The sequence below is a fragment of the Dromiciops gliroides genome, chromosome 1 (assembly GCF_019393635.1).
Source record: "Dromiciops gliroides isolate mDroGli1 chromosome 1, mDroGli1.pri, whole genome shotgun sequence".
Taxonomy (NCBI): domain Eukaryota; kingdom Metazoa; phylum Chordata; class Mammalia; order Microbiotheria; family Microbiotheriidae; genus Dromiciops; species Dromiciops gliroides.
In genome coordinates, this window is record NC_057861.1 from 128,645,985 (window position 1) to 128,790,163 (window position 144,179).

Below are 144,179 nucleotides of genomic sequence, written 5' to 3' on the forward strand. Positions count from 1 at the left end.
GTAATTTGGGAAAAATAAAATTCTAAATAAGAGTGTTTTAAAAAAGAAATTGTGAGCTCATTGATTTTAGAAAAACATGGATAGACTTGCACAAAATAATGAACAAAAAAAGAGCAGAATATTGTATCCAGTAACAGGAATATTGTTTTAAAACAAGTTTGAGAGGCTAAGTTATTTTGACCATTTTAAGTAACAAAATTAACTACAAAGGGCCTATCTACAAAGATTTTATCTGAATCCAGAGAAAGAACTGATAAGTAGAATGATTATATAGAATTTATAATATAATAGTATAGAATGATTTTACATACATATGTATGTATGTGTGTATATACATATTTGTGTCAAATGGCAGCCATGTTTAGGGCAGGGGGAGAGGAGAGGGGAGAGAAATGGGGGAAAATGAAAGTTATGTGCTAACTTCATTATATATTTATTAAAATAGCAAGTTGTGCATAACAAATTTATATTTTTTAAAATTCTACTATGTTATGGAAAACTTGTTATTTCATATATTAAAAAGAAAAGGGGGCAGCTAGGTGGCTCAGTGGATAAAGCACTGGCCCTAGACTCAGGAGTACCTGAGTTCAAATCTGGCCTCAGACACTTGACACTTACTAGCTGTGTGACCCTGGCCAAGTCACTTAACTCTCATTGCCCTGCAAAAAAAACAAAAAAAAAATGAAAGAAAATAAAAAGAAAAGAAGAAAAAGATAAGAAATTGATAGATTAAATTCCTTAGCATCGTATGCTGTTGAAAACATAGATCTAAACCTTTTTTTTTTACTAAAGCAATGCACTTGGGACTGCTTCTTATGCTGCTTTTTTTTATTTAACTATTTATTCAACACAAATATCCAAACAGTTCATAAATATTGCCATTCTTACCTTTAGATCATCTCTCCCTTCCTTCTCTTCACACAATTACCACTTTAGTTCAGGACCTTATCACCTCTCCCATAAGTTATTGCAAGAACCTCTTAATTATACACAGCTCAAGCAACACCTTCTAGAATTCTCCCCTGATCTCTTCAATTGCTAATTCCCTCATACTACCTTATGTTTCATTTGAAAATATATGGGGTTGCCTAACTCAGTTCTGGGATTTGGGGAATTTAGCTGGGGTTTCTAATATATTGCTAATTATAAATTAGAGGCTACTAAACCAGTTTGGGGCATTAAGTATTTATTAAAGCATATTAAATGTTAGTAAAGCAAGAGCACATTGCTCAGAATTAGAGTTCAGAAGTGCTACATACCTAGATAGAAAAAGAAGAGAGATAGGAGGATATGTGGCTGCTTCTTCCAGAGTCCCAGTGCAAGGGAGCATGTGAGAGAGTGTAAGCTCCCTGTGGTTCACAGGAGAGGCAGCTCTTATACACCACTCAAAGCTAATTCAAATCTCTTGGTTTCCTGGACTTAATGGTGGACCATATAAAAATGAGCAGTATGTGCTGAGGTCAGAGTCCAGAGGACAGACCCTCTGAGGGGAAAGATTTTCAGGTAGGTGTGGTTTTAATCTCTATTGTCTCTATTCAGAGTCCAAAGTCCAACTTTACTGGCTCTGGAACCCCCCAAATCCATTATTTTCTGAAATTTGTATTTAAATGCTTTGTATTTGTTATCTTAATATTTATCTTGTATATGAGTGTGTTGTTGTTGCCACTACTAGAATATAAAATCCTTGTGAGTGGAGTTCCCTTCATTTCTTAAATGTTTAGCCCTAGAGCCTAGCAGAGTTCCTACTACATAGTAGGTGCTTAATAAAGATTGAATGGATTAACTAATATCAATTAAAAGAGTTTTGTTAGCTTTTCTAGCTTCACGTTGCCAAATGAAACCATTAGTTGAAGGCAAAATTTTCCCTTATGCTCTCGATATCTGTCAATACAGAGTTTTAAAGAATTCTCAGATATGACCTGTGCCGTAGAGTTGAATGATTACTAACTCTGATGTCAGAGGACCAGGGTTTAAACCCCACCTCTCCTGTTTACTATTTGTTTAGGCTTTGACAAGTCATTTTGCCTCCTGGGGCCTCGGTTTCCTCACCTATAAAATGTAGAGATTATCCCCATACACATATGCCCCTTAAAGTTCCATAAAGGGAGAAGAAAGGTGGAGCAGTGGATAAAACACCAGCTCTGGAGTCAGGAGGACCTGAGTTCAAATCCATCCTCAGACACTTGACACTTACTAGCTGTTTGACCCTGCCCCTTCAAAAAAAGTTCCATATATATGATCCTATTGCATAGGATATCATTTTTAAACAATTTTATTTTCCCAATATATGCTAAATAAACATTTAATGCAGAAGGAAGACAGTGAGGATAATTGAATCATGTAATATGAGATAGTGTTGTTGGAATAGAGACCAAAAAAGTCCTAGGTTTGTTGTTAAAGAACCAAGATTTGAAGCTTCATCATTGCTTAATTCCAATATGACCTTGGGCATGTCACAAGAGCCTCATTATCTTCATTTGTAAAATGAGGCAGTTGGATTAGATGATTACTGAGGTCTCTTTGAGCTCTATGTTCTCTGCAACATTAAATTTTTAAAAGATGTAATTCATACATAATTTAGGGTAATACAAATTGTATGGTTTTATATCCCCCCTAAAGTCCTCCTGTAATTCCTTGGTGTGACCTTGAGTTGAAGTCTTGGCTAACATTGCAAGCTTCATCACAGTCTACCAATCTGAAAGCATTTTAGGCCCAGGTTTAGTTCTAAGACAATGAACAAGCCCTGTCAGGTTCAGAAAGTCCTATCCCCACAGAGCAACCAAGTGATGATTTTTTTCTATCACTGCAACTCATGAGAATGATTTACTAAGATAGGTTGTGCTTGCATAGTGGATGGAATACCCACTCACAGGAAATTTTGGATCCTTGAAGGACTAATGTATGGACTTATATGGATTCTCACAAATCAGTCAGACTCTGCCAGGGGTTATTTTTATCATTAATTTCACATTTTGTCAAAGGACTGGAAAAAGGGAAAGGAAATCAATATCAAAAGTGCAATAGGACAGTATATTTTGATCTCAAAATATTGGTGTCATTCAGGCAACTTATATAACAGAAAAGCTGTGAGGCAGAAATAAGTGTATGGGCTGTATATAATGTAATAAATATTATTGTGATTTTAGAAACTCATAATTCCATGAAAACTCGCACATGTTTGAATGTGCTTGTCTTCTTCTTGGAGTAAAAATAGCTTCAAAATTTTCAGTTTTTGAATTGCTCCATTGCTATTGCAATTATTTTAGACTTAGAAAAAATCACAAAGAATTGCAGACTAAGAAGAAACCTCAGAGATCATCTAGTTGGCTGCTATTCCTCTATTTTATAAGTGTGCCCCAGACTTACCCAAAATATAAGTTATTGGAAAATGCAGGTCTAAAACCCTAGGTATCTTAACTACCAACCAAGTACTCTAGATTCACAGTTCTAGAGCTGTTTTCCACTGAACCTTGGTTTTCTATGTGAGGCAAATAATGGCTATCACTAGTTGATGCTAGTGAGTCACCTAGCAAAGGAAGCCCATCTTTCTAGTTTTGCAAAGGGATCCTCTAATCCCACATATCCAAATGCTTAATGAATCTTGCCATTCTTACCCTTCATGACATTTCATTTATGCATATTCAAGTCCATAATCTTCTCTTGGTTCCTCACTTACTGTCCCCCAAATTTGAGTCCAAATTAATTTATGGACTACTTAAGTTTTTCCAGGTTTTTCTGAAACCTGCCTGCTCATTATTTCTTACAGCACAATAGTGTCCCATTACATTCATAAACCACAATTTGTTCAGCCATTCCCCAATTGATGGGCATTCCCTTGATTTCCAATTCTTTGCTACCACAAAGAGAGCTGCTATAAATATTTTTGTACCTGTGGTTCCTTTTCCCTTTTCTATGATCTCTTTGGGATACAGACCTAGTAGTGGTGTTACTAGGTAAACAGGTATGCACAATCCCAAATCCCTTTGGGCATAGTTCCAAATTGCTTGCCAGAATGGTGGGATCAGCTCACAACTCCACCAACAATGTCTCCATATTCCAATTTTTCCACAACTTCTCCAACATTTATCATTTTCTGTTTTTGTAATATTATCCAATCTAATAGGTGTGAAATGGTACCTCAGAGTTGTTTGAATTTGTATTTCTCTAATCAATAGAAATTTAGAGCATCTTTTCCATATGAAAATAAATAGCTTTGATTTTGTGTTTATATCCTTTGACCATTTCTCAATTGGGGAATGACTTGCATTCTTATAAATTTCATTTAGTTCCCGATATATTTTAGATATGAGACCTCTATCAGAAACACTGGCTGTAAAAATTGTTTCCTATCTTTCTGTTTCCTTTCTAATTTTGGCCACATTGCTTCTGTTTGTACAAAAACTTTTTAATTTAATATAATCAAAATGATCAATTTTGTATTTCATATTCTCTATCTCTTGTTTGGTCATAAAATTTTCTTCTCTCCATAGGTCTGAGAGGTAAGTTATTATTTCCTTTCCAAATTTACCTATGGTATCACCCTTTATGTCTAAATCCTGCACCCATTTTGAACTTATTTTGGTATATGGTGTAAGATGTTGGTCTATGCCTGGTTTCTGCCATACTATCTTCCAGTTTTCCCAGAAGTTTTTGTCAAATACTGAGTTCCTATCCCAGAAGGTGGAGTCTTTGGGTTTATCAAATACTACATTACTAGTGTCATTTACTACTGTATCTCCTGTGCCTAACCTATTTCATTGATCTACCACTCTTTTTCTTAGCCAGTACCAAATAGTTTTGATGACTGCCACTTTAGAATAAAGCTTCAGATTTGGGACAGCTAGCCCACCTTCCTGTGCATTTCTTTTCATTAGTTCCCTTGATATTCTTGACCTTTTGTTCTTCCAGATGAATTTTGTTATTATTTTTCCAGCTCTATAAAGCAATTTTAGGTAGTCTGATTGGTATGGAGCTGAATAAATAAATTAATTTAGGTAGAATTGTCATTTTTATTATATTAGCTCCGACTATCCATGAGCAATTAATATTTTCCAAATTATTTAGATTTTATTTTATTTCTGTAGAAAGTGTTTTGTAATTGTGTTCATAGAGTTCCTGGGTTTATCTTGGCAGGTAGACTCCCAAGTACTATATACTGTCTACAATTATTTTAAATGGGATTTCTCTTTCTCTTGCTGTTGAACTTTCTTGGTCATGTATAGAAATGCTATTGTGTGTATTTATTTTATATCCTGCAACTTTTCTAAAGTTGTTAATTGTTTCAAGTAGTTGTTTAGTTGATTCTCTAGGATTCTCTAAGTATACCATGATATCATCTGCAAAGAGTGTTAGTTTTGTTTTCTTCTTGCCTATTCTAATTCCTTTAATACCTTTTTCTTTTCTTATGTTAAAGCTAACATTTCTAGTACAATATTTGCTACTAAATTTTTAAGTGAATCTTAATTCAGTCAATGTACTTGTTTACAGATATAGAGTATTCATGTACAAGTATACACATATTCGAATATTCAGATACTTCCAATGTTTGTTCCTGTTTCTAAAGCATGGAGCTGAGAATTAATGTGGTGAAAAGTATAAACTACTCAGGAGGGAACAGAGACAATTAACCTATCACTTTTCCAGGCATCTCTTTAGGACTATTAGTTACAAATGAGTTGCCCAAGCTGCATCTTTGAAGGGAATTTTGTACCTTGATAGTTCCCTGTAGCAATGAAATCACAGATATTATCCCTCCCCCCAAAATTTGGGGATTATTTTATATGTTGAACATTGAGGGTGTGATGTGTAAAACTATATGTGGTCACCTTATTGCTGTCCCAAGTTTAGAGAAAATTAGCTGGGGGTTCTAATATATTTGTTACTTATAAATTATAAGCCATAACACAAATTTGGGGGCATTAGGCATTTATTAAAGCATACCAAGTATTAGTAAAAAGAGAATACCTGGGTCAGAAATTTAAGAAAAGGTCTATCTAGCCTAGAGCTCCAGCCTGGCCTGCTTCTTCCTCCAAGTCTTCCACTACGAGCCTATTTGAGAGCCAAACTGAAAGTGAAAGCTTTCTCTGCATCAGGAGGAGAGGCAGTCCTTACATACTGCCTCAAGCTAATTGGCTAGCGTCAGTCACCCAAATCCATTGGTTCACTGGACTTGAGGGTGGTCCCATGTTGAGGTCAGAATTCACACCTTCTCAGAACACACCCTCTCCAGGGCCAGGCAGGTGCAGTTTTCATTGAATTAACTTTAAGTTAGTTAATTAGCAAAGTCAATCAGTACAATCGATCTTAATATAATCCCCTGGAATGGGGAGGGGGTGGGCCCTCTAGGTGTTCCAAAACCCATTATTTCATCACAAGAGAAGCAGGAAATCAACACTGACTTATTGCCTACTATGTATCAGACACTTTACAAATATTATCTCATTTAAGCTTTACAACAACATAGCCATTTTACAACTTAGTAAACTGAAGCAGAGTTTAAATCACCCACTCCAACTCACATAGCTAGGAAATACCTGAGGCAAAATTTGAATTCAAGCCTTCATAATTCCAGGCCCAGTGTTCTCTCCACTGAACTACCTATTTGTCTCATATGTGACAATTGCAATCTACAGAACAAGAGTGAAAACAACCAAGAAACAAAACTATGGGTCTGATTTTTTTTCCACAATAAATAATGTTCAGGGAAAAAAATTGTGAAGCAATGCTATTTTCTGACTTTTCATGAAAACTAAAAATTCAAGTCAGATGTAGTATCACATGTCTATAATCCCAACTACTGGAGAGACTAAGGTTGAAGGATCTCTTTAGCTCAGGAGTTCTGAGCTATAGGGACTAAGCCTGTCACATTGTTTGCCATTAATTATAGCAATTCCTCAAGTACAGGGGTCACTGGGTTACCTGGGATAAATCAGCCCAGGTCAGAAACAGAATAGCCAAAGCTCCCTATAGGCCAGAGTGGGACCTAGCCCATAGGTGAAATAAGGAAATAAAACAGCAGCATCAATAACAACTCCAAATGGGAAAAAGTAAATTAATTTAATTTTATTGTTTAATTTTGTAAGCTACTAATAAAATATTAGCATCATGTACAAAAACTGACTGTGCCCACTAGAACTACAAGATGCCAATAGATCTCCCTCTATTCATCCTGGCCCCCGGCATTCTGTCAATATTCATACTTTTGTCATCCAAGATATAGGCATTGTGTCCTCCAAGTAAAAAAGCAAAACCTATTATTGGTTAGAGAACTAACTAGATTCATGGTTAATAAAACATTGTACTTTTATTTCCAATTTGTTGAAATTGTTATTTAACATGGACCTTTCATTGATAAAGACGTTTTTGAACAGAATTAATTTTTTTTATTTCCATAGACATTAAATGTCTATTTCTTTCTTAGCATAGCCAAGAAAATAAACCATATGCCCAATAACTAAAATAAATCAGAGTGGGCTTCAGGAAATCAGGCAGTGGGCCTAAAAGAAATTCAATATTCTTTGCCTCAACTCTTGAGTCCTGTTTGGCTTGGGTTTTATGCGAATGAATTTGTGTCTGAGGGGAAATTGCTAAGTCTAAAAGATGACAGCCAACCAGATGTGACAGTATAAATAACAGACCATATGGTTCACTGCTCTTCTTTTTGCTGCAAGAATGACAAACCAGCAAATCCACTTCCCACAAGTGAAATTTAATTGTGGAGACTGTTCTTTCTGCCCCCACACTCTATTTAAACTACCCTCTCAAAGATTACCAACTTCCTTCTAACCATTAGATTCAATGAATTCTCCATCCTCATCCTCAATGATATGGCTAAAACATTCAACACTGCTGACTGTTCTTTCTTAATAGGTTCTTCCTTTAGTTTCAGGAGCACTATGCTTTCCTCATTCTCATTCTACCTCTCTCACTGCTGCTTCATTATTTGCTTCCGAGGGTCTTTCCACCTGTCCTTATAGTTAAGCTAATTCTAAGGTGCTTTCTACAAAGTTCCATTTGCTCTCTATACTTTCTCCTTTGTAGAACCTGCTTATAGTATCAAAGAATCATAGATATAGAACTAGAAAACACACCCAACGCCATTTCATCCAATCCCTTCTTAGAACAGATGAAGAATGTGGGGCCCAAGAAGGTTAAATGACTTCAACCAGGCCACAAGCAAAATCAGTGGTGGGATTAGAACCCCGGTCCTCTGATTTTAGATCTAATATTCTTCCCACTCTAGCATGCCTCTTTCCATGAAGTCAGCTATTACGTCTTTGAGAAAAGGAGAGACAGAGAGAGAGAGAGGGAATCTCCAACCTGACCTGTCTCCTGAGCTCTGGAGTCACATTTCTCACAGCTTAATGCATGTACTGCCTAGAATGTCTTCCTGGCACCTCAAATTCAACATATACAAAACCAAACTAATGGGGTATGCTATGTATAAGGAACACTACATATGCTTTCAAATAATTTTGAGGTTTGGGTTTATTTTGCTTAACTTACATTTTTATTGTATTGTTTTGTAGGGGACAATTCTATGAGAGAAGCAAGTGGGTATCTGAAAGTAACAATCATATAAAAAGACCTCAAAACATCAATAAAACATTTTTAAAAAATAATAAATTCATCTTTTCTTCCCCCACCCCAATTCCCGCTCCTTTTCTGGAATTCTCTAATGTTGCTAATGACTTGATATTTCTCTCAGCAGGGAGAATAGACCTCTGAAAAATCTTTGTTCCTTTCTTGACAACACGAATGCTACCAGTCATTACCACTTGCATATACTACAGAAATGATTCCATGACTGGCATGATCATGAGAATCAATGACCAACTTTAGGATTTTAGAACTAGAAGTCATCTCAGAAATTATGTAATCCACCCCCTTGATTTATTTACAAAGACATAAAAGACTATAGAAGTTAATTTAGTTTCCCTAGATCCCATAACTACCTAGCAACCAAGGAGTCACTAGAACTTATTAATGTTCATTAAACCATGCTGCCTCCCATGTCCAGCTTTTCCTTTCTCTAACCCATCCAAAATCCACATTAGTCATCCTACTGCTGTTTCGACCATGTCATCCTTCCATTCAAAAATATTCTTTGGTTCTCTATTCCTCAGTAAACAGAATACAAATTTCTTTACCTGATATTCAAAGGCTACCACATTCTTTTTAAAAATTTTTTAAATTTTATTTTTAGTTTATGGAATAAAACAAGCATTTATATAACATAGTACAACAAAAAGATGATTGTACATGAAACTGCAAATCTACTATGCATGATTTGCTATCCCTTTCAAATATACAACAAAATTATCATGTAAATTTATTTTTTCTTCTTTCCCCTCACCCCTACCCTAGAAATGGCTAGAATTAGACAGAAATATGTCTATGTATGTGACAGTGGACACTAATGTGCGTGTATTTGTGTGTATAATTATTCTATACATACTTTTATTTATCTGGAAATATCTAGTGTCTTTCTTCATATGTCCTTTATAGTTAATTTAAGTATTTATAATAGACAAAATGACTTATTTGCTCAAAGTTGTTCTTAAAGCAATATTGCAGTTACTCTAAACAATGATCTCTTGATTCTGCTCATTTCACTCTTCATTATTTCATACAAGTCTTTCCATGTTGTTTTCTAAAATCAATGAGCTCATCGTTTCTTAAAACACAGTAGTATTCCATCACAAGCACATATCACAACTTGTTCAGTCATTCCCCAATTGATGGACATGCATGCAATTTCCAGCTCTTGGCCACCACAAAGAGAGCTGCTATCAATATATTAGGTTCTTTTCCTCTTTCCCTAATCCTCATTTATACCTATCAGATTCACTAAAATGATAGAAGAGGAAAATGACAAAGGGAGAAGATATGGAAAAATTGGGACAAAATTCATTATTGGTAGAATTGCAAATGATCCATTTTGGAGAGCAATCTGTAATTATTAAACTACCTATTCCTACAACATTCTGAGACCAGCCTAGCATTACTCCCTTTCATATGGCCTATGACATATTCAACTTACACCTCTGCAGATACTTAGCAATGCTAGATGAGTTAAAAGTACATTAAACTGGAAGAAACTGTGTTATCTATATTCATATCCCACTCAGTGCTCAGCACAGTGACATACTAAGTATATGCTCAATAAATATTTGCTGAATGAATAAAGGAATAAATGTATTTTATATACCTAATTCAATTCACCCTCAGTCAGAGGATAGATGAACAATTTTAGTGCTTCTTTGTGGTATGGAGATGACCATCGGTTTTCAAACATTCTATCAAAGGAGTGCACACTCTAATAGATTCTACCAAGCAGGTAAGATTTGGAGTATGGAGTCAGGGAAGTAGTATATTCGTGATTCAAGGACCTGCCTAGCATCCAAAAAGGCTCTTTACTAAGAAGTTTACCATTAGGTGACATTTTTCCCCCCACTGCATTTACCATATAATAAAGACCATTGGGATTACAGTCTTTATGAGTGTGGAAAGTAGCCTCTGAGGTCCCTTCCTATTCAATTCTTCTCCCAGATATAAGATGATACTTTGAGAGTCCACATGGTACCATTGAAAAAGAGTTGGATCTGGAATTAGGGGAGCCATGATTTCCAAGTGAGCCTTAAGTTCAAATCTTGCTACTGATACTCCCCATGTGATTATGATCAAATTGATCTTTCCAACTTTCAGTTTCTTCATTTTTACTAAACACATACTTCATAGGGTTGTTGTGAGACTCAAATGAGATGATGTATAGAGAGCACTTTCAAATTTTGAAGTGCTACATAAATGTTAATTATTTTTAGTATTCTGTTCTCTAAACTAATTGAAATAAGAGTTGTCAGAAGGTGAGAATGCCCACAGAGAGGGGAAAAAAGTTAACATTTGTGGTCAAATAGAATTTTTATAAATCTAGTACTTGCCTTAATATCAGAAGTTTCCTAAGTGAATCAAAATTATTCTACTTGTATTCAAATACTGGCAGTACTTTATGGTGTTTATGATATAACTTACAAAGATATACATTCCCTGCTAGTATATATTTGATGTGTTCTGAAATACTGTATGAATATACTGTGAAGGAGAAATAGAATCAAAATTAAAATATCAAGAAAATTGGATTCGTCTTTTTTTTTTTTTTTTGGTGAGGCAATTGGGATTAAATGACTTGCCCGTGGTCACACAACGAGTAAGTGTCAAGTGTCTGAGGCCGGATTTGAACTCAGGTCCTCCTGACTCCAGGGACAGGGCTCTACCCATTGTGCCACCTAGCTGCCCCAAGAAAACTGGATTCTTAAAAGGAATTCTACTTTTATATAACAAAAGCACCAAAAAATCCTTTGGTAAAATAAAATTACTTCTTAATTTATCTCTTTATTGTTTTCCTTACAGTGAGATTCAGTCCAATCCAATGCAATCCAATATGTATTATGTATGTATGCATGTGTGTGTATGCATGCATGCATGCACATATGTATAGCACTAAGTGGATTCAGGAGGTTTTGTTTGTTTTGTTTAAACACTATTTAAGATAATTGATCCCCTAGGGAGGGAGTAAAGGATCATATAACCAGTAAAGTGAGAAACAGGATTCAAACTCAGCTTCAACTCCTTCCCTCTTTGTCTCACATCACTTAGATGCCATCACTTACTACTTACTACTTCACTTCTGTCATGAACAAATGACCTTCTTCTTGCCAAGGCACAACCCGCTACATGCAAAAGTTATATTATTCTATCTCATTGTTTTTTCCCAAAGAGTATCTCCTCTCTTATCTGTCTCATTAATCTTCCATCTTATCATGTATATTATTTTCCTGTTGCTTACAAACATACCCATGTTTCAACCATTCTCCAACAACAAAAAAAGAAAAATTCACTTGATCCTTCCATAATCATCATTCAACCAAAATTGCTCTCTCCAAAGTTACCAAAAAATGCCAAATCTAATGACTTTTTCTCAATTATCATCCTACTTGACCTCTCTTCAACCTTTGGCACTGGCACTGTTGATTGGCTTCTCCTAGATACTTTCATTTCTTTTGGTTTCATAACATCTCTCTCCTACTTGTCTGACTTCTCAATATCCTTTACAGGTTGTTAAACCATGTCACTCTCATTAACTTTGTGTGACTCCCAAGGATTTATCCTAGGGATTTCATCTGCTCCCGTGGGTTCAATGATTTTATTTAAGTAAATGATTGCCAGATCTATATATCTAGCCCTTATCTCTCTCCTAGACCTCTAGTCTCTTATCTCCAACTGCCTATTGTATATCTTGAAATGGATGTCTCATAGACACTTTAATTCAAAATATCCAAAACTAAACTAATTATATTCCCTCCAAACCTCCTTTCTTTTTAACATCACTATTAGTGTCAAGGGCATCATTATCCTCCCAGTCACTCGAGCTTACATCTTACATCTCATATCAAGTTTTCATTCTTTTCTCACCCAAATCCAATCTTTTTTGCAAGAACCTGTTGGTTTGTTTTCTTTGTACTTTTTTTTTCTGAATTTAAGAAATAAAACAAGCATTTCCGTAATAATGAATAGAAAAAATATGACTGCATATGAAACAGCAAATCTTTTATGTACAAGTTGCTATTCTTTTAAAATATATAATAATGGAGGCAGCTAGGTGGCACAGTGGATAGAGCACTGGCCCTGGAGTCAGGAGGACCTGAGTTCAAATCCAGCCTCAGGCACTTAACCCTTACTTGCTGTGTGACCCTGGGCATGTTACTTAAACGCAATTGCCTCACCCCACCCCCCAAAAAATATATATATATACACATAGTTACCATGTAACTTTCTTTTTTCCCCCTTTTTATTTCCTCCCCCCCCACCCTATATATGGCTATTATTAGATACAAATATGTATGTGTGTGTGTGTATGTATGTTTGTATATGTATTGACATGCATCTCCACAATTTCCAATTCTTTGTCTCCACAAACAGAGGTGATATAAACATTTTAGAACATATAAGTTCTTTTCCTTTTTCTCTAATCATCTTGGGAAATAAACCTAGTAGTGGTATTACTGGGTTAAAGGGCATAGGCAGTTTAATAACTCTTTGGGCATAATTCCAAACTGTTCTCCAAATGGTTGGATCAATTCACAATTCCACTGACAATGTGTGTCCAAATTTTTTCACATCCCTTCCAACATTTGTCACTTTCCCCTTATATCATTTTAGCCAATCTGATAGGTATGAAATGATATCTCGAGGTTGCTTTAATGTGCATTTCTCTAATCAATAATTATTTAAAGCATTTTTCATATAATTATGAATTGTTTTACTATTTTCATCAGAAAACTACCTGTTCACATCCTTTGACTATTTTACTAAGATTAGCTAAAAATGGATCCATGACCTATATATAGATAAGTTACAAGAATATTTGAAGAATATGGAATATATTAGCTATCAGAATTATTGATAGGTGAACAATTCATAAATAAACAAGAGATAGAAAGTAATATGAGATATAAAATGGATAATTTTGATTACATTAAATTTAAAAGGTTTTGTAAAAATAAAACAAATGTAGCCACAGTCAGAAGACCTGTTGTTTCTTGTTTTATCATTAGTCCTTTGGGATTGTCTTGGATCTTTGTATTGCTGAGAGTAGTTAAGTCTTTTACAATTGGTCATAGAACACCAGTGCTTTCACTGTGCACAATGTTCTACTGGTTCTGCTCACTTCACTATACATCAGTTCATATAAGTCCAGATTTTTCCAAAAGCATCCTAATAGTCATTTCCCACATCACATTAATATTCTGCCACAATCACACACCACAGCTTTTTCAGTCATTCCCCAACTGATGGGCATTCCCTTGATCTCCAATTCTTAGCCACCACAAAAAGTTGCAATAAATAATTTTTGTACAATTTTTCTTTTTCTCTTTTTAACAATTACTATTAACTGTTTCCCTCTATCCTATTCCCTTCCCCATGATATTTACTCCATTATCTATCTTTCTTCACCCTATCCCTCCTCAAAAGGGATTCATTTCTAACTGCCCCCTCCCCCAATCTGCCTTCCCTTCTTTTGCCCCTCCCTCCTTATCCCCTTCCCCATCTATTTTCCTGAAGGGTTACATAGATTACTCCACCGATTTCAGTGTGTATGTTATTCCTTCCTTGAGCCAACTCTGATGAGATTAAGGTCTTTGAGCTAATTCTGATGAGTTTGAGGTTCATTCACTGACCTGCTCCTCCCCCATCTCTCCCACCACTCCATAAGCCGTTTCCTGTTATTTTCATGTGGGATTTCACCCCATTCTACTAATCCCCTTCCCCCTCCCCCAGTGCAGTTCTTTCACCCCTTAATTTTACCCTAAAGATATCATCATGGGGCAGTTAGGTGACACAGTGGACAAAGCACCCACCCTGGACCCAGGAGGAACCCAGAACAAGTCCAGCCCCAGTTATAAGACATTCACCCACTGCATGTCCCAAGGCATATAAACCAACTCTGACTATCCCCCAACACACACACACACACACACACACACACACACACACACACACACACACACACACACACACGATAAAAAAAATAAATGCTTTACAGATATCATCCCTGCATATCAATTCCCACCTGTGCCCTCTGTCTAAATTTATTCCTATCATCTTCCTTAATACTAAAAAAGTTCTTAGGAGTTAGTTAGATGTATCATCTTCCCCTATAAGAATATAAGAAGGTTAGCCTTTTACCATCCCTCTTAATTTCTTTTTCCTGTTTACCTTTTTATGCTTCTCTAAGGTCTTTTATTTGAAAGTCACATTTTCCATTCAGTTCAAGTTTTTCATCACAAATACCTGAAAAACATCTTTTTCATCGAAGTACCATTTTTTCCTATGAAAAATTATTCTCACTTTTTCTGGGTAGGTGATTTTTTATTGTAATACCAATTCCTTTGCCCTCTGGAATATCATATGCCATGCCCTCCAATCTTTTAAGTAGAAGCTACTAGATCTTGTGTTATCCTGACTGTACCTCCATAGTACTTGAATTATTTCTTTCTGGCTGATTGCAATATTTTCTCCTTGACCTAGGAGCTCTGGAATTTGGCTATAATATTCCTGAGAGTTTTTATTTGGAGATTTCTTTCAGGAGGCGATCAGTGAATTCTTTCAATTTCTATTTTACCTTCTGCTTCTAAAATATCAGGGCAATTTCCCCTGACAATTTCCTGGAAAATGATATCTAAGTTCTTTCCTTGATCATGGTTTTCAGGTAGTCCACTAATTTTCAAATTATCTCTCCTGGATCTATTTTACAGATCAGCTGTTTTTCCAAGGAGATATTTCACATTTCCCTCTATTTTTTATTCATTTGGATTTGCTTTATTGTGTCTTGATTTCTCATAAAGTCATTTGATTCTATTTGTTCAATCCTAATGTTTAAGCAATGATTTTCTTCAGAGAGCTTCTGTGCCTCCTTTTCCATTTGGCCAATTTGGCTTTTCAAGCTGTTGACTTTTTTTCTCATGACCCTCCTTCATCACTCACATTTCTCTTTTCATTTTTTTCCTCTACCTCTCTTACTATATTTTCAAAGTTCTTTTAGAGTGCTTCTGTAGCCTGAGACCATTTTGTATTTTTCTTGGAACCTTTTGATGTAGGAGTCCTGACATTGCCATCCTCTTCTGAGGGTGTACCTCAATCTTCCTTGTCACTAAGGAAACTTTCTATTGTCCTCATATTTCTCTGTCTGCTCATCTCGATAGTATTTTACTTGACTTTTAACTCCTTCTTCAAGTGGGGCATTACTTCCAGGATGTACTTTCACAAGCTTCAGGGGATCTAAGGTGGTGTTTAAGGAGGGGCAGGTTCATCACTGTCCTGTCCCTTTCTCTGGTCTGTAGATAATCCCAAACCAACTTGCTAATTAATCAGGCAACAAAACTTGGTGAACTGTGGTTATTAGCTCCAATGTGCCTGTTCCTCTCCCTGACACTTGTGCTGTAGCTGATTCAGAGGCTCCTGGGTCTCTTTCTCTGGTGAGGCCTGCCTGGGATGGGATCTGTGTCAGTATGCCCTCAGGGTTGGGCTCCACTACTGCCCTGGCACAGCAGCCTCCTCCTTCCAACTTTCCAAGCCATTTTTGGCTAGAAATTAATCTCAGCCCATTCTTTTGTGGGTTCTGCTGCTCCAGCAATTGTCCTATGGCATTATTTGGAGGATTTTTGGAGTGATCATGTCATGGAAAAATAGATGAAGAAGGAGATCTACCAAATTTGTCTTATGACACAAATATGGAGGTGATACCAAAACCAGGCAGAGCAAAAACAGAGAAAGAAAATTATAGACCAATTTCCCTAATGAATATTGATGCTAAAATCTTAAATAAGATATTAGCAAGGAGATTACAGAAAGTGATTACCAGGATAATACACTATGACCAGGTGGGATTTATACCAGGAATGCAGAGCTGGTTCAACATTAGGAAAACTATTAACATAATCAACCACATCAATAAGAAAACTAACCAAAATCATATGATTATCTCAATAGATGCAGAGAAAGCTTTTGACAAAATACAGCACCCATTCCTAATAAAAACACTAGAGAACTTAGGAATAGGTGGAGCTTTCCTTAAAATAGTAAGCAGTATCTACCTAAAACCATTAGCAAGCATTATATGTAATGGAGACAAGTTAGAGGCCTTCCCAATAAGATCAGTGGTGAAACAGGAATGTCCATTACCACCTCTATTATTAAATATTGTACTAGAAATGTTAGCTTTAGCAAGCAGAGAAGAAAAAGGAATTAAAGAAATTAGAATAGGCAAGGAGGAAACAAAACTATCACTCTTTGCAGATGATATGAAGGTATACTCAGATTATCCTAAAGAGTCACCTCAAAAATTACTTGAAACAATTAACAACTTTAGCAAAGTAGCAGGATATAAAATTAATCCACAAAGAACATCAGCATTTCTATACATGACCAATAAAGTCCGGCAGCAAGAGATAGAAAGAGAAATTCCATTTAATTTAATGGTAGATAATATAAAATACTTGGGAGTCTACTTGCCAAGACAAACCCAGGAACTCTGAAAATAATTACAAAACACTTTTTGCACAAATCAAATCAGATCTAAATAATTGGAAAGATGTCAATTGCTCATGGATAGGCTGAGCTAACATAATAAAAATGACAATTCTACCTAAATTAATGTACTTATTCAGTTTCATACCAATCAGACTAACTTAAAATAATTTTATAGAGCTAGAAAAAAATTATAACAAAATTCATCTGGAAAAACAAAAAGTCAAGAATATCAAGGGAAATAATGAAAAAAATGCCCAGGAAGGTGGGCTAGCTGTACCAAATCTGAAGCTTTACTGTAAAGCAGAAGTCATCTAAACTATCTGCTACTGGCTAAGAAATAGAGTGGAGGATCAATGGAATAGGCTAGGCACAGGAGACACAGTAGTAAATGACACTAGTAACGTAGTGTTTGATAAACCCAAAGACTCCAGCTTCTGGGATAGGAACTTAGTATTTGACAAAAACTGCTGGGAAAACTGGAAGATAGTATGGCAGAAATTAGGCATAGACCAACATCTTACACCTTATACTAAAATAAGGTCAAAATGGGTACATGATTTAGACATAAGAGGTGATACCATAGGTAAATTAGGAGAGGAAGGAATAGTCTGCCTTTCAGATCTTTGTAAAGGAGAATAGTTTATGACCAAACAAGAGATAGAGAATATTATGAAATGCAAAATGGATGATTTTGATTACATTAAATTAAAATTTTTTTGTACAAACAGAAACAATGCATCCAAAAGTAGAAGAGAGGCAGAAAGCTGGGAAACAATTTTTATGGCCAGTACTTCTGATAAAGGCCACATTTCTAAAATATATAGGGAACTAAATCAAATTTAGCCCCAGGCAATTCATTTGCTTGGGAAAGGGGAGTGTGAAGTCAGTGCCTCTTCTTAGAAAAGAAAAAGTTAAAAAAAAAGGTTTGAGAATTCTACTTTAATATCCTGAGAAAACTGATTCCTTGTTTTAATTGGTAAACTGTTGACAGATGGAAATTATGGTAATATTTAGCAGTTGTTACATGCTATTGTAAATTGGTTTTGTGATTTTGCTAAGGGTTAAATACTGTTTGAATTTATTGAATAACTGAAAGCCTTCACTGCAGCTTTTAGATATTCATTCTTTTACAATAATTGCCTTTCTTCTGAATTATCAGATCTGAGCAAACAAGGTGCCAACTATCCTCTCGGTTTCCCCTACACTGTATTCCATGAGGCTTGCCAACTTCTGTTCTTTTATGATAACCCCTATGATCATCCCAGGTGGCATGATAAACACAATGTTGAATTTGGCCATGGCAACTGGTATCAATGGTATTAGATTCTTTAATTGTCTTATATTAAATTAGAAGGGTAAAGATGACCACTTTATGGACTCTTTTGCAGGTGGTTTGGGGAAGTTTTTAACAGCATGGGGCATTCTTGGCATCTCTCACTGGAACAGCTTTTCACTCCTGATGCAGGATCCTGGGGTTCCTGGATTCTCTTGGTTTTGGGTGTGCCATGGTGCCAGGCAGTTAAAGTCTGTGTGTGCCAAGGTGCCAGGTGTGCCAACCAGGGTGCCAGGCGGTTAAAGTCCATAGGTAACTGGGGTGCCAAGGTGCCAGGCATGTTAACCAGGGTGCCAGGCGGTTAAAGTCCATAGGTAACTGGGAGCCAGGTGTGCCAACCAGGGTGCCAGGTGGTTAAAATCCATAGGTACCTGGGGTGCCAAGGTGCCAGGCATGCCAACCAGGGTGCCAGGTGGTTAAAGTCCATAGGTATCAGGGGTGCCAACCAGACCAAGCAGTGTGCCAGGCAATTGGAGTCCGTAAGCACCAGGTGTGCCAAGCAATGTGCCAGGAGTTGCCAAGTAGTGTGCCAGGCAGGGGTGGTCCCCAAGAATTCAAAGGGTTCATTTAAGATGAGGAATGCCATCTCTAGTGATACAGAAAAGGAAGAAAGTAAAATATTGTTGCCTAACATGGGCTGGGGTTCCCCTCAAGGGAGATTCAGTCCTTTTGCCTAAATTTGGGTCTAATGAAAATTGGGTATGCCAAGCCTTAAATGTATATGTGATCCTTACTTGGGAAGGGAAACAAAGTCCCCAATAATAGAAATGAAAAGCATGTTTCTCGGATATTTCTGGCCTCTCTGCCTCTGTTTCTTTACTCTGACAGAAGGGACTTCTGGCCCAGACTCCTTGAGTTTCCAGCTCACCAATTTAAGCCTGGAGACTGGGTATTGATAAGAACCTGGAAGAGCAACAAGTTGGAACCTGATTGGGAAGGGCCATTCCTGGTGTTACTTTTCACTGACCTTGCAGTGAGGACTGAGGAGCAAAACTGGACTCACTACTCTCAAGTAAAAGGGAAACCTTTTCCAGAAGAAAAACCAGAGCCAAAACATGAGCAGTGGACTGTTAATAGGGAATCTGATCGACCGAGGGTGAAGTTTAAAAAGACTTTAATGTACAATATACCAAGCCTGGTATAAAAAGGGGGAAGGGAGGTAACATTTTGGGGTAGTGGGAGCTGCTCAGGCAAACAAGTAGTGGAGGAGCAAAAAAAAAGATTTGGTACATGGGCATCTGAAGGAGGAACTGATCCCATAGGAAGAATAGGAATATCCTTTGAAAATCTCATGGATCCTACATCCCCCTTTCCTTTTAAGACTCCAGAAATAACCTCTCCAAGTCCAGAAGGGAAATTAGGAAACCCTGAAACTCCTGAGTTACAGGCCAGTGAAGTTAAGGATGTGAGACAGACAGTGGAGACAGAAACTGGGTTTAGAGATTCAAATGCTTGGATGGAATGGGTCAGCGCTTTGGGAAGACCAGCTGCCCGTACTCTAAGTCCACATTTTAGCCTGGAGGGGTTCCGGTGTTTCCTTCAGTTATACCAGAATGGGTTGGCAAAGGGTGAGAGTTGCAGGGATTTGGAGCTACTCTTCCCTGTGATAAAAAGGACAGCAAAAAAGATCATACCCACTTTTGTTGGAGTCCCAGGAAACCATCCTGCCTGTCTCTCCAGATGGGTGAGAGGTTTTCTCGTCTTGGGTAATATGAGTTGTGTCCAAACATGGGAAGTAACGGAGAACAACTTGGTAGATTTTTCATCCCTGATCCTCCCCTGACCCGACCTATGGTGGTATTGTGGTGGAAGATTGACCTTACCCCCTAACTGGGCTGGGACTTGTGGGCTGGTGCAGCTGGCCACCCTCTTTACCATGGCATCTGAGCATTTCTCCAAATTTGAGTCTAAATTGAGAAAGAAACACAGCCCAGAGGGGCAAAAAGGGTCATCTGAGGCTCTAATCTGCCTAGATAGCATAGGATTCACAGATTTAGACCAAAAGGCAGAGGAGATATTCAATAAATAGAATGAGAGGAGCCAAATCGTCAAAAATAAAGAGGAGGGATTGTGAGAAATGGGTAGTTGTCTCCTCTCAATGTGGATATAACAGTCAGTCATACTCCCCTGACCTGTTTGTAGGACAAAGGTCTCAGATCCCCTCCTCCCCCTCAGGTTAGCAAGGTCACATGGTTCAAGGAGCCCTGGTCTCAATTAGGTCCTCTCCAGAGTTCTGTCCATATAAGGAAGTATAAGGGCCACTCCTGAGTTATGCCCATACAAGTAAGTGGTGGGAATACTTTGTTCCAATTAGCTAGTTTTTTTCGCATAGATTGTAACCCCAACCAGTGATGAAAAAGGGGAAGGTCCATTCACGTTGGGGACTAGGGTATAAAACAGGGCCTGCGAGCCCCCTTTCTGGGTACCCACTAGCTGCACACTAGGGTGCCTCCTTCTCATGAAAAGAAAATAAAGCCTTTGTCACCTAGGGAAAAAAATATTTATAACTCCTCTTTTTGTGGTAGCAAGGAATTGGAAATTGAGGGATTGCTCATCAATTTGGGAATGGCTAAACAAGTTGTGCCATATGAATGTAATGGAATTCTATTGTGCTGTAAGAAACGATGATCAGGAGGATTTCAGAGAAACCTGGAAGGACTTGCATGAACTGATGTTGAGTGAGATGAGCAGAACCAGAACATTATACACATTATGATGAAGATTATGTGTTCATCAACTGTGATAGACTAGATTCTTCTCACCAATACAATGGTACAGGAATGTTCCAAAGGACTCATGATGGAAAAGGCTTTCCAAATCCAGGGGGAAAAAAAAGAACTGTGGAATATGGATTGAACCATACTATTTCTTTTGTTTTTTCTGTTGTTGTTTTTCCTTTTTGAGGTTTTTCCTTTTTTGCTCTGATTCTTCTCTTATAACATGAATAATGTAGAAATATGTTTAATGTTATTATATATACGTATATATGTGTGTATACACACACACACACACACACACACATATATATATATATATATATGATTACCTGCTGTCTAGGGGAGGGGGGGAGGGAGGGGAGGGAGGGAGAAAAATTTGAAATTTGAAATCTTATATAAACAAATGTTGAAAACTATCTCTACATGTAACTGGAAAATAATAAAATCCTTTTATCAAGAAAAAAATCCAATGTCTCCCTATTACTTCAAGGTTCAAATCAGTCAATCAATCAATTAATAAACACTTATTTATTAATTTCTTACTATGTGCCAGGCACTGTGCAAAGTACTGGGGATACAAAGAGGGGATAAAGAAAATCCTTGTCCTCAAGGAAATTAGAATCTAATTGGAGAAATAACATATAGTCCAATTTGTATAAAGGAAATTATATACAGGATAAATAGGAAATAAGTAACAGAAGGAATACCCTGAAATTCTGAGGGGTTGAGTCCTTCCTATCGTAGTCTTTTCCTGTTTTTCTAATCTTCTTACCTGCTTCCAGTTGTTCATTAATTTTTCAGTCATATCTGAATCTCTGTGACCCCATTGGGGTTTTTCTTGGCAAAGATACTGGAGAGGTTTGCCATTTCCTTCTCCCGATCATTTTACAGATAGGAACTCAGGCAAACAGGGTTAAGTGACTTGCATACAACTAATAAATGTCTAAGGTAAGCTTTGAACTCAGAAAGATAAATTTTCCTGACTTCATGCCCAGCATTCTATCCACTCTAACCACCTACCTGCCATCTTACTCACTTTTTCCACTTCGTTTACTCTGTAATATTTTACCCTGACTTTCTTGCTGTTCCAGGCACAAGATACTCCGTTTCTTTGTTCTGTGTGTTTTTACTGGCTATCCCCATGCCTGGAATCTTGTCCCTTCTGATCTCCATCTCTGGGCTTCCCTGGATTCCTTTAAGTCTCATCTAAAACACCAACAACAGCCATATAACTTTCTGCGTCTTCCTTAATGTCAGTTCCATACCTCTCAGATTTCAAATTTATCCTGTATATATATTTTGTACGTAGTTGTTTGCACATTATCTATCCTCATTAGATTGTGATGTGTTGAGAACAAGAATTTTTTTTTGCCTTTCTTTGTATTTCTAGCACGTAGCATGACAACTTAGTAAGTGCTTAGTAAAGGCTTCTTCACTAGATCTGTTTATGATTCTTTATTGAGTACTAGTCTAGAGGTCTAGCCAGTATTACCTTTAACCTCTTTTATACGCCTCCAGAGACTGAACACCATAACTGGAAGTGACCTCTTCCTCATCTGAACTCCTCTAGTTCTTATTGTCTGTATTAATCACTGAACACTATATCTGTACTGCAGTGTCACTTGTTATCTTTTCAAGTTTTTGTAGCTTTTTGTGACCTAATTAGACTATGTGTATTTTTACTAATAGCTGAAATACCTCTTGTTTGATTCAACAATTCAATTCAATACATTTATTAAGTTAAATCTATGTGTAAGGCACTAGCCACAATAGACCACTAAAATAAAAGGCAACAAAGCAGTATTAGCCTTCCAGAAGCTTACATTCCTGTAGGGGTGAGGGAACGAATGTGGAAGGAGGCAGGAGTTTGGTTGGAATACAGCACATACAAGAGTAAATAAATATAAAGTATACACAGAGCAATTTAAAGTAAAGTCAGAATTGAGCAGTTGTGTCAGTAAAAAACATGTGTATGTAAGGAATTAATTGTGATTTGGGGTTTCCACGACCCCATCTTTGCTTCATGATGGTCAAACTGAAAAGATGTAATCTTGAAAAGCCATGTGGCTTTGACGTGAGGAAGTGATGTTTGCTTGTGTGTCCTGTTTATCAAAGTTGCCAGCCAATTAGCTTGGAGTTTTGTGTGTGTAGAGGGCCCTGTTTCCTGTTTTCACAGGAGGCTTCTGGGAGGGGGAGGAGGTAGGGGTACGTTTTTTTGTTCAGGAGAGACACTGGTGTGGGGGACGTTTGGGCCAAGCCAGGGGACATCGCGCAGCTGATTCTCTTTGGAACTGCGGATTCCAGGTGGTGGTGAGTTTGTGTTGTTGAAGCAAGGTTAGCTCTTGGGACTAGCTGAGCTAGAGGCAAGTTTAAGATTTGAGTTGGTTTTTGTTTGAGCTGGGCTTGTTCTGGGTGCCTAGGGTCTTTTTGCCCTAGAGATTTAGATTATAATCATCTGGGAAGTAGGTCGTATCTTTCCCTTTCTCTATCCCCTTTCTCCCCTGGCTCTTTTAACTTCACCTGTATAATAGATTTGTTCCCATTAATAAAACCTGATTTGTTTGTGGAAAAGAGGCTATTAATCTCCTTTCTTACCCCTATATTATGGCAAGCCACCCAATTAACTCGCCCCATACGAAATTTGGCCCTTAGATGCAGAATGTTGCACCACAGCTGTATTTTGAAGGAAGCCAGATATTCTACAAGATGGAGGTGAGGAAAGAATATATTCTATACATGACACACTATTTTGTGAAACTACAGTGGAGGAAGATTGTCTTATACAGGAGACAAAACTTGTCCAATTGCCTCTATGTGCAAAAATTTACATCATAATTGCTCAATAAATAGCCACTAATGGAGGATTTTTCTTGGTATTCTAAACTGATCTTTGAGTTAATGATATACATCAGGACGTCAGGGCAGCTAGGTAGTACAATGATAAAGCACCAGCCCTGGATTCAGGAGGACCTGAGTTCAAATCTGACCTCAGACACTTTATATTTACTAGCTGTGTGATCCTGGGCAAGTCACTTGACTTTCATTGCCTTCCCCCCCCACCAAAAGAAAAAAGAAAGATATACATAAGGACCAGAAAAAATTAAAGAATAAGGACACAAATGTACCTGTTGTTACTTTTTTTTTCTCTTAATCTTGTGAAAGGCAAAAGGTCACCTATTTTCCCAAGTTATAACATAACATTAATGTTTTAAAAGGACTCTGATTATAAAATTGCTATATACCTGATCTCAAAATAGAATGGTGGCTTGTGGGATGGGGGGGAGGGAGACACTCTAAAGAAGAATTTTTTGGCTTCTAATATTAATAAATTATGAATGTGCAGGCCACAATTTTAATCTCTCTAAGGTTCAGCCTATGGAATTTTAGTACAGTCTGAGTGAGAGAGATATAATTGGAATCTGCATATTCAGTATTAAGCCCAGTTAACAGTTTCCTGAAAAGGTGATGAAGAAAGCATTTGCTAGCACTCTGAATTCCACTGCTTCTAAGCTGGCAGGTATAAAACTTGAAGTTCATCAGAATGAATGCATGTAAACAATAAAATGCCTGTAAGGCCCCCCAAGCTGTAGCATTACACAGTGGTTCAAGAATAAGTTGATTTATATCCCTTGAATCTTTTTGGAAGCCATTACAATCAAACCACTCATTCAGATGACTGAGAAAAAATAAAAGTAATCAATACATAAGTTTAATTTTGAATTGGCCTTCTCACATATAGTATTTCTATGGTCAGTTTATCTTCCATTTACTTATTTCATTTTTTACAGCTTCATCAAAATATGATACAAAGGTTCCATGTGGCAAAACTATGTTATTGGTGAAACAATTGTAACAACTCTTACACAAGTCCACACCAGGAGCAGCCTGCTTCACCCCTCTCCCTTTCTTTTTGAAAATCTTTTTAAAGCTATCTGAGATGCCTTGAATAATACCAAAATGATCTCCCCAGAATGATGGAGAAATGGTAAGGAAAAATGAGGAGACAGTGAGGGTGCTCCTTAGACTGACAATTCACTAGAAAATGTTGACAATAGGACCCATATGACTGGGGGTGAGGGGAAACAAATAGGACCATAATTTAGCATGGTGTTTTGTTTTGTTTTATTTAAGGACTCTTATTTGAGCATTACAAGAATGGAGCTTTCTGTTATTATCCAGAGTGGTCTAAGAAGAAAAGGGTTGTGGAATCCAGGTGTACAAAAGAAGTTTTCAAAATAAATGAAGATTTCCAGTTCAGAAACATGTTGAACTACAAATATATTTGACAGAAATAAGAGTGGTCCCTCCACACAAAACAATTGCTGGTAAGCTAGTCCAATAGGAAAATTAAAAGCACCATCTTTTGGACAATGACAAAATTGCCAGACAGCAAAGTACCTAAGTTACAACAGAAAGGGCTATAAAGACCAGTTGTAATGGAATTCTGAGATTCATGATGAAGATGTTTGGAGCATGATAAAGGAGACATAAAGGTAGCTGGAGAGGAGGGAGGATAATACAACAAATAATAATATGTAGATGGGAAAAGAGAAAGGGAAAGAGTAGGGAAAGAAGAGTCTTGTCTTGTTTTTAACTTTCTCTGGGTTTGGATATGTCTTTCTGTTTCCATAAACTGATAATTTGAAATGTTTTGTGTTTTGGACTTTATAAACCTAAAGGTTAGCAAAGTGAACAAATATGGAAATTATGAGGTCATCTGTATAGAAATATTAAGAAATGAGAAGACCATAAAATATACTAGATTCCTTTATGTCAAGAGAGGGTCATTGGCATAAGGATTAAATAATGTTATACTAAGTTCTTCCTGTGTTTTCAGTACTGGAACTTTTTGGAACATTTAGTACTGGAAAAAGTAGACAAAATCCAAGACATACCCATCTTACATCAAATTTTATACTATATTGAATTGCTTCTTAGCAAAACATTGGAGATCATTTATGATGGATGAACAGTTATTATTTATGGTAGATGAATATTGGAATCTGGAGGACACACACAGGATGACTGGTTAAAATAATCTTTGGAGAAATCACAGCATTGACTTTTAAGACATTCCCTTAAAAAAAGTAGAAGATAGATGTTTCCCTTCCTCCTATTTTTTGCTCACATAAACATGCAGGATAGAAAATGTCAAAGGAACCAATGGAGAAATTGTTCATAGACTGACTTTCAGGCCCAGAGAATCAGGCACCAAGGGAAAATGCAAAAACAAAATATAGCATTTACATTACAAAAACTTGAATATTCTTACAATACAACAAAACCTCAATAACATGGCATTTTGTGTAAATTGATGTAATCTCCTTGATTACAGTAGAATAGAGACAGTGACTACTTCATTCTTTTTCTTTGTACACCCAGTGCCTTGCATAAAATGGGTATTTCATTAACATTTGGTAAGTTAGATTAATTAAAAAGTTTCAATGGAAAAAGATTTTTAAAACAAGTTCAACACTTTCAAATACTATCTAAATTACAAACTTGGGTGTAAATGAGTACTCATACTTAAATATGAAATTAAACAACTGACAATATCCTTATATTATAAAAGTCTCATAATCCACCAGTACTAAATTTAATTCTATCACTTGGTAAGTGTTACATAAATGGAATAGGAATTATTATAAATTCTGAATTTGTTGGGTCCAAAAAATTGCATTTTATATTTATTTGTCATTTAAAAGTAATCAGTGAGAAGATCTAATGTATTTAATTTTGGCATAAACAAAGGAGAAAGACACCAAACATGATTCAAGTTTTGAGTAATGATGACAATGACTAGTGGAGAGGCAGCATTACACAGTGCACTGGACTCAGAATCTTGCAGACTTGGATTCAAATCATGATTCAAAAACTTTTAAGTTGTATTACCTTAGAAAAGTCCCTTAAGTGATTCAATCTATTTCTTTGTCTGTAAAATGGGAAAAAGCACAGCCTCTGCCTCACAGGGTTATTGTAAGAATACTTATAGAGCCCTTTCAAAATCTTAGAATATGATATAAATGTCAACTAAAATTTTATGAATAATATAAATATTAATATCTTTTTTTTCTAATTTGTTTGCAGGGCAATGAGGGTTAAGCAATCTGCCCAGGGTCACACAGCTAGTAACTATCAAGTGTCTGAGGCTGGACTTTAACTCAGGTCCTCCTGAATCCAGGGCCAGTGCTCTATCCCCTGCACCACCTAGCTGCCCCCTATAAATATTAATATCAAAAGTAAGAATGGCCTTGGCAAAGTATAACTATTCAGTTTTGCAAATCTTGAATTTGAGATGCCAGTGATAGTGATACCAATAGAACATATGGAAATATAAATTTTAAATCAGAGAGAGGTCAAGGCTGGGGATTTAGAAATCAACTGAATAGAGGTGAGAGTTGAAACCACAGTAATGGAGATTCAGTTGTAGCTCGTAAAATTTCCAGATGATAAAACTTCAGGTCTTGGGAGAAAAAAACAAAAACTGAAAGTTTCAAAAATATTATCTGATAACTAGTACTCTTAACTAAAATAGACTCTGCTTCTCTTCAACTTCTATACATCATTTCTACTCCTATCTTAACATAAAGTAAAACAAGTGTCTTCCAGAATCATAAGGGATGTCAGTGTCTCTTTAGTCTGACTCACACCCAAAACAATAAATCCACATTGCAATATACCCTACAAGTGGTCATCCAGATAATGCTCAAAGTTCCCATGATGGAGGAACCTACCTGCTCTCAATGCAACCTATTCCACTTTGGGACAGCTTTAACTTAGGAATTTTAGCTGCCATCAAGTTTAAATCTGCCCCTTTGCATCTTCTAACTATTGTTCCTGGCTCTTCTTTCCAAGGGCACGGATGCAAAACTAATCTCTTCTCCACATGATAGTCCTTCAAATACTTGACAGCAACTATCATAAGCTTCATAAATCTTCTATTCTCCACACTAAGCATTGCTACTTGCTTTAGCCAATCATCATATACCATATGCCCCACACTCCTCACTATCCTATCTCTTCTCTTCTGTCTTTTAGGTGCATCCTAAAAGGTGGGATGGTACCCAGGACAGAACACAGTGTTCCAATTGTTGTCTAATCAGTATAGAGTAGAATAAAATTATTACCTCCTTTGTTCTGGAGACTAGGCCTTTCAGTGCTACTTAGCTTTATTGTTTCCATGTCACATTGTTGAGTTTGCTGGCCATTCCCCAACCCCAGATATTTTTTTTCTTTTTTTTTTCAGGGCAATGGGGGTTAAGTGACTTGCCATGGGTCACACAGCTAGTAAGTGTCTGAGTCTGGGTTTGAACTCAGGTCCTCCTGAATCCAAGGCTGGCGCCTTATCCACTGCGCCACCTAGCTGCTCCCACCCCAGATATTTTTTACAGAAACTTTATCATAGCCATGACTCCATCCTTGGCTTTCAATTTTTATTATGAAAATCATTAATGTGGTATAGGCATACATGAATGGAGGGGAAAATTTAATTGCCAGAAAGTAGCCATGGTAAAAATCAATTTCAAAATGTTTCCTCCTTCCATATGCTTTGTACACAATGTACAGTTCTATTTTGGGAAACAAAATTGCTTTGCCTTCTTACAAAAGATGAACAAATATATTCATGATGAGTTAGTTTATGATGTACAAAAGAAAATCAGATTCATTAACTTACTGTCCATCATTTTTCTTTTCATTTATTGAACAAATACATGAGAACATACTATGCATAAAACACTATGCTAACTTCCATGGGGAGGCAAGATGAAAAAAAAATACCATATGCCCTCAAAGGATTTACAATCCTTCCAGTTACCCAATTTCAAAACTCTCGAATCTTTCTTGATTCTTCACTCTTCTTCACCCCTACCACTTTCAATTTTTTGACAGATCTTGCTGATTCTACCTCCCTAATATCTCTCCATCTCCCAGACTCTTCACTTACAATACAACTACCCTGGTTCAATTTCAACTCCCCATTAACTCCCACTTTCACTTTTATAATAGTACCCTATTGCATTTCCCATTTTAAGTCTTCGCCCTCTTCAGTCCATCTCTCAAAATAGTCCTCATAAACTAAAATGAAGGGGGAAATAATAACTAATATTTATATAGTGTTTCAAGTTTTAAAAATGCTTTTCATATATTTCATTTGATACTCACAACAACTTTCTGAGGTACATGCTCTTTTTATTCCCACTTTACACATTATAAAACTGAGGCTGACAGAGGTCAAACAACTTGCACAGTCACACATCTATAATTGTCTGAGTAGGATTCAAAGTCAGATCCTCCAAGTCCAGTGCTCTATGCCACCTGAATGCCAGGGTTCAAGACTGAGCTTTACTACTTATTACCTATGTTACCCCAAGCAAGTTACTTTAGTTTTCTGGACCTCAGTTTTCTGATCTGTAAAATGAGGGCCATGATGACCTATGGGGAATGTCCCAGCTCTAAATCTATGATACTATGTTACTACCTTGCCCAAAAACCTTTGCTGGTTCCCTATTGGTGCTCACATAAAATACTTCATTTAGCCTTCAAATTTCTTCATTTGACATTCAAAAGCCTTCACAGTTTGGGTCTAGTCTACTTTTGCTGACATTCTAATTTTCTCTTCATGTTCTCTATATGAAAAGCCAAGCTGGCCTACTTTCTGTTGACCATACATGACATTCCACCTTCCGCCTTCATTGCCTTCACAGGGCTTTCCACCATAATTAGAATTCTCTCCCTTATCTCGTCCCTCTGTTAGACATTTTAGGTACCTTCAAGAATCATTTCAGATGGCATCTTCTACAAGGAGCCTTTCCTAATACCCAAAGTTTTTAGTGTTCTTCCTACTCCCCCCATTATTTTGTATATATGTTATTTTTACAAATATATGAATACCCATGTGTGTCTACACACACATACATAACACTACTTACATTCCCCTACCACCTCCCCAGTAAAATGTAAGCAACTTACTGGTAGACTATTAAATGTGGGTTTCTTTGTATCTCTCACCTAGCTTAGTGACTCTCACAAAGGAGGTGCTTAATAAGTTCTTTGTTTTTACTACATTGAAACAAAGAATACAGAAATAACAGTACTATAAAAGAATATAAAAGGGCAAAAATATGGAAATTCAGGACAGGATTTTTAGCTTGATTACCCTCATTTAGCATATTTGGTACCAAGTAGCTTTTGTCATTTTCCAAAAAGTAACTCTTCAAAGGATGAAGGTTTAACACCTGTTAAAATAACCCTACCACAATGTTGGAAGGCAGTTCCCACAGAGGAGTTCCAAAATGGTTTTGCCCATTGTCAGCATTGTTAGAATAAGTGTTTGATGTTCTGGGTGACCACTATGAAGGGAACAACTTTCACTTGGGCCATAATTTGTTATTTGGGGCATGTTTGACATCAACCACTTTTATATCATAGTTAATACCGTGTTTATCAACTTAAATTTCAGTTCTCTACATTACAATCTTTAAGATAGAGTCAGGAGATGTCTTCACACCATTAGAGTAGTTTTGACTGTGACCTACCTCCTCCTTTCACAGGAGAACCTCCATGGAATTATTTCTTAATTCTTAGTGAGTAAAAGTAGGAAAAAAAATTGGGAGTTGGCAATATTTTGAATAAATGGATGGCTTTCAGAATAACCCTAACCAAGAATCTTTCAAAAACTTTTTTTTTCTGGAATTGGTTATTTATTCTCACAGGAAGAAAAAAAAAACCCCAACAACTTCTTCCTACATCCTCCTCCTCCACCCTAGAGCCCTGCCAAAGAAATGGTACTTTGTTGCCTCTGATTTATTTTCGTGCATCTTCTAAAAGACTTAGGAGGGAAAGGAGACAAGAAAAGATGTTCTTTCTTTCTCAGAAAACCTTAGTGACACTACAGAATGAAAAAGGATTAATTTTTTCAAGGTATTAAAAACATGATCCAGGGCCACAACACAGAATTTATAATTATCTAACTCCTGATTGACATGATTATTCGAAGACTGAGGAACTTTTACCTCAAGCATTTGTAGGGGCAAAGAAGAAGGGGAATGAAAATTAATACTTTAAGTGTTAACTGTCTTCAAGATAAATATAATTGTCAGTGTCTCCAGGCTTTTAGTTCCCTCCTCTTTCCACACCTCCCCCTTCCTCTCCTGTTCACTTTTCACTGCCTGCTCTTAGTGCTAGAAGGCTGGTTGACTACAGAGTCGGGCTCCACAGAACAGCACTGTCAAAAGCCAGGCTGGAGGCGGTAAAGCTCCCGGAGCAACTGGAAGGCGGAGGTAGGCAAGAGAAGCTTTGAGGGCAAAGGCTTGATTTATAAGCAGGGGCCTTGTGCCACGCCTCCTTGGTCATCGAAGTCATTGCCATGTCTGCAAATCCTCTCCCCATGACAGGCGCTAACAGGGACGAATGAAGTCTCAGTAACAGATCAGAGCAGCTTTCTCCAGAGCTGAAGCTGCTGTGCCCAGCCCAGATGTGCAGCGGAGAAACGGCTAACTGGAGCTCTGGTAAGTCACAAGGAGATATCCCTTTCTATAGGTCAGGCCCCCAGAGTGGCACCAACAAAATATCCCAGGCACCGAATTAGTTTTTCATTTTGCAGAGGAGAGTTCCTCTGCTTTTTTACTAAGGCACCGTCATTCTTTAAACTGCCTTAGGCACCCAACTCCACTTTCTCTTATCCTTTTGCCTTCATTTGTCCAACTCCTTGGGAAACTCATCCGGTAACTTTTAGGGGAATGTCAAAGTGCCCAAAAGTAAAGCCCCCAGTATAAGGGGACTGCACGGGTTATTCACTGGAAACCTCAGGCTACTTGCGGATTTCCAGGTGAAAACAAGAGTGTGCTCTCGGGAAGGAACCTGTCGGTATTTCTCAAGCAGGGGTCAAAAGCTAAGAGAGGAAAAGTAGACTAGAAATGGATAGAACGGGTAATTGCATTAACTTGCCTAATTGTGCCTAGTCCCTCCACTGCCCTCTCCCCTCCACTTTCCAGAAAGCCATTGTTACAACCCAAAACAGAACAAACCAGAAATCTATTCTTTGGAAAGGGTTTCAAGGACAGGCCCATTTTACCTTTTTATTTAGGACACTAAGGAAAGCGAGAAGTCCCACACCCCCACCTCCATCCCACTCCCACCCCTTACTTTTCCTGCATCTCTCCACCTCCTGCTTCCCTCCACCTCCCCAACCCCACCCGAGTTGTCAAGCCAATTCACAGGCGTTCGTCACTCCTCTTAAAGGCAGGTCCTCCCTGTTGCCTGGTAGGTTGGGAGGAATCAGTCACGGAAGATGGGCGTGGGGACAGGGACGGGCCTGGGCATTAAACGAAATCTTGATTAAAAAAAAAAAAATCTAGCCCTGGCATGCAGCCTGTATTCTGACTTGCCCGATTCTCCTTTGGGTGATTTCTCCTTTCTGCCCACTCTGACTCTTGCTCCCCTCTAGGCTGGCACTCTTAGATCCCCCTGGATGAGTGCATTTGTCTTCTAAGAGGGAAAGCAAGTGAAGGGGGTGGAGAGGGAAGCCGAGAGAGCAGGAAGCTGCTTTTCTCCCCTCCTGGCGGTTCCTCAAGCACCCGCTGCCAGCTCTCCCGGCGTCACCGCCACCCATCCCCCGCCTCCCACGGGGCCCGCTCTGCTCCTTAAACTTTGTCATGTCCACAGGAGCAGGTGGCAAGGATGGAGGCGCCTTCCCGCTGCCGGTCCCCAGTTGCTGGAGGGGCCAATGAGACGCCGCTCAGCAGCGGCTCCCTGCTCTCCTTAGACTCCAGCGTCTTCTGCAGCGAGGGCGAAGGAGAGCCCCTGGCTCTGGGGGACAGCTTCACCATCAACGTGGGCGGCAGCCGCTTCGTCCTGTCCCAGCAGGCGTTGTCCTGCTTCCCGCACACGCGGCTGGGCAAGCTGGCCGTGGTGGTGGCGTCCTGCCGCCACCCCGGCACCCTGGCCGCTGCCTCCAGCACTCTGGAGCTCTGCGACGACGCCAACCTGGTGGACAATGAGTACTTCTTCGACAGGAGCTCTCAAGCTTTCCGCTACATCCTCCACTACTACCGCACTGGCCGGCTGCACGTCATGGAGCAGCTGTGCGCGCTCTCCTTCCTACAGGAGATCCAGTACTGGGGCATCGACGAGCTGAGCATCGACTCCTGCTGTAGGGACAGGTATCCTACGGAGATGGGGGCAGCGCCCCGCGTGGGCCTGAGGATGCCATGAAGGGAGAGGCTAGTGGGTGGTTCACAACGTGTTTAACAGAATAGCTGAGGACACTTTGGGGAAGGAGGGTATCAGTCAGGGGTAAAACAAGAACTGTAGTCTTTCTGGAGCCTGCTTTGTCTTTAAGTTTGGGAGGCAGTTTAGAGAAATGAAAGGAGACAGATGAAATTAATTCCATCTGTGAGACTGTGTGATCTTGCTTAAGTTATGTAACATCTCTGGGCCTCAGTTTCCTCACCTGCAAAATGAAAATGCTGGATTCGATAGCCTCTGAGATTCCTTCCAAGACTAGGTCTAGGATCACTCTAAGTTATAAGAATGGCTGGGTGAAAGAAAGTCCTTCAACAACAGGTGCTCCTAATTTTTGATATCTGATTTTGTACCGTGCTATTTTCATTAATTAAAATAGGAAGGCTCGATGGGGGCAGCTAGATGGCGCAGTGGTTAAAGCGTTGGCCCTGGATTCAGGAGTACCTGAGTTCAAATCCGGCCTCAGACACTTAACACTTACTAGCTGTGTGACCCTGGGCAAGTTGCTTAACCCCCATTGCCCAGCAAAAAAAAAAAAAAATAGGAAGGCTCGAATTTGGAATTAAAATAAAATAAAATTGGGAGGATAGAATATGAAAAACTTAAGGGTGGGGGGCCTGAACACCAAGAGGTCATTTCAAAAATGATCTGGACCAAGATCGAAAGAGTTCCTAGACGATGAAAAAGTAAAGTATTTTGATAACCACTTTGCAAATAATAATAGCATATAGTTTACATATTTGTTGACTTTAAAATTTTCCTCATAACAATATTGTGAAAAAGGCAGTAATATTGTCTCCATTTTACGGATATGGATACTGAGTCAGAGTGAAGTGACCTCCCCACGCTCTTATGCCAAGTAAAGTGAAATAAATAATAGATTAAATCCTGTCTATGTCTATACACACACACACACACACACACACATACAAGCACACACATACTTGACATTTGATATTTACAATGAGTCTTGGAAGTATATGATATTATCATCCCCATCTTACAGATAAGAAAACTCAGGCATTTCTGATAATTTCTGAGTTTGGATATCAGCCTACAGCTACCAAATGGAGAATATAGGGACCTGGATTCAGCACTGGCTTTAACACAAGCTATGTAACTATGGACCAGTCAGTAATCCAGATTCTCCAGGCCTTAGTTTAATTCTGTTTAACATGGAAATAATACTTATACCACCTACTTTGCAGTGTTGTTGTGAGGAAAGCACTTTGCAATGAAGTGATGAAAATATGTGAGTGTTTATGATTAAATTCTATTTGATGAATGTTGATTAAGCATCTGCTTTGTAAGAGACTGTTAGTCTCTGGGTGTACATAAATGGATCCTACACAGATATTACTCCAAAAAACTAACAATCTAATTGTATAAAGGAAAAGGACATAAATAACTGATACAAAGGTGATTACTGAAAATAAGATACAGTGAGGAGAGGAGAAGTTAAAACATAGTTCCAGGGGGAAAATTAAGACATAAAGTATCACTTTTTTATCACTGAAGGGTGGGGAGTTAGGCTGGGAAAGCTGTAGATTGTGGAGGGCTTTGAATGCCTAGATCAGGAGATTTTACTTTATTTGGTGAGCAAAAGGAAATCACTGAAGATTTTTGAGTGGAAGAGTGACTTCAGAACAGGATATTAGGAAGATTACTAATGTCAGAGTGTGAAGAAGAGATTGTAGAGGCAACTGACTGGAAGCAGGAAGACAATTATTGCCATCCATATTTCAATATGGATTCCATTTGGGGATATCATTTGTATCCATCCCCTTCTCACTAATGTCAGTGCATCCACTTTAGTCCAGGCCCTCATCTCTTCTTACCTAGATGGTCAAAGTGTCATATGATGTTATATACTAATAGATTCTAATAGTATAAATGACAGAAAAGTCAGGACTGAGATCATTAAGACTGGAGTAGAAAGAAGGGGATAAACACAAGAGATGTAGCAAAGTAGAATCCAGTGTTGGGTAGTAATGATGTGAGGTGAATGAAAGGAGGAAAAAGTCAGTCATGAACCTGTTTGAATGGGAAGATGGTATTATTCAAATAACATTTTATGAATTCAAATAATCCTTTTCTTCTAACGAGAACATTAGTTTATTTCTGGATGTCTTCTTATAAGAAAGTATATATTATACATGTATATAAAATACATGTGTGTGTATATGTGTGTGTGTGTGTGTATACTAGAAAAATAGTATAAAGGCAATCATTCAATAGGATTTATTAAGTGTCTATCATGGACCAGGCACTGGAATATATAGATATAAATATAAATAGATAAATGATAGATGATAGAGATAGAGATGATAGCAATAGAGATAAAGATAGAGATAGAGATAGATAAGTAAAGAGTCCTTACTCCCAAAGAGCTATAGTCTATCAAAGAGAAAACATGTACACATATAATAACTATAGTACAAAATAAAAACAAGGTAATTTCATGAGGGCAGGAGGGGCAGAAGAGATTAGCAGCAGAAGGAATTAGGAAAGGCTTCAAGAAGGAGCTAGCACTTGAGCTGAACTCTGAAGGAAAGGAGAGATTCTAAAAGGCAAAGGTAAGGAGGAAGTGCCTTCCAGTCATCAAAGATGACACCTAGCTGATTGTTTTTGCATGCTTAAATTCCTTGTGAAGGCCCTCTAGACTTTACTTGTGCCTTTACTTCCTTTCTTCTCACTCTTTTTTTTTTTTAACTATGTAAGGATTTGACCTCATCATTCAACTGAAAATGCTCTCTTCAATGATCTCTTAATTGCCAAATCTAATGGCCTTTTCTCACTCCTCATCCTTCTTGATCTCTCTGCAGTCTTTGATACTATCCATCAACCTCTTCTAAATACTCTCTTCTTTCTAGGTTTTTCTGGCACTATTCTCTACAGGCTCTTCTGCCTGAGAGTATGTTCATTCTCAGCTCAGTCTTTGCAAGATCATTATCTAGCTTTAAACCAGTAATGATAGGTATCTCTCCCCCCTCCCCCAAGCCTCTAGCCTGTGCTCTCTTCTCTTCTCCTTCTATAATATTTTGCTTAGTGATCTCATCAACTCCTGTGGATTGAATTATCATCTCAATGATGATAATTCTTAGATCTATTTACTCAGGCCTAATATTTCTGATGACCCTGAAATCTTACATCTTCAACTGCCTATTGAGTATGTCTAACTGGATGTCATATAAACGTCTTAAGCCCAACATGTACAAAAGTCAACTCATTTATTTTCCCCAAAACCTTCCCCTCTTCTTAACTTGCCTACTACTGTTGAGGGCAGCACCATCCTCCTAGTCACCCAAGTTTACAACTTAGGTCTCATATTCTACTTCTGACCCCTTCTCACACTCCATATAGAATCTGTTTCCAAGTCCTCTTTACAAAATCGCTCATATATGACCTTTCCTCTTCTGATACTACCACCACCCTGTTAAAGTTCCTCATCGCCTCACACCTGAACTACTGCAAAAGACTTCGGAATTGACCTCCCCACTTCAAGTTTCTCTCTGATCACATCAGATTGTCCACTAAATTTCTATCAAAGGCAATTTTTTCTTAAAATACAGGTCTGACCACATGACCCAAACCTCTATTTATTAAACTAATGTGTCCCCTTATTACCTCCAGGATCAAATATAAAATCCTCTCTTTGGCTTTTAAAGAAAGCCCTTTATAATCCTGGTTTCTTTGTACGTTTCTAGTACATGTACTCCATGTACTCCGTCCATGTACTCCACGATCCACTGATTCTCAATCTTTGATGATCCTTGAACAAGATTCTCCTTCTCACGACTCCATCTGTGTATTTTCAATGGCTGTCACCCATGCCTGGAATTCTCTCCCTCCTCATCTCTACCTTCTGGCTTTCTTAGCTTCCTGTAAGTCTCAGCTAAAATCCCAAATTGTAAAAGAAGTCTTTCCAGGTCCTCCTTAATGTTAGTACTTTCTTTCAGAGATTATTTCAAATAAATCATATATACACATGTGTGTACATGCATATATATTATAGATATACATACTGTGTATTTCTATACATACATGTATATACATGTATAAATGTATATATACACAACTAGTGTCTATCACATAGTAGATTTGCTTAGTAACTATTTGTTGCATTGAGCAGATCTAAGGTGCCAACATGTAACTCTCAGGCCACATGTGGCCCACATCACACCTACAAAGACCCAAACCAGAATAAAATATCATTGGGAAATATTTAACAAAACAAAAAAAATACAATAAAACATGGATGATATTACATTTTAAAACTAAATCAATATGCAGCCCTCAGGGATCTTTATGTATAGATCAGTGGCACCCATTTCTATTTATGCTTGATAGCATTGAATTAGGTGCCTATAAGGTCCCTTCCAACTTTCAAATGCACAGTACCTGAAGTAAAACTAAATCTTAGATTCTTACTTCTTTTCTTATTGTCTTTACAGCATTTGACACTGTTGGCCATATGCTCTTTCTTGGTATTCTTTCCCTTCAACTTCCATTATAATGCATTCTCATGATTCTCCTTTCTGACTGCTTCTTTTATTGTTCTATGGTTTCAGCCTTATCCTTCTCCCACTTTTTCATATTGATGCCCCCTAAAGTTATGTCCTTATATTGATTATTTCTTTATACTCTCTCCCCTATATGTATCATCTATTCCCATATCTGTGACCACTTCTATGTTAATATATTCCATTTTTTATATTTCCACCCTCTTCTTTGGAGTAGTATATATCTAATTGTCAGTTGAATATATTCACCATAAGCTACTAAATGATAGATCTGAGATTCAGGATTTCCAAGTGCAAGTCCAAATGGTCTTTCGACTATTATAGTTCTCAAACAGACTAAAAAAAATGCCATTAGTACTAAGGAGATTCATCTATTGTATCATCATTTTTTAATAAAAAGCCTAATGATCATATTATTCTTTTGGAAAGGTACTTGAAAAGGAAGGAGTTGAGTGAGACATTAGACTTCAAGGATGATACTGAAGACCAGGAAAGTCAACAAGAGAGTGACCAGGACTTTTCTCAAGGCCTCTGCCCTACTACTCGACAGAAGCTCTGGGATATTCTGGAAAAACCGGGGTCTTCCACAGCTGCCAGGATCTTTGGAATCATCTCCATCATCTTTGTGGTCGTGTCCATTGCCAACATGGCCCTGATGTCATCTGAGCCCAGCTGGATGGACATGCAGCTATTGGAGGCCCTGGAGTACCTGTGCATTACTTGGTTCACAGTGGAGTTTGCCCTGCGCTTACTCTGCGTGAGGAATAGGTGTGGCTTCTTGAGGAAGGTGGCAAACATCATTGACCTCCTGGCCATCCTCCCCTTTTATATCACTCTGTTGGTGGAGAGCTTGAGTGAAGGTGAGACCACACAAGAGCTGGAAAACGTGGGGCGCATCGTACAGGTTTTGAGGCTGCTCAGGGCTCTGCGCATGCTAAAACTGGGCAGACATTCAACAGGTATTCACAATTCATTGATGCTTTTGAAAACTACCATTGGTTTTAAGTGGTTGAAACAATCATAAAACTGAAAAAGAAAATATGTAGCGTTCCAGTGGACATGTGTTTTCCCTCTTCCCTAATGCCTTAATATAGTGATAGGTGTGATACTCAATCACTCAAATAACATTTATTAAGAATCTATTTTATTCAAGGCCTTCTGTTAGACCCTGGAGTACAAATACAAAAAAGAAACAAAAACGAAATGTTCCTCCCTCACTCTCACAGAGTTTATGTGCCACAGGGGAAACAATGTATACAATATCACCAATCCAAAATTATTTACTAATCACATACTATGTGCAAGGTACTGTTAGGCACAGGAATGAATGAATACCAGAATGAAAATGAAACAGTAGCTTAACCCAAGGAGTTTTCATTCTATGGGGGGAACATAAAAATGTAAAAATATATGCAAATAGAGAATCAATTAATTCTTGAATGGGGGAGGCATTATTAGATGGAAGGATAAGGAAAGGTCTGACATAGAATGCAACATTTAAATTGAACTTTAAAGGGCTTGTAAGAGACAGGGATAAATAATATAAACATATAAAGTTAGTACAATTTCCAAGGGTGTACATAGCAAAGTTCAGAATGTAACCATCCACCTCTCTAATTTGCTCTTCGTAACTTTCAGAAATCCCTTTACCATTTGGCATCAGGTTATAAAAATAATAGGTAAGGTAATGGATATATAAGGATGAGTAAGCAAGTTCTCTACTTTGGGTCCAGCAGGGCTAACAAAATATTCTTCCAGGCACAGAGAGTAAAGAAATTTCAAATGACACTCCTCTGGATACCCCACCAAGGTTTGATATAAAATGGTATGGTCACTTCCCAATCTACTTTCTGTAGAGAGAAAAAGAGTGTCATGTTTAGAAGTAAAGCTGTTCATTTAGCCCATCTATAAGAATGTCTAGTTAGATACAAATTACCCTCTAACCAGAATATGTACAAGATAATCACCCTTTCAGGGTTTCACAAACAGTAATGAAATTTCTTTGTTTGTGGAGAGGGAAAAATTAGCCAGTAGAAAAGGAGAATAAGAGGAAAAATTTAGGGATTGGATGGAAAGAGATTGTTTCCTTTAGCTATGTCTACATTGACCAAACTATAGTTTTGTCTGTATCTCAAGGGACCTAGGAAGTTGGGACAGAGGAATTGGCCTTTATTTTTAACCAAACTCGATCAGTTTGGACTTTTCCTGACAGGTTCATTATTGTTGTTTTCTTTCTAGGGTAGTTTCCCAGTTTCATATAATGTAGCTTTGATAATGGGGTTCCCAACAACTTTTAAAAGCTCTAGCCTTTGTTTTTTGACACGCATAATGAGATGCTTTCTTAGTGCATTTGTAAACTCTTAATAGGTTTTGATCTTAAAACACAGTTAAGAATACATTTTTCTCAAAAGAAAACAACAAGGGAGAAAAAGGGAAATAACAGTAATTTCCACTATGTCAGCTCTCTAAAAAGGATTTCTAAATTCTCAGACAAGTATCATATCCATAAATAGGTTAAATAGAAGAGCATAATATATAAGAATATAAGATTCATCACCTATGTGAAGACTGACAACCTTGTACATTAAAATCATTTAGGAGAGAAAAAGGACAAATCCCTGAGAAATAATTCACTTAATCCCCTACTCTGTTCCAATCATATTAATCAGTTTGATATTCTACATAAATCATGTAGGGATAATTAGATAGATAGGTTCTTTTAGTGGACCTGAAACTTTAATGTAATGTTCACTACCTGTGTACCAAGTTATGAGGCTCACATGCACAACCACAGTAATTCTGACAAAGATATCCCCATCATGTTATGCTCAAATTCCATGTCCAACCCCAGTGTAGGTGGGATGCCTTGATACTTTGGAAAGTCCCCCAACTTATTTTTGTATCCCCAGGGCCTCTCTCTCCCCAACATGAGCAATTGACCATCTTATGACCACTTCGTCAGTAGAGGTGTCCCATGCTTTACCCAACCCATCCCCACCCCCCACTGATATGTCATTTTTGACCATCAAAAGCAAGGTTTATCAACCAATGAGATTCTGTATTTCATCATGCCTCTTTTGCATATTTGAGTATCAGACCCTATAAAAACATGGTTCTGGAAGAAGGGGGCACCTTAGATTGTGAAGAAGATCTGAGGGCCACTTCATTAGAGGGGACCATGGACCCTTTAATAAAGTGCCATTAGCTTAGAGCTCTGCCTCAGTCTCTTTCATTGTAGCTTTTAATCCCCACACCGCTTCCCCCTCTGCCTCCTTCTCCACACATATATTAATTATCAAATTAAGCTAACGTATTTTAATCTAGCTATTTAGGATTTTTATTTCTTTGGAAAATTGTTAACGCTTTCACCAAAAATGAAATATAATTATGCCAAATAGAAAAATCACTTGGCTAGGAGCTAGGAAACCTGGACTTGAGTCCCCACTCTGTCATTAATAAACTGTGTGATCTTGCAAAATACACTTGACCTCTCTTGGCTGAAGTTTTCTCCTCTGCAAAATGAGAGGAGTTGGACTAAATTATTTGTAAAGCACCATCCAGGTCTGACATCTTTGAAAAATGGCATTACTCTATTGATAACTATGGGAAGAACATATCTAGAGAAATAACAATATTTCTGATCTGACTGTATCTCTGCAAGCTGCCTAGGTTTTCTAAAATTGTTAAGCCTCAAATATATTATTCATTGGTCTCTAACAATAAATAGCTTCTTAATAACTCATGTCCATCTGGGGAGGCTGAATATCACAATCTAGAACAATGAAAGTATAAATAACACTTGAATTAATTTCAAGTAGTTTTTGGTTAGTAAAATCAAGGCCACTTCGACTTAACTCTGGCCTTATGTTGTAATATGTCTCTTGATGTAAAACATCAGTCATGCTTTCCCAAGATCCTTATTTGCTACCCGAATATATTGGGGGCTTTCTGATATGGCATTGAGATTCTTCTCCTATAAGTGAATTATTTAGAGGCTTAAGCCTTCTACAATTTGGATCATTACTTCTTTGATTCTTCTAAGAATCCTGTGAAATCATCAAAACCAGGTTCTTTCTTCCTCAAACAAATGTAGAGTGGAAAATGTCAGCATGACAATGGAGTGGAGATGCAGGTCTTTGAATAATTAATACTATTTATATAGTACTTTTGAAGGTTTGCAGAGCACTTTGCACTTATTATTTCATTTTATCCTCACAACAATTTGATAAGATAGGTATTATTTTATCCCCATTTTATAGATAAGTAAATTAACAATTAGAGAGTTTAAGTGACTTGCCCAGGGTCACACAGCTAATAAGTGTCTGAGGTCGAATTTTAATTTAGATCTTCTTGGTTTCGATCCCAGTGCTCTAAACACTATGCCACCCAACTGCTTATGCTTTTTCAACTGTCCTGTTAGAGTAGAAGAAAGATTGCCTATTGTTGGAGCTGGGGATAGAATTAAGTCAGATCTAGAAAAGCAAGTGCTCTACCCAAAACCTTATAGAGATGGATTTTTTTGTTTTTTTTGTTGTTTTTTGTTTTGTTTTGTTGGTAGAACTGAAATTATAGATAAGGGGTAAGCTAGTATCATGGAAAATCCCTAACACACAATATTGTAAAAGTAAACACAAGGCAACCTGACAATAGACAGCATTTCCCGAGTATATACCACACATACCATTGTAGGATGAAGTACACTTAGATGACAAGTATTCCAGGCTCCAGGAAACTATGATAACATTGGGAATACAGAGCATGCACATGTGAACAACTGAACACAGTTGTAAATGGGAAAATGTACAGATAGGTGTAATAATAATAGTAATAATAGCCATTATTATTACAATTAAAAGTAGGAATGCTTAGACTATGGAAGAGAAGATTCATCTATCCTCAAGTATTTGAAAAGTTATAGAAAAGAGGAAAGAGATTTAGTCTTTTTAGCCCTACAAGGCTTTGCCTTGGGAAAAAGTTTGCAAAAAAAGGCCAGTTTAGGCTAGATGTCAGGAACAACTTTCTAACAATTAGAGCTAATTAAAAATAGAATTAGCTGGTTCAGGAAGTGGTTGGTTCCACCTCATTAGAATCTTTAAGCCAAGGTTGGATGGCCAACTGGGGTCATAGGTGGGGTGTTCTGAGTTGTCCAGTTCCTCCACTAATAAGGCAGTTTTTCAGGAGCAAGAATTCCTATTTACTGGACTTGGGATTCAGTGAGGAAGTGCCTGGTGTGGGGCTGCCAAACATCATCTCAGTGTTGATCAGCAACTCATGGCCTAAGGGAGGAGGAGGAGGAGTTCCCAGATGCTAAGGCACAGGATTGAGACCCATAGCCATGGTGTTCATGTCCTGAATCATTGACACCACAGTAGGCACTCAGACCATGGTTCAGAGGCAAACACCACAAGTCAAGGGGAAGAAGGAGATGACCCAAGGAAGCAGCTCAATGGAACCTTAGGTAATGCATATAGTGAAGGGCAGAATTCCTGCTGCCACATGACAAAAGAAGTCATGGCTCTCAACTCAAAGGTATGAGCTTTTTCATTGGAAGGAGACTACAGCAGGGTTTTAGGGCTTTACTATAGTTAGGAGTCAAGTCCTACCAGAGATAACAGGTTAGGGTATAGGTTCCTGAAGATGGTTCCTGGGTTGATCAGACTAGGGATTTCCAGCCTGATGGCTGGGGCATTCTTCTCTACCTGATTCCTTGACCATATGTCAGGTGAATGGAGCACCTTTACCTTGCTTGTCATGAGGGAGGCTTACTATAGCCTCCCAGAAAAACACTGTGGGGAGTGGAGTGTGCCCCACTGGCTGTAGAAACAGGCAAGCCATAGACCAGGTAAAAGGGCAAATACAAGTTGGTCTGAGGATCATGAATGTCTTTGGGTATACACACCACTCAGAGTCCACTAGTATTAAAGTATCACATGAGTATTACATACTCTATAGTATGATTTTAGTGTGATTTCTTTATGTATGGGTTGAAGTAGCTAACCACTGAGATTCCTTTCAGTTCTAAAAGTCCTGTTTCTAAAATAACATCTGTGGCAGCTAGGTGGCAGAGTGGATAGAGCACTGGCCCCGGAGTCAGGAGGACTTGAGTTCAAATCTGGACTCAGACACTTGACACTTACTAGCTGGATAACCCTGGGCAAGTCACTTAACCCCAATTGCCACACCAAAAAAACAAAACAAACAAACAAACAAACAAAAAACCCATCTAATGAAATGGAACATCTACATTCTGAAGGGACATCAATTGGAAATTCCTTTCCATTTCAGGGAATCCCTAGGCATAATGGAGTAGCATGTATAACACTGTAGCTCAAATGAGAAAATGTATCTAAAGTATTCTACAAACCCTATGGTGCCTTATAAATGTGATTGTTATTATTGTTATTTTTACATGAGCTACTCAACTGGGGTAGAGGACATGTTTAGACAGAAATGAGAAAAGTCTTCTTAGCAGTTGTCCCTTCAACAGTTATTGATCTGCATATACTTCTAGGTTTCAATGGTATTGATTTTATTTTTGCTTGAATCTGTGAGTTCATCAGGGCAGGTAACTCCCAGAGCAAAAGTTTCCATCCACAAATGTAACTCTAAAAGTCATCTTCTAGTCTTATGGAATTTCTTGGGGTCCTGAGATGTTAAGTAGTTTACCCACAGTTGCACAGTTTTTCAATATGTCTTCCTTACTCCAAACCCAGTTCTCTAGCCCCTGTCTTCTATACCAGTAGATTCTAACTATTGAGGTTAACTGGGTAACACATGTCAATTATCTCAAAGCTGTCCTGTCTTGTACATCTTGATGCCTTCTGGATCACAAAAGAAGTCCAAGGTAGGGTTTCAGTTCATTGTTTTTTCAGTGGTATCTGACTCTTTATGACCCCATTTTGGGTTTTCTTGACAGAGATCCTGGAATCGTTTGGCATTTCTTTCTCTACCTCATTTTACAAATGACCAAACTGACACAAACAGGGTTTAGTGACTTTCTCAGGGTCACACAAGTAGTAAGTGTCTGAGGCCAGATTTGAACTCAGGAAGATGAGTCTTTCTGATTCCAGACCCAGCATTCTATCTACTGTGCCACCTAGCTTCCCCGAGGTGGCCGTAAATAAAAGCAAAATGGTGAGTGAATCAAAAGTATATTGAGGAAGAAGGAGGGAGAAACCACCTAGCTAGCATCCAAATTGCATGTGTGTTCATAGTGATTGGAAGAATTAAATGGATCAAATGACTGACACCTTTTCTCGCGTTTCAGGCTTGCGGTCACTAGGAATGACACTCACTCAATGTTATGAAGAGGTTGGCCTGCTGCTCCTTTTTCTTTCTGTGGGCATCTCAATATTTTCAACTGTGGAATATTTTGCAGAGCAAAGTATGCCAGGCACAACCTTTACAAGTGTGCCCTGTGCATGGTGGTGGGCAACAACATCCATGACTACTGTGGGTTATGGTGACATTAGGCCAGACACCACAACAGGCAAAATTGTGGCCTTTGTGTGTATACTATCAGGGATACTTGTTTTGGCCTTGCCCATTGCTATCATTAATGACCGATTTTCTGCCTGCTATTTCACTCTGAAACTGAAGGAAGCAGCTATTCGACAACGTGAAGCCTTGAAGAAATTAACAAAGAATATAGCCACTGACTCCTATATCAGTGTTAACTTGAGAGATGTTTATGCCCGAAGTATCATGGAAATGCTCCGATTGAAAGGCAGAGAAAGAGCAAGTACCAGAAGCAGTGGGGGAGATGACTTCTGGTTTTGAATCCACTTTCAGTGTATTTTTAAAAAGCTTGTATGTAATCGGCAAGGCTAATGAAGCATCAATGTATGTGTCTGCTAATGTTAAGATGATTATCTTGTAGCATTTACTGTTTTAATTTTTTCAACTTGTTTCCTTGGTGTTTCAGAATATTTTGTATCCCCAAAGGCAAACAGAAATATTCAGGGTGACATGAAAGCTATTTTTCAATTTTGGATCTCAAAATAGCCAAAATAATACATCAAAGTGAAACCATCCCAATGAGAAATGTATGGCAGGCTTCTAATGTGCAGTGACAAAACTATGACATGGGGAGCATTAGGGAAGTGACTATGCCTTCAAGCTCAATTTATAAAGGAAAGGTAATTAAGAAAAAAATTTCAAGATGCAAAAATATGGGTAACCATTTACATCCACTTAGATTACCGTTTTTTTTTTTTCTTACTCAATTGCATTACCCTAGGAAAGAAATTACTTTGTTAATTAGTGAGAGACTGTTGCTAATACGGACACACTCATGGACTCAATCCCCGAATGGGCCAATTATCTTTGAACCAAGAAAAGTTGGTTTTCTGTTTGCAGATTGATCCTACATCTTCATAAAATTCCCTGGTTAAATAACTAGGATGGGTAACAAATGAGACTGGCAAGTTGCTCTGGATGGTTATTGTAATGCATCATCCTTACTTGGGGGTTGGATATGGGAGAGAGGGACATTGACATAGCCACAAGTATGTGGAAAACAAACTACTTACAATGCATTGTGAATATTCAGTTGACAGCTTTCCCACCTTAAGAAATGGAATACTTTCATCCTAGACACTTGGTACAGTTAACTCTTGGGTTCACTCAGGGTAATCTACTAAGGCAGTTTGCTTTATGGTAATCCCAGGTAGATTTTATACTCTAGGGGTCCTTGGTTGACTATGAATGTCTTTGATTTCATCTTGATTCAGTGAGTATTTTAAGATTACATTATGAAAAAATTACAAATTCAGAATTTTAATTATTAAAAGACTTTATTTCAGTCAATGAAAAGGGTATATTTGATTAACATCATTAGACTCAGTAGTCATTTATTTATTCAATTATATTCTGCACATTTCTCTCATTGTCCCAGTAAATTTTCAATTAACATTTTGAGGCTGACTGAAAGGCAAGAAAAATCAGTCATCCATCTTGAGAATTAACAGTACTTGGCCTGTCTTATTATATAGCATTAATGTCCAACACTATCAAGTTAATAGACAGAAAAATCAATAAAATAAAATCTATTGTCACAGGGATAGGGATGGACCTATGATTTCATCAATATAGAGATCTCCCAGGTGAGAGAGCTTCCTATATCACTGGAATCATCCCCTTTTCTGCAATTTATTAAAGTCTTAGTTGCCTAGAGCATTGATAGATTAAGTAATTTGCTCTGAGTCACAAGGGAAGTATGGTTAGAGACAGGACATAAACCTAGGCCAGCCCTCTAACCACAATGCCACCCTGAGATAAATGAGATCTATGGAGATTTCATGGTGAGTGCCACACCTATTTATTAATCCTGAATCTAAGGAAAAAATTCTAACCCAGGAAGAACATGTATTTGCTTCTTAAAAAAAAAATTCAATTTTTAAAGATCTGGTACCATAATATATTATTATCTTTCCCTAAGAAAATAAGTTAAGCTTTAAAATAATAATTTTTTTCTTTTTTTTAATTCTTTCTTTCTTTCTTTCTTTCTTTCTTTCTTTCTTTCTTTTTTTTTGGTGGGGCAATGAGGGTTAAGTGACTTGCCCAGAGTCACACAGCTAGTAAGTGTCAAGTGTCTCAGGCCAGATTTGAACTCAGGTCCTCCTGAATCTAGGGCCTGTGCTTTATCAGCTGTACCACCTAGCTGCCCCCTAAAATAACAAATTTTAAGTAACAATTGTTTTAATCTAGCAAACAGAATTTGTAATAAGAATGACACATTTTTCATATTTATGCTGGTTTATGTTCTATTTTTCTATATCAAAAACCTTTATATTCAGGATTTGTGCTTGTATAATATGAACAAAAATTAATATTAATTATAACAGAAAAAGAGCCAGTGTCATATTCAGAGTGTAAACATAACAATGAGTTGTGTGACCCTGGGCAAGTCACTTAACCCTCATTGCCTCACCAAAACAAAACAAAAGAGAACAAAAAACCATAACAATGAAAAAGTCTAGTTATCATATTTTTAAACTTTAACAAAGTATTCTACATGTCTAAGGAGATGATTCTTAGCAGATGATTTATTTAAAGAATCAAATTAAAGAAAATAAGAAAAATAAAATGATTTCTCTTGACCTCCAGTCTTTCATCTCCAATTGACTCTTGGACATTTTGAACATGAAGTTCCATAAACACCTCAAACTCAACATCTTCAAAACTTAACTAATTATCTTCCCTCCCTGCCTTCTTAACTTTTTCTTTTCTTCCTGTGATACTTCCACTACACTGATGTGGGCTCTCGTCACTTCACACCGGGACTATTACAACAGCCTTGTGGTTTATCTCACTGCCTTCCCCCACTCTAATCCATCCTCCACTGTGCTGTCAAATTTATCTTTCTAAAGTACAGGTCTGACCACAACACCCCTTCTCTTCAAATACTTCCAGTGCCTCCCTATTGCTTGCAGGATCAAATATAATATCTTTTCTTTAACTTTTAAAGCCCTTTGTAACCTGGCCTGTTTTTACCTTTCAAGTTTTCTTATACCTTACTTCCCTCCATGTACTTAGTGATACAGTGAATTTGCCTTCATTGCTCTTCCAAGGCATTCCATCTCCTGACTCCATGCATTGCCACTGGCTGATCCACACCTGAAATTCCCTCTCTCCTCATCTCTTCCTCCTGGCATCTCTGGCTTCCTTCAAGTTTTAGCTAAGATCTCACCTGCTATAGGAAACCTTTACTTGTCCCCCTTAATACTAATGCATTCTCCATGATGATCTCCAATATACCTAGTATATATCTTATTGGCACATATTAGTTTGTATGTCATCTCCCCCATTAGACTTTGTGCTCCTTGAGAGCAGAAACTCTTTCTGTGAATCCCTTGCCCTTAGTACAATGGCTGGCACAAACTAGGTGTTTAATAATTTTTTCATCACTACTCTGGCAATAAATAAACTATTCAACTTCAACTCATTTAGGAAAGGTATTTACTAAACACTATTGTGTTCAAGGCTGTGGTGATATGAAAGTAGAAACAAAAGTGATTGCCCTCAAAGGTAATATATATGAATACATGATTATATGCACATACATACTTCTCTGTGTTCATGATGCTTACCAACAGTAAAGTATAAGTTCCTTGAGGGCAGAAACTGTTGGGTTTCTGTGTATCACCTCCTATACCATAAAACTATATTCATATACACACACAATTTATATATCCTTGCTTTATTTAAAATATATATATAGTGTGACCCTGGGCAAGTCACTTAGCCCTCATTGCCCTGCAAAAAACAAAACAAAACAAAAAATATGTATAACTAGGTGCATCAGTAAGGACTTCATGTAGAAGTTGATACATTTGCTTCTCTTTAAAGAAAACCAGAGCTTCTGGAAGGTAGGAGGGAGTATGTGTAAACCAGTCTATCAAAACAGGCTGGAACCAGGTTGTATGTAGCTTTTATTGCCACAGGGGTTCATATATTTCCTAGAGACAGCAGGGAACCACTGAAATATCTTTTGTATTCTAATATCACACACACACACAGACACACACACACATAAACTCTGCAAGCCTTTTTCAAATTACTTAATCTTCTGAAATACTCTTCAATAAATTTATTACTCTGCAAAAGGTATCCATTAATATAACTCTGAAATTCTAGTTCAGATATGCCCATAATATTTCTTTTTTAACTCTGAATCAGCTCCACAAAAATATTGGCTGTGTATCCTCCTGGGCAGCACAGGTTGTGCAACATATCATCTTAGGTATTTCTCTGCCTACTCCTCCCCTCAAAATGTTTATTGTCTTTTTTGGCCAAATTTATGCCTGATGAAAGAATACCATACAAAGAAAGTCTTAAACATGGGAATGTATTCGGTATCTAGGACAGGTAGGTGGTGCAGTGGGTAGAATGTTGGGCCTGGAATCAGGTAGACTCATCTTTCTGAGTCCAAATCCTGCCTCATACACTTACTAGCTGCACAAATCACTTAACCCTGTTTACCTCAATTCTTCATCTGTAAAATGAACTGGAGAAGGAAATGGCAAACTGCTCTAATATCTTTCCCAAGAAGACCCTAAATGGGGTTAAAAAGAGTTAGGCAAACTAAAAGAAAGGAACAATAGCAACAACACGTGATGATTGAAAATTTATGAGTGTTTCTAGATAATTGTAACCAATTTTATTGACTACATCTAGAAAGCAGTCAACAAAACAGACTCATTGTCTCCTTGGTAAGCAGAGAGAGAGCCTTTCAAACCTTCTATAATTAATAAAGTCTTTTGAAAAGGGGATGCACTTGAGGGTAGAAATCATTGGCTAACAAGTAATGAAAGAATGAATATTATAATGAGGTAGACTTATTCCAATGAGGGTCTTGAGGTACATTGCGCTAAGCACCCAAATCTTGCTCAAAGAGATTCATCAATATCCATGTCACCATCTATCAAAAAGTGGAATCCAAGTTTTCCCAGACCTGTCTGAGTAAACACAATGGGCAGGAATCCTTCCATTTGCCTAAACTTAGAATTCCTTTACTGTCTTTGATTAGATCTTAGCTTTCCTGACTGGGTAAGTCTTTGAGTAAGATTTCCTTATGGGTTGGTCTCTGGATGAGGAAGTAGAAAAGGGGAAAAACCTTGGTCCTAATTTAATAATTACTTTTTAAATACAAGAGAAAAATAATTATTCCTTTCAAACAACAACACTGGCATACTTCCTTTGAGGGAGGCATCCTTAAATTGAATGTATACAGAACATAACATACCATGTGGCACCTCTGGGCTCATACTTATGAGTCAGGAACAGTCCTGACTTGCTTCTCTCCAATTAGATTATGATTCCTCTGCCCCTACCACCTTTATATAATGGAAGATCATTCTACCCCATGACTTAATTGGTTGTTACTGACTGGAACTTCCATTTTTAAGAGCAGGGCAGCTATGCTCAGTCTTATTCCTTTCTGCCCCTGCTCCTACTTCTGACTCTTCTCCTGAATATTTCTCTACCATGTCCCAGCAGCTTTTTTCATGCTAGAAGCTGCCTTGCAATCATGTTCTTCAAGGTTCCCAGTTTTCCCTGCTTTGCTATACCTTTTTTTATATCTTTTCCTTTACAGTTATAAGTGCCCTGGGGTGGGGCAGGGTGGGGGGCAGCTAGGTGGTGCAGTGGATAAAGCACAAGCCCTGGATTCAGTCTGAGTTCACGTCCCGCCTCAGACACTTGACACTTACTAGCAGTGTGAACCTGGGCAAGTCACTTAACCCTCACTGTCCTAAAAAAAAAGTGCTCCAATGGAAGGAGTGGTCTTTCTTTTGCTTCTATTTGAATCCCCAGTGTGCATAGTACCTAGCACAGTTAGTAATTAATAAAATACTTGTTCACCGGTTGACTTTAAAAGAAGTCCTAGGCATCATTGCCTAAACACATGAAAGTTGACTAGCCCTTGACTCAATGAAATGAAGATGAACACTTAAAGATATTTTTTGCACTGCCAAAACAAAAGGAATTGAATGCAAGAATATTCTGCATTTATACAAACCCTCTACTGGGGGGAGAGGGGAATCATATTGCTGACTCTTTTGCAAAAAATACATTGTTTTCTGACAAGGTTTCCCTTAGTAGTAGTTATGCTAATTTGTAAAATTGTTAACCTCATATTGTTTGTCCTTTTAATCTTATACTTTGGGCATAGAAAATGTTAAATATTCTGTCCCTTCACATGGGCAAAAATTATTCCCTGGGAAGGTTAGGAATTTATAACTTGTCTGGGACATGCCTAGGCCAAAAGCTTTAGGCCATTTACCACAGCCCAGTTTAGGTTCCAGTTTCAAAACTGTACCCTATTGGCCTGAAAGAGTTAAAAGTCCTTTTCAGCTTGTCTGTATGTTACCCTCAGGGAATAATTCTGATGGCTGGAAAAAAGCTATCTCATCATTATTGTGCATTCATGCAAATTCAAATAAGCTGTCTGGAAGTGATTTGAAAGGGCTTTCTTATGCTACTTTCCAAGATCTGCTTAAATATCTTTATCTTACAGGATGTGGAATCTAGAATTGATTTTTTGAACTTGTAATAAGCAGCCTTATAATATTCAGGTCATGTTTCAAACTTGGCCAAAACTGTGACTTATTGTAGATGTTTGGCAATGTGAAAGTATCAATTGGAAGACACTTGATTGCTTAATTACACTTTCTAATCCACAGAGCTATAAGTTTTTATGAAGGGCCTAGTGTATGATCTCTACCATGCTGAAAACTTAGGGAATATTAAAATAAAGCATAAGGCATTATTCCTGACCTTGAGGAGTTTTAAATCATAGAAAATCAAAGACAAAAAATAATACACAAATAATAAGAAAACAGACATAGTGAATAAAGATCTCATCTCAAAGTCTGGATTCAAGTTTTATCTTAGATACATTTAGGCCATGTGACCATAAGAAAATTACTTAATCTCTCAAGTGTCCCTAGGGAGCACTCTCTAGGACTATAAATTACAGAACACTTGCAGAAAGAAATAGACAGAGACAGAAAGAACACATCAAACTGAGTGCTAATAAAATTAAGCAAATAAATGCATGATTCTATATTATGAGTCAAACCCTAGGACAGCTAGGTGGCACAGTGCATAGAATACTGGGCCTGAAGTCAAGAAGATGGTTCATGAATTCAAATATGGTCCCAGGCATTTACTATTTGTGTAACCCTGCAGAAATCAATTAACCATTTGCCTCAGTTTTCTCATCTGTAAAATGAGCTGAAAAAGGAAATAGCAAACCACACCAGTATCTTTATCAATACAACCCCAAATGGGGTTGCAAAGAGTCAAACATGACTGAAACAACTGAACAAAGTGAGTCTAGGAGTTCAGAAAAAGAAATCTCAGAGTGGAAAGACACCTTAGAGGGCTTCTACTCTAACCTACCTATACCTGAAAAAGAAGGGACTATAATCCAGTATCTCCTAAGGTATTCTATTCCATTTGGAGGTAGTTCTATCAGTAGAGAAAACCTAAGTGGGGAGGTAGGATTTAATCTGAACTTTATAGAATAGTTAGAAATTAGATACCTGATCGAGGAGTATTCTTGTAGGACAGAATGGATTAGCAAAAGTAATGAGACTAGAACATTCATGTAAAAGGGAGAGATGTGCCACCTTGGTTTCAGAGATAGACAGAAAAAGAGAGCATATGTAACCTAGGAACAGCTGATTTAGGATTATCAACTCCAATTAATCAACAAAAATTTATTAAGACCCTCACTTTATGCCAGGTGCTAAGGATAAAAACAAAACCAAAGCATTTTATAACCTCAAAGAGCTTACATTCTATATGGAGAAATAATATGTATAACCTGTACAACATTCCTTGGAAGGAAACTAGGTAGAAGAAGCAGTGTGATGCAGTGAAAAGTGTATGGAATTTGGAGTCAGAAGACTTGGGTTGGAATCTCAGGTATGCCCTCACCCTTGTGATTTGAGAAAGTCACTTAACATCTCTTGCTTCAACTCTTTGACTGTAAAATGAGGGGAGGGGGTTAGACTGGATCATTTCTAAGGTCCCATCTCTAAGCTCCACACCTATAATCCCTTAACCAGGAAATGGGAGACATAGTAGGTTCATGTGGAGGAGAGTAACATGATAAAAATGGTATCTAAGGAAGATTAGGCAAAACAAGCTAATTTCTAGCCCTTCCATTTCTGAACCGAAAGCACAGCTGAGACTCTACTTAGTGTGATGCTGTTTCTAGATGATAAATATTGCTAAGCCTAAAGCAATGAAACATGCTTTCATGTTTATACAGGAAACATCTGTTCAATCCAGATGTAGGATCACTGCTGTATATTAGTATATACAGCTTTCATTAATAAAATATGCTGTAGTAATAGACAAAATGATATTAAAAGTTTGTGATATTCCTTTCTTGTTCCATAACTGACTGCTAAAGCTTCTTAAGAAATGTATTTTGTAGGTATAACAACCATTCTTCAAAAAGGGCACTACGTCTTGGAGGAAAGCACTGTCAGAGTTTCTATAGGGCTATTTATTACATACAGAAATATAGTTTAGATATATGTGTACTTTTTAAACTATTCTGTCTCATAATACCAAATGGCATAACTTTTAAATAGGCAGCAATCCAATTAAGTAAGACTCACGGACAATCTTCAAAGACAGAGAAATAAAAAGTGGAAAAAAATACCTGGAAAATTCAGGATAAAAAAAAAAGTAAATAAAGGTCTGGAGGAAAAGTGTGGGGGAGAAGACATCCTTGATTGATTCCAACAATAGCCTACATCCACAGATTCATCTTGCATGTGTACCAACATTCTTTATCAGCTTTCTAATAAGACAATCAAATCTGGCTTGATGAGCTACTTCAGTTTCTCTGCACTAGGCTAGTTTTCTAGAAACCCTGTCTTTATATATGTCTCCACCGTGCAACAAATGTTTTATCTTACAGTGGTCTATAATTATTATTGTCAACTAATACCAAATGCAGCATGTGCAAAGAGAGACAGTTACAGTTGCTATGGAAACCATACTCAGTGCTAAACTCATTTAAACAGACCATGCTTTAAAGCAAAAAATAGCAGCACCTTGACCACAAGTCATGACCAAAACAAAAAACAAACAAACAAAAAGAAATAAAAAAGGAAAAAGGAAAAAAGAAGGAAATTAAGCAATACCCTTATGAATGGAAAAGTAAAATTAAAAATATATTTTTGTCTTTGGCTAGAGCCATAGTTTCTTTGTTTCCATGGGCTAATTCTTTGAGATGTGATTTCTAGCCAAGAATTATTTCAATATGAAAAAGCCCTTATATGTACACCAATAGATTCTCCCATGCTCAAGACAGAATATTTAATTCTGAAAGAATGAGTGGGCAAAATATTTAACTTTTTCTGAGCGAATAAGTGGAAGTAGGCCTAAGATGAATATATGAATCTATAATTATTCTGTTCCTGGTTTTGAGAGAAATATTGCATACTGTTTCCCACACAAGTTACTGGAAAAAAATCCAGACCTCCAGAAATAAGTTTAATCAAGTCCAGAATCTTCAGAGTAAACACAAATAGATGATTCAATTTCAAAAGGTTTCCTAAAGAATCACTACCTTCAGTTTACTTATACTCAAATCTTTGTTCAGTTATGAATGTGAAGAGGATATAGTTTATAAGCCAATTAGAAAAAAAATCACCTTGCTTTCTCATTACTGATATATTCCTAACTATGTTTGAGAATTGTTTCTTAGACAATGAAAGGCTTTATCACTTTGGACTCTTTCAAGGATAATAAGAAAGATATATTTTTCTGAAAGAATTAACTAGCCAAGGTGGACATTGATGAAAATTCTGATACAGACAAAAAAAATGGCAATAATAATTGGCATTTACCCAGCATTTTACGGTTTTCATTGTACTTCCCTCACATCAATCATGTGGCAGAGGTATTATAATACCACTGACCTTTTTTAATAGATTGGGAAGCTGAAGTACAAAGGAATTAAATGATTCATTCAGAGTTTCTAAACTAATAAGTGCTGGAGATGGGAGCCGAATCCAGATGTTCTCACTGCAGACCTAGCATTCTTTCCAGTATGCCAAGCTGCCTCTCATAAATGTAGTTCCCAGTGTTAGAGATTTAGAGCTGGAAGTAACTTTAAAGGCCATCAGGTTTCTATTTTTTACAGGCTTCTCATTTTACAGATGAGGAAACAGATCTCAAGAAGTTAAATGATTTGTTGTCCAACTATTAAATGTCAGAGGCAGGAACTGAACCCAGGTCTTCACGTTTTCAAGGCAAGCAATGTACTCACTATACAATGCTGTCTAACTGGAGGTTCTCTTGTGATTATATTAGTAACATTTTATCTGTTAGAAAGACCATTAAATAGGAGAGAAAGGGACATAAGTGCCTTTACATTGTTCCTGGTCTAAAAGTGGGCTATTGTAACAGAATGTGATAGATTAAAGTCTCCAGACCCCTGATGAAAAAGGACGGTGAACAGGATGTAGACAGGGGAAGCCTAGGTGACAAAGCCTAAGTAAGATTGAATTCTATCCTTCTAAATAGAAGGAAAGAATAGAAAGTATCTGAGTCTTCTACAATGCCACCTACCATTATTACAAAGTAGATGACTTTAGACAGTTGGTACTGTCTAAACCAAGGTTAGCAGAGATAATGCATTAGTTCTCAAAGTACACAATTTGGGATATTTTTGTTGTTGTCACTCAATTATTTTCACTCATGTCTGACTCTTTGTGACCACAATTGGGGTTTTCTTGGCAAAGATACTGGAGTGATTTGCCATTTCCTTCTCCAGCTCATCTTACAGATGAAGAAACTGAGGTAAACAGGGTTAAGTGATTTGTCCAGGGTCACACAGCTAGTAAATGTCTGAGGCTAGATTTGAACTCAGGAAGATGAGTCTTTCTGACTGCAGACTGACACTCTATGTACTGCAGCACTGTTTGGGCAATACTGGAAGTCAAATTATGCCTCTAAAATATAACATTCAATACCTTAATAAAAAAGGTGTTCCTCTTTATTGCAATCCTAATCCTCTAATGAAATCAGTAGCAAAGGTGCTCTCATAGCTAGACGTGAAGAAATTTGGTATAGAAACAACTTAATCAGTGCTTTTTCAAGGAGCTGAATGAAAACAGATGCTTTACAGTATTACAGATGTCACATGTGGCATCAAATTACTTTACACTTAGAAAACCCTCAGTAAATGTTACTTAATGGATGGATGGGTAGATGGATAGATAAGTACATGGATGGACAGATGTATGTCCAAAAATCCAAAGGTAATTACTTTCCTTGGTGGTAGAAACAAATTCACCTTACATAGTTGAAGCCAAACTATTGAAAGGGCTCCCTAAACTGTGACAATGAACACATCTCACCAGGGCTACATAAGGACTCTGGTGACTCAAGTGGTGATAGATTCCATCTTTCCCTCCTCATGTCCTCCTCTTCCACCCTCAATTCTCTAGAGTTGCTCTACCCTATCTGACCTTATCTTCACTAGGGCACAGGTGAGGGACAGAGACTGAGCTGAAGGGAAACTGAGCTGAGTGTGGGAGTGAAGTACCTCAACCTTAAAAACAGCTTATCTGACATAAAACTTAACTAGCAAGAATGGATGATAAAACTGAAGCTATTAACACAAAAAGAATGCTTCATATTATCATTAGTCACTAGTTTCATTGTCACTCAAAGTTAGATGGTTTTTACATATAAATTATTGAAATTCTTTAAAGTTCAAAACTAGGGCAACTCATTATTTATTCATGGGTCTTCTGTTGCCACAAGAGATTCTCACTTGGGGGATCTTTATTCAGTTACTTCATAAAATGAATCTAATGTGAAAATAGACACTGGCAAACTGGAACAAGTCCAGATCAGTGCAACCAGTATGGAGAGGGCACTGAATGCCATGATATATAAGAACTGATCAAATGAACCAAAGACATTTAGCCTGGAGAAGGAGATGACTTGAAGGACTTCTTGGCATAGAGAGACAACCAGTTAAAATGCCTGGAGTCAGAAGATTATAGTCTCTTTCTTGTATGAGAAACAACAAGCAACCCAGTGTTACTAGATGGCAGTGTATATTAGGGGAATAAGATGTAGCAATACTGGAAAAATAGGAAAGGCTTAGCTTGTGAAGGGCTTTAAATGCCAAATATAGATGTTGTTGTTTTTTGTTTTTTAATTCTGAAGATACAAGGGAGTCAGTGGAGTTTATTGAATAGAACTACCTAAACATGAAAAAGGTTGTCTCCAGAAGCAGTACATTTCCCTTTCTTGGAGGTAATCAAGCAGACTGAATGACCACTTCTCGGGTATTTTAAAGTGGGAATTTTTTTAAGGTATAGGTTGAGGTAGATAATTTGCTCAAGTCCTTTCTAACTCTCAAATCCTGTGATTCTATGGTACCATCACTGAGTTATGATTATAAAATTCTGTGAAGGCAGATTCATTAGGAAAGTTAAGTAGAAAGAGATTTCAGATATTACTGCTTCCTTCATTTTAATGATCAGATAAGGAACTGTCACCAAAAGAATTTAAATAACTTGCCACCAACTCACACAGGGAGGTAGCTTAGTAGAAGGGATGGAATTTGAGCCAGGTGCTCTGACTATATATATGTGTGTGTGTGTGTGTGTGTGTATTATATATATATTTGTATATATATAATATATGTGTATGTATATACACATATATGTGTGTATGTACATATATAAAATGTGTGTATATATATATACATACATACATACATATAGACATATAGATATAGTACAGTATCCATACATCATATTGCTTACTGGAAACTTTGATTCTATTTAGAGCTCAAGGCCAAGACCCCAGTGGATAGTTTAAAATGTGTGTAATAAGATTTCGATGAGGGAAAGGAATCTATCAGCAGCAAATGGAAATTAATTAGAGGTAGTTTATAGCACCCATAAGTGGAAGCTCCAAAAATTGTCCTCCAGTGAAGTTTATAATTTATTTACAACTTTTAACCCAATTTTATTAACTAATCTTAAAAGAAGTGGGGTGAATTAAGTAATTTTATGTTGAATGCTCTAGATATCTATGACTTAATATGTAAAAGTGTTTTAAAAACTGTCAAGTGCTATACAAATGGTCATTCTTATAAACCTACTCTGATATTCCAATGGCTCTTTGACCTAACAACTCCAGGAATTCCTATCAAGGAATTGCCTGCTTGTCCTAATGAAATTTAGAAGTTTATATTTTACTCTGGAAGCAATAGTAACAGAATAAAGTTTCTTGAGGAAAACATTAGAATAAATACTCAAAGATACTTTATAAAGATGGGTTTATTGATACCTCAAACACAAATTATACAGAATAAAGAATAAGTTTTGTTTTGAAAATGATGAGTTTCATATGCCATTCAATAGGCAGTTAGTAACATTAGAATTCAGTAGAAAAATTAAGATTGGATTATAGAGATTAGAGATTCAACTGAATAGAGCTGATAATTGAGACTATGGCAGATGATAAGATCACTGATAATGAGAGATCTAACAAGACAGCCTTGAGGGATAACCATTGTTATGAACTGGGTCAGAGATAATGATTCTGGAAAAGAAGACAGAAAGCATTATCAGATAAGTAGGGGGAGAACAGTAGAGAGCAATCAGGGAGGAGAAGAAATTCAGAAGGGGGGAAAAGGGTGTACATCAGTGTTGGATAGTACAGAAAGGTCAAGGTGAATAAAAGGCTAAGTAAGACTAAGAAAAGATCATCAAATTTAGTACTTTAAATATCATTGCTATTACTATCCTTAAAGAGAGCAGTATTAGTTGATGAGTAATGTCAGAAGGCAAATTGCAAGGGAGTTGATAAATGATTGGTTCCAGTAAAAATAAAAATTAAATAAAGAATGTTCCCTTTCACATATCTAACAATTCTAGAAATACCAGTCAATAAAATGAGACATTAAAAAAAAGAATAAATATTGACAAAAGTAATTCAAAATTAAATTTTCACTCTTCTCAAAGGGTGTGACAGCATCCTTAGAACACCACTGAGGATTTTCAAGGAAACTAAAGTAGCAGGATACAAAACCAATCTACAAAATCACTAGAACAATAACAAATTCCAGGAGGAAATAATGAAGGGGAAATGTAATTAAAATAACTACAAAATGTATAAAATATTTTCAAATTAATATAGCAAAAGACTTAAAACTCATATATATATATAAAATATATATATACACACACACACACATATATACATGCATACATACATACATTCATATATAGATGAAAAAAGTTCAATACCATTTAAGAAAATAACATGACTTAAATTTTTGAGATATTTCATTGTTCATGGTTGAGGAGCACTAATTTTATTTTTTTAAAAATACATAAATTAGATTTATGATAGATTTATTGCTCAATAGGATTGGGATTCAACCTCATACACATTAGATTGCCAAAAAAGAAAATGGCAAATGTTGGATGGGCTACTAGAGAAGAAGAAAATTTACACACTAATGGTAGAGGGGTGAACTTATATAGCCATCCTGAAAAGTAGTCTGTCACTTGTTCCAAAAAGTTATTAAACTTTGCATACTATTAGACACATACTACTTTTAGGCTTATACTCTAAAATGATACAAAGAAAAATAGGAAAAGATCCTATATATACAATAATATTTATAGCAGTTCTTTTTGTGGTGGCAAAGAACAGAAAATTAAGTGATTGCTTATCATTTGGAGAATAAGTTATACCACATAATATAATGGAATGTTATTGGGCAATTATGAAAGGGATATCAGATAACCTGGGAATGGTTGTATGAACTGATATAGAGTGAAGTAAGCAGAATTAGAAAAATGTATATTATATTAAGTACATTGTAGAAATGAACAACTTTGAAAGACCTAAGAACTCTGATTAATATAGAGATCAATCATGATGCCAAAGGACTAGTAATAAAGCATGTTCCCCATTTCCTGACTAACAGATGATGGACTGAATATGCAAAAGGAGGTACATTTTTTGGACATAGCTATTATTTGCTTGACTATAAATATTTGTTACAAGATTTTGGTTTTCTTTCTTTTTTGTTGAGAATGAAGTAGATAATGGGAGAATAAATACTCCTTAAGTGACAAAAATTAAACAATTAAATATTTAATTTTTTAAATTAAAATTAAAATCAAGAAATAGAAAATGTTGCTGTTTATACACAGGAGTTTTACTTACTTTGACTTCATCAGGTTACATAGTAGGTAGTGATATCACTGGGTCAAGGGGTATGCAAAATTTGTTGCTTTTAAGTGCATATAGTTCAAAATTAATTTTTGGAATGGTTGTGCCATTTCACAGCTTCATGAAGAGTGCATTGGTATTCTTTGTCTTCAACAGTTCCCTCAATAATTTTCAATTTCCTCTCTTATCAGCCTTGCCAATTTAACAGGTATGAGTGGAGCCCCAGAGTTGTATTAATATGCATTTCTCTTTTGATTAATGATTTAGAACATTTCTGTTTCATATGGTTGATCATAGCTTGAATTTCTTGTTTTGAAAACTTCTGCTTTTATATATTGAAAAGTGGTTCATGCTCTTAGCTATTTCTCTTAATTCCCTATAGATCTTGGATATCAGACCATTGTCAGAGAAACTGGCTGCAAATATCATTTCTGATAATTATTCCCCTCACAATTCTAATTGAATTTATTTAGTTTGTGTAATATTTTTTTATATAATCAAAATTGTCTATTATACTTTTTATGTTTATTGATATCACTTATTTGATTAATAAATCTTTCCCTATCCATAATTATTTTTAAATCTAATTCATTCTTTTATAATTTATTTAATGATTGTATTTATTTTTTTCATATTTTGTATTAATTTTAGTCAGACTCCTTTACATTTTTCTTCATAGTTTTTATATAAACATATGTGCATATGTATATGTGTATGTGTGTGTCCTTAAATTATATATATATATATATATATAATATGTATATATGTGTACATATATCCTTAAGAGTAGTCCAGTTATTTAACTCTATGCCACTGTTTGCTGCACAAGTTTGTGTACCTAATATTTTCCATTGATCAACTTTTCTATTTTTCAACCAATATCAAATGATTTAGATCAGTGTTGCTTTATAGTATAATTTGAGATATAGTACTGCTAAGCCCTTCTTATTTTTTTACTGTCTCAAGAATTTTTCTTTTTTTTTCAAGTGAATTTTGTTATTTTTTCTAGTGATGAGTTATTGCTATTGTTTTTGTTGTTCCTCCACAAAAGTACTACTCAGTGACAAAAATGGAATGAAGTAAACAGTATTCTCAAAGGTTATTTACACACATATGTAAAACAAGCCCCAAAGACCACTGGTTCCAGGACCTTCATTAGAGATAGGGCATTGATATTGTGATGAAATAATGAGATTTAGCATATACTCAAAGACCCACCTGGAGATTAATCTAGACTGATTGAATCAAGTGAGAGTGATTAACTGCTGATTAGCCTACTTCAAGTTAACTGGATTGTAATCACACCTTGAGAACACCTTCAGAACCAATGGATTTGGATGACGCCAACCAATCAGCTTGAAGCAGTGTGTAAGGACTGCCTCTGTTCCAACCTATAAAAAGCTTCCACAATCAGTTTGCTGGAGAGAGTTCGTGATTGAAGCAGACTTATGGCAGAGAACTTGAGGAACAACCAGACCAGGCTGGAACTCTAGGCTAAATAGGCTTTTTTCTTAACTTTCTGAACTCCATGGGAATATCTGTATGCTTTAATAAATGTTTAATGCCCAAGGACTGGTGCTAAAGCTTCTAATTTAAGGCAACCACAATTTAGATTTTAAACATCACAATAGCCACCAACAAGGAGTCTCATACCCCTGCATATTTATACATACACATACACACACAGATAAAAACAGATAAAGAGGTTAAATAGGAGGCAATTAGAGGGGGAGGGCATTAGTAATTGGAGGTATCAGGAAAGGCTACCTGTTGAAAGTGGTACTTAGCCTGAGCTCTGAAAGAAGAGCAGAATGCTATGAGGTGAAGGTGAGAAGGGAGTGCATTCTAGGCATAAAACAACAAATGTGGAGACAAGAGTTAGAATGCTATATGTGAGAAGCAGAGAAAAGTTCTATTTGACTAGATGGCAGGGTGGAGGAGAAGTAATTTAAAATGAGGCTGGAAAAACGTTGTGACCAGGTTGTAAATGGATAGAAGAGCTGGATGTTTATAATTTTTCATCATGAATAAAAAACCTCCTGGTAAAAATGCTTACTATCAATACAAAGGGAAAATATCAAGTGAGTACAATACTTGAATATCAATTCTGTGTTAAGGGAAAAGAGAAGTCAGTCTGAGGGAACAACATTGAGTGAAGAAGCTTAAATGTGACAGGTGCTGAATGGGAATCACTCATTCAGATAAGCATGTCTTTCCCACAGGAATGGTATCAAGGGCTATGCATTATGCACAGCTGATGAAATTACAAAGCACAACCCTACCCTTGAAAGGAAATAGATGATGCTGTTTATAGAATGGGATCAGACATTACAATTGCATACACAGAACAAAACCTCCACTAAACAGATGCATTTTATGTGTGGAATCTAAAATAATTGAGTTTCTCTAAGGGACTCTGTAAAACTCCCTCCTTAGACCATTTTAACTAAGCTCTTCTATATGTAAAGAAGCAACCCATATAGCACTAAATAAACAGATATAATATCTGATTAGAAAAAATAATTAACATAGACTTTGAAAGGTTTAAAAGCATTATGAATATTGAACTTGATGAGAAATTTAAAAGGATATTTTCTTTTCAAATTTCAAGTCAGTTTAGGAAATACCTGTTAAGTATTTACTTCGAGTAAACCAACTCAAGTCAGAAAGCATTTATTAAGTGCCCATTACATGACAATCACTGTGTTAGGGAAGTAATGAGTACTATTTTAAGCACAGTGGAAATAAAGATTCAACCATTCTTACCTCATAAAGCTTACATTTAACTGTTGAAAATGTAATTCTGAAAGCAAATTACTCAGCAATCTGCATATTTCTAAAAATGGGTTCTTTGCCACTTAGACATTCTTAAAGGGTCTTTTTACAGATTTCTGACCTAATGTGTTGGGACTTGGGAGTTTGCATGTTTGTTTTGATGACTAACCACCTGGTGGAGTTTATGAGTATTGTCATGCTCATTCAATATAGTGGCTTCACTTTACTAACTGCATATCCTCATTTGAAGCTTCCCCCACCCCAGTAAGACAAGAGTGTTTGGATTGTCTTTTTGCCTTTCCATTCATATCCATGGTTATTTTTTGAGACATGACATGAAACCCTGAGTCATTTTTACTTAAAAGGTAACTTTTATTTCTCTACCACAGCTTGCTTGTGGCTTGTTGCTTCCACTATCAAATCAGAAAGAATATAGGAGCATCTACAAAGCTTGCAGAATTCAAATGTTGGCACTCTGTTTTGCTCCTCATGGCTCAGTCCCTGGGTTGGGTCAGTTGAACAAATGTTTCTTTTGACTCTAAAAGGGTTATTTTGACTCACTCTCCTCCCTGATCAATATGTCTACAATTTAAAAATATATGGCAAATAGCTTAGGTTGTTTTTAAGCCACAAGTTTTAAAATGTATTTTAAGGTTTAGATGTAAAAAATGAACATACAAGAAAAGAGCAATGCTCCAAAAGTTCCCCACTGCCATTTATAAACAACCAATATTAAAAATTAAGGTAGGATGCTAAAGGATAAAATTCACTTTTCTTGGAAGTAGGTAACAAAAAGGGAGAAGTTTCACTGCCTTCTCTCTTGACTCACCTAGGATCAATAATGCACAAGTATTCCATGACTCATAAATTTTGATTTTCAGCAAGAAGGTCACTTTGAGAGTAACTTTCACCAAACATGATAGTTCCAAGCTATCCAATATGGTCTTCTCATGTACTCTTTCTTGTGATCACTCTTTCCCCCAATAGCACCCTCCTTCTGTTTCCTATAAATTTCAATATCAAAATCAAGGAAGCCTCTTGAACTTGGGAATGTCAGTAAACCCACCCATCCACCATGTTGGTGTTCTCCCTCAAATCTTTTTTTCAATCTGTAGATATGAATAAAGATCACTAACATATGTATAGATAAGTATACATATACATATAATTCTCTTTTTAATATCATAGTCACTATTCAATCAACATCGTACTTTCTATATACAGAAAATATTCAATCATGTGTATGTACATGTATGTATGAATACATATATACATACCATGTTGGCGGTATAAGAAAAGTGCTATGCTAGACTTCAGATGGAATGACATAGATGGAGAGTATCAGGAAAGACTTCTAAAGGAGCAAACATTTGAAATAACCATTTATAAATACAAGCAAAGGGCAGATTAAGAGCATAAGGATGGAGGCAGTTAACTGAAGGGTTTGAATTAAGTACAGTCTGTAGTCCAATTTGGTTGGAACAGATGATAAATTGAGGCTAGTCAAAAGAGACAGAGAGAAAAGATAAAGAGTGAAAGTCTGTCAATGACAAATTAAAGATTTTGAATGATAAAGACCTATTTGCTTTCTTTTGAGGGGAAACAACTTGTACATAAAAAATTAAATAGAAAATATATGCATAGTAATTTATGATCATTGGTCATCCAAAGTAGATGTCCCAAAATCTATGAATTAGTCATGCATTTTTCCTCATAAGCAAGCCCTTGAAACTTGTAATTAGATTTTAATTACTCTTATGTTGCACAAAATTCTAATTTTTGCAAAAAATTTAAACAAAGTGTTCTTTTTTTTCTAAGAGACATTTTAAATAGTTCAAATGGCAAAATCAATCAGTTCAGCCAGTTCTAAGTAGCAGTGTGTTATTACAAATGTTTATTTTGAATCTGAATTTCTTCTACTTCTCAAGAAGTAAAATGCATGAAACAATAAGAACACAACACAAATCATAACATCTCAACATAATTGACACAGGACTGTAGTTAAGAAAATGAGTAAAGTCAAGCCTCAGACACTTACTTGCTAAGTGATCATGAACAATTCACTTAACCTCTATGTGTCTCAGTTTCCTAATCTGTAAAATTGTGATAATAATAGCACTTACCTCCCTAGATTGTTGTGAAGATAAAATGAAATAATAATTGTAGAATATTTAGCACAGTACCTAGCATATAATAAATGCTATAGAAATGTTAGTTCTTGTACTATGCAATGGCCACGTGGGATTTACACAAGGAATGCAAAGCTGGCTCACAATTAGGAAAACTATCAAAATAATCTCCCATATCAATAACAAAATTAACCAAAATCATATAATTATCTCTATAAATACAGAGAAGTCTTTTGACAAAACACAGCATCCATTCCCAATAAAAATTCTAGAAAGTGGGACAGCTAGGCGGCACAGTGGATAAAGCACTGGGCTTGGATGCAGGAGGACCTGAATTCCAATCTGAACTCAGACACTTGACACATACTAGCTGTGTGACCCTGGGAAAGTCACTTAAACCTCATTGCCCCACTAAAAAAAATGCTAGAAAGCATTGGAATAGATGGAGCATTCCTTAAAATGATATTATTTTTCCCATAAAAATATTTTATTATTTTCCAGTTACATTTAGAGATAGTTTTCAATATTTGTTTTTATAAGATTTCTAGTTTCAAATTTTTCTCCCTCCCTCCCCCTCCCTAAGACAGCAAGTGATCTGATGTAGGTTATATATGTACAATCACATTAAACATATTTCTGCATTAGTCATGCTGTGAAAGAAGAATCAGAGCTAAAAGGAAAAACCTCAAGAAAACAACAACAACAACAACAAAAACAATAGAAATAGTATGGTTCAATTTGCATCCAGATTCCACAATTCTTTCTTTTTTTTTTTCTGTATTTGGAGAGCATTTCCCTATGTGAGTCCTTTGGAACTACCCTGGACCATTGTATTGCTGAGAACAATCAAGTCTATCGCAGTTGATCAACAGATAATGTTGTTGATATTGTGTAAAATGTTCTCCTGGTTCTGCTCATCTCACTCATCATTAGTTCATGCAAGTCCTTCCAGGTTTCCCTAAAATCTGCCTGCTCATCGTTTCTTACAGCACAATAGTATTCCATTATATTCATATACCACAACTTGTGCAGCCATTCCCCAATTGATGGGCAAATCCTCAATTTCCAATTCCTTGACACCACAAAAAGAGCAGCTATAAATATTTTTGTACATGTGGGTCTTTTTCCCTTTTTTATGATCTTTGGGGAAAAGACCTAATAGTGTTATTTCTGTGTCAAATGGTATGCACAGCTTTATAGCCCTTTGGGCATAGTTCCAAACTGGTCTTCAGAATGGTTGGATCAGTTCAAGCTCTACCAACAATGCATTAGTGTTTCAATTTTCCCACAGCTTCTCCAACATTTATTATTTTCTTTTTTGTCATATTAGCCAATCTGATAGGTAAAAGAGTTGTTTTAATTTACATTTCTCTAATCAATAGTGATTTAGAGCATTTTTTCATATGGCAATATATAACTTTGACTTAATCAGAAAACTGCCTGTTCATATCCTTTGACCATTTCTCAATTGCGGAACGACTTGGATTCTTATAAATTTGATTTAGTTCCTGATAGATTTTAGAAATAAGGCCTTTATCAGAAGTATTGGCTATAAAAATTGTTTCTCAGCTTTCTATCTCCCTTCTAATTTTGGATGCATTGCTTTTGTTTGTGCAAAAACTTTTTAATTTAATGTAGCCAAAATCATCCATTTTGCATTTCATAATATTCTCTATCTCTTGTTTGGTCATAAACTGTTCTCATTTCCAAAGATCTAAGATGTAAACTATTCCTTCCTCTCCTAATTTACCTATGGTATCACCCTTTATGTCTAAATCATGTACCCATTTTGGCCTCATTTTAGTATAAGGTGTACGATGTTCATCTATGCCTAGTTTCTGCCATACTATCTTCCAGTTTTCCCAGCAGTTTTTGTCAAATACTAAGTTTCTATCCCAGAAGCTGGAGTCTTTGGATTTATCAAACAGTACATTACTATAGTCATTTACTATTGTGTCTCCTGTGCCTAACCTATTCCATTGATCCTCCACTCTATTTCTTAGCCAGTACCAGATAGTTTTGATGACTTCTACTTTATAGTAAAGTTTCAGATTTGGTACAGCTAGCTAACCGTCCTGAGCATTGTTTTTTATTTCCCTTGATATTCTTGACATTTGGATTTTCCAGATGAATTTTGTTATTATTTTTTCTAGCTCTATAAAATAATTTTAGGTAGTCTGATTAGTATGGAACTGAATAAGTACATTAATTTAGGTAGAATTGTCATTTTTATTATATTAGCTCAGCCTATCCATGAACAATTGATATTTTTCCAATTATTTAGATCAGATTTGATTTGTGCGAAAAATGTTTTGTAATTGTGTTCATAGAGTTCCTGGGTTTGTCTTGGCAGATAGACTCTCAATTATTTTATATTGTTTACTATTACTTTAAATGGAATTTCTCTTTCTGTCTCTTGCTCCAGGACTTTGTTAGTCATATATAGAAATGCTGATGATTGATGTGGATTTATTTTATATCCTGCTACTTTGCTAAAGTTGTTAATTGTTTCAAGTAATTTTGAGTTGACTCTCTAGGATTCTCTAAGTATACCATCTTATCATCTGCAAAGAGTGATAGTTTTGTTTCCTCCTTGCCTATTCTAATTCCTTTAATTCCTTTTTCTCCTCTGATAGCTAAAGCTAACATTACTAGTACAATATTAAATAATAGAGGTGATAATGGACATCCCTGTTTCAACACTGATCTTACTGGGAAGGCCTCTAACAACTCCATTACATAATGCTTGCTGATCATTTTAGGTAGATACTGCTTATTATTTTAAGGAAAGCTCCACGTATTCTTACGTTCTCTAATGTTTTTATTGGGAATGGGTGCTGTATTTTGTTAAAAGCTTTCCTTGTATCTATTGAGATAATCATATGATTTTGGTTAGTTTTCTTATTGATGTGGTTGATTATGTTAATAGTTTTCCTAATATTGAACCAGCCCTGAATTCCTGGTATAAATCCCACCTGGTCATAGTGTATTATCCTGATGATCACTTGCTGTAATCTCCTTGCTAATATCTTATTTAAGATTTTTGCATCAATATTCATTAGGGAAATTGGTCTATAATTTTCTTTCTCTGTTTTTGCTCTGCCTGGCTTTGTTATCAACACCATATTTGTGTCATAAAAGGAATTTTTTAGAACTCTTTCACCCATTTTTCCAAATAATTTGTATAATATTGAAATTAATTGTTCTTTAAATGTTTGGTAGAATTAACTTGAAAACCCACCTGGCCCTGGAGATTTTTTGTTAGGGAGTTCATTAATGGCTTGTTAAATTTCTTTTTTTTTTTTTTGTGGGCCAATGGGGGTTAAGTGACTTGCCCAAGGACACAGCTAGTAAGTGTCAAGTGTCTGAGGCCAGATTTGAACTCAGGTACTCCTGAATCCAGGGCTGGTGCTTTATCCACTGTGCTACCTAGCTTCCCTCAATTTCTTTTTCTAATTCAGGCTTATTCAAGGATTTTATTTCCTCTTCAGTTAACCTGGGCAGTTTGTATTTTTGTAAATATTTATCCATTTCACTTAGATTGTCAAATTTATTGGCATACAGTTGGGCAAAATAGTTCCTAATTGTTGCTTTAATTTCCACTTCATTGGTGGTAAAATCACCTCTTTCATTTTTGATACTGGTAATTTGGTTTTCTTATTTCTTTTTTTTTTAAACCTAATTAACCAATGTTTTATCTATTTTATTGTTTTTTTTTTTCATAAAACCAGCTCTTAGTTTTATTGATTAATTCTATAGTTTTCTTACTTTAAATTTTATTAATTTCTCCTTTAATTTTCAGAATTTTTAATTTAGTATTTAACTGGGGATTTTTAATTTGTTCTTTTTCTAGCTTTTTAAGTTGCATGCCCCGTTCATTGATCTCCTCTTTCTCTTTTTTATTGATGTAAGTAGTTAGAGATATAAAACTTCTTTCTTATTTATTTTATGTCTAGATTTATCTAATTCTGAGAGGGAAAGATTCAGATCTCCCACTAGTACAGTTTTTATGTCTATTTCCTCTTATAACTCATTTAACTTCTCTCAGAATTTGGATGATATACCACTTGGTGCATACATGTTTAGTATTGATATTACTTCATTATCTGTAGTACCTTTTAGTAAAATTTAGTTTCCTTCCTCATCTCTTTTAATGAGATCTATTTTTACCTTTGCTTTGTCTGGGATAAGGATTGATACCCCTGGTTTTTTTACTTCAGCTGAAGCATAATATATTCTGCTCCAGCCTTTTACCTTTACTCTGTGTGTATCTCTCTGCTTCAAATGTGTTTCTTGTAAATAGCATATTGTAGGATTCTGGTTTTTAATCCATCCACTCTGCTATTCACTTCCATTTTATGGCAGAATTCATCCCATTCACATTCACAGTTATTATTACTGTCTATTTCCCTTCATTCTATGTACCCCCTTTGTACTTTTGCCCCCCTTCTTTCATGCTATTCCTCCTCACCAACGTTTTGCTTCTTAACCCTGCCTCACCCAGTCTGCCCTCCCTTTTATCAGTCCCCCTCTCTTTTCTTTACCCTTTCCTCCCCTACTTCTGCCCTCCCTTCTATCAATCCCCCCTTTCCCCTTACCTTTTTACTTCCCTAAAGAATAAGCTAAGTTTCTTTATCCAAATGAACATATACATTATTCCCAATTTGAATCAAATCTAGTGAGAGTAAGGTTGAAACAATGTTCACCCCTCCCTTCTTTTCCTCTATTTCCTCTATTTAGGGTTTTTTGTACCTCTTCATATGATGTATTTCATCCCTTTCCACTTCCCCTTTCCTCTTCTCCCCATAATAACCCATTAATATTTTTATATCATCACATTAGGACAATTTATATTTATACCCTCTGTGTACAATCCTTCTGTCTGCCCAAATATACATACATGCATACATACATACACACACACACACACACACACACACACACACACACACACACACATATATATATATATATATACAGTTTTCAAGTGTTATAAGTATTATCTTCCCATGTAGGGATGTAAACATTTTGACCTTATTGAACAACTTTACCCCTGTTTACCTTTTTAAGCTTCTCTTGAGTCTTGTATGTTAAGACTGAATTTTCTATTCAGTTCTGGTATTTTCATCAGGAAACCTTGAAAGTCTCCTATTTCATTGAATTGCTTCTTTCTGGCTGCTTGGAGTATTTTCTCCTTTTCTTTATAATTCTGGAGTTTGGCTACAATATTCCTTGGAGTTTTCCTTTTGGGGTCTCTTTCAGGAGGTGATAGGTGGATTCTTTCAATGATGATTTTATCCTCTTATACTATAATATCAGGGCAGTTCTCCTTGATAATTTCTTGGAATATGGTGTCTAGACTCTTTTTCTGATCATGGCTTTCATGCAGTCCAATAATTCTCAAATTATCTATTTTCCAGGTCAGTTGTCTTTCCAATGAGGTATTTCACATTTTCTTCTATTTTTTCATTCTTTTGATTCTGCTTGTCTGATTCCTGGTGTCTCATGGATTCATTACCTTCCAACTGTCCAATTTAAATTTTTAAGGCATTGTTTTCTTCAATGAGATTATGCACCTTTTTTTCCATTTGGCCAAATGAATTTTTTAAGGGATTGTTTTCTTTAGTCATTCTTTGTGCTTCCTTTTTTGAAGATGCTGATACTGTTTTCATAATTTTCTTGTTTTGCTTGCATTTCTCTCCCCATTTTTTCTTCTACCTCTCTCAATTGATTTTGAAAATCCTTTTTGAGCTCTTCTAAGAAGGCTTTTTGTTCTTGAGACCAATTCATTTTCCCTCTTGAGGCTTCACATGTAGGCAATTTGAAAGTATTGTCCTCATCTGAGTTTATGTTTACCTCTTCCCTGTCAACACAGAAGCTCTCAATGGTAAGAGCTCTTTTTTGTTTCTTACTCCTATTGTATCTTATTTTTTTTAAGTTGAGGTCTGCCCTGGGGGCACCAGGGTCTCTGTTTCAAGCTTCTTATGCTGGGAGATAGGGGCTGTAACACTGGCTTTCTACACTGAGGCCTCTATGGCTTGTGGATTTCTCACCACCCTGGCCTTGCTCCCTGTGCTTGCTCCTGGTGAGCTGCGATGGCCAGGCCTGTTCGTGCCTCTCCTGTGGGTGGCCCTCTAGCTGGCAGCCTGCCATCTTAGCTGGTGCTAGTGGATCTCACCACTGGCCTGCTGTGCCATCAGCTTGCTGAGCCAGGATCAAGGGGCCTCAGTTGCTCAGCTGTGGCCTAGAGCTTCCTGCTGACTTGCCCCAACCCCCTCCATGCTGCTCTGAGTTGTGGTGCAGTGTGCCTCCTTTTTGCTCAAGTTATGCTGAACTTTCCTGAAGTCTTCTAAATTATCTCATGTTGGAAGATTGTGTCTCTCTGTCTTTTTGTAGGTCCTGTAGTTCCAGAATCTGTCAAGAGGCTTGATTTAATGTTCTTTTTGAGGGAACTGAAGGAGAGCTCAGGCAACTTGCTGGCTTCTCTCTGCCATCTTGGTTCTGCCAGCAGTATGTATTTAAAACCATCAGTAAGCATTATGTGTAATGGTGATAGATTAGATTCATGACCAATTAGATCAAGGATGTAACAAGGAGGCCCATTATCACTACCATTATTCAATATTGTACTAGAAATTTTAGCTTTATCAATAAAAGAGGAAAAAGAAATTGAAGGAATTAAATCAGGCAAGGAAGAATAAAACTATCATTCTTTACAGATGATATAATGGTATACTTAGAGAATCCTAAACAATCAACAAAAAACCTCCTTGAAACCACAACTTTAGCAAAGTTGAAGGATATAAATAAACCCAAATAAATCAAAAGCATTTCCATGTATGACCAAAAAGCCCAGCAGCAAGAGATAGAAAGAGAAATTCATTTAAAATAACTGTAGACATGTTAGCTATTGTTATTTTGAGACTGTAACTATATTATTAGATAATAAATATGTGTCATAGTCTAGGAGTTAGTTCAAAATGTCCTATCACTAGCCACAAGCTTGCAAGCAGCTTTTTCAACTCATGTCCAAACCATAGAAATGAAAATGGAAAAAGATGGTAGAAGAATAAATAAAAGAATGATTCTTTTCAAGTACACCCTAGTCTGTTTCAACTTCTTTGGCACTTGAGAGTTTTTCATAAAAGAAGCAGATTAGTAGATGGTGTCTTATATTTTAACAATCACACAACAGAAATCTGGAGGCCTAAAAGACCTTTAGGAGCTAGAGAAAAAATGAAGAAGGAGACAGGGAGTGAGAAGGAGAACAAAAAAGGATACAACCATAACAATTGCTGGTTCTCAAGGTGATGGCCATTGGACCACCACATCAGGTGACCAGCCCTTCACTTTAATGTGCTGGGGTCAGTAGCTGATTCACTACATTGGGCCTGCAAGCCCTACCATGGCTATCCCACATTCTAGGACAGCCCACACACTGGGAGAACCAAGAAAAAGGGAATGGCCATGGATTGGATAATGAAAAGGGCAGGTGTGGCTGATTAGTTTCCCAATTTGCTGTTTCTGGCAGAAAAATTCTGTGGGAAGGCCCAGAGATGTCTCCCCCACACCCACCCTATATATTCCACAGTCAGTTCTGATACAAAGGTATCTCCAACATAATAGATAACAGGAACAGAAGTTTTTGGACAAGTGCAAGGTTAGGCAGGGATAGGGGGTGAGCCTAGAATATAGGCCACATGTTTCACATGAACTTTATTAATCTCAAAAGATCCCCAAGGCAGAGAAGAGCTGGGTGCTATCAAACAATATTAACCCAGTCTGATTATTATGCCTATATGCAAATATATCTAGAATAAAACTGTAAAAAGTCAGTAGAGCTTCCTGCTGTTTCCAAATACAACATATGGATGTTTGTCATCATGTAAGCAAATTAATATGAATAAATGAGTGTCTTTTCATAACATTGTGTTGGTACTGGGAAGACCCAGGCCAAGAATGTGTCCTCTAAATAGCAAAAGAAAGGCACCAACATTTTAGCTATAACTAATTTTTATTGCATTTTATTGCTAGATAACTTTTTTTTTCCTTCTGGGCTACCTCTTTTCTCTGGGTTCTTGCTCTCTCATATGCTTTATATTTGGACTCTAAGCTGAAAAATTAAACTGAAAAAGGCCCTGGTTACAGACTAATCAGTTTTATTCTAAATTATTTATATTACTTCTCTCAGATCTGTGAAGGATTACAAGTCTCACAGTACTGACAGAATGAAGCTATATCATTTTAGGAATATTTAATTTCAAGCACATGTCAGGGAAAGCTCTCTCTTGAATCTAATCTTCTAATCCTACAGACAGTACTTCTTTCAATTACACATTTCAAAAAAAGTGATATAATGCATTCATAAATGAAGAGTTTTTTCTCTCTATGTTCACGAAAATTTCTGAATAAGGAGTTAAAAGACAACTTGGAATTTAATTATACGGTTTCTGGTTATAGATAAATATATGAGACTGTCACTACAGCAACCAAACCTGTAAACAAGATTCTGTTAGTCAGAGAGAACACTATGTATGCTGTGTCTAATATTTCTGATTTAACCCTTCTTCATGATCCAGCACTTGCCAGTAATTAAATCTGTGGGGCCACCAAACCCTGATGGTGATTTGGGAAACTAGTCTTACTTGGGGGGAAATAAAAATATAGCTTAGGTGCTTTATACTTCTTCAGATTTACACATAAGATTATAATACCAATATCAATCTGAAGCACCCCGTCATTTCTGAACCACCCACATTGGTTCTTGTCTAATCCTATATTGATGACATGACAAATTATACATCTTCTATGGCAAAAGTGCTGTAAACTCTCTTGTGGATTATTAATTTCTTTTATTTTTTTCCTTTTTATCTCTTGAATAATTCTTATGTGTAAGAAGTCACCCATTTAGGGATAATGTCCCCAAAAGTTCACTTCTATATTAGTTGCTTAGAACTCAGAAATAATTTTCCCCATAAAAATAATGCTGTGAATAAATAATTGTTTCCAGACCACTGCACAAAAGTCCAATTAGGCCATAACAAGATTGAACTAAAACTATAGCACTAATTAGGCCGTGTGTGTGTGTGTGTGTGTGTGTGTGTGTGTGTGTGTGTGTGTGTGCACAAAGAGAAAGATACAGAGATATAATAAATAAAGTGTTGGGCATAGAGTCAAGAATATCTGCATTCAGATCCTGTACCTGATACTACCTAAGTGGTATTGCTCAAGTCATAATATCAGTTGGATTTAAGGAATTCTCTACTAAGGCATCACTGGGTGGGGAATCTATATTGGTAGGAAGAGTTGAAGAAATCCCAGAAGATTTATATGTGTACATATGTGTTCCATGGAAGCCTATGTGTATCCCAATAGAGAATTCAGTCTCCTTCACAATGACAAGTTATATGGAAAAATCAAACAACCATTCTGGATCCACTACAAATTTATGTATATAGCTTCAACTGAGCCCTCCTTGCTGCTAGGCAATACTTATACACCTACCTTATCAATTCAATATCCCAGATTCCATGGCAGCTCTTATAAAGGTTTTCATCCCTCCTCAAAGCTCCCAATGAGGCTATTCTCCATTGAGTTTCTTCTTGTCCCCTTTCCCCATCTCATATCACTCATATGCCTTCTGCAACCTGTCCTCCTTCACCTTTGTCTCAAATGACAAGGTGACCTTAATCCTTATCAAGGCTAATCTCTTTACCTGCTCAATTTATCTTATTCTATCTCATCTCCTCCAACAGGTTTCTTCCTCTGTTATCCCCAATCTATCCCTGTTTACTGGTTGCTTCCCTCCTACCTACAAACATGCCCATCTATGTCTCACCAATCTTGAAAATAACAACCTAACTATTGTAAAGAATTAATTGTTATTTGAGGTTTTTATGACCCCATATTTTGGCTAGAATTTTAAAAACCCTGTCGTGCCTCCTCAATGGCATGGTGCTCCACCCACTGGTTGTAGCTGTTGCCATGTTACCTCATGTCATCACCATTCGACAATGCCTACATGGGCCTGGCAAAATTATAATGACTAGGAGCCCAGTGAGGACAGTCATGTGACTGTCAGGACTTACAGCCAATTGGCTTGGGTCTGTGTGTGGTCAGTCTGGGGTCTACTGGGAAGGAGAAGGGAGGAGTTTCACCATTCTAGCTTGAAGCTGGAAAGTGACAGGACACAGCTGATTCCTGGGTGGTGGTGTTATTCAGGTTGTATCATTTCTCTTCCCCCATTTTTTCCTTTCCCTTAATTCTACTGATCTTGCTTGTGTTTTTAAGTTCATTCTTGTTAATAAACCCTGTTCTGTTTTTGAGGGAAACTGTTGGTCTCCTTCCTTCCTCCAATATTGCAACAAGCCACCTAGTTAACACTCCCCAATTAAAATTTGGCCCCTACACTATCCATCCTTGCTATCATCCTATATTTCTTCTGATGTTTTGTGGCTAAACTCCATGAAAGCAGATGCTTCCATTTTCTCTCCTTTTACTCTTTCTAATCCCTTACAATCTGACTTCCAGATTTATCATTCCATTGAAACTGCTCTCTCCAAGGTTACCAATTAATGTCTTTTTTGCCAAATCCAATAACCTTTTCTCAGTCCTCATTCTGCTTGATCTCTTGGTAGCTGTTGACACTATTGCTCAACATCTTCTCCTTGATATTCTCTTCTCTGTAGGTTTTAGGAATACCACTTTCCTACCTATCTCTCTGTTTCTTGAGTCTCTTTTGCTAGATCCTCACCAGATCCCTTCCTCTAACCAGAGGTAACCCTCAGAGTTCTATCCTGAGCTCTTTTCTTCTCCCTCTATACCATTACACTTGGTGATCTCATCAGATCCTGTGGATTTAATTATATTTCTTTGCTAAGGATTCTCAAATCAACCTATCCTGCTCCAAACTCTCCACTGACCAATCTCACATCTCCAACTGCCTTTCAGACTTCTAGAACTAGATTCCAGTAGGCATCTTAAATTAAGCATCCCCAAAATGGAACTCATTTATTTGTTCTAAACCCCCCCTTCTTCCTACTTTCTCTATCAACACCAATCGGTTGACAAAGCCTATTGATTTCAACTTTGCAACATCTCTCCTACAAATCCACTTCTCTCCTGTGACACTGCCAGTACTCCGGTGCCAGCTCTCATTGCCTCAAGCCTGGACTATTGCAACAGCCTGCTCATAGATCTGCCTTCCTCAAGTCTCTCTAACTCCAATCCATCCTCCAGTCAACCACTAAAGTGATTTTTCCTAAAGCCCAGGTTGGACCATATTACCCCCACTCAATAAACTTCAGTGCCCCCCTGTATTGCCCCTGGGATCAAATAAAAATCCCCTGCTTGTCATTCAAAGCCCCTAATAACCTGGGACACTCCTATCTTTCTAGTCATTTTACACCTTACTCTTTGCCACTTACTCTTTAATCCAGTGGCACTTATCTCCTTGCTGTTAGATGAACAAATCATTCCATCTCTCATTTGTGAGTATTTTCTCTAGCTGGCTCCAAAGCCTAAAATGTTCTCACTCCTTTGCTCTATCTACTAGCTTCCCTGGTTTCCTTTAAGTCCCAACTAAAATTCCATCCTTTAAAAGGATCATTTCCTAATCCTGTTTAATTCTAGTGCCTTTTTTCCATTAACTACTGCCCACCCATTTATCCTGTATATTGCTTGTTTGAAAATATTTGTTTTCTTTTTTGTTTGTTTGATTTCCCCATTACATTGTGAGATCCACAAAAGCAAGGGCTTTCTTTTGTCTCTTTTTGTATCCTCAGGACTTAGCCTAGTACATGGCACTTGGCACATAGTAGGCACTTAATAAATGTTTGATTGATTGGTTGTACAATATGAATAAAGGAGTGTAACTGATCCTATAAAGCCATATCTATGAGTATCTCAGTAAGTCTGGCTAATGAGGCCCCATCACACCACTCCTTTCAGTTGCTCTAGTTATATCCTCCCTGTTGTGTGACACTCCATTGTCTTGTAACAGCTAAGTATGATTTCCCCCAAGGCTTTGGGAGGTTGGCCAGACACAGAATCTAGCTGTCAGATGTCACATGCATGTAGAAGTCCTTGTACTGAAGCTTCTGGAACTTAGTGTCTATGTTGAATTCACACAGTTCCATGTACCCCAGGAAAATGATCCATACTGGTCTGACTGTTCCTCAGGAACTTGGAGGCCTTCAGCCCTGGTGTAATGGGCAACATTAAAGCTCTTGCTGATCTTAGAGAGCACTGTGTCCTACTGCTCCTCAATTTTCTCAAGGGTTTACTGCAGCATGGAGTCCAGCTCACTGATGCAGTCGTAGTGTCAGAAATTGCTGGCATCCTGATGATACCCCAGGCAAAGCTGGATGGCCCCAAAATAATCTTCTTTCTCCAGCATCTCACTTAAGCACATATCAATTCTTTAAAGCATTTTTTTTTTTTTTTTGGTGCTCAAAGATTTCAAATGTGGACCATTCGCTGGTGTTTCTTCTGGTCCAAAAGAAGTTTCATACTGGCCTGAGCAAAACCCTTTTTTGTGATATTCACGTGCCTTCTTCCACTGGTACAAGTGACAGTTGCCAACTAAAGGCCAATATGCACTGAGGTCATTCTCTCGAGTTCCTAGATATAAGTGGGCTGCTTTTCAAGGATCAAATCTGAGACTTTCTTAGAGACAGTGGCTTTCTGCTGTTACAGCTTATCTCTGTACACCTTCAATTCTTGCAAATTGAAAATAGAAGGGAGCTTCTCCATCTCATACTTCACGAGATCAAACACATCAGTTGAGAAGTAAACACTGATCCCCATGATATTGTTGATAGATTTATTGCCAGATTTGAGGGTCAATGGGCTACTCCTGAAGTTCTCTCAATTCCTCCTTGCTGGGCAATGGGAGATTCTCAATGGGTTTCAGGTCACTGAGGCAGTACTGGAGGTTTTTAAAACTCTGGCAGTCCATGCACAATTTGATCTTCTGTATAGTGGGAACAGGGTGAAGAGGGGAGAAAAGAATACTTCAGGGCTCTAGGGTGGGAGGTAGGGCACCTCATGGTATTCAGGTGATGCTCATTCTGGCCTCCACCCAAGCCACACAAGTATAAATAATCAAGAGATAGATAGGTAATTTGATAGATAGAAAAATAGATAGATAGATAGATAGATAGATAGATAGATAGATAGATAGATAGATAGATAGATAGATAGATAGATAGATAGATAGATAGATAGATAGATAGATAGATAGATGGATGGATGTGTGATAAAATAATGGAATTTGGCAGATGCCCAGGGGTCCCATATGATTGATAGTATTATTTGAGAAATCAACTAAGTACCTACTTGAGATTATTAGATATAGGCCACACCTGGCCTGCCCTGAGTGCTGACATCATTCTCAGCCATGCAACTTGAAGGACCTCCCTTTGGGGGGAGGGAGAGAAAAGGTAGAAAAGAGAACGCTGAGGCTGGGAGCTCTCTCTCTTTCCTGTTGGTGAGCTTCCGAGAGTGGACTGGAGAGTGGCTGCACAGCTAACTCCCATAAAAACTATGGACCCCAGGTGGTGAGTTAATAGAAATGAGGCCAGCTCTTCAAATTAGCTGAGCTGGAAGCAAGTTTGGGGATTGAGTCAGTCTTTGCTAGAGCCAGGGAGCGTATCCATTTTTCTCTTCCCATATTCCCTTGTCACTGGCTTTACTAACTTTACCTTTTCCGCGTATTTTATTCCTATTTATAAAACCTGATTTGTTTGTGGAAAAGAGGCTGTTAATCTCCTTTCTTATTGGCCTGGGAGAAATAACTAAAACAGGCAGTTTGGAAGGGAGGAAACGTTGGACCTAGAGGTCCCTTGTTATTTTCTGAACCCCAATATTATGGTGAGCCACCCAATTAACTCTCCCCATATTAAATTTGGCCCCTACAGATGAATAGATGGATGGATGAATGGATGGATAGATGGATAGATGGGTGATAGATGTAGATATAGATATATAATAGAGAGAAGGCACTAGCAGTAAAGGGTACATTTAAAGAAAGCCTCTTGAAAAATATTGGATTTTATAAATATTACACACACAGATGCATGTGTGTGTGTGTGTGTGTGTGTGTGTGTGTTTCTGTGTTATATATAGGTGAGATATGCAGGCAGCTATGTACAAGCAGGATATACACAGTAACTACAACAATTGAAAAGGGAAGAATGACACAAAAAACTCAGAAGTAAATGTAACAAAATTATAAAGATGAAAGGGGACTTGAGAAGAATTGAAAAGCCACCCCAATTTAGTCCTTTGGGGAAGTAGTGGGCCCACAGTTATTACAGATTGCATACATTATTATACTTTTTCAATTTCTCAATCAGTTGTACTGGCACTTTAAAATATTTTTCCTCTCCAAAAAAAATTGTATTTGTCACATTGGATAACTCTCTAGGAGGGGAAGGTGAAAGAATACATGTTATACTACGGTGATGAAGGAAATAGAAAATAAGAATAAAAACTTATTTTTTTAAAAAAGCAGTTTCAACAGAAGTAAGAAAGTAGCAGGTTGTAGTTAGGAGGAAAATTCAAAGTTCAAGAGCTTGGAAATATAAAATTTCTAAAAAATTATTATATTCAAAATACAGCCAGTATGGTAAACAGTTGCTGCAGTGGATAGAGCACTGGGCTTGGAATTGGGTAGATTCATTTTCTTGAGTTCAAATACTGTCTCAGAACTTACTCAGACACTGGTGAGTCACTTAACTTTGCTTTAGATCCTCTCTCATCTGTAAAATATGAGCTAGAAAAGGAAATGTCAAACCATTCCACTATCTTTACTAAGAACCCCCTAAATGGGGTTACAAAGAGTTGGACCCGAGATAAATGACTTAACAACAAAGTGTGAGTAAAAGTCAGCGTTGCTCAGGAAAAAAAAAATGCTGTGCAGCCAGAATGACAGATTCTTGTTTTAGATTATATGAAGTAAATGTGACAGTTTGAGATTTAATGAAATAACCATATTAGCCACTTGCATTGCTTATGCCTGTCAAACTTGACTACCTTCCTCTGGAGGCTAAAATATGTGTATCTGTGGACAGAATATCAATAGGGGAATGACTTGTATTTTTATAAATTTAACATAGTTCTTTATATATTTGAGAAATGAGGCCTTTATCAGAGATATTTGTTTCAAAAATTCTTTTCTAGTTTCCTGTTTTCCTTGTAATCTCAGTTAAATTAGTTTTGTTTTTGCAATAGCTTTTTAATTTTATATAATCAAAATGATCTATTTTATATTTAATTTTATTCTCTATAACTTCTTTGGTCATAAATTCTTCCCCATCCATAAATCTGACAGATAAAGAATTCAATACTTCCTTAATTTTCTTAGGTATCATCTTTTATGTGCAAATCATGTACCCATTTTGACCTTAATTTTTTTTTTTTTTTTTAGTGAGGCAGTTGGGGTTAAGTGACTTGCCCAGCATCACATAGCTAGTAAGTGTTAAGTGTCTGAGGCTGGATTTGAACTCAGGTACTCCTGACTCCAGGGCCAGGGCTCTATCCACTGTACCACCTAGCTGCCCCTGACCTTATTTTTGTATACAGTGTGATACCTAGTTTCTGCCATGCTGTTTTCCAGATTTCCCAGCAGATTTTGTTAAATAATGAGTTTTTGTTCCAAAAGCTTGGATCTTTGGGTTTATCATATACTAGATTACTATAATCATTAACTATAGTGTCGTTTCTATCTATTCTATTCCACTAAATTCTCTCCTTTCCTCCTTCCCTCCCCCTTTATTTAGAAGACAAGAAATTTGTTATAGGTGATACATGTGTAGTCTTGCAAAACATTTTCCATATTATTCATGTTGTTAAAGAAAATGTGGACATTTTTTAAGTTTTTAAAAGTATTCTTCAATCTGCATTCATACTCTATCAGCTCTTTCTCTTGAGGTGGATAGCATTTTTCATCTTGAGTCCTTCAGAATTACCTTGCATCATTGTATTGATTGATTAACAGTTAATCATTTTACAATATTTCTTATAATAACCTTTTTTATTTAAAGTTTTGAGTTCCAAACTCTATCCTTTCTTTCATTCTTCCATTCCCCACTTCATGAGGTGATAAGCAATCAGATATAGATTATACATGTGCAATTTTGTAAAATGTTACCATATTAGTCATTTTGTATAAGAAAACTTGAATAAAAGAAAAAAGAAGTAGAAAATAGCACACTTCACATTGTGTTCGATCGATATCAATTCTTTCACTAGAGGTGGATAGTATGCTTCAGCATTAGTACTTTGGGATTGCCTTGGATCACTGTATTACTGAGAATAGTTAAGTCATTCACAGTTCTTCATCAAACAATATTGCTGTCACAAGGCACAATGTTCTCCTGGTTCTGCTCATTTCACTATATATCAATTCACACAAGTCTTTTCAGGCCTTTCTGAAATCATCCTGCTTGTCATTTCTTACAGCACAATAATATTCCATCACTATCATATACCGCAGCTTATTTAGCCATTCCTCAATTGATAGGCATTGCTTTGATTTCCAAATCTTAGGCACCAAGAAAGAGAGAGAGAGAGAGAGAGAGAGAGAGAGAGAGAGAGAGAGAGAGAGAGAGAGAGCGCACGCACGAGAGAGCTGCAATAAATATTTTTGTACAAATAAGTATTTTTCTCTTTTTTCAGATGTCTTTAGGATATAAATCTAGAAGTACCATTGCTGTATCAAAGCACAGTATATACAGATTGATAGCTCTATGGGAATAGTTTCAAACTGATCTTCAGAATGGTTGGATTCATTCACAATTCCATCAACAGTGGATTAACAGCCCAGTTTTTCCATATGCCCAGCAACATCCTCAGAGTTGTTTAAATTTGCATTGTTCTGATCCATAGTTATTTAGAGAATTTTAACTTTGATTTCTTTGTCTGAAAACTGCCTGTTCATATCCCTTGGCCATTGATCTATTGGAGAATGACTTACACTTTTATAAATTTAACTCATTTCCCTGTATATATGAGAAATGTGGTTTTTATCAGAGACACTTGTTTCAAAAATTATTTCCCAGTTTTCCGTTTCCCTTATAATATTGGTTACATTAGATTTGTCTGTGTCAAAGCTTTTTAATTTTACATAATCAAAATTATCTATATTACATTTGGCATTGCTCTCTATACCTTGTTTGGCACTGAATTCTTCCTCTGTCCCTAAATCTGTCAAATAATCTATTCCATGCTCCCTTAATTTGCTTTTTTTATTTTAGTATACAGGGTGAGATCTTGGTCTATACAGTTTTCCCAGCATCTTTTGTAAAATGAGTTGTTGTTTTGTTTTCCAAAAGCTTGGATCTTTGGGTTTATCATATATTAGATTACAATAGTAATTTATTCTATTCCACTGATCCACCTCTCTATTTCTTAGCAAGTTTCAAATTTTTTTAATAATTGCCACTTTATAAAACAATTTGAGATCTGGAACTGCTAGACCACCTGATTCCCTTGATGTCCTTGAGCTTGTATTATTCCAGATTAATTTTATGATTATTTTTTTCTAGATCTACAACATATTTTTGATAGGTTACCTAGTATGGCACTAAGTAAATAAACTTAGGTAGGATTGTAATTTTTATTATATTGGCTTGACCTACCCATGAGTAATTAATATTTTTTCCAATTGTTTAGATGTGACTTAACTTGTGTGAAGTGTTTTATACTTTTGGTCATATAGTTCCTGACTTTGTCTTGGCAGGGAAGAATTTATGACCAAATACTTTATATCATCTGCAACTATTTTAAATGGAATTTCTCTTTCTATCTGTTGTTGCTCAACTTTGTTGGTAATACAATAGAAATGCTGGTGGTTTATGTGGGTTTATTTTGTATCCTCAAACTTTGCTAAAGTTGTTAATAATTTCAAGTATTTTTTTTAATTGAGTCTCTAGGCTTTTCTAAGTATAGCATCATATTATCTGCAATCATTACCTATTCTAATTCCTTTAATTTCTTTTTCTTCTCGTAATGCTATAGCTAACATTTCTAGTACAGTATTAAATAATAGAATTGATAATGGACATCCTTGCTTCACCCTTGATTGTAGTGGGAAGGTTTCTAGCTTATCTCCTTTACAAATAATGCTAGCTGATGGTTTTAGATAATTATTACATATCATTTTAAGGTAAACTCCATTTATTCCTATGCTCTCTTGTGCTTGTTTTTGATAGGAATGGATGCTGTATTTTGTCAAAGGCTTTTTCTGCATCTAATATGATAATCATATGATTTCTAATGATTTTGTTATGGATATGGTCAAGTATGCTGACAGTTTTTCTAATATTGAACCTTCCTTGCATTCCTGGTATAAATCTCACCCAGTCATAGTGTATGATGCTTATGATGCATTGCTGTAATCTCCTTGTGAGTATTTTATTTAAAAATTTTGCATCAATATTCATTAGGGAGGTTGGTCTATAATTTTCTTTCTTGGTTTTGGTTCTTCCTGGTTTGTGTGTCAGCATCATATTTGCTTATGAAAGGAATAGTGTAGGACTCCACTTAGTTTCTCAAATTATTTATATAGTATTGGGATTAATTGTTCTTTAAATGTTTGGTAGAATTCACTTTTGAATACATCTAGTCCTGGGGATTTTTTTCTTGGGAATTTCATTGATGGCTTGTTCAATTTATTTTTCTAAAATTTTATTTCTTCTTTTAACCTGGATAATTTATATTTTTGTGGATATTCATCCATCTCATTTAGATAGTCAAATTTATTGGCATATAATTGAGCAAAATAGTTCCTAACAATTGTCTTAGTTTCCTCTTCATTGGTGGTGAGTTTACCCCTTTCATTTTTCATACTACTAATTTGGATTTCTTCTTTCATTTTTTTGATCAAATTAACCAATGGATTATCTATTCCATTGGGTTTTTTCATAAAACCAGCTTCTGATTTTATTTATTAATTCAATAATTTTCTTACTTTCACTTTTATTAATCTCTCCTTTGATTTTCAGGATTTCAAATTTGGTGTTTAATAGAGGGTTTTAAATTTGTTCATTTTCTAGTTTTTAGTTGCATGCCAAATTCATTTATCTGCTTTTTTCTCCATTTTATTGATGTAAGCAGTTAGAAATGTAACTTCTCCCCTAAGTACCACTTTGGCTGCATCCCATAAATTTTGATATATTGTGTCATCATTGTCATTTTCTTTAATGAAATCATTGTTGCTATGATTTGTTCTTTATTTTTAGGATCAGATTATATGATTTCCAATTAACTTTTTTTTTTCAGGGCAATGAGAATTAAGTGAATTGCCCAGGGTTGCACAGCTAGGAAGTGTCAAGTGTCTGAGGCCAGATTTGAACTCTGGTCCTCCTGAATCCAGGGCCAGTGCTCTATCCACTGTGCCCCCTACCTGCCCCCTACAATTAACTTTGGGGGGGGGCAGGGCAATGAGGGTTAAGTGACTTGCCCAGGGTCACACAGCTAGTTAAGTGTCAAGTATCTGAGGCTGTATTTGAACTCAGGTCCTCCTGAATCCAAGGCCAGTGCTTTATCCACTGACCCACGTAGCTGCCCTCCAATTAACTTTTAATCTCCCTTTCAATTGCCCATTATTGAATGTAATTTTTATTGCATTATGATTTAAAAATATGCATTTTTACTAATTCTGCTTTTCTGCATCTGGTTGTGAGGTTTTTATGTCCTAATACATGTTCAATTTTTGTGTAGGTCCCATGTACTGCTGAGAAGAAGGTATATTCCTTTTTTCCCCCATTCCTTTTTCTCCAGAGAGCTATCATATGTAACTTTTCAAGAATTTTGTTCATTTCCTTAACTTCTTTTCTGTCTATTTTTTGGTTAACTATATCCAGTTATGAGAAGGGAATGTTAAGGTCCTCCACTAGTATAGTTTTATTATCTCTTTCCTCCTGTAACTTATTCAACTTCTTCAAAAATTTAGATTCTATACCCTTTGGTGCATAAACGTTAAGCATTGATATGATTTCATTAACTATGGTACCTTTCAGCAAGATATGGTTTCCTTTTTATCTCTTTTAATTAGATCTATTTTTGCTTTTGCTTTCTTTGAAATCATGATGGTTACCCCTGCTTTTTTTTTTTTTTTTTTTTTTTTTTTTTGCTATAGCTGAAGCATGATAGATTCTGTTCGAGCCTATTATGTTTACCCTGTGTGTAAAATGGATTTCTTGTGAACAACATATTGCAGGATTGTGCTTTTTAATCCATTCTGTTAGCCACTTCCATTTAATGAGTGAGTTTGTCCCATTCACATTTATAGTTATGATAACTAACTTTATTTCCCTCCATGATATTTTTCATCTGTTTATCCCCCCATCCTATCCCCTTTCATAAGTGTTTTTTACTTTTTATCACCACCTTCCCCAACATCCCCTCCTTTGTATCAGTCTCCCCCTCCCCTCCTATTATCCCTGTCCCTTTTTTTACTTCCTTATAAGGTAAGATAAATTGCTATATTCAACTGTGGATGTTATTCCCTCTTTGAGATAACTTTGATGAGAATAAGATTTAATCTTTGCCTGCCACTACCTCCCTCCCACCTCCACACACCCCCATCCCCCTCTGCCATCTTCTCCTCCATGATAATACTTCTTTCATGCCTCTCCTTTGTGGAAAAATTTACCCCCATTCAATTTCCACCCCCTTATTCCATGCAGTTTCTTTCTTATGCCTTTATTTTGTTTTGGGGTTGTCATCCTATCAATGTCACCTCTAATTGCTCTTATAATAAAGTTTTTAAGACTTACAAATATTATCTTGTCACATGGAAATATACAGTTTAAACTTTTTGAATTTTATACATTTTTCCTTCTTGTTTCTTTTTTTATCTTTTGATGTTTCCTTGAGTCTTGTATTTGGAGGTCAAATTTTTTTATTCAGCTCTGGCCTTTTAATGAGAAATGCTTGAAAGTCCTCTATTTCGTTAAATGTCCATTTTTCCCTGAAACATTATATTCAGTTTTGCTCGGTAGCTGATTCTTGGTTATAAACATAACTCCTTTGACTCCAGTATATCATATTCCAAGCCCTGTGGTTCTTTAATGTGGAAGCTGCCAAATCCTGTGTAATTCACCCTGTAGTTCCATAATACTTGAATTGTTTCTTTTTGGTTGCTTGCAGTACTTTCTTTTTGATCTGTGAGCTTTGAAATTTGACTATGATGTTTCCTGGGAGTTTTCATTTTGGAATCACTTTCAGGTAGTGATTGGTGTATGCCTTCGGTATCTATTTTGACCTCTGGTACTAATATATCAAGACAGTTTTCTTTGATAATTTTTTGAAAAATATTGTACATACTTTTTTTTTATCTTAGCTTTCGGGCAGTTAAATAATTCTTATGTTATTTCTCCTGAAGTTGTTTTCTACATCAATTGTTTTTTTTATTAGAAATTTCATATTTTCTTCTTTTTTTTTTTACTTTTTTTATTTTGTTTTATCATGTCTTGATTTCTCATAGAGTCATTAGTTTCCATTTGTTCAATTCTAACTTTTTAAAAATTATTTTCTTCAGTGATCTTTTGTATTCCCTTTTCCATTTGGCTAATTCCATTTTTTTCGGTATTATTTTCCTCAGTAAATTGTTGTATATCTTTTCCCATACTATTTTCTATTTCATGATTCTCTTGCATTACTCTCATATCTTTTCCCATTTCTTTTTCTACTTCTCTAATTTTCTCTTTAAAGTCCTTTTTAAGTGCTACCAGTAATTCCTTTTGGACCTGAGACCAATTTACATTTTTCTTTGGAGCTTCACCTGTAGCCATTTTGGTAATATTGTCCTCCACTAAATTTATGCCTTGATCTTCCCTATCACCATAGTGACTTGCTTTTTTTTTTTTTTTCTGACTTCTTATTTTTATCCTGTACTGTCCCAAGTTTTTGTGCTGAGGCTCTGAATCTTACTGGTGGCTTTCACTGGGCTGCAGGGCTTAACCATTTGCTTTCTGTGTAGGCTAAGCTTCCCTTCTGACTAGATTGGGGGTTGATCCTCCCTTTTAGCCTCCCCTAAGTATGGGCTAGCCTTCTCTATGGCTGGTGCCCTGCTTCTGGGTTGCTATGGTTAAAAGTCTTTCAGGTTGCTGGCCCTAGAGGAGGGATCTTGTTGCTGTTGTGCCCCAGGGGTTGTTCTCTGCTGCTGGCTTGCTATGTTAACCATGCCTTTCTGTTAGCCGACCCTGGAGGAATAATTTTGTTGCAAATTTGCCCAAGGCGTGAGGACTTGCTGCTGGGTTCCTATGGTAACAGAGTATCTCATCTAGGAGGCTCTAGAGGGGTAATTATGTTGCAGATCTGCTGAGAGTTGGAGCCCCCTGCTGCTGCTTTACTGTGGCAAAGGGATATTTCTGCTGGTAGGTCCTGGTTGGGGGTAGGGTGTGAGGGGGAATGTTATCTTGCTATTGGCCAGTCTCAGGTAGGGCTTTAACACTGGTCAGCAGTGGAGTCAAGGTCTCACTAATGGTTTGTGTTGGGGATGGGATGGCTGGTGAGGGTCCTTGCCATGCTGCTCAGACTGCTTACTTGCCTAGGGGGCTGCTGGTTTGCAGGGGGGCAGGGCCTCACTGGTATATTGCCCCAGGCTTAGAACCCTGCTTCAGGCTCCCTCCTGTGAACCTAGGTCCTGCTGCTGCTGCTCTTGGGTTTTACTTCCCTCCCATTCAGGTAAAACAGACTTTTCCTACCAGGCTGGTAGACTGCTTCCCTGCTCCTGGAATAATTCTATGGTAGTTCTCTCTTAGTTTGGAGGCAATATTTGGGAGGGCTTCAGAGGGTTCCTTTCTCACTCAGCCATCTTGGAACCAGAAGAGATCATTGTACAATATTGCCATTACTGTGTACGGTGCTCTCCTGCTTCTGCTTACTTCTCTTTTCATCAGTTCATTTGTGTTCCCAGGTTTTTCTGACAGCATACTGCTCATCCTTTCTTATAAAACAATAGTATTTCATCACAATAATATACCAAAACTTGTTCAGCCATCCCCATAAGGCATATTATTTTAGTCCAGGTTCAGTCCTAGGCTGACTAATGGGAGAAGTTAGTCTCCTGTTCTTCCAGGGATTTTTTTTTTGTGGATATTATCAAGAGCTTCCTCAAAAAGGACAGAGGGGGGAAATGATACTCAACATACAATATGATTCAAGTAAAAGAAAGGCAATTCCTTCCTATACTCAAGGCACAAGTTTACCTCCTTGACTTCATGCCAACATGATGATGAAATGGTTAAAGGCCTGCCCTGCCCCAACTGAGAGAAATAATTATTAATAACCAAAGATTTGGGGAAATCAAGAGCTTCACCTTTTTCTATAGTCCTTATGTCAAAGTTAAGTCTTTTGGAAGACATTCCTGATAATTAAATTGAAATAACTCCCCTCAAACTTGGTCAGACCCCATCCAACCTTCTAATCAGGTTTGGGCAGGGATAAATTCTATGAATAGAAAGCCCAAGGCTTGGTAACCTAGAATTAAATGACATAATCAGGATTCATAAAAAATAAGTCCAGTCCCTCATTGTAATATTCATTCTCTCATCAATTATTAACCAATCAGAGTTGATTGCCACCTTCAGGAATACCCCTCATCCAAGGGGTATTAATCCATGTGGGGGCAGCACTATGTGAGCCCACCACCATGATTGGCTTTGGCATTTGAGGGTGCACTGACGTTTTATTAAAATATCAGCATTATTAATAAAATGATTAATTACCTAGAAATTATCTCTTACACTTTTAAAATGCCATACCATGCACTGGCCCTGGAATCAGGAGTACATGAGTTCAAATCCAGCCTCAGACACTTAACACTTACTAGCTGTGTGACCCTGGGCAAGTCACTTAACCCCAATTGCCTCACTAAACTTAAAAAAAAATTATTAAAAAAATGCCATACCACTCTCATGCTACCTAGAGAATCAAAGAGAAAGAGTTTGAGTCCGTAAGTTATCTTTTATTTTAACTGAAGCATCACCATGTTGCCCAAGGATGAAAAGATCACTGAAGGTTTGCTATGTCATATAAGAATGTCAAATCTTCCCAGTTCTGGATCACCACATGGCTGGGAGTAGGCTCCAAAGTTTTCACATGACCCTCTGGAACCAGAACAAGCAATTCTGAGTATGGCTCTTATTATACTTCCACATTAGAATCAGTACTGCCCTGTCATAAGCATGGTATAGTAGCCCTATGTTCATTGTTTTTCCAGTTGTCATACTAAAGGATTGAAAGAAGAGATGTGAGCACTGGTATTAGATAATACCTGTTCAAGATCCTTAACATTAGAATCAGTGTACAATCATCCTTACCCTCAAGAGTGTCATCCAGATGGATTAATAGACAATTATTTTGAAAGAATGAACATAATAATATTCAAAACTCAGTACTGTCAAGGACAGCATACTTTGTTAAAATCAAAAAGATTCTTAGGATGAATGTTAAGAGACTATACTAATGACAAGAGCTATTAAATGATAGGAAAGTACAAGAAAATAGACAGCACATAGCTGATAAGACATTTTAAAGCTAGATTATTCTCCTTGTGATTTAAATTATTCCCTGACAGAACAGGACAGTGGACTAGATGATTTAGGTGTCAATTATTATATGCTAGTATTTTCCCCTTAATTAGCAAGTGAAATCTCTTTTTGCTTGAGGCAAGAATCTTTTATGAGAACTAAAAAGTGTAAGTTGAAAAACAGAATTGCAAAACAAAAAAATTCCTGATGTTAAAAGGATAGAGCAGTGTAAAGTTATAATGGCATGATGAAAATAATACAAGACTTCTCCTATAATCACAAAGCTAGTAAGTGTTTAAAGTCAAATTTGAACTCAGATATTCCTAACTCTAGGCCCAGTTCTCTATCCAGTGAGTACACTACATAGTCTCCATACAACTTCCTATGACTTACTGAACATATGAACTTGGGCAAGTCATTCTAGTCCATCTGAGTTTTACATGAGCATCTCATCTTCAGTAAGATGTGGATAATACCTATTCTGGCAACCTCAGAGGGGAGTTTAAGTAGGGCAACATCAAGTTATTAAATTTAATCTATTTGGGGGCAGTACTATAAAAATGGAAAGTATTACTATTTATTACTCCCTCATAGTCAGCTGATTTAGAAAACTAAGTTGCTTTCCTGTCTTGAGTGATACTTCCTGAAAACAAGAGTTAAAATAAAAGGGAAATAGGTAAATTTGATTTCTAACTCGGGTATTTTACATAGAAAATACATGAAAATTATCTTATTTTGAATGTCACATACTCCTGTAACTATTATGAGAGAATTTATAGTTTTGCTTTCGGTTTTGTCTTCTTAGTCTACTTTCAAACTTCCTTTGACCCTCACCCCACCCTCAAGCCTAAGTCTTTCTCAGGGACAAAATTATTATTTTTCTCAAAAGTAAGTCACTTGGGGGGGGGCAGCTAGGTGGCACAGTGGATAAAGCACTGGCCCTGGATTCAGGAGTATCTGAGTTCAAATCTGCCTCAGACACATATGACACTTACTAGCTGTGTGACCTTAGGCAAGTCACTTAACCCTCATTGCCCCACCAAAAAAAAAGAAAACAAAACAAAAAAGTAAGTCACTTGGAAAGAAGTATTATCTCCCTTTGGTTTCTTATGTACTGGTTAATTTACTTGTATTGAAATCATATGTGGGGGGGGGCAGCTAGGTGGCGCAATGGATAGAGCACCTGCCCTGGATTCAGGAGGACATGAGTTCAAATCCGGCTTCAGACCCTTGACACTTACTAGCTGTGTGACCCTAGGCAAGTCACTTAACCCCAATTGCCTCACCAAAAAAAAAAATCATATGTGTCATATAATTCTAAAATTATTCATTAGAAGTGAAGTACTAAGCATGTTTGAGTTATTAAGGTCTAAAGGAGCATTTAATTTCCAAGTTAATCCCTTTCTGGCTTAAATAGTGGTATCAAATGGATTAGATAATTCTAGAACTCCCTGAATTAAGGATCTTTTTTAAGATTGTCCCAAAACTGAGGAAAATGAGATATAAGGGTCAAAATTCTGTCATTTGGCTCTGATTCCTTCACTAGAAGAGAACATTTGATTGAATCAAATAATCAGATATATATCTGAACAGGGATTTAGTGAGGTGGTTTTGAAGCTCAGGACACTTTGAAGGGTCAGCAGGAGGGGTCTGTTATATTGGAGTGAGAGTAGATTGCATGCCAGTGAAGGCAGGAGTATCACAGACCAAACCCCAGTGGACTAGGGGACAGGTCTTGGGGGTGACTGAATCAGCAGTTGCAATGGCTTCATCAGGAGCTCTCAGCCTTCAGATGGTGGGAGTTCAAATAGCTGGTCAGAGGGAAATTGCAAGGATTTCTTTGCTAGCACTGGGGCCAGGACTGTATTTCTTTGCCCATATTTGGATCTTGGTCACAATCTTGGGTAACAGTCCCAGTACAAGGAAGAGCAGTGGCACACATGAGCTTGCTGCCACAGAGAAATGGGGACCCTCATCACAGTTCCAGAGCAGAAAGGAGTGTTAGTTGTCACTCACAGAGCAGAGCACAGGCTAGGAGAATAGTGGACACATCTCTCCTTGGACAATGCCACATTGGGGGAATTGGAGATTTTCAGCTCCCTAGAGGTATCTCTGAAAAGTGGGATAAAATAACGGGATTTGGCAGACGTCCAGGGGCCCCACCTGAAGACTGATTTAGAATAGATTGAATTGGGTGAGACAGAGAAAATGACTTAGAACCTAATTAAGAATGATTAAATCAAGACCACACCTGGCTAGCCTTGAGTAGGGTGTTCTCAGAGGCTGTGGACTATGCCATCAACAGGAGACCACTCTCAACCAATCAGCTTAAAGGACTTCCCCTTTTGGGGAGACAGACAGGAAGTAGGAAGGCTAACTTGCTGGATCTCTCTCTAGTTTCATCTGGAACTGGTTTGGTGGTGCCAGACAGAGAAAATGAGGGTCCCTCTCTTCGTCCAGGACTTTGGTGTGGTGGGGTATTTCACATGGACTACTAGGAAAAGCAAGGGTTTCTCTGGCTATATCGAATACATCTAAACTAAGGTTTTCCATTCTCTCTTTACTAACTTCTAATAGACTTTAATAAATCCTTAAAAGCCTAAACTCTTGCTGAATTTATCAGTAAATCTTAGCCAGTTTCCCCCAAAAAACTGGGGGTCGGGCAGGTTTGGACCCACATTAGATTTTAAACACCACAAAACATGAACATAAAATCCCTGAACCTGAGGACCGTGCACCATCCACCCTGGAAACAGAATGGGCTGGGCAATGAGCAAACAGAAAAAAAAAATCTGACTAAAGAAAGTTACTATGGTGACAAGGGAGATCAAAACACACACTCAGAAGACAAAAAAGTCAATATTTTTATTTCCAAAGTCTCCAAAAATGAACTGGTCTCATGCCATGGAAAAACACATGAAGACTTTTTAAAAATCAAGTAAGAGAGGTAGAAAAAAAAATTGGGAAGAGAAATGAGAGTGATACAAGAAAATCATGAAAAATGAGTAAATAGGTTGGTAAAGGAAGTACAAAAAAATGAAGAAAATAACACCTTAAAAGAAACAAAATAGAGCAAATGGTAAAAGAGGTACAAAATTCTAATGAGGAGCAAAATACCTTGAAAAGGAGAATTGGCCAAATGAGAAAAGAGGCACAAAAATTCAGTGAAGAGAAGAACTCCTTAAAAAATAGAATTGGCCATATGGAAAAGGAGGTACAAAAGCTCAATGAAGGAAATAACTACTTAAAAATTAGAATTGAGCAAATTGAAGCTAATGAATCTATGAGACTTCAAAAAAACCCAATAAAACAATAAAATGAGACCAAAAGAATGAAAAGAAAAAATAGAAGACAGTGTAAAATATCTCCTTGGAAAAACAACTAATCTAAAAAACAGATCCAAGAGAGATCACTTAAAAATTATTGGACTTACAGAAAGCCAAGATCAAAAATAGATACCAGACATCATTTATTAAGAAATTATGAAGGAAAACTGTTCTAATATTCTGGAACCAAGGTATAAAATAGAAATTGAAAGACTTCACTAATCATGTCAGAGAGATCTCAAAATAAAAACTCCCAGGAATATTATAGCTAAATTCCAGAGCTCCCAGGTCAAGGAGAAAATATTGCAAGCAGCCAAGAAGAAACAATTCAAGTATAATGGAGTCACAGTTGTGATAACGCAAGACTTAGCAGCTTCTACATTGTAGGATCAGAGGACTCGTAATATGATAATACAGGGCAAAGGAGCGAGGATTACAACCAATATCACCCACCCAACAGAAATCAATATAATTCTCTAGGGGGAGAAATAGATATTTAATAAAATAGAGGACTGTGAAGCATTCATGATGAAAAGACCAGACCTGAATAGAAAATTTGATTTCCAAACACAAGACTCAAGTGATGCATAAAAAAGTAAAGAGTAAAAGAAAAACATAAGGGACTTAAGGTTACACCATTTATGTTCCTACATGAGAAGATGATGCTTGTAACTCCTAAGAACTTTCTCTTTGTTAGGGCAGTTTGAAGGAATATATATATATATATATATATATATATATATATATATATATATATATATATATATATAGACAGAGGGCACATCTGTCACTTGAATATCATGGGATGAGATCTAAAAAAATAAAAGAGGTAAGAAAGAGTAATGCATTTGGAAGAAAGGGAAAGGGAGAGGGAGAGGTACGGTAGAATAAATTGCCTCACATAGAAGAGGCAACAAGAAAGAGCTTTTACAGTGCAGAGAAAGAGGAAGGAAGGGTTGAGAATGCTTGAACCTTACTCTCTTCAGAACTGGCTTAAAGAAGGAATAGTATACACAATCAATTGGGCATAGAAATCTATCTTGTGCTATAGGAAAGTAGGAGGAGAAGAGAATAAAAGGAGGTGGAGAACTGATAAAAGAGAGGACAAATTAGGGAAGGAGATAGTCAAAAGCAAAACACTTTTGAGGAGAGGAGGAACAGGGTGAAAGTAGATAGAGGATAGAATAAATGGGTGGGGAAAAGGATAAAGTAAAATACAGTTAACAATCATAACTATAGAAAGAAATTTGCACTAATACTTTATACAGGGTGTGAGATTAAAATTGGATATTAGATCATAAATCTACCCTACTTAACCTTTCCCTTAATTTATCTCCTAGACTAGTAAATGGAAGAAGCTTCTGGTTTTCTAGATAGACCTTTTATTGTATGGTAGTCACAAGGTGATGTTGATTAGAAGGATAGGAAAGTAGAAATACAATACAAATCGTCTTAAGTCTAGGCTTAGTCTATATTCTGTATAAAACTCACCAAAAACCGAAGGCCACCTTTGGGGAGAAAGACCGAGTCAAGTGCGTGCTGTTAACCGAGAGCCAGGCCGAGTCAAACTCCAGTCTGCGTCTGTCTGTGTAGCGCAGCCAGGAGACCAGTGGAGCAGGAAAAAAGGCCCCTACTTCTGTTCTCTCCTTGCCTTTTAAGCTCGCACCCCGGAAGTCGAGTGCTCAGCAGGCAATCTGGCATGCGTCGCAGGCGGACTGGTATGCATAGCTCATGCTGTTGGTCTCCTCCCCAAAAGGGTGATCCTAAAAAAAAACTGGTGTCTCTCCATTATCTAACCGACTGTTAAAACTTTTTACCACAAGGGGATGGAGCTAAGATGGTAGAGGAAAGTCAGTGACTTCCTGAACTCTCCCCAAAACCCCTCCAAATACCTTCAAATAATGTCATAAGACAATTCCTGTAGCAGTAGAATCCCCAAAAGGATGGGGTGAGATCATTTTCCAGTCAAAGACAGCTTAGAAGGTCAGCAGGAAAGGTCTGTTGTACCAGGGGGAGAGTGGAGCATAGAGGGTCATGACAGTAAAGATCCAGACTCAGGCAGGCTGCCCCAGAAAAACAGGCCTTGGGAACATTGGAATCAGCTGTGGAAGTGGCTACTTCTGGAACTCAGCTCTGAGATGGTGAGGGGGTCGAGTGGTTAGCCAGGGGGACATTTCAGGGGTCCCTTCTGGTGCTGAGATGGGATTCTGTTGTTTTTCCCATGCTAAGATTTGGAAAGAAGTCTTGAATGGCAGCCCAGTTGGGGGATGTATTCAGGCACACCAGGGCTTGTAGTCACAGTGAAACAAGATTCTGTTCCAGGTTAAAGGGCAAGCAGGTCTGTGGTTGCTTGTAGACCAGAGTATAGGCCAGGGGAGGGGTGAACATGCCTCTCCTTAAATTGTACCACCTTGGACCCCCTGAATCTTGGGACAGTTAATCCTGGAGGCAGTGCCCCACTTTAAGAAGGAGTTAAAAGTCAAGAAATAGGCTAGGAAAATGAGCAGACAGAAAAAAAATGCTGACCCTATAAAGTTTTTATGGTGAAAAGGAAGATATCCTCAGAAGAGGATAGCAAGGTCAAGGCTGCTACATCCAAAGCTTCTAAGAAAAATATGAATTGTTCTCTGTCCATAGAATCACACAAAAAAGACTTTGAAAATAAAGTAAGAGAGGTAGAGGCAAGTTAAGTGGGGGTGCACGAGTCTGTGCTCCAGACTACAGGGAGAACAGCGGTGGGGTGAGGACATCAGACATCAGGGAAGGAGGAGGGCGGCACATAGCATGGGCATATCCTGGTGAGAAAGAAGAGGTGTGTAGCAGGTGGAGCTGGAAGAAGGCCAGAGGGTTCTGCTGAGGAGAAGAAGGCTCTGAGTCCCTATAGCAGCTATCTTTTGGTGACAAAGAATAGGAAATTGCAGGAATGCCCATCAATTGGGGAATGGCTTTACAAGTTGTAGTATACGACTGCAATGGAAAGCTATTATGCTCTAAGAAATAATGAGCAGAACATTCTCAGAAAAACTTTTAAAGACTTACGTGAACTGATACAAAGTGAAGTGAGCAGAACTAAGAAAACATTGTACACAGGAACAGTAATATTGTATGATGATTAACCACGAATGACTTAACTATTTACAGCAATACAATGATACGAGACAACTTTGAAGAACTTATGTTGAAAAATGCTATCCATCCCCAGAGAAAGAGCTGATAGAATCTGAATACAGATTGAAGCATTCTTTTTTAACCTTACTTTTCTTGGGTTTTGTCTTTTTTTTTTGTTTATCCTTTCTTTTACAACATGACTAATATCGATATGTTTTGCATAACTACATATGTATAACTTATATCACATGGCTTATCTTCTCAATGAAGTGGATAGGGAGGGAAGGAAATAATTTGGAATTCATAATTTCAAAAATTGGTGTTGAAAATTGTTTTTACATATACTTGGGGGAAAATAGAATACTAAGTAAATATTTTTTTTAAAAAAAACTATCAAGAAATAAACTGAGAAAATCATTTTTTATAACTCAAATGCCTCCAATAAACTGAATTTTCCCTCAACCACAAAGTGTTTAACTATAGATTTAAAAGTAATGTTGGACAAAGCCCAATCTGGGACTGGAAGTTAGAAAATTTCCTAACTGGGTGGAGCAGGGGTGGGGATGGGGTAGGGTTGGAATATTTGTGACTGAACTCAGAATCATCTAAAAGAAACTTCTTAAAGCCAAAGAAGAGAAAACCAAATGGACCTTAGTCTTCAATGTATTGTCCTCCCCCTCCCCTCAGATCTAAAATGAAATGATTTTTGTAAGTGAGTGTTATAAGGAAATACTTTTTAAATGTCATCATCCTTTGAAACTCTCTTTGAATGAATGGATTGATGGATGAATGGATGAACAAATAGGGAAAAGGCGTATATTAAGTATCTACTATGGGTTAATACCTGCACAGTGCTAAGCACTGGGGATTTAAATAGAAAGTCCCTGCTTTTAAGAAGCTCAAATTTTAAGTGGATTTCGTGACATATATAGGAAAGAATTGAAATGTACCAGTTATCCTTTGGATGAGAGACAGTTTGGCATGATGGAGAGAGAGAGAGCCTTAAGTGAGGAAGACCTACAGTTAAGTTCATCCTCTGTGCACTACCATCTGACCATGGGCAAGTCCCAACCTCTCAGTTCCTGAGGGAACTTTCTGAAACAACAAATTAAAGAGTAATTGCTAATCTACATTGGTAGACCAGGTTTCCTTATGCAGGTTTCTATATACTACTCAATGACAGACCCAGTACAAAAGAAAAAAATCCTTTGGTTAGAAATAGCTTACGAAGATTGTTTCTTTTTATCTCTGTTTCCTCATCAGTTAAATGCTGTCAATTAAATCCAGTGGGACTTTTGCAACTCTCTTGCCTCTCAGTAATGCAGTCTGTTGGCTTTGTTTTTGAACATTGTTATTTTTCCATATTCAAAAAGAATAAATAACAAAGAAAATAACAAATTAAAAGGATATTTAGAAATCTCTCCTATAGACAAAATATAAGCCTAGGAAAACTCTTTGAACTAGGTTTAGAGATATACAAGTATGATACCAGATGAGTTAAGTGGACAGTCAGTCAACTAGCATTTATTAAGCACCTACTATATACCAGGCACATGGTCCCTTCCTCTTTCACAGTTTGTGATTTCAAATTGATATCAGCATAGAAAATATTTAAATTAATAGATAACTGAATAAATGTTAATTACCCAAAAAAGAAAAAGAATATATTTGTCTATGTAAAAACTAGAAAAATACCATTGCAAGGTGTTATCTTTTAGTCAACATGTTGGCAGTTCTCATCAAGATGGGATGAGCTGGGGCAGCTAGGTGGCACAGTGGATAAAGCACCAGCCCTAGATTCAGGAGGACCTGAGTTCAAATCTAGCCTCAGACACTTGACACTTACTAGCCGTATGACCTTGGGCAAGTCACTTAACCCCCATTGCCCTGCAAAAAAAGAAAAAAAAAGAAAGAAAAGGAAAAAAGGAAAAAAAAAAGATGGGATGAGCTTATACAAACAAAACATGTCAAGGGGTTGCATACCTGATCAACTTCTATAGTTGGAGTGAAGGAGTTGGTATAAGAATAGAAAAGGAGACCAGTAAAGTTAATAATACTACTATTTCCCTTGCTTAGGATACCAGGACCTTCCTGAAATCATACCAAATGTGTAAATGAAAGTGATGCAGTATTATAAATTGGAATGAGGGACAGCTAGATGGCACAGTGGATAGAGCACCGGCCCTGGATTCAGGAGTACCTGAGTTCAAATCCGGCCTCAGACACTTTACACTTACTAGCTGTGTGAACATGGGCAAGTCACTTAACCCCAATTGCCTCATTAAAAACAAAACAAAATAAAACAAAACAAAACAAATAAATTGGAATGAGAATGTCTTCACATATATCTTCAAATACTGAAACAGTGTTCCCAGTGGACTATTAAGAGAAAGCAACCCAAAGTAGGACATCTTAGACTGTCATACTCAGGGATAGAGAACAATTCTCTATGGATAAAATCTTCCTACATTGAACAATATGAAGGTACGAATATAGTCACAAACAGTGATAGGTACTACAAGGCATAGCTAATTCAACAAATCAAATAATAACTTTTATCTATGTGCTGGCTAGTTATGCAAAGTTTATTCATCTAGATACAAATGATAGACCACCTGGATTTGATGGAGCTACCTTATTATCCAAAAGAATCTTATGAAACCTTGGATTAGAAAGATCAAAATGCCCTCCAACTGAACCTAGACAATATACATGTGGGTATCAGGCAAACCTCAGAGTTATTTGTGATATTGTATACCATTTGCCTCTCCAAATGCCTAAAAGTTTATAGCTAGTAGATAAGTTCCCATCTACTGTGATTTCTTTCCTCAGGATAATTGGTAGATTTGGTGGCTCTCTGATGAATACCTTCATCTGGTGGAGGCATCTCTTCCCCAGTACTTGGAAAATCATCTGGATATCTCTGACAACCCCTTTTGAATCATATACTCTTGTCATTTTGTTTGCTTTTAAGTTGAACTGTCAAACCGATTTGTATCATGCTAAGGGAATTGACAGCATCCTGTACGGACAAGTCAGGAAAACTGAAAGTTAATCAATCTGGAACTGATTAATTTACCAATAAAGACCTAAAACTTGGACGACCAAGGTCTGTAACCAGTGAGCAAAGAAGGTTTAAATACTTTCACTAACAAAGGATTTTTTTTTTTTTACAAATTTGCGTGTCATCCTTGCACAGGGGCCATGCTAATCTTCTCTGTATCATTCCAATTTTAGTATATGTGCTGCTGAAGCGAGCACAACAAAGGAATTTTGAGCTCCTTCTTTAGAAGGAGTATCCTCGTGTATATGCCCTCTTGATAATGGGACAAGAAACTGATGCTATGTTTCCCTAACTGCTTTCTGATCTGTTCAATTAATTTCTCACTGTTTTCTATAGGATACAGTTATGAAAATATATTTTTCACACTAGAAAGGACTATGTTTTACATCAGATTTCTAAGTAAAACAATGATTAATCCAAGTAGCATAATATATGTGTAAATAAAAGATAGATTAATGATAGTTTGCTCAGGAGTACCACTGTGCTTCCAGTCTGAGGTTCATGTGCTTAGTCATCCTCAACTCTTTACTCTCACTCATACAATAATTGAATAATTAGTTGTGAAATCTCGTTATTTCTACTCCCACAAAATTTCTCTTGTAAATCCCCTTCTCTCTACCCACACAGGCACCACCCTAATTCATGACTTTATCTTCCTTCTTGTGGTCTGTTGTGATAGCCTTCTAATTTGTCTTCCAGCTACAGTTTCTCCCATCCTCACTTCAATTCATCCTCCACACAGCTGCCAAAATGATTTTACTAAAGTACACATCTAAATATGGCACATACCTATTCAATAAAAGCCAGTGATTCCATGTTACTTCTAACAGGGAATATAAACTTTGCAACTTGACTTCACCTATTTTTCCAGTCTTATTACATATCACTCTCCTCCATACATTCTATAGATTGTTCACACTGACCTTTTTAGAGTTTATAATACATGATATTCTTTTACCTGTCTTTGGAATTTTACACACACTGATCCCTGTGAATAAAATGCAATCTCTCCTGGCTTCTCCTTAGAACCCCAAGTTTTTATTCAAGAATCAACTCATATGTTACCTCCTACAAGAAGTCTTTTCTAATGCCTCTGACCCCAATTTTTTATACTTTTCCTCTGAAATCACCTGAAATACATTATATGTATGTATATGTGTATATGTATACAATATGTATTATGTATGTGCATATACCTTTTTTATATATGTTGTCTCCCATACAATGTAGGCTCTTGAAAGTAGAGACTATTTGCCATATTTGTCTTTGATTTCTTGGTATCTAATCCAGAGTAGGTGCTAAATACATTTGTAGATTAATTGTTAAATATTAGACTTTTTTTATTTAAGTAGAATATAAATGTCAGAGTAAGTGTCAATCTACATTGGGAAAAGGAATTTATTCACTGAAGGTTCCAATATGCCCATAGAATAAAAGTCAGGTCAAAATAGAAATGCCAATTGTGGGTAAAATGTAATTTATTTAAATGTCTTTTCCAAATTTTCTGGAGTATATGAATTAAGTTAGAAAAGAAAAAAATCTAATGTAACCAATCTGAACAGGTATTTATTAGATTTTTAAACATACTTTCAAAACATATTAAAGAACACAGCTTCTTCCATAGTCATCACCATCATCATACAATTATTTATTAATTCTTCATTTGGGGCAACTAGGTAGTGTAGTGGATAGCATACTGACCCTGGAGTCAAGAAGACCTGAGTTAAAATTCAATCTCAGATACTTGACATTTACTAGCAGTGTGAACCTGGGCAAGTCACTTAACCCCAATTACCTCAAACATCTGGGACCATCTCCAGTCATCCTGATGTATATCTTGACACTGGATCAAGATGACTTTGGAGGAAAATGTGAGGCTGGTGACCTTGCACAGTCCTTCCTCACTTAAATTCAATTCATTGCATGTCATGAATCAGCTCCCAATGTCATGGTCCTCTTCAAGAATAAAGGACAAAAAACCAAAAACAAATCTTCATTTGGGGCTCTGACTAGAACTGTAGACAGCAAATTAAGGAGAAATTCAGCATAGTTCTAGAAGGTGACAATCTTTTTAAAAAAGGACCTACATTTAAAATTATGTAAATTAAATTAATTACCCAAGTATTTACAATTGCTTTTTGCATGGCTCTCTAAAGGGCAAATCTTTATCTTAATTAGGTTTGCAAAGGAAAGAGCTGATGATAATGTCAACATTCTTAGATAACTAAAGTCATTTCCTTTTTCAAAAGATCTAACTGAGGTAAACTTATTAGAATGCAGATTATAACTTTTTAAGGATTGTTAAACTGGAGACCCCTAAAAGAATCTTTTAAAAAAATTGTATTTTAATTATAATTTTTAATCATAAAAGTATTTTATTATTTTCCAGTTACATGTAAAGGTAGTTTTCAACATTTGTTTCCATAAGATTTCTTAGTTCCAAATTTTTCTCCCTCCTTCCCTTCCCTTCCCCTCCCCAAGACAGAAAGTAATCTGATATAGATTATATATGTATGATCACATTAAATATATTTCTGCATTAGTCATGTTATGAAAGAAGAATCAGAACAAAAGGGGAAAACCTCAAAAAAGAAAAAGAAAGTAGAAACAGTATGGTTCAATCTGCATCCAGAATCCAGAGTTCTTTTTTCTGAATGTGGAGAACATTTTCTAACATGAGTCCTTTGGAAATGTCTTGGATCATTGCATTGCTGAGAAGAGCTAAATCTATCACAGTTGATCATCATGCAGTGTTGCTATTACTGGGTACAATGTTCTCCTGGTTCTGCTCACTTCACTCAGCAACAGTCCACTTAAGTCTTTCCAGGATTTTTCTGCAATCCACCTGCTCATCATTTCATATAGTACAATAGTATTTCATAATATTCATATACCACAACTTGTTCAGCCATTCCCCAATTGATGGGCATTCCCTTGATTTGCAATTCTTGCCACCACAAAGAGAGCTGTTATAAATATTTTTGTACATGTGGGTCCTTTTCCCTTTTTTTGGATGTCTTTGGGATACAGATCTTAATGGTGGTATTACTGGGTCAAACGGTATGCATAGTCAAAAGGGTCTTTAAAAGTCTATGGCTGAACTATCAGCTTACTAAGAATGCTACTGCTCCCCTCACCCCCCCCAAAAAAACCAAAAAAAACAAAAAAACAAAAACATAGAATTACTTAAAGACTCAATATTTAGGAAAGCGGGGACAAAGAGAGGATATTTCCAACTGAGCCACATCCAAAAAATTTAATTTTGAATTGAAAATTCAGCTGTAGAGATTGCACATAATGGAAACCAAGTGCAAAAAATAAAACAGAACTATAAAAATATAGAGACATGCACATACTCCTTCAAGAAGCTTACTCGAAGGCATTACAAAATAACTTTTCAGCAAAAGTCCCTAAAGCAGAATCATGAAACCCGACAGTTTTCCCATTATATTTATTGAAAGGATTATAGGATTTTCAAGGCTTTCAGGACAACTGAAAACATAATGTAATATAGGTTGAGAAGGGTAGTCCGGAGAAGTTAATAAATTGCACAATGAATAATAAAGACCTATGCATTCCTTAAATTTTTATTATTAATCTATCACCAACATTTATTTTCTACATAAATAATAAAAACACTGAAAGTACATTTCATGTTTTTAAAATGTATTACATGAAATCATATTCTCAGAAACAATTTCCATTTGCTTTGAAATATTATTTCTGTATGAAAAACTCAAAAGCCTGAACATAAAATTATATAAGCAACACCAGATGGTAACCATATCATGCTGTAATAAAACTTGCAAATGAAAACTGAAGGGTGAAATCATAATCTCAATGGTGAATTTGCTGAAATAACTACTTTCTTCAATAAAGAGAAGAAAAAAATACTAAGACGTGTTGTAGCCAGGATGTATTGTGATGATATTGGGGAGAAAGATCACTTACATTTATCCTGAAATTTAAATATTCAAACTTAAATTTGTTTCTTTTTCCTTGCAACTGTTGTGAGAGTAAAAGCATCAGCCTGATGGGATTTTAGGATCTAGAAGGTGAAGGGATTGTAGAGAACATCTACATCAATCTCTTCATTTTAAATATGAAAAATGGAAGACTCAGAAAAGTTAAGGGATTTAAGGTCCCATAAGTATTGCCCTGAAAAGGCAGCAGCACCAGATGATTCATGATGATCATGATCATGATCATGAAGGTGAGGAAGGAGGCTAGTATTCTGAGGGTGAGGGTGAGGGTGAGGGTGAGGGTGAGGGTGAGGGTGAGGGTGAAGGTGAAGTAAGTGGTGGTAATGATAATAAGGACAATAATGATAGTAATGACAAGGTGGATGGTGATGATGATGAGGGTGCTAATGGTGATGTTTGGGGTAAGGGTGATGATACCTAACATTTATATAGGTAGCATTATAAGGTCCTCTAAGCACTTTTCATAGATCATCTAATTTAGTAATCACAACAACCTTGTAAGGTAGGTGCTATAATTATGCACATTTTACAGATGAGCAAACTGAAGTTTGGAGTGATTTAAGGGCTTGCCTAGGTTTACATGGCACATAATTACCTGATGTTTGATTCAAACCCAATTATTCCTAAATCTCACTCTACTGTATTATTCATCATGGCATAGTGCTCCTCATAGTGGCATAGTATCTTAGGTGGTGGAGTTAAAATCAATGACACCTGCAATTCAAATCCCATCTCTGGTATTTAATAGCTGTGTAATCAGTAGGAGGTCATTTTCCTTCTCTGCGTTTCAGTTTCTCATCTACAAAACATCAGTAATAATAGTGTCAGTAGCTACATAACAAGGCTGTTGTGCAACTCAAATAAGCTTACATGTTTGTAAAGCATTTTGCAAAATTTAGTTCTACATAAATGTCAGTTATTATTATTGAAACTCAAATTTTAAGAAAACAACTGAATAATTATTTGATTTCCACACAGACACCCATAATATTGAAGATTTCCTCCATCAATGTATCAATACCTCCTGATTTGCTACTATGTAATGTTCTTGATCCTCCTATCCTATCCTAAGATAGTTGAATATACTAATTTAGTCTTTCCCATCCAAAACAATTCTCCTTTCAACTTTAAACACAAAAAACTTAATATGATATAATTATGGAAAGATTTATTTTATCTTTCATCTTCCTTTTTTGGTTATAAAGCATAGTTCTCTGGGTAATATAGAGGAGATAAAATGTATTATTTTGAAAAAAATAAAATTAAATATACATGTATATGTATGTGTGTGTATATATATATATTATATATCATATTTTATACATTTAAAATAAGAATAGTAACAGTGATTCATAAAAATCATACTATTCCCAACTGGAAAAGAATACAATGTTTAAGAATACTGCATAATATATTTTTGTCTTTTGCCTAGTACATAGTTTGTAATAAATTATTCTTGCTCATAGTTCCATCACAAAATTACAAAATCAAACAATCTAAGAATTAGAAGAGACCTTCGAGGTTATCAAAAACAAACCATACTTGAACAAGAATCCTCCTTACAACATACCTCACAAATGGTCATCCAGCCTTTATTTAAAGTCCCCCAGGGAGGGCAAATGCCCTATCGTACCATGACAAAGTTTTACAATAAATTTTCTTTAAACCTGTATGTATGTGATAAAAGTATCATTATCTCCATTTTACAAATAAGAAAACTGAAACCCAAAAAACCTACCTGATGTTATCACAGAACTAATACATTTAATAGTTACAAATTGAACTCAGACATCTAGGGGATGAAGTGGATAAAACACGGGCCTTGAAGTTAGGAAGACCTAAGTTCAAATTTGGACTCAGATATTTACTAACTGTGTAGCCCTTGGTAGGGCATTTAAACCTCTATATGCCTCAGTTTCTTCATCTGTAAAATAGGAAGAATAATTAATAATAATACTTTTACTTCCCAAGATTGTTGTGAGGATCAAATGATATATTTATAAAGGCTTAACACTGAGCTTGGCACATAGAAGATATACAAGAAATGTGTTTCCTTCCTCCTTCCCTCCTTTCTTCTTTCCTTCCTTCCTTTTGATTCCAAGTTTATATTCTTTTCACTATGCCATTCCTTCTCACCTGTGAATGCTGTATTGGAATACATAAAATAAACACAATTCATGTGAGTATAGCACTGTTTCAATTAACTTACTATTTTCACTGTGCCCACCACAAACACTATCATTAAATTTGCTAATATAGAAAAGGAGTATGGATTTTACAGAGTAAGGAAGCCAGTGTCTATAATAACATTATCTCAACCTGCTTAAAGAAAATACTTGTTGACTAGCTAGTGAGAAACATTAATATATTTGTCTTTAGGTATATGAGAATCCAGGTGTTATGGTGGATGAAAAGTTGGCCTTGGAGTGAAGAAGGCTTCAAACTCTTCCTCTGACACATATTGTCTCTTTGACACTAGACAAATCCCTGTCTCTCAGTGACACAAACACTTGTCTAAGATTATAAATTGCAGAATAGTTGCTGACCTACAGTGGTAGAGGGAGTATTTTTTTTTTTTGGTGAGGCAATTGGGGTTAAGTGACTTGCCCAGGGTCACACAGCTAGTAAGTGTTAAGTGTCTGAGGCTGGATTTGTACTCAGGTCCTCCTGAATCCAGGGCCGGTACTCTATCTACTGAGCCACCTAACTGCCCCCTTTTATTTTATTTTTTTGGTAGAGGAAATATTCTAATCTAAAGGTCCCTATACTAATGAAATTACAGGTATGGAAGAAAAATATCTTTAGTTTTTGGTTTTTTTTTTTAACTTTTCTTACTTTGAATACTGAACATCACATGCTCCTTGTGAACAAACTAAGAATGCAGGTTTTGGCAAGCCAGGTAGGAGTTGATTAACCTAGTAAATTTCTTTAACACCACCCCGGTCCCCCCCCCCCCCCCGGGCCCCTTATCTGGCCACAAACCAACTGACCTGGGGGACATTCTTAAGCATTCACTTAATTATGATACTAGACAAAGAGCTAATAAAGACATCATGATTTGTCTATAATATATTGTAAACTTTATATATTTAATCATTATTGCTGCTGTTGCTTTCTCTCTATTTCATTAAGTATATATATATAAATCACAGAAAAAATTTTTATAAATCTGAAATAATAATAATTCTGAAAACATGAATGATAATCACATTTATAAATTTCAGAATTGATGTAGGATTCTCCAACAAAGGCTAAGGGCTGGCCTTATGTAGACACTGCTCAACTGAATGCCTTTTTACAATCAGAGACCCAACATTCAATTTGACCAAGAAAACTGAATACAAATTTCTATCTTGAATTATCCTTTCAGCATACTTTAGGTCTTCACTGTTTTTAAATTATTTCCAATTTTTTCTTATGTATTTTACTATAAATGTGAACCACTTGGTGGCCTTTGTTTCATTTTTAGATAGATCTTACCTCACATCTCTCTTTTCTCTTTGAAAAAAAAAAATGAGCAGAGTGATAAAATACATTAGTCTATTACTGAGACACAAAGAGTATGAATTTACATTTCAACGTGGCCACATGAAACCAAGAAAAAAGAAAAGAGCACTCTCAGGAAACTTGCGGTTAACCAAAAGAGTCAAACACACTAATACTAATGAAGAACAATTTGGCTCCAATAGATCAGTTACTTAATCAACCAACAAACATTTATTAAATGTGCCAGCAGCTGGAGGTACAAAGTTGTTGGGTGTTTTTTTTTAATTAAATCATTAGTAAATTTATAGCAAGGTGAAATTTTATTTGTTTTTGTAGAGCTTGGTATTTCTCTCTGTAACAACAGTCCTGATTTATTTATTTGTTCTCAGGAAAATATAAATCAAGAAAATTCATCATGATTGTAGCATTGATGATTTACTGTACTCTTAAGCCTAAAATTAATTTATTATGAAATAAATGAACTGCCAGTACAGCAGAGAGCAACCTATTCTCCAGAGAGTGCGAAACAATAACATAGTAAGAAGTGAATATGCCTTTAAAAATCTATCCAGGTATCTTCTATTATTCATATTCATTGTTATATCAGGTAATGTTAGTAAGCAATGATCCTAATGATTTCTCAAAATAATCCATATAGCCCTACATATCTTCTAGATTAAATCTAACAACAATTAATGGCTATTCATCCATATTGATGTGAAAATAGTGGTGGTAAATTTGATAGAGATCAAATGGGGAATAGATTTCCTCAAACAAAGAATATTTGGGGCAGTTAGATGGCAAGGTGGATAGAGCACTGGCCCTGGATTCAGGAGGACCTGAGTTCAAATTCAGCTTCAGACACTTAGTAGCTGTGTGGCCCTGGGCAAGTCACTTAACCCTCATTGCCCTACAAAATAAATAGATAATAGATAAATATATCTATGAGTAAATAAATAATAACAAAGAATATTTTACTATTCTGGTCACTGAGGATAATCACCATAATGAGAAAGCAAAGAATTTGAAAAAATCAAATTATTGTCTAGCTGTGTTGACATTTCTTATATATACTGACAAAATAAAAATTAGACCCCTTGTTTTCCATTAACAAGTTAGAGGCTATTTCTGGAAAAGTCTGGTTGACATTTTAGTGTCAGAAATGGGATTAGACATGGAATGCAGCCAACTAGACCTTCCAGAACCACCAGAGATTTCCTTGGAGTACAGCTCCTCCTTATATGGAAAGTGCATGAGGTCTCTTCTTGCTCCAATCCATCCAGGGTTCTCACCTTTGATTAGCCTGCTTTTTCTCTGTGAGGAAAATCCCCTGGGCCCTTCCAGGGAGTCGTCTCAAATCACTCTGGTAATATGGATATCTCTTTATAATGGCATGCCAGCACACCTCTGGTAGGTTTTTTTTGCAAATGACATGCCCGATACACTCCAGTTCCATTTGCAAGTTCCATGTTCTGGTACACAACCATGTCCCTCTAGCTCTTGCATGTCTGGTTAAAATTTGCAAATTGTAATTTCTGTTGAACCAGTTAAAGTTAAGGTTAAGTTGAGATTGTAATTGCATACTTTGTGGTTTTGTGAATTTGTGGTCTAATTTGTCTTTGTGGAATGTTGCCCGTGTTTGTTATTTAAGTTGTGTTTTGTGTTAAACTTTGAGCTTTGTGTCTGTTTGTATCTGTCCTTTCATTTTGTCTGTGTGTCTGTATAATGTCTGTGTCCTGTTTGTGCTGTTTGTAGATTCTATTATCTTAAAAGATTTAAAATGTGGCCCACCAGAAAACCTTCTAAGGACTGTATCTAAATAGTTTAGGACACTGAGAAAGATTAATGAACTTTCATACTAGGAGCAATTGTCTCAGTAAGCAGGAATAACTCCCACTTTATGCTTTCTGTGGGATATTAGGCTATAAGAAAAGAGGAAAAACCTGCAAAACACTCTTTTTTCCTGTCATTTCAATACTGGCCAAGATGGAATTATAGAAATAAAGTCAGATCATTAACATTTGCAGAACTACTAAAAACACCTTAGCAGATTCTGGAGGTTTGGAGATTAATCATTAAGGAGTTTGAAGATTAAATAATTTTAAGAAATATTTAATATATAAAAGTAGCTTTTCAATTGAAAATCTTGGCTATTATGAAAGTATGTAAGGTGATTTAAAGATGTAGCTTTGGGGCAGCTAGATGGCTCAGTGGATAAAGTACTAGCCTTGGATTCATTAGGACCTGAGTTAAAATCCAGCCTCAGACACTTGACATTTAACTAGCTGTGTGACCCTGGGCAAGTCACTTAACCCTCATTGCCCTGCCCTCCCCCCCAAAAAAAAGATGTAGCTTCGGGGGCAGCTAGGTGGCTCAGTGGACAAAGCACCAACCCTAGATTCAGGAGGACCTGAGTTCAAATCTAGCCTCAGACACTTGACACTTACTAGCCGTATGACCTTGGGCAAGTCACTTAACAGCCATTGCCCACCCCCCCAAAAAAATAAATAAAAGATGTACCTTCAACTATCAGGTATTTGCTATATGTCTGAAACCCCAGAATATGGGATAAATGAAATGTTAACTGTTAGGAAAACATCATGAAAGATAGTCAAGTTGTGGTCAGTGAAATTTTGCTATTTAAGGTAAAAATTTCCAGAATCATAACTTAATATTATTTTGAGCTTTGATTACAGGGATAGCTGTATTGTCCTGAAGCTAATAATAAACAAATGGCATTTGCTGCAGTCTGGGAATTGCTAAAGGTGGATGTCTGTGCCAGCAAAATGTTTTGGGGAAAACTTTGGCCTGCCCCAAGGTAGGAGCCTCATGGATCTATTTCCCCATTGTGCTATTACCTTTCTAAAAAGGAAAATTCCCACCTGGTTAGTCCTGAGCCTTGTTTTTAACACCCTGTGAATACATGATTGACTGTCAGATATTACTCATGCCTAGAATCAGACAGAGCTAAGGGAGTTTTTCCCCTATTATAACTGTCTTTCTTTTATAGCAATTTTCTATACTCAAGATGTTTTGTAAATACAATACTAAATCTATTAAGTAATAGGGTGCTTAAATTGTGCATTGGCATTTCCCTAAGCTCTCTCTCTCTCTCACAAACACACACACACACACACACACCCCTTTTCTGGATGAAAGCAAACAATGACTAGTAATGATACCTGGGACACACCTCCCCAATAGGCCCCCTCGAGGAACTAACCCCCTGGGCAACATTTCATTCTTACCCAATTGTCCTCTTGTGGTTATTGGCCACAAGGGTAAGGGTAATCACCCTCTGGATGATTTCACTTTCTGGGCTAGTCACACAATACACCAGGTGTTCTCTGATCAAAGACAAGAACTGGACAAAGTCAGAATGTCCTGCAATGAATCAAGCATGTCACATGACTCCTTCTCTTTCATTGTCAGGGCTATTGCTCACTGGGCCAACACTGGTATAAATATTGAGATCTCTCCACACTACCTCAGGCCCCTCCCCCCACTAGGGGTAGGGTCCTGGCACATGTGTCTATAGCTCATGTTTGCTTGCAAACCCTTTGGCTCACTCAGAAAATAAAGCTTTATTTAATTTCTGACCCTCCTGTCTCTGGCCTGCTCTGTTCAGTTCTGACAATTCACAGGTTAGAGCCTGGTTCTGATGCAGTTGACAATATCCAAATAGTGTATTTACATATTCCTAAGATACTTCGAAAATATTTTAATTGATGCAGATCATACCTGACCCACCTTAGAAGAAGGTTTCAAAGCAATTCTTAATTATATTATGCCTCATTGTATGTATGCAGTCAAAGAAATGTACTCTTTGTGTATTAAACATACATAATTTTCCTAGAAGTTACATTACCACTGTTCTTTTGAGAGTCCTTCCAATTTTCAACCCTTTCCTCTTGCATACTCCCTGATTTCTAGGCTTTCATAGCATTAATCTGCCTCGGTTCCCCTCCAGCCTCTCTGATCACACCTTAGTCTCCTTTTCTGGATCATCATCCATCTAATACCCCTTAACTGTATTTATATTCTGTAATTTTGTCCTGGGGCCTCTTGTCTTTTTTTTCTCTATACTGTCTCACTCTCTACCTTGTTAACTAATATGAACTCAATTATAATTTTTATGCATGAGAGAGAGAGAAAGAAATCAAGACAATAAGTAAAGAGGTTGCCCTCCATAAGAAGGATGCTTCTCTTGATCAGTCTGAAGCAACAGAGAAGGTAATATGGATACTACTAGCAGTTTTTGAGGAGAAGAAGGATATCAAAACAACAAAAAAAAAAACACTTCTATGATGCAAGTTTCTTACTTGTTTGTTTTTTGTTTTTTTATTTTTTTGCAGGGCAATGGGGGTTAAGTGACTTGCCCAGGGTCACACAGCTAGTAAGTGTCAAGTGTCTGAGGCCGGATTTGAACTCAGGTACTCCTGAATCCAGGGCCGGTGCTTTACCACTGCACCATCTAGCTGCCCAAGTTTCTTACTTGTGAGAAGAAATTAAAGGATTATTGCAGGAGAGATTTAAGGAAAGAGGAAGTTTTGAAAAGCTACTGTATGTAGCATGATCATCAACTACAGAAGAACAAAAATATTTCTATTCACTGAAAGAGCATATAAGAGGACTTGATGAAACTATTTTCTAGTCCAAGAAAACTCATAAGGTCAACAAGAAAAGTCTGTCACACTTCAGTTAGAGTGGAGCACAAAGTCCTCAGTAAACCAGGGAGTAGTCTTGGGAATGACTGCTTTCAGAGCTCTCAGTTCACAGACAGTAAGGGAGTCAAACAACTGGACAGAAGATTACAAGTCTCTTTGCTGGCACAGGAGGAAGGACTCTATTACTTTGCCCATGCTTGGGTCTGGGTCACAGTCCTGTGGCAGGGTGAAGAAGATAACTAATATGCCTGGGCATGGAGCAACATGGAATAGGGAACCTTATCACAGTACCAAGGGAGAAAAGTCTCCTTTTCACTCACAGACAAGAACATAGGACAAAGGAAGTAGGCACACCATTCCTAAGACCATACTACCTAAGAAGAAGTGAAAACTTAATGATCCTTAGAAGTATCTCTGAAAACAGCTGCTCAGAACCCCTGAAGCTTAGGATCGTTCACCCTTTACCCTGGAAGCAGAGCCTCACTTTCACAAAAAGTTAAAAGTCAATAAATAAGGTGGGAATGAGCAAACAACAGAAATATATCTGAATATAGAAAGTTAGTATGGTAATAAGGAACATCAAAACACACAATCAGACAAAGACAACAAAGTCAAAACTCTTATATCCAAAGTCTCCAACAAAAATATGAATTGGCTATAGACCAAGAAAAAAACTCAAAAATGATTTTTAAAATCAAGTAAGAGATGTAGAGGGAAAATTGGGAAGAAAAATGAGAGTGATACAAGAAAATCATGAAAAAGGAGTCAACAACTTGGTAAAGGAGGCACACATGCAAAAAATATTGAAGAAACTGGCACCTTAAAAAAACAGAATAGATGAAATGGTAAAAGGTACAAAAATCCAATGAGGAAAAGAATGCCTTGAAAGGCATAATTGGTCAAATTGGAAAAGAGGCACAAAAATTCACTGAAGAGAACTCCTTAAAAAATAGAATTGCCATATGGAAAAGGAGGTATAAAATGTCACTGAAGGAAATAATTCCTTTAAAATTAGAACTGAGCAAATGGAAGTTAATGACTCTATGAGACATCAAGAAAAAAATAAATAAAACAAAATCAAAAGAATGAAAAATAGAAGACAAAGTGAAACATCTCAATAAACAATAAGTGACCACAAAATTAGATCCAGGAGAGATAATTTTAAAATTATTGTACATCCTGAAAGCCACAACAAAAAGACATTAGATATTATCTTTCAAGAAATTATACAGGAAAACTTTTTATATTTTGGAACCAGAGAGTAAAATAGAAATTGAAAGAACCCAGCAATTACCTACTAAAAGAGATCCCAAAATAACCCCCACCATGAGTATTATAGCCAAATTCAGAAATACCAGGTCAAGGAGAAAATACTGCAATCAGCCAGGAAGAAACAATTCAAGTATCAGGCAGTCACAGTCATGATAATACAAGATTTAATAGCTTCTACATTAAAGGATTAGAGGGCTTGGAGTATAATACAGAGGACAAAGGAGCTAGGATAACAACCAAGAATCACCCACAAAGCAAAACTCAGTATAATTTTCCATGGGGAGAAATAGATATTCAATAAACATAACTGACTTTGAAGCATTCCTGATGAAAAGACCAGACCTGAATAGAAACTTTGACTTCCAAATGCAAGACTCAAGAGAAGCATAAAAAGAGTAAAGGAAAAATATTTTAAGGGATTTAATATAGTTAAGCTGTTTATATTCCTACATGAGAAGATGATGGTTGTAACTCCTAAGAACTTTCTCAATATTAGGGCAGTTTGGAGGTGTATATATAGACAGAGGGCACATCTGTCATTTGAATATCATGGGATGATATCTAAAAAAATAAAAGGAAGAAGTGAGAAAGAGTAATGAATTTAGGGGTAAGGGAAAGGGAGAGGTACAGTGAGGTAAATTGTCTCACATAGAAGAGGCAACAAGAAAGAGCTTTTACAGTGGAGAGGAAGAGGGAGGAAGGGTTGAGAATGCGTGGACCTTACTCTCATCAGAACTGCCTCAAAGAGGGAATAGGATACACAATCAATTGGTATAGAACTCTATCTTATGCTATAGGAAAGTAGGAGGGGAAGGGGGTAAGAGGAGGTGGAGGGCTGATAAAAAAGAGGCCAAATTAAGGAAGGACATAGTCAGAAGCAAAACACTTTTGAGGAGGGACAGGGTGAAAAGAGATGGAGGATAGAATAAATGGGTGGGGAAAATGATCACGTAAAATATAGTTAGCAAATATAACTATGAAAAAAATTTTGAAGCAAGTTTCTCTGATGAAGGTCTCATTTCTCAAGAATATGGAGTCAAATTTATAAAAATAAAGCCCATTCCCCAATAATCAAAATATCTAAAGAGTTAGTTTTCAGATAAAGTAATCAAACCTATCTCCAGCCATTAGAAAACATGTTCTAAATCACTATTGATTGGAGAAATTAAAATTAAAACAATTATGAGGTGCTTACTCACATCTATTAGATTGGCTAATATGACATAAAAGGAAAATTACAAATACTGAAGGTTATGTGGGAAAACTGAGACAATAATGCACTGTTGGTGGAGGTGCAATTTTGATTCAACCACAATATAAAACAATTTGGAACTATGCTCAAAGGCCTATAAAACTATGCATACTCTTTGACTCAGCAATACCACTACTAGGTCTGTATCCCAAAAGAGATAAAAAACAAACAAAAAAGAAAAGGACCTACACGTTCAAAAATATTTAGAGCAGCTCTGTTTTGGTGGCAAAAAATTGGAAATTGAGGGGATGCCCATCAACTGGGGAATGACAGAGCAAGTATATGATTGTGATGGAATGCTATTGTGCTATAAGAAATGATGAGCAGAACATTCAGAAAACTTGGAAAGACTTAGATGAACTGATACAAAGTGAAGTGAGCAGAACTAGGAGAACACTGTACACAGTAACAGCAATATTTTAAGATGATCAACCATGAATGACTTAACTATTTGCTGCAATACAGTAATATAAGATAACTCTGAAAGACTTAGGATGAAAAATGCTATCCATCCCCAAAGAAATAACTGATAAAGACTGAATACAGATTGAATCATAATTTTCCATTTTTTAAATTTTTCTTGGGGGCTGTTTGGTTTATGTTTTCTTTTACAACAAGACTAATATGGAAATGTTTTGCATGACTACACATGTATAACATATATCAAGTTGTTTGTCTTCTCAATGAGGGTCATAGGGAGGAAAGGATAGAATTGGGAACTCAATTTTTAAAACAAATATTAAAAATTATTTTTACATTCAATTGGGCAAAAATTGAATACTAAATTTAAAGAAAAAAAGGTTGTCATGACATAGTGATGACAGAGTTGAGACAAATTAAAATTTTAGTAGACCCAATCAGCATGATTGTATGACTTCCTCTAGTATGATTCACTAGGAGATTAGTAAGAGTAGAAAAAAAGGATAGTGCACAAGATTCAAAGTTGAAGTTTCTTTGGATATGAGCAGTCATAAGACAGAGGCAAAAAATTCAAAAGTTGAAAACCATGTAGAGTTGAAATAGTTAACTCTATATTCAAGATCAAGAGAAAAAATGAAAAGGAGTTTAAAATGGCGTAGGAGAGCAGGGGCATAGCATGGGCAAGGCAAAAGGAGAGATGTAAATATGGAATATAGTAGTCAGATAGAAGAAGTTCAAAACTCTATATCAAAAAGCTGAAACATGTATGGGATATAAAGATGGAAAATATTCCTGCCTTCTAAAACCTTACACTCTAGACAGGGGAGACCAAATGCACTACCACAGATATATCCTGAATAGACGGCATATAATTTTGGGAGGAAGCTCAGTTGATGAAAAAAAATTCTTATTTCATGTTACCTAGAACTTTCTGGGTAACATCAGGATTAGTAAACTAATGTATAGAATTGGATTACTCAGCATTACTAACAAATCATGTGCATATAGCTAAAGATATAATATGTGTGGCTATAGATATAAGCATATACATTGTTGTTTTTTAGTCATTCAGTCATGTCTAATTATTTGGGACCCCACCCACCATAGCATGCCAATACTATCCATGGGATTTTGTTGGCAAAGGTATGGAGTAGTTTGCCATTTCCTTCTCCAGTGGATTGAGGCAAACATAGATTAAATGACTAACCCAAAGTCTCTCAGCAAGTAAGTGTCTGAGGTCATATTTGAACTCAGGTCTTCCTGACTTCAGACCCAACACTCTATCCACTTAGTCATCTAGGTGCCCCCCCCTCAACTCATGTATGCATGTGTTTATAAAGACATACATAGATATCTATATACACATATAAATATGCATATCTATGTATGTTTTATACATTTCTATATATGGCAATGGATTATATGTGTGTATATACATGTATATCAGTTTGCTATAGACAAATTGAGAATTAATTTATTAAATTATGGAATGAGGAGCAAACACACTCAGTTTTTCAGATTCTTGCTGGAAAAGACCACAAATGGCTGTAGGAAATGGGGCTGTAATCATGCTTTAATAACTACAGAGGGTGTGGAGGTAAACAGCATAGAAAATACAGAGATAAGTATTAAAAGGATAACAGAAGCAGATGGCCTGGATTCAGAGGATGGGTTGGTGAAGGTGGCAGGCAGTGATAAGGAAAAGGATGGGGAAGGGGAGAAAGTAACAATCAAGTAACCATAGATTAGAATGGAGAACATTAGTCAGCATGCATCCAGATGGAAATGGTAGAGTGCTCAGCAGGAGGGGTAAGGAGAAGGGGTTAAGGTGTCATTTTTATAGAGTTTGGGAGGGAATAGGTCAATTTACCTGTAGCACTTTGGGATTAGTTCATTGTCATATCCAATCTATCTCAAAATTATTATTAAAATTTTAAAGTTAACATGTCCACATCATCTCAAAATTATCAACACCCTTTGATGTTCTTCTGGTGTTACTGTAGATGTCTGGAATTTGTCAGATTTACATATCATGGGACCCAAATGCCCTGACAAAATACCTAGGTGATTTCTGGTGATTCAGCACATATTACTAGGATGTGAATTTTGGTTAATATATGAAACAATTTATAAATGATGCTCTTTTGATCTTTGGGACAGTTTTTAGGTGACTTTCAGGTTTCTCTATGCAATCTAACTTCTGTTATTGCCATTTCACATTGGCTACTTACTAGCTTCTTTAGACTTCTGATTAGAAGGGGGACCAGAATCAAACATGATTTTAAAATATGTAGAAACAGAGACAGAGAGATAGAGATAAATGAATATAGACATGTAGATATAAATTTATAAAGACATTACACATGAAAATGTATGTATATGCATATAGATGTCTTTAGATCAATTATTGATATAGATATACATGCACATATATAATATGTATATATCTATATATATAGATATCTATATATCAGTTTGGTATCATTTGGTATAAAGACAGAAAATAACTGCCCGGAAGGGAATGGGAACAAGATCACATAGAAGGGTTTGCCTTGCTGAGAAGGATCCCTTCTTAGAGACTAGAACAAGAGGAAAAGATAGGCTATGTATGTACACACATATAGATAGATTGAAAGATAAATATATACACACATACACACATGTGTATTCTCTTTTCTCCTCCTTTGCTCTAGTTTCTAAGAAGGGATCCTTCTCCTCATCAAGACAAATTCTGCTATGTATTCTCTTGATCCAACTTCCTTCTAGGCAGATATTTCATTATTTTCATTTCTCTTTCTTTCCATAGCTCCTAGCCACCTACAAAATCAATCTCTCTCTCTCTCTCTCTCTCTCTCTCTCTCTCTCTCTCTCTCTCTCTCTCTCTCTCTCTCTCTCTCTCTCTCTCTCTCTCTCTCTCTCTCTCTCTCTCTGTTGTTTCAGTCATGTCTGTCTCTTTGACATTCCATCTGGGGTTTTCTTGATAGATAAGGATACTGGAGTTGTTTGCCATTTCCTTCTTCTTCCTGCCTCCAGGCCCAGAATTCTATCCATTGTGCAATATAGCTTTTTTCTGCCTCTATCTCCTCCCCAATACACACACACACACACACACACACACACACACACACACAACATACACGTGTTTATAAAATGGTTTTGCTTATCTGCTTTTTTCCTGTCTTTTTTTTCTTTGTTAACTTAAATGTGATGTGTCTGTGGGAGAAGAGGATGTAAAAATAAAATATTTTAATAATAAATATTTCACTTAAAGTTTGAATTCCAAATTTTATCCCTCCTTCTTACCTCCCTCCCCCTTCCAAGAGGTAGAAAGAAGATATAGGTTATACATGAGAAATTATGTAAAACATTACCATATTAGCCATTCATTATAAGAAAACTTGAATAAATGAAAGAAAAGAAGCTAGAAAATAGCATGCTTCACACTGTGTTCAATCAATATCAGTCCTTTCTTTGGAGTTGCTTCATCATTAGTCCTTTAGATTGCCTTAGATCATTGTATTACTGAGAACAGATGAGTGATTCACAATTCTTCATCAAGCAATATTGCTGTCACTGGGCACCATGTTCTCCTGGTTCTGCTCATTTCACTATACATCAGTTCATACAAGTATTTCCAAGCCTTTCCAAAATCATCCTATTTGTCATTTCTTATAGCACAATAATATTGCATCGCGATCATATCCAGAGCTTGTTTAGGCATTCCCCAGTTGATGGGTCTTCCTTTGATTTCCAATTCTTAGCCACCAGAAAAAGAGCTGCTATAAATGTTTTTGTATACATAGGTCTTTTTTCTCTTTTGGGGAGATTTCTTTAGTATATAAACCTAGAAGTGGCACTGCTGGATCAAAGGGTATACATAGTTTGATAGCATTTGGGGCATAGTTCCAAATTGTTCTCCAGAAAGACTGGATCTGTTCACAACTCCATCAAGAGTGGATTAGCATCCCAGTTTTCCTATGTCCCCCCAACATCCAATATTTTCTTTTTTTTGTTATATTTGCAACTCTGATAGGTGTGAGGTGATACCTCAGAGTTGCTTCAACTTGCATTTCTCTGATCAATAGTGATCTAGAGCATTTTTTCATGTGACTATAGATAGCTTTGATTTCTTTGTCTGAAAACTGCTTGTTCATACCATTTGACAATTTATCAATTGGGGAATGACTTGTACTTTTATAAATTTGATTCAATTCTCTGTATACTTGAGAAATCAGGCCTTTATTAGAGATACTTGTTTCAAAAATTCTTTCCCAGTTTTCTTCTTTTCTTATAATATTGGTTATATTCATTTTGTTTGTGAAAAACTTTTTAATTTTATATAATCAAAATTATCTATTTTACATTTAGAATTGTTGATCTTTGGTCCAAAATACTTCCTCTGTTCCTAAATTTGACATACAAACTATTCCGTTCTCTCTTCATTTGCTTAGGGTATCATCTTTTATCTGTAAATCATGTACCTATTTTGACCTTATTTTAGTATACAGGGTGAAATGTTGATCTATACCAAGTTTCTGCCATACTGTTTTCCAATTTTCCTAGCAGTTTTTGTCAAATAATGAGTTTTTGTTCCAAACACCTAGCTCTTCGAATTTATCATATACTATAGATTACTATAGTATATGATAGCATTGTACTATAGTAATCTATAGTATAGATTATTATAATGTATTTTATACCTATTCTATTTCCCTGATGCACCTCTCTATTTCTTAGCTAGTACCAGATTGTTTTGATAATTACCACTTTATAATAAAGTTTGAGACCTGGTACTGCTAGACCACCTTCTTTAGTAATTTTTTCATTGATTCCCTTGATATTCTTGAGCTTTTATTCTTCCAAATGAGTTTTGTTATTATTTTTATAGATATATAAAATATTTTTGATAGTTTGAATATTATAGCACAAAATAAATGAATTAACTTAGATTTGATTGTCATTTTTATTATATTGGCTTGACCTACCCATCAGCAATTATTATTTTTACAATTCTTTAGATCTGACTTTATTTGTGTGAAAACTGTTTTATAGCTCTAGTCATATAGTTCCTGGGTTTGTCTTGGCAGGTATACTCACAAGTATTTTATATCATCTGCAGTTATTTTAAATGGAATTTCTCTTTCTATCTGTTGTTGCTCAACTTTGTTGGTAATACATAGAAATGCTGATGGTTTATGTGGCTTTATTTTGTATCCTGAAACTTTATTAAAGTTGTTAATAATAGGGGCAGCTATGTGGCACAGTGGATAAAGCACTGGCCTTGGATTAAGGAGGACCTGAGTTCAAATCCAGCCTCAGACACTTAACACTTACTAGCTGTGTGACCCTGGGCAAGTCACTTAACCCTCATTGCCCTGCAAAAAACAAAAAAACAAAAAAATAACAACAACAACAAAATGTTGTTAATAATTTCAAGTAGGTTTTTTTTTTTAGTTGAGTCTCTTGGCTTTTCTAAGTATAACATCATATGATCTGCAAAGAGTGATAATTTTGTTTCCTCATTACCTATTCTAATTCCTTTAATTCTTTTTTCTTCTTATTGCTATAGCTAATATTTCTAGTACAATTTAAAATAATACAACTGATAATGGATATCCTTGCTTCACCCCTGATTGTATTAGGAAGGTTTCTTATCCCCATTACAGATAATGCTAGCTGGTGGTTTTAGATAATTATTACTTAGCACTTTAAGGTAACCTCCATTTATTCCTATGCTCTCTTGTGTTTGTTTTTAATAGGAATGGCTGCTATATTTTGTCAAAGGCTTTTTCTGCATCTATTGAGATAATCAAATGATTTCTAATGGTTTTGTTATTGATATGGTCAAGTATGCTGATAGTTTTCCTAATATTTTACCAGCCTTACATTCCTGGTATACATCCCACCTGGTCATAGTGTATGATCCTTGTGATGCCTTGCTGTAATCTCCTGGTGAGTATTTTATTTAAAATTTTTGCATCAATATTCATTAGGGAGATTGGTCTATAATTTTCTTTCTCTGTTTTGGTTCTTCCTGGTTTGCATATCAATACCATATTTGTCTCATAAAATGAATTGGGTAGGACTCCACCTATTTTCTCAAATTATTTATACAGTATTGCGATTAATTGTTCTTTAAATGTTTGGTAGAATTCGCTTTTGAATCCATCTGGTCCCCGGGGATTTTTTCTTAGGAAGTTCATTGATTGATTGTTTAATTTATTTTTTTCTAAAATTGGGTTATGTAAGTATTTTATTTATTCTTTTATTAATTTGGGTAATTTTTTGGGTAGATATTCATCCATTTCACTTAGATTGTCAAATCCATTGGCATATAATTGGGAAAAATAGTTCCTAACAATTGTCTTAATTTCCTTTTTTTTTTTTAAAGAAATCAAGATATATTTTCCTTCAAGAATCTTTTCCTTCTCTATTAGAGCACCTGGGATAAAATTTAGGACCACTCTGTGGTAGTCCCTACCCACTCAGTGGCCTGAGCAGTAGGAGCTGCAGACCAGTCCTCGGTAGCAGGCTGAGCATTCCAGTCTTCAGTAGGGAACTGCTGAATGGGCACAGATGGCACCTGCACTCCCTCAAACCAATCAGCCACCTCTGGTTGAGCAGCAGTAAATTCTGGGGCAGGGGCAGTCCATTCAGTCTGAAATTCCTCCTTTGTCACTGCCTTCTCAGCTGCGGCCTGCTCTTTCTTCTCAATTTCCTCTGGATCCCTGTAGAACTAAAGATCAGGTATCACTTCGCACCGGTGTTCACGGGAGATGGTACCACGCATACGTAGGACTTAACGGGCCAGCATCCTCCACATCAGACCCACGGAGTGAGCTCCCTTGTTGTTGCATGGAATGGCAATGTCCACATAGCAAAAGTGGAGAATCTGTGTTGCACAATGCAATGGTTGGGAGGTTAACATGTGATGCTTCAGTCAGAGGCTGTTGATCTTTCCGAGGATCAGTGACCACCAAGAGGCAAGGTTCCCGGAAAGCTGCCTGAATCTGCTTAGTGAAGGTGCCCTGGGTGAAACGTCCAGCAATAGGTGTAGCGCCAGTGGAAGCAGCAAATTTCAGAACAGCTGGCTGGCCAGTGTTCCTGGATGAGATGACACTAACAGCAGGATTTTCAATGGCAAAAATGGCACAAGCAGTGAGCAGAAGCTTTTCCTAAGTTCTCTACAAATTAATGATGTAGATGCTGCCACTCTTCCTTTTGTAGATGTAGTGTTCCATCTCGAAGTCCAAGTTAGTGCCACCCAAATGGGTTCCTGCAGTGAGAAATTTGAGGACATCCTCCTCCTTCATCTGCAAGACATCCAGGGCTCTGGACAGTGTGGAAATTTCCCTTTAAAGTTACAACGGAAACCGAGTACAACGCTGTATGGACCCCTCTTCTGGGAAGCTGGGAAAGCTTAATTTCTTTTTCATTAGTAGTGAGTTTGCCCCCATTCATTTTTTGTTTTTTGTGAGGCAATTGGGGTTAAGTGACTTGCTCAGGGTCATACAGCTAGTAAGTGTTAAGTGCCTGAGGTTGGATTTGAACTCAGGTCCTCCTGAATCCAGGGCCTGTGCTCTATCCACTGTGGCACCTAGCTGCCCCCACCCCATTCATTTTTTTTTAATTTTTTTTTGAGTGAGGCAATTGGGGTTAAGTGACTTGCCCAGGGTCACACAGCTAGTAAGTGTTAAGTATCTGAGGCCAGATGTGAACCCAGGTACTCTTCTTTTCACTAAATATCCCTAGTTCTCTCACTCAAAAGGACTAGCCTTTTTCAAGCCTAACTGCCGCCCTTTGGAAGCTCTCCAGTTCATGAATGACCTTCCTAAACTGTAGAATTCAAATGTCTGGATAGGGAAAGGAATAGAGCTATCATCACTATATTCTTAGAAGTTGAGTCTATCTTTTTTTAAACAATCAGGGTTTAGTGACTTGCCCAAGGTCACACAACTAGTAAGTGTCTGAGGTCAAATTTGAACTCAGGTCCTCCTGATTCTAAAGTTGGAGTTCTCTCCATTGTTCTACCTAATTGCTCCAAGTATTGTCTCTCTGAAAGTAGTCCAAGATTCCATTAAATTTTTTGATGGCCACATTAAATATGAGAAAATGTTTGATGTAAAAAGAGAATAATTCAATCAATTTGACACTGACAAGAGTATGTTGGTCTCAATTATACCACACACCTGGGTCTTTGAAAATTGGGAAATAGTTTAGAGTAATGTCAGGTACCTAGAAGTCTCTTATTCCAATTCAAAATTAGGAAGTTATAAGTGATCCTTCTGGCATGAGAGATATCATATAATTAGTATGTTTCTATATATATATATATACACATATATACATATATTCTATATGTACATATATGTACATATATGTGTTTCTATATATACATGTGTGTATATATATATATACACACACACAATTACACATAGTGTGATAAAATAATGGGACTTGCCAGATGCCCAGGAGACCCACCTGAAGATTGATTTGGAATTGATTGAATTGGGTGAGACTGAGAGACTGAGAACCTACTTAATGATGATTAACTCGGGACCACACCTGACCAACCCTGAGTAGAGTGTGTTCTCGGAGGCTGTGGACTGAGACATCAACCGGAGACCACTCTCGACCAATCAACTTGACGAACCTCCCATTTCAGGGAGGAGGACAGGAAGTAGAAAGCTGAGCCTCGCAGACTGGAGCTTCCTCTTTTCATCTGGGAAACTAGCGTGGTGGCAGAATTGGGGGGGGGGGGCCTCTTAGTCATTTGGACACTAGCATGGTGGTGAGAGATTTCACCTATGCTGCTAGGAAAGGTAATTGCATTCTTTCTCTCTGGCTATACTGAATTCAATCTGAGCTAGGATTTCTATGATATAAGGAATCTGTTCTCAATCTCTCTCTTCACTAACTTATATATATATATATATATATATATATACACTTATATATATGTATATATTATATTATATATATGTATATATATATATGTTAAATCTTTAAAAGCCTAAATTCTTGTTGAATTTATCAATGATTTTATCCAGTTTCCCCCCCAAGACTGGGGGGGGGCAGATTAGAACCCACAATTTAGATTTTAGACAACACAGTAGATATATATAATATAAATGTATATGCATACTATGCATATGAACATCTATGTGTTCGTATTAAGTGCCTGATTGTTCCAGGCACTGTGGCAAGCACTGGGTATACAAAGAAAATTATGAGAATCTTTGCTCTCAAGTAGGTCACAGTCTAATTGGGGACACAAAATGCAAACAACTTTGTGCAAGCAAACTACATGCAAGATAATCTGGAAATAATCAAGAGAGGAAAGGGGGATCTGGAAAAGTTTCTTGTAAAAGTGTGACTTTAGCTGGGATTTGATAGCAGGCAGGTAAGTCAGAAGTAAGGAATGAAGAGGGAGAGGTTACAGCCATGGGAAAAGGCAGTAAAAATGTCCAGAGTTGGGTTGTTATGTGTTAATTAGACACATAAGCTAGCTTGTGTTCAAATCCTGAACATTAATTCCATGAGAGGATATATGGTACTTTTAATATAGTATAGGATAAGGACTAGACCTTTCAGTTGGTTATTTTACTTTATTCTCAAAGTGGACCAAAATAACATCACTATTTTGTAGTCAAGGTACAGTGTCTCTGAGTGTGGCTTATCAAAACAATGCAAGCTCCAAAGATTCTACCAGACATCAGGCACAAATAGCCCACATGAAAATTTGGAGTGGAGATGTCTTTATACAAATTTTCTATTTCTTTTAAGATACTGCAATTCTGTTTTGCTTGTGGAGCACAGCACCTTCTTAGATACAAGCACACCATGCGGCGCAGTCATTTGCTAGTGTTTCCCATGTCATACAATCAATTCCAGAGTCGTTCAGAGAGACATTAAGAATGTCCTTGTATCACATCTTCTGACCTCCATGTGAGAATTTACCTTGTGTGAGATCCCCATAAAGTAGTATTTTATACAAGTATATGTTTGGCATTTGAACAATGTGGCCAGCCTATCAGAGTTGCATTGTCTACAGTAAAGTTTGAATGAATGACCATTTAATTCAAGAAAGGATCTCAGTATTGGGTACCTAATCTTGTCAGATGTTCAGAATCTTCCTCAAACAATTCCAATGGAAGCAATTAAGTTTTCTGTCATGGTAGACTATCCAGGTTTCATAGGCAGATCACAATGAGGTCAGCACAACAGCTCTGTAGACCTTCACTTTGGTAGGTAGTCTAATACCTTTTCTTTACCCATACTTTCCTTTGGGGTTCCCAAACTCTGACAATGTGTGTGTTAACATCATCATCTATTTGTATATCCCTGGAAAGTTTATCACTAAGATATATGAACTTATTCATAGTATTCAAAATTTCTCCATTTGCTGTAACCAGCGGTTCTACATAAGGATGGTATGATGCTGGCTGATAGAAAAACCTGTGTTTTCTTGGTGTTGTTAGGTCAAAATTAACACAAACAGCAAACAAGATTAGAAAAAAAGAAGAAAGGTGGGAAACAATTTTTACAGACAATGTTTCTGATAAAGGCCTAATATCTCAAATATATAGAGAACTGAATCAAATACTTAAGAATACAAGTCATTCCCCAATTGAGAAATGGTCAAAGTATATGAACAGGCAGTGTTCAGATAATGAAATTAAAACTATATAAAGCCATAAGAAAAAATGTTATCAATCACTACTGAGTAGAGAAATGCAAATTAAAGAGTGGTGTAATCTCTACTCTAAGGGAATACCTCACACCTATCCAATTGCCTACTATGACAAAAAAGGAAAATTATAAATGTTGGAGAATATGTAGGAAAATTGGAACATTGATGCACTGTTTGCGGAGCTGTGAACTGATCCAGCCATTCTGTAGAGCAATATAGAACCATCCCCAAAGGGATTTAAAACTGTGCATACCCTTTGACCCAGCAATACCACTATTAGGTCTATATCCCCAAAAGATTATAAAAAGGGAAAAAACCTATTTGTACAAAAAGTATTTATAGCTGTTCTGTTTGTGGTAACAAGGAATTGGAAATTTAGGGGATGGCCATCTGTTGGGGAATAGCTAAATAAGTTGTGGTATATGAATATAATGGAATACTATGTGCTGTAAGAAGTGATAAGCAGATGGATTTCACAAAAACCTGGAAAGACCTACATGAATTGATACTGAATGAAATAAGCAGAACCAAGAGAACATTATATATAGTATCAACAACATTTTTTGATGATCAACTGTTATAGACAACTCTTCTCAGCAATACAATGATACAAAACAATGCCAAAATACTTATGATGGAAAATGCTCTCCACATTTAGAAAAAGAACTATGGAGTCTGAATGCAGACTGAGGCATACTATTTTAACATTTGTTGTTGATTTTTTCTTATTATTCTTGTTTATTTTTCCTTCTGTGTTTTTTCCTTTTGTTCCAATTAATGTGGAAATGTGTTTAATATTATTGTAATGTATAACCTATATCAAATTTCTTGCTGCTCTCAAGATGGGGGAGAGAAGGGAGGGTGGGGGAAAATTTGCAACTTAAAGAATATCTTTACATGTAATTGAGAAAAATTAAAAGGAAAAAGAAAATAGAAAAAGAAAAAAGAAATTACCACAAGCAGCAGAGAATCAATCCATACTTTGTTGCATCTCAGCTTCAGGGGCTGTAGTTAGTGAGCAATTATTTGCTAACAGAAAGTTATACACCAACTCTGGCTGCACTTTAATCAAGTTAAGTATTTCATCATTGACATGGTAGCTGACCTTGATGTCATTTTCATACTCACTAAAGGCATCTGACAATATTACTAAAAACATCCTGCTAAAAAGCATGGGAGCCAGTACACAGCTTTATTTCACTCCTTTGGTAACTGGGAAAGCTCAAGAGCATCACCCAGTACTAATGAACCTCTCCAGGCACAAAATTTTGATATACTTTTCCATAGGCTCTTATGATTGGCAGTATCAAAGGCCTTGGTCAGATTGACAAACTTTGTGTATGGACTTCTGTTCTGCTCTGAGCAACAAACTGTAGCTGTTAGGCAGCAAATACCATATAAACTGTTTTTGGCCCTTTCTGAGGCCACACTGGCTCTCAGGTAAATAAACATCTTCTGGGTGAAGGATGAGTCTATTAAAGAAGAATATTAGAATATTGCAAGAATCTTGCCAGAAATGACTGAGGGTAACGCACTCACATACATACATACACACACACACACACACACACACACACACACACACACACACACACATATGATTGTCACAGGACAATCTATTTCCTCTACCTTTTTAGAAATGGACAATGAAGGCATCCTTTTACTCTTGGGTGATAATCTCCCTTCCTATATAACCTGGGACATTTCAGTCAACTTTTATATGAGCAGTGGACCCCCTGAATTGTACTTCTCAGCTGGAATAGAATCAGTCCCAGTCACTTTGGCACACACTAGGAACCTAATACCCTTCAAAACCTCTTCTTCAGTTGGAAATTCAGTTAATGATGGATTGATTTCAACCTTAGGTATATGGACACTGGTTTCACCATTGATTAATGATGGTCTATTGAGAACACTATAGAAATGTTCAGCCTATCTCTTCAGGATCATGGTCTTATCACTAATCAATGTGGATCCATCAGCACTGAGTAGTTGAGATTCACTATAGGTCTTTGGCCCATAAATAGTCTTCAGGGCATCATAAAAGTGTTTTGAATTGTTACTATCAGCATAAGACTGAATTTCATCTGCCTTCTTACTGAGCCAAGAATCCTGCATCTCTCTAAGCTTTGCTTGCACTTTACTTTTATTTTATTTTATTTTTTATTTTGGTGAGGCAATTGGGGTTAAGTGACTTGCCCAGGGTCACACAGCTAGTAAGTGTTAAGTGTCTGAGGCTGAACTTGAACTCAGGTCCTCCTGAATCCAGGTCTTGTGCTCTATCCATTGCGCCACTTAACTGCCCCTTGCACTTTACTTTTTTGTTTTGTTTTGTTTTTTTCGTGAGGCAATTGGGGTTAAGTGACTTGCCCAGAGTCACACAGCTAGTAAGTGTTAAGTGTCTGAGGCTGGATTTGAACTCAGGTCCTCCTGAATCCAGGGCCAGTGCTCTATCCACTGCACCACCTAGCTGCCCCAAGATTTTTTTTTTGTGGGGCAATGGGGGTTAGGAGATTTGCCCAGGGTCACACAGCTAGTACATGTCAAGTGTCTGAGTCCGTATTTGAACTCAGGTACTCCAGAATCCAGGGCCAGTGCTTTATCCACTGTGCCACCTAGCCGCCGCCCACACTTTACTTTTAATGGAGTTAAACACTACTTTCTTGGAGATGGATGCTGGTAAAGCATGTGGTGTTCTTGTTTTGAATTTATCAGCTTCTGAATTTCCCCATCATTTCTGTCAAACCAATCTTGATGTTTTCAAATGTCCTGGCCCAGATGCACTGCTATACACCAAATCTCTGAAAGCTGCCCACTCCTTTTCTGCTCTACTATTGACAACCATGTGTTGGCTCAGCTTTCCCTACGAGTTAGCAACAAACTGTTCATACTCATAGAAGAACTCCAATCTGTTGGCATTAAGGCTTTTCTAAGTAATTTTGCTTTATGGCCACCATTTTTGTTAAATGTGAATGTTTATCTTGGAGAGGATAAATCTATGATCAATTTAACACTGACCACACATTGCCTTCATCGCTCTAACATCTTCTCGGCTTCTTCTCCTTACAATGACCTAGTCAATTAAATGCCAATTCTTGCTGTGAGGGTGCATCCATGAAGTTTTATTATGTTTAGATAAAAGAAAGACAGTTGGTGATGAGAAGGCCATGAGATACACAAGTCTTTAATACTAAATGACCATTTTATTTTGCTCATTCCAACTCCATTTCTCCCTGACATGTCTGATAGTCTGTGCCTACTCTTTTTTTATTTGTGACATATAATTAAATTATATATATATAAAACATAGATATATATATACACATATATGACATATATAATGTATATTTTCTACATTATTACATTTAGATATACCTAGATGTATTCTAGTACATATAACTTAGTATTTTAAATACTTCCTCTTCCTATTTTTAAATAAACAGGCAGTTTTCTTTTTTTATACAGGTAAAAAACTTTTATAAATAATGTATACATATAAATTCATATAAATAATGTATGACAAATTTGTTTAAATATAATTACTATATAAATAAGACCTAAATAACTCATATGTGCACAACATATTTATGTGTGTGTGTGTGTATATATATATGCTGTACCATTCCAAGTACACCCTTCCCATGCCTTCTTTTTTTTCAGGTTAAGCATTTTTATTTATATTTTTCTGTTCCAATCTCTATCCCTCCTTCCCTCCCTCCCCTCTCCACTTCTCAAGGTGGCAAACAATCCAATATGGGTTATACATATATGATCATGCAAAACAACACCATATTTGTCACTTAATGAAAGAATGTGAAAAATAGCATACTTCAGTCTGTTTAAATCAATATCAGTTCTTTCTTTGGAGGTAGATAGTATGTTTCATTAATATTCTTTTGGGATTGCTTTGGATTATTGCATTGTTGAGAAAAATCAAGTCATTCAGAGTTTTTCATCAAACAGTATTGCTGTCTCTGTGTATAGTGTTCTCTTGGTTCTGCTTACTTCCTAATAAATCATTTCATGAATGTCTTTCTAAGCTTTTTTGAAGTCATCCTGTTTGTCATTTCTTACTGCACAGTAATATCCTATTATCATCATATACCACAGTTAGTTTAGCCATTCCCCAATTGATAGGCATTCCTTTGACTTCCAATTTTTAGCCACCACAAAAAAAGCTGCTATAAATATTTTTGTACAAATAGGTCTTTTTCTCTTTGGGGGATGGCTTGTATTAAAGTCACCCAAAATTATAAGCTTGTCTTCCTTTACAACATTGATAATGAGGGTCTCCAGGTTTTCATAAATTTTTCTGTGATCTCATTAAGGTGGTCATGGTGGGATCACAACCATTGATGATGGTGCTTTCCTATAAGTGTCAATCTTGTTGTCATGAACCTGTTGTTCACTCCTTTTGGAAGGCATACAAGCTTCTTGACCAGATTAGTTTTGATTGCATAAGCTATGCCAAATTCACAGCTCTACCCTTCACTGCAGCCAATCTAGAAAAATTTGTATTCTTCTCTGACTTCAGTAAACTAGCTTTCATTTGCCAGCCTTGTCTTTACTCAGGGCCGCTATTTGACTGTCATGGCTACTGGGTTCTCTTGCAGCAAGAGCCATTCATCTTTAAAGTCTACTGGATTTTGTGCTGTTCATAAGTGCGCATATATTACATGTACCAATGATGAGTGGAATTATCTTCACAAAAGTTTTTTAAACACTTTTGTGTGTTTTGAGCACAGGGTAATTCCCCACCTACTGCTATAATTAGGGCAGGATTGAATAGAACAGATCATTTTGGGGAACCTTTTCTAGCCTCTTCTTCATGCCAGGAGTTGATTAGTGTTGTCCTTTGAAAAGCTACTCGGACACCCAGGGGGCTGCTGAATTCCAGTACTGCTTCAGATTACCATATGGCCTGGGTCCCCTGTGTGTAGGGTTGCAACTATAGCTCCCATTGTAGCTGCACCTGCTGCTTCATCACTTGACTGTCATCACAGGACTTTGAGATAGGTTGAAATGGTGTGGGTAATGTCTTTTATTTCATAAATAAATTGGATTTCACTGAAGCCAAGTTGAATGAAATCACTGGCCTCACTCTCTCTTCCAGAGTCACTGGAGAACAATGGCAAGACAAGGTCTAGATGACTGGGGATGGCTTAGGATGCAGTGGATGACTAAAATCTTTGAGGTCTAACCAAGCTCTAAGCTCCACAGCACCAGCTTCATCTGCCTTCATTACCTAAATCTTCCATTAAATGGCTAAAATAATCAAAATGTGGTGCCATAGACAAGTTATCCAGTTTTTTAAATTGGATTTCTCACTATATCATGATATGAATGAAAAAAGTGATTAATTTGAGAAGTGAATTATATGGAAATTACAATAATTATACTATTGAGGGAGTAAACTGGGCAAATTCGGCTGTCCAAAATGGAAGAAGTGGTCAAATGTTGCCTGGTTCTGCTTCCCTCTCTAAGTAGATGATATGACTCATCTAGTGAGTTCCTAAGACTCAGACATTGAAAAACTTTCCAGTTTCTGTCTTCCCTCCTTAAAAGAATTCCATGTTCCTGATTCAGGTCTTATAACCTGAAAATAATAATATGTAATATTTAAATATTGCTTAATGTTTACATAGTAAATTATCTTGAGTCTTATAAGAACCCAATGGAGATGTATTATGACATGGTGTATAGAGAATTGGTCGTGATGTAAAGCATTTCTGAGTTCAGACTTCCAGGAGCCAAGATAGCAGAGTAAACATTAAATGAACTGAACTTTCAGCTCCAAACAGTTATAAAACAGGCCCCCTAAAATGAATTCTGTAATGGCAGAACTCATAAAAAGATGGGGTAAAACAATATTCTAGCTCAAGGAGCTTGGAAGGTCAGTAGGAAAGGTCTACATCACTTGGGTAAATGGGGAACACAGTCCAGGACAGTAAGAATCCTGGCAAGCCAGCAGCAAGCCAGTAGAGGTTCTGAGCCCCAGTGCTACTTGAGCAGGCAAAAATCAACATCAGGACCCTCCATGTGCCTCAGCATAGCCAGGTGAATAACCAGACCTGGGACCCACTCACATGCCTTGTCATAGTCCCAGGTAAATGTTCAGATGCCAGCACCCAGACCCTGATGTGCCTAAGTGAAACCCCATGAAAATGGGCAGATGTCAGTGCCTGGACTCACCATGCGCTTAAGCTTAGCCCCAAGTGAATGGGCTGATACCAAGGCCTAAACCCCCACATGCCTCAGCACAAGGGTAGATGCCAGTACTAGGCCACCCCATTGTGCCTCAGCACATGGGCAGATACCAGCACCAGGTGCCTCAGGGAAGCACCAGGTGCCTCAGGGAAGCACCAGTGCAAAACTAGACAAATAGCCAGAACCTGTAGCATCTATCACAATAAGCTTGGGACAGTTGCCCTTCCACCCCAGGAGCAGAGATAAAATTTAAAAGTAAGAAAAAGGGAAGAAAATATGAGCAAAAAAAAAAAAACACAAAAAGAATCTAGCCATAGAAAGTTATGATGATAGAGAAAATCAAGACACAAACCCAGAAGACCCAATGACTTCAAAACACCTCTGGGCAAAGCCCCAGAGAAAAATGGGGATTGGTCTCAAGACAAGAAATAGCTAATGGAAAATCTCAAAAAAGAGTAAAAATCAAACGAGATGTGGAAGAAAAGTTGGGAAAAGAAATGAGAGTGATACAAAAGAATCACAAGAAAAAAGTCAATAGTTTAGAAAAAAGAAAACTAATTCTTAAAAAGTAGAATTGGCCAAATGAAGAAAATACCAAAATCCTCTGAAAACTTTAACTCCTTAAAATGTAGAATTTGCCAAATGGAAAGGGAGGTAGAAAAGATAATTGAAGAAAATAATTCCTTAAAAATTATACCTGCACAAGTGAAAATTACGGACTCTAAGAGAAATGAAGAATCAATAAAAAAATCAAAAGAATTAAAAAATAAAGAAAATGTAAAATATTTCATTGGAAAAACAACTGACCTAGAAAATAGATCCTTTCCCTTCTCACGGTGTTTTGCTTCTGTCTACTGCCTCCCCCAATCTACAGTCCCTTCTATCAGTACCTCACCTCCTTATTTAATCTCCTCCCATCCTACTTTCTTGTAGAGTAAGATAGATTTCTATACTTAGCTGATTGTGGATGGTTCTCATTGAGCTATTTTCATTGAGAACAAGCTTCAAGCAATGCCCACCTGTCACCCTCCCATTTTAACTTGTGTTGTTTGAAATATTTGGGTGAAGCCTGTCTCTGTTCTAAGATATTGGGGAACTTAGCTGGGGTTTCTCATATATTACTACTATTAATATAAATATATGGATCACCTGGATTTGATGGTGGTGCCTTACTATCCAAATGGATTTTATGAGACCCTGGATTAATAGGAGCAAAATGCCCTTTGCTCAAAGACTTCAAAATGAACAAGACAGTCTCTATTTATTTTCCCCAAGAGAATAAACAAACTCAAATGCCCCCTTTGAAATTCCCATTCACTATCTTCTTTCCCCTGGAAGAAAGACCTCTTCAGTCTCTGATAAAACCTGTTTCTGTTTCCACCTATCTATTTGTTAGCATCTGCTTTAAGTTGAGCAGTTAAACTAATTCATATTCTTTGACTGATCTTCATTTGTAATAGGTTGATCTGTATCATGCCAATGAAGTTATTCTGTAACCTGTGAGCCAAGAAAACCTTATATACCCTCAGAAAGAGGGAGTCCTTCAGCTTCTTTCTTAGGAGGGAAGTCTCCACATGATCATGTGTGTTGTATTTCTTCTTGGGACAACAAAATATTAAATTGATATTATGTTTTTTCTGTCTCTCTCAGATCTGGTTTTGTCTCATAGGAAATATTAAATTCTCTGATCTGGTTCTTCACCATGTTCTCTGATCTGTTAATATATTTTGTAGGAGAACAGGTATGGGAACAAATTGTAGGAGATATTATAATTTATTATAATTTCTCTGATCTGTTTATTGATTCTGTTGGTAGGAGACAGGCAGATACAAAAGCTATCTCTTAATATTTGACACTACTTATAAATTACAGGCTTTTGTACCAGTTTAGGCAGCAAGAATTTATTATTCATTTGACCATGCACACACCAAGCTTGGAGTCCCAGAAAGGGAGGGGGAGGGAGCTGAGGAGAGGCAGCTCCAGGGTAAGAGAAGTGGTAAGTGAGTATCCAGGAGAGGCGCAGCAAGAAAGAGAGCAACCCCCTCCTCCCCAGGGATTTTATCCTCTCTCAGGTAGAGGCAGGTCTCCACACATTAATCCAAGCCAGTGGACCAGTACCATTCAATTCCATTGATTGACATGACTTGGTGGGTAGCAAAGGTGAGTTAAGTTCCTCTAGGAAGTCAGGAAAGTCAATCTACATTCCTTTTGTTAAACTGCAGGCTTTTCCCAAGCTGGGGAGGGGGAAGAACAGCCACTGGATTTCTCCTAGAAATCCATTATTAATTATTTTCTCACAATCCCCCATGTGCTTCATTAAGAAACAAATAGTTTGGGGGCAGCTAGGTGGTGCAGTGGATAAAGCACCAGCCCTGGATTCAGGACTACCTGAGTTCAAATCCGGCCTCAGACACTTGACACGTACTAGCTGTGTGACCCCGAGCAAGTCATTTAACCCCCATTGCATTGCCCCACAAAAAGAAAGAAACAAAGAAACAAATAATTTACTTAACTGAAGCAATAACTAATATTACAAATACTTATAATGATTAACAATGTGAGGAGGAATAAAAGAATTTGAGTGATGCATTCATAAAAACTAAAGGGGGCAGGCCCCTTTAGAAAGTAGATATTACAAATAGTGTATGCAACAGGAAAAGTGAAAAAAAGAAAAGGAGAATATCTATTTAAGTCTCTGCAAGTCCTAGATGATTCTTGGATGTAGTTCTGGATTCTGGGCATGGTCTCAGGTGTGGTTGCAGAGAAGTCTTTCCCAGGTTTTTTAGATGCTGATGGCCAGCTAGAAATTCTCCTTAACTAGAAAGGCTCCTACAAAACTGATCTTAACACAACTTTAAATAACTTTGTCAATAACCAAATCAAACAATGAGAGTTCTTAAAAACATATGTCTAAGGAAATTCAGAATCTTTTAGAGATTTTACAATTATGTATTATACAGTTGTTATATATGAAAATCAGATAAAATAAAAACAAAAATTAGAACATTTTTTAACTTAACATCACTTTAACTTCCAGTAAAATACATCTTTCGAAACTCTTCATGTGAAATAATTTACCACATTTTACCTCAAAGAGAGGAGAAATAGGAGGAAACAATAAGATGGAGGGAAAAACACAACTTGCAATCATAACTGTTAATGGGAATGCAATGAACTTGGTGATGGCCTCAGATATGTACAGCAGTTGGGGTTAAGTAACTTGCCCAGGGTCACAAAGCTACTAAGTGTCTGAAGTCATAGTTGAACTCAGGTCCTCCCAACTTCAGGACCATTGCTCTATCCATTGTACCACATAGCTGCTCTTAGAGGAAGAAAGAGACAGGAAAACTATACTAGTGAAGGAACTGTCCCCTCTCAGAACTTGATAAATCCAACCAAAATAAATAAATAAGAAAGAAACTAAAGAAGTGAATAAAATTTTAGAAAAGTTGTATATGACAGGCCTTTGGAGAAAATTGAATCAGAATAGAAAAGAATATACATTTTTCCTCATAATACCTGGCACCTACACAAAAACTAACCATGTATTAAGGCATAAAATCTCAAAATCAAGGGTAGAAAGGCAGAAATAATCAATGCATCCCTTTTGGGTCATAATGCAATAAAAATTACATTCAACAAAGGGCAGTGGAAAGATGGATTAAAAAAATAATTGGAACTGTGAATAAAGCACTGGCCCTGGATTCAGGAGGACCTGAGTTAAAATTCAGCCTCAGACACTTGACACTTACTAGCTGTGTAACCTTGGGCAAGTCGCTTAACCCTCATTGCCCTGCAAAAAAAAAAAAAATTTATTTGGAACTAAATAATCTAATTGAAAGAATACATTAATCAAAGAAGAAATCATGGAAACAATCAATAATTTCACTAAAGAGAATGACAACAATGAGACAACATGCCAAAATTTGTGGTATGCAGCCAAAGCAGTACTTAGGGGAAATTTAAAAATGCTAAAAGTGCTAAGGAAGATGAATAGCTATAACAGGTCTCAAAGCTATCAAAGCAGTAATCATCAAAACTATCTGTTACTGGGTAAGAAATTCAGTGTTGGATCATTGGAATAGATTAGGTACATAAGACACTGTAGTAAATGACCGCAGTAACCTAATATTTGATAAACTCAAAGACTCCAGCCTCTGGGACAAAAATTTACTATTTGATGAATACTTCTGGGAAAACTAGAAAATATTATGGCAGAAACTAGGTAAAGAATAACATCTTACAGTGTATACCTTTATAAGGTCAAAATGGGTACATAATTTATACATAAAGGGTGATACCATAAGTAAATTAGAAGAACAAGGAATAGGATACCTGTAAGATCTAGGGAGAAGGTGAAATTTTATGACCAAATAAAAGATAGAGAGCATTATGAAAGGTAAAATAGATAATTTTAATTATATTTAATTTAAAAGCTTTTGCACAAGCAAAATCAGTGCAACAAAGATTAAAAGGAAAGCAGAAAACTGGAAAACAATCTTCACAGCAAATATCTCTGAGAAAGACCTCATTTCTCAATTAGCAAATGGTCAAAGGATATAAGCAGGCACTTTTCAAATAAAGAAGTCAAAGTTATCTATAGTTATATTAAGAAATAATGTAAATCACTTATGATTAGAGAAATTCAAAAGAAAATATCTCTTAGGTACTGTGTAATTTAAGATTCTAAATGTGGATTCTAATCTTTTCCCCCAGTTTTGGGGGAAACTGACTAAAATCACTGATAAAACGAGTTTAGGTTTTTAAGGGTTTATTGGAAAATAGAAAGAAAAAGATTGTGAACAGAATTCCAACAGCCTGGCATTCCTATCTTTCCTCAAACTTCCTGTGAAGTCCTCTGCTGCCACCACCATCAAGTCAGGAACCCAAAAAGCCCCAGAGCTCTCTGCGCAGGCTCCCTTTCCTCCTTCCTGTCTCCTCCCAGAACATAGGAGGCTCCTCAAGTTGATTGGCTGGTAGCCTTGATAGACAGCCCCCATGAGCAAATGTCATTTCCTGACGCCAAGGAAAAGACACAACGCCTCTGAGGCATTTTCCTCATGGTGGAGCTTTCCCACAGCAAGTCTCCAGTAGGTGGCATCATTCCAATCATTACAGTACCAACTCACATCTATCAGACTAGTTAATATGACAGAAAATGATAGTGAAAAATGTTTGAGGGGATGTTAGGAAATTGGGACGTTACTTCAGTGTTGGTGGAGTTGTAAACTGATCCAAACACTGCAGAATAATATGTAAGTATGCTCAAAGCACAACCAAGTTGTGTATACCTTTGAACCAGCAATATCAAGTGAAAAGTGAATACTTTAGACTATAGTCAAGCAATATTAGTTCTTTCTCTGGAGGAAGATAGTATGCTTCACCACTAGTTTCCTGGGATTGTCTTGGATTATGGTAATGCTGAGAATAGCTAAATCATTCACAGTTCTTCATCAAAAACTATTGCTGTGAATGCATACAAGCTTTTCCTGGTTCTCTTCACTTCACTATGCATCAGTTCATGTAAGTCTTTCCAGGTTTGCCTGAAATCATCCTGCTTGTCATTTCTTATAGCAGAATAATATTGCATTACAATCATATACCACAGCTAGCCATACCAAATCTGAAACTACACTATAAAGAGGTAGTCATCAAAACTATTTGGTACTGGCTAAGAAATAAAGTGGTGGATCAATGTAATAGGATAGGCACAGGAGATACAGTAATAAATGACTATAGTAATCAACTGTTTGATAAACCCAAAGACTCCAGCTTCTGGGAGTATTTGACTCAGTATTTGACAAAAACTGCCAGGAAAACTGGAAGATAGTATGGCAGAAAATAGGCATAAACTAACATCTTACACCATATACCAAAAAATAAGGTCAAAATGGGTACATCATTTAGACATAAAGGATGATACCATAGGTAAATTAGCAGAGGAAGGAGTAGTTTACCTCTCAAATACATAGAGAGGAAAACAACTTATGTCCAAATAAGAGATAGAGACATGCAAAATGGATGATTTTATTTACATTAAATTAAAAAGATTTTGTACAAACAGAAGCAATGTAGCCAAAATTAGAAGGGAGGCAGAAAGCTGGGGAACAATTTTTTATAGCTAGTGTTTCTGATAAAGGCCTCATTTCTAAAATATATAGAGAACTAAATCAAATTTATAAGAATCCAAGTCATTCCCTAATTGAGAAATGGTCAAAAGATATGAACAGGCAGTTTTCAGATGAAGAAATCAAAGCTATCTATTTCCATATGAAAAAGTGCTCTAAATCACTATTGATTAGAGAAATGCAAATTAAAACAACTCTGAGGTACCACCTGACACCTATCAGATTGGCTAATATGACAAAAAAGGGAAATAATAAATGTTGGAGAAGCTGTGGGAAAATTGAAACACTAATGCATTGTTGGTAGAGCATGAACTGATCCAACCTTTCTGGAGAGCAATTTGAAACTATGCCCCAAGAACTCTCCCCTTTGATGAAGAAATAGCACTACTAGGTCTATATCCCAAAGACATCATAGAAAAATATTTATAGCAGCTCTCTTTGTGGTGGAAAAGAATTGGAAATAGAGGGAATGTCCATCAATTGGGGAACGGCTAAACAAGTTGTGGTATATGAATGTAATGGAATACTATTGTGCTGTAAGAAACGATGAGCAGGAGGATTGCAGAGAAACCTGGAAGGACTTACATGAACTGCTGTGACTGAGATGAGCAGAACCAGGAGAGCATTGTACACAGTAACAGCAGCATTGTGTGATGATCAACTGTGATAGACTTCACTCTTCTCAGCAGTGCAATGATCCAAAATAATTTCAAAGAACTCATGATAGAAAATGTTCTCCACATCTAGAAAAAATAACTGTGGATTGAACCATACAGTTTCTACTTTTTGCCTAATTTTTTTTCTTTTTTGAGGTTTTTCCCTTATGTTCTGCTTCTTCTTTCACAATATGACTAATGCAAAAGTATGTTTAATGTGATTGTACATATATAACCTATATCAGATTGCTTTCTATCTTGGGGGAGGGGGGAGGGAAGGGAGAGTGGGAGAATAATTTGAAACTAAAAATACTATGAAAACAAATGTTGAAAACTATCTTTACATGTAACTGGAAAATAATAAAATACTTTTATGAATAAAACAAAAATAAAAAAGCAGTCATATACTTTAGCCATTCCCCGATTGATAGCCATCCCTTCAATGTCCACTTCTTAGCTTTCACAAAAAGAGCTGCTCTAAATATATACAAATGCATCCTTTCTTTCTGTGGGTGTTTTGGGGCTACAGATCTAGCAGTGGTATTGCTGGATCAAAGGGTATACAGAGTTCTATATCCCTTTGGCCATAGTTAAAAAGTAGCATGGTATTTTTAGTATATTTGTATATAATAATCCATGTTTTATATCACCATTTAATGATGAAAAAACAGACAAAAGAAGTTAAATGGATTGCCTAGAATCACACAGTGTCAGAAGCAAAAGTCAAACTCATGTTTCTCATGATACTAATTTCTACAACAACATGTTAAGTCCTTCATTTTTCCTGTACTCTGCACTTGTAATATGATTTTAGCAATGGTAATGACTCTAAACTACAATGATGGTTCAGATTAATTTCACTACAAGTGCCTGAAAAAAATGTCCAGAGAACTCCCTGGCAAATGTCACTTTTGGAGAATAGTCTCTATCATGACATGTCTTTGTATTTTTTTTTCTTTTAAAAGGGGATATTTACTTAGAAAATATAGCCATAAAATAAAATATAAATATTCATCCCTGAATACCTCAGGGGCATTCTCTCTCCTACATCACCTTGGTTTCCAGGTAGAGTAGGATCACTCAGCACAGTTCCTTTATGAAAATTGGTCCCCTTTATTTCAGACACAGATGGGCCATGACTCTTAGATGAGTCTTTATTTCAGATACCCAATCAGGGTCCTGAAGGTCACTTGCTTCTCAGGGTAACAGTGCTATACTGGCTACAAAATCTGACCTTGTCTCCAACTCTCCAATTCCTATGGCTCACTATCCTGATCTCCATATTAATCCCCTCACCTAAAATATAAAAGAATAAATACAGAGGCCAAGACCCAAAGCTTTTTTCACAGGGCCTCAGAAGCAAGATTTCTAGATCTATGATCAATTCACAAGTACTATCAATATTGACTACTTAGTGGGTTACCACAATTTGGTTCATCTACTACAAATCTTACTTTCAAATTTGTTGCCAATTAGCAAGTTTTTTTTTCTATTATCATATTATATGCCTCTGTCTATTCTTGGTTTTTCCCCCCTAGGAATTTTCTTTTTTAATTTAAATACTTAACCACCTCCTCTGTTCCAAGGAAAATCCTTAGAAAGAAAATTGAGCTTAGGTTTGTACTTTTCTCTTTATTACAAAGGATAAACTATTTCCAAAATTTAGTGGGTGTAGAGGGGAATTAAGTAGGAACAGTGAGATGAAAAAAGTTTTTACAATTATCCTCTGATAAGCCTCATTTCTCAAATAGATAGAGAGCTTGGTCAAGTCCTACCCCAATTTGTAAATGGTCAAGTGATATGAACAGATAGTTTTTAGATGAAGAAATCAAAGCTATCTATTCTCATATGAAAAAATGCTCTAAGTCATTATTGATTAGAGAAATGCAAATAATTTTAATAAACATTTTTATTTTTGAGTTCCACACTCTATCTCTCCTTTCCTCCTCCATTCCTTCCTCCCTGAGACAGTAAGCAATCAGATATAGGTTATACATGTGTAATTATGTAAAACATTGCCATATTAGTCATTTTGTATAAGAACATTTGAATAAAAGAAAAAATGAAAGAAAGTGAAAAATATCATGCTTCATTCTAGGTTCAAATAATATTGTCTCTTTCTTTGGAGGTGGATAGTATACTTGATCATTAGTCCTTTGAGATTGTCTTGGAACATTGTATTGCTGAGAATAGTTGTCATTCACAGTTCTTCGGCAAACAACATTGCTGTCACTATGCACGACATTACCCTGGTTCTGCTCACTTCACTATCCATCAGTTCATATAAGTCTTTCCAAGTCTTTCTAAAATCATCCTGTTTGTTTGTCATTTCTTATAGCACAATAACATTCCACTACAATCATATACCACAATTTTATTCAGCTATTCCCTAATTGATGGGCATTCCTTTGGTTTCCAATTCTTGGCTAACACAAAAAAGCTGCTATAAATGTGTTTATTCAAATAGGTGTTTTTCTCTTTTGGGGGATGTATTTGGGATGTAAAATTAGCAGTGGTATTGCTGTATCAAAAGGTATGCATAGTTTGGGACATAGTTTCAAATTGCTCTCCAGAATGGTTGGATCTGTTCACAACTCTCCCAACAGTGGATTAGCATCCCAGGTTTCCCACATCCCCTCCAACATCCAATATTTTCCTTTCTTTTGTTATATCTGCCACTCTGATAGGTATGAGGTGATACATCATTTGTTTTAATTTGCAGGGAAATGCAAATTAAAACAACTCTGAGGTGAAATTTCACATCTATCAGATTAACTAATATAAGAGAGGCTGGAGAGGATGTAAGAAAATTGAGATAATAAGGCCCTGTTGGTGGAATTGTGAACTGATCTAATTATTCGAGAACAATTTGAAACTATACCCTAAGGGCTATAAAAGTACATAGAACCTTTGACCCAACAATACCACTACTCTGTATCTCAAAGAGATTTTTAAAAAGAAAAATAAATTAAATTTACAAAAATATTTATAGCAACTCTTTTTTATAGAGACAAATGGTTGGAAATTGAGGGAATGCCCTTTAATTGGGGAATGGCTGACAAGGAGTGGTATATGATTGTCATTCAATACTATGGTGCTATAAAAATGGTGAGCAGGATACTTTCAGAAAAACCTGGAAATACTTGCATAAACTGTTGCAAAGTGACATGAAGAAACAAGAGAAGGTTGTACAGCAACACTGTACAATGATCAAGTATGAATTCCTTAACTATTTTAGCAATATAATGCATCAAGACAATTCTGAAGGATTTATGGTGAAAAATGCCATCTATCTCCAGAGAAAGAACTGAATGGAAATCAGCACATATCTTTTTGTTAAAACTTACTTTATTTTTCATATCTTTTGTCTGTTTTGTTTTACATGACTAATAAAGAAATGTGTTTTGCATGGCTACACATATACAACCTATATCAAATTACTTGCATTCTCAATGAGTGAGGAGGGAAGGGAAGAAGGGAGAGAATTTGTAACTCAATTTTTTAAAATGTTAAAATTGTTTTAATATGTAATTGGAAAAAGATTTAAAATAAATGTCTTCTTTGTATCAAAAAAAGTAAAGTTTTGAACATATTAAGTTTGAAGCACTAAGGGAATGCCATTGGGGAAATCCTTTAGTTAGGTGAAGATACAAGTCTAATACTTAGAAAAGAAGTCAAGGCTGGGTGTGTATATACATACATGCATATATACATACACACACACACACACATATATATACACATATATACACATATGTATATGTGTGTATGTATATGTATGTATGTATATATATACATCCAGCCCTGTGTGTGTAAATATACATCTGTGTGTGTGTGTGTGTGTATACACACACACATATATACATTCATACAGAGAGAGAGAGAGAGAGAGAGAGAGAGAGAGAGAGAGAGAGAGAGAGAGAGAGAGAGAGAGAGAGAGAAAGAGGAAATCAAAGACATTTGGGAGATAATGACATTGCCCAAGGAAGAATCCAGAAGAGGCACATTTTAATGACTTTTTCCCCTTCTTTTCTTTTTCTCTATTGGCAACACTATTGATAGTTTCATTCCTCCATCCAAATCCATTCCCTAAAATGAAAATATGATCAGTGTAGAACTAGGAGTAGTCAAGCAAAGCTACTTAATACATTTTCCATGTCTAAAAATATATGTTTTATTCTGCACCTTGAGCTTATTGCACTTGTGTTGAGAGGTTGGGAGACATGCCTTATTTTCTTTAATCATAGTTGATTATTGCATTGATCAGAGTTCTTGTCTTTCAAAGTTATTTTTCATTACTATGATTTTCTACTGGATAAATTGTTCTCCAGATTCTACTCACTTCACTCCTCATTAGTTCATAAAAGATTTCTCAGGTTTCTCTAAAGCCATCCTTTTTGTCCTTTCTTATGGCACAATCATATTGTTACAATTATATACCATAATTTATCCAGTCATTCCCAATTGATGGACGTTTCTTTACTATAACAAAAAGAGATGCTATAAATATTTTCATATATATGATTCCTTTTCTTCATTCTTTGATATCTTTGGCCTAGTATCTCCACCAACAGAATATCAGTGCCTCTTTCTCTGTGCTCTTAGTTTCAAAATTGTCATTTTCTTTTTCATTACCAATCTTTTAATGTGAAGTAAAACTTTAGAGGTTTCATTTCATTTCCTACTCACTCTCATCTGCTCTACCTCCACACTTGCTGTCTTGCCTGACTTCAGATGACTTTGCTCTTAGGGATCCTTGCTGATTGCATAGTGCCTAGAGGTGATGGTCATATCTTGAGTATCTCCAGCCACATTGCACATTTTAGTTCCTGCTTATTCTTCTGTAGGCAATATCTCCACACCAGTTGCCTTGGCCCTGTGAAGGTATATGTATAATAAAACAAACATTTTAGGATATGAAAAATGTGGGAATTAATTTTGCTGGCCTATGCATATTTTAAGAAAATTTTCTTTTTTCATTGTTCAAATAGATAGGATCAATGAGTGGGAAGATAAAGATGCTTACAAAATTAATTAGAAAATTAATTTTTAAAATAAACAGGTCAGGCTATTTCAATTACTTGTAACATCCTTATTTTTCATTCTTATCTCTTATAACTTTGTATTAATTTGTATATTTTCTATAACAAGTTGTTGGTCTGATTGCACATCTATATTTGTTTTATTAATATAAACATGGATATATAAATATACATAATAGATAATTTCTTATCTGCTGAAATATAACCAATTCCATTTTTGGTGATATAATTTGAAGTTTGCCACCTTTAGTGCCTTCTAATTATTTTCTTAAAGAAAATAATGATGATGATGCATGAGGTTTCCATGTAGCATAAAAGTATCATTACTTTATGTTCTTATTCTTGTTTTTTTGTTTTGTTTTGTTTTGTTTTGTTTTTTATTGAGGCAATTGGGGTTAAGTGACTTGCCCAGGGTCACACAGCTAGTATTAAGTGTCTGAGGCCAAATTTGAACTCAGGTACTCCTGACTCCAGGGCTAGTGCTCTATCCACTGTGCCATCTAGCTGCCCCTTATGTTCTTATTCTTAATTCAAATTTTAAAATTTTTTCTCACCTATTTTCAAACTGGCATTGAAGTTATCATTTAGCAGCACACATACACACACACACACAGATTTAAAGATTTCTTATTTAGTTCTTCATGAAATTTCTCTGAAATCAATGGTAGTCCATAAGCTGTAATTCTTTTTTCAGTGTTCTTTTTTTAGAAATATGTATCAGTAGCATTGTGATATGAATGAGGAAAAATTTCTTATGAAAGAGACAACAAAGAAAAACAAAA

The 144,179-nt window shown here is 36.5% G+C and overlaps 1 protein-coding gene, 1 non-coding gene and 2 pseudogenes across 5 annotated transcripts; 1 reads left to right on the forward strand and 3 right to left on the reverse strand.

The window, feature by feature from the left end:
* The first annotated feature begins 31,198 nt into the window (after positions 1-31,198).
* On the forward strand, positions 31,199-47,412 carry KCNV1 (potassium voltage-gated channel modifier subfamily V member 1). 4 transcript variants are annotated; one of them, XM_043962367.1, is made up of 5 exons: positions 31,204-31,418; positions 31,533-31,646; positions 32,803-33,299; positions 38,334-38,863; positions 45,172-47,412. In XM_043962367.1, the coding sequence occupies exons 3-5, from the start codon at positions 32,818-32,820 to the stop codon at positions 45,681-45,683; spliced, it is 1,524 nt and encodes a 507-aa protein (XP_043818302.1). In that variant the 5' UTR covers positions 31,204-31,418; positions 31,533-31,646; positions 32,803-32,817; the 3' UTR covers positions 45,684-47,412. The 4 variants fall into 4 exon arrangements, with proteins under 4 accessions (XP_043818455.1, XP_043818302.1, XP_043861527.1 ...); XM_043962520.1 differs by having other exon boundaries at positions 31,199-31,646; positions 38,334-38,764; XM_044005592.1 differs by having other exon boundaries at positions 31,204-31,646.
* A 30,189-nt stretch (positions 47,413-77,601) lies between these two features.
* Positions 77,602-78,509, reverse strand: LOC122746469 (annotated as a pseudogene).
* Positions 78,510-99,681: 21,172 nt separating this feature from the next.
* On the reverse strand, positions 99,682-99,788 carry LOC122737495. Its single transcript, XR_006354330.1, has one exon. It is a non-coding gene; the product is annotated as a U6 spliceosomal RNA (small nuclear RNA).
* Positions 99,789-121,125: 21,337 nt separating this feature from the next.
* LOC122746474 lies at positions 121,126-123,286 on the reverse strand (annotated as a pseudogene).
* Positions 123,287-144,179: the final 20,893 nt, after the last annotated feature.

What these genes read in the sequence shown, in the direction of transcription:
- KCNV1 (XM_044005592.1), top strand. Translation starts at nt 32,818, where the DNA reads ATGGAGGCGCCTTCCCGCTGCCGGTCCCCAGTTGCTGGAGGGGCCAAT. An exon ending in GACTCCTGCTGTAGGGACAG is followed by an intron (nt 33,300 to 38,333) that starts GTATCCTACGGA and finishes TCTTTTGGAAAG; the next exon opens with GTACTTGAAAAGGAAGGAGT. An exon ending in ACTGGGCAGACATTCAACAG is followed by an intron (nt 38,864 to 45,171) that starts GTATTCACAATT and finishes CTCGCGTTTCAG; the next exon opens with GCTTGCGGTCACTAGGAATG.